The sequence below is a fragment of the Phalacrocorax carbo genome, chromosome Z (assembly GCF_963921805.1).
Source record: "Phalacrocorax carbo chromosome Z, bPhaCar2.1, whole genome shotgun sequence".
NCBI lineage: Eukaryota > Metazoa > Chordata > Aves > Suliformes > Phalacrocoracidae > Phalacrocorax > Phalacrocorax carbo.
In genome coordinates this window covers 2,881,156-3,010,017 of record NC_087548.1, presented here as the reverse complement: position 1 = coordinate 3,010,017, position 128,862 = coordinate 2,881,156, and the positions used below count along the sequence as shown (strand labels likewise).

The 128,862-nt window shown below is 46.0% G+C and overlaps 4 protein-coding genes across 8 annotated transcripts; 3 read left to right on the top strand and 1 right to left on the bottom strand.

Moving 5' to 3' along the window:
• Positions 1–8,664: 8,664 nt before the first annotated feature.
• On the top strand, positions 8,665–47,058 carry ME2 (malic enzyme 2). 2 transcript variants are annotated; one of them, XM_064437977.1, is made up of 16 exons: positions 8,665–8,787; positions 16,474–16,600; positions 26,943–27,076; positions 28,423–28,572; positions 30,185–30,260; positions 31,264–31,425; positions 31,957–32,060; positions 32,409–32,518; positions 32,628–32,725; positions 33,767–33,880; positions 33,972–34,086; positions 35,879–36,021; positions 39,415–39,517; positions 40,119–40,189; positions 41,170–41,268; positions 41,646–47,058. In XM_064437977.1, the coding sequence occupies exons 2-16, from the start codon at positions 16,493–16,495 to the stop codon at positions 41,793–41,795; spliced, it is 1,737 nt and encodes a 578-aa protein (XP_064294047.1). In that variant the 5' UTR covers positions 8,665–8,787; positions 16,474–16,492; the 3' UTR covers positions 41,796–47,058. The 2 variants fall into 2 exon arrangements, with proteins under 2 accessions (XP_064294047.1, XP_064294048.1); XM_064437978.1 differs by having other exon boundaries at positions 8,670–8,802.
• Positions 47,059–47,439: 381 nt separating this feature from the next.
• Positions 47,440–52,562, top strand: ELAC1 (elaC ribonuclease Z 1). 2 transcript variants are annotated; one of them, XM_064438455.1, is made up of 5 exons: positions 47,440–47,853; positions 47,995–48,236; positions 48,891–49,069; positions 50,489–50,956; positions 51,457–52,561. In XM_064438455.1, the coding sequence occupies exons 3-5, from the start codon at positions 48,913–48,915 to the stop codon at positions 51,927–51,929; spliced, it is 1,098 nt and encodes a 365-aa protein (XP_064294525.1). In that variant the 5' UTR covers positions 47,440–47,853; positions 47,995–48,236; positions 48,891–48,912; the 3' UTR covers positions 51,930–52,561. The 2 variants fall into 2 exon arrangements, with proteins under 2 accessions (XP_064294525.1, XP_064294526.1); XM_064438456.1 differs by lacking the exon at positions 47,995–48,236 and having other exon boundaries at positions 51,457–52,562.
• A 7,411-nt stretch (positions 52,563–59,973) lies between these two features.
• SMAD4 (SMAD family member 4) lies at positions 59,974–89,106 on the top strand. Of its 3 annotated transcripts, none has more exons than XM_064439132.1 (12): positions 59,974–60,419; positions 70,007–70,374; positions 71,282–71,456; positions 71,871–71,900; positions 73,509–73,724; positions 75,532–75,651; positions 75,783–75,893; positions 77,774–77,824; positions 80,007–80,190; positions 81,177–81,345; positions 82,631–82,769; positions 83,942–89,106. In XM_064439132.1, exons 2-12 carry the CDS (start codon positions 70,126–70,128, stop codon positions 84,151–84,153), a joined length of 1,656 nt encoding a protein of 551 aa, XP_064295202.1. In that variant the 5' UTR covers positions 59,974–60,419; positions 70,007–70,125; the 3' UTR covers positions 84,154–89,106. The 3 variants fall into 3 exon arrangements, with proteins under 3 accessions (XP_064295202.1, XP_064295204.1, XP_064295203.1); XM_064439133.1 differs by lacking the exon at positions 59,974–60,419 and adding an exon at positions 62,218–62,345; XM_064439134.1 differs by lacking the exon at positions 75,532–75,651 and having other exon boundaries at positions 59,975–60,419.
• Positions 89,107–97,946: 8,840 nt separating this feature from the next.
• MEX3C (mex-3 RNA binding family member C) lies at positions 97,947–114,008 on the bottom strand. The gene is made up of 2 exons (XM_064439572.1): positions 113,189–114,008; positions 97,947–99,463 (listed from the first exon to the last, which is right to left on the bottom strand). Exons 1-2 carry the CDS (start codon positions 113,808–113,810, stop codon positions 98,238–98,240), a joined length of 1,848 nt encoding a protein of 615 aa, XP_064295642.1. The 5' UTR covers positions 113,811–114,008; the 3' UTR covers positions 97,947–98,237.
• Between the last annotated feature and the right edge of the window lie 14,854 nt (positions 114,009–128,862).

Below are 128,862 nucleotides of genomic sequence, written 5' to 3'. Positions count from 1 at the left end.
TGTCACTAAAGGGTGCTTGAAAGTTCTAGAGGGTCCGAGTCCAACCCCACATATGCTGCCAGTCAGCCTTGAGTCCGGGCGTATACGTGGAGGACGAGTACACTGAGATAACGGGGCACACATTCCTGTCGAGTCGACCTTGGTGGTTAAACTGTTCTGCTAAGCTGCCGTAGTGATCCGGCTTTGGTAGAGAAACTTGCCTGCCAACAATGTTGAGACAAGTTTCTAGTCCCTGAGGTAGGGTTAGGAGCTGACCTGCTGGAGAGCGGCTCTGCTGAGAGGCCCTGGGGGTGCTGGGGGGCAGCGAGGTGACCCTGAGCCAGCACCGGGCCCTTGGGGCCAAGGGGGCCAGCGGTGCCCTGCGGGGCATGGAAAGGAGCGTGGCCAGCAGGGCGAGGGAGGTTCTCCTCCCCCTCTGCTCTGCCCCAGTGAGGCCACAGCTGCAGGGCTGCGGCCAGGTCTGGGCCCCCCAGTCCAAGAAGGGCAGGGAGCTGCTGGAGCAAGGCCAGCGCAGAGCTGCCAAGGGGATCAGGGGCTGGAGCATCTCCCTGGTGAGGAAAGGCTGAGAGACCTGGGCTTGTTCAGCCTGGAGAAGAGAAGCCTGAGGGGGGATCTCATCAGTGCCTATAAATATCTGAAGGGCGGGTGTCAGGGCGATGGGGCCGGGCTCTTTTCAGTGGTGCCCAACGCCAGGCCAAGGGGCCACGGGCACAAGCTGGAACACGGGAAGCTCCACCTGAACGTGAGGACAAACCCCTTTGCTGTGGGGTGCCAGAGCAGGGGCACAGGCTGCCCAGAGAGGCTGTGGGGTCCCTTCCCTGGAGACATTCACCCCCCGCCTGGACGCGGCCCTGTGCCCCTGCTCTGGGGGTGCCTGCTCCAGCAGGGGTGGGACGGGGTGAGCTCCAGAGGGCCCTTCCAACCCCCACCAGTCTGGGTTCTGTGTACCTGCTAAATTAGGTGGCTTTGAAAACCTAAGAGGCTCATGGTTTGTGTCAATATTTTAAAAAATTATGTTGGAGACCGCTTTTTCTCTCATGAAGAGAAGCATGTGATCTATTGGGGGAGCTCAAAATAAGTCCAAATCTTTCTGAACAGTAACCTGGTGCCACAATGAGTTTGCTTATAAATTCTGTACACACACACCACCACCCCAGCACCCCACCCCGATATTTGGAACAGAGATAATTCACAGCTCACGTTCACATGAGTTTATCAGCGGTTGAAAAAGTACAATGTCTTCTTGTTCACGTCTTTGTATGCTGTGCTGGAAGGTAACATATCCAAAAAAGCAAGTGGTACAGCCGCTATCCCTGTGAGTATTGCAACTTGCAGGAGCCGTGGGGAATGACTGAGCAGCGAACTGGCTCTCCTGGGTCCAATCGCGCAGAACACACACCGACTGCAGTCCCGCACGCTCGCTTCCAGGCCTGGCCACACACCTTCCCTGGGGACTCAGGGACTGCTGCGGTGCGGGTTGGTGTCTGGAGGCTTTTGCTTCTGACAGCATCTAACAGCTTCTGCTGGTGGTTTCCCGATTAGGGACTGATTGCTGGCACCTTTTGTCTTCAGCTGGCTCCTGGAGTGGTGGAGGTGCAGCCCTGGGAGGGCGTTAAATGAGGGCATTAAATAACAGCAGGGGTGCAAAGGGACCCTGAAACCCTCCTCAGGACAGAAGGGACTGCTCGAGCCTGCAGGTCAGGCAGCCTAAGCTGAGGTCCTGCAAAGAAAAGGGAGTAGATCCCCCCTGGAAGCCATTTCCGAGCACCTGAAATGGATAAAGGTGGTTGGGAACAACCCACATAGAGTTAGTGACGGTAAATTGTTCCTGGCAGCTTGCTGTGATGGCTGCCTGATGGCTTTCTTCTTTCAGCATGCTGCCGTTAGACCTCTGGCCAGCAGGCTCTAGAGCAGAGGAGGTAGGATCTGTGGCTTCTGCAGCTCTGTGTCATCCCATCTTTTATCCTCAAGTGCCTTTCAGCAGCGGCTTCATTCAGCTTCAGCCCACCTGATCCTCGGACTGAGGAAAATAAGCCTGAATTGGAAAAAAACCTTGCTAGCTAAACAGGCCTGAATTGTCATGAGACTCAAGTTGCCTCGCTCTCAGGAAACAGAAAAATCTTGTCTGTGAAAGCTGTCAAGAATCGGAGACTTCTGTTCTCAGCAGTGCTGATGAAGTCTTGATGGCGTTAGGTTCGTTGTAATTTAAACTACAGAAGTGCTTCTGAAAAAGTGCCAAAGCTCAATTTATAACAGAGGTTTTGTAGCTGGCTCATAATTCTCCATCCAGATATCTCATAACTAAGACGTCTGACACTGTTCCAAATTCAGATGTCTGTGCATTCTGGAAAGTGATACAGGGTGCAATCGATGTAAAGGATTTATGGCTTTTATTGTTTGTTTGAGATATAAACCCCTCATCGCATAATTGTTTCTCCTTCATCACATTTTTAACACCAACCTTCTTCTGCGGGAGGAGGTATATTTTACGATTGGGCTAGCCACGTGTGGCCAGCGAGAGCATGTGTCGGATGACTTGAAACACAGCAGAGTCCGAGCACACAGAGATGTAACGCTGTGGGTCAGCAGCTCCAGTCCTGCTTTGGCAGAGTCCCGGCGATTGCTTTGCCTTCGGCAACGATCAGCAGGCGAATGGTAACTCCAAAAGCAAAGGCCGTTTCTCTTTAGTGCTGAGATGATACTCTGCTTATCAGCTCAGAGTCTCTTTTCTCACTTATTTTGTAGGAAACTAAGCTGGTTTGCACCGCTTAGGATGCTATCCTTTGCTAGCCTTACAGAGAAATCAGGGTGGAGATGATGATGTTGTGCTAACAAGTACAGAAAAGTCACTCTTTGGCCTCTCAAGACAGTACAGTTTGGAGACCTGCAAAGGTTAATGGGTCTTTTTTGGCAGATTTCTCTATTAATTTTGTCTGTCCCTTCCATATGAAGACCTTGAAGGCTGAGACACCAGTGTAATTGCCTGGGAGCACAGGCTGAGAGCGCTGTACCCATCAGTTTAAAGCAGAAGCAAGACTCATCGAGCGTGTATATGCTGATGGGACTCATCATTTAACTTTCAAGTCTCAGCACTGGCTCTGATCAGTCCCCGTGAGGTCCATTCTCGTTCTGCAGTAGACATACACACCGTATTGGATGAGAGAGAGAGACAGAAAAGTGCTGTATACTGATTTCAACGTCTTAAACCCAGATGCAATGGCACTAAACGCTGGTGGGGTTAGATCCTCCTCCAAGGTGTCTGAGTGACACCCCTTTCCAGCTTAACCAAGATCAGTTGGACTTTAGGACTTATAAACTCACTGTGGGTTTAAAGACAAGTTTTTGGTGTGTTTTACACCAGCTTTGGTCAAATAAAGGCGTGATAATCCCAACTTGATACATACTGAGCAATCAGAAGAGGGCAGTCCTTCCCCTCTGTACTTGCTCTGCTTTATGCTTGACTTAACGGTCGCAAAGCCACAAGATGGTGCTGCAAACTTGTGCTGATACGGTTACAGTGGTTGGGGATGTGGAGAGATGAATGGCATCGCTGCTCTGGAATAGGGCCCACCGCAGTTCTATGAACAAAGCTGTTCTTTCACCTTACTTGCTATTTTCCCTGCAGAGCTGCACGTATGGAACATCTGCGAGGATGATGTTAGTCCTCAGCCTCGTCCTGGATAATCACACAAAAGGGAGACAGAGCAATAGACCATTCAAGCCTCATGATGAAAATTAATTGGTTACTTCTGCAGTTAAAGGAGACACTTTACAGCCACAAGGTTTCTCTCCTGAGCCTAAATTACCAGCCTCAGTTCAGGCATCATGTCCTTCTGTCCTTCCATCAAGACAGTTAAGGAGCTCAGCCACTTGAGAAGAAATATAAGAAACATGATGTCAAAGAAGATGATTGAGAAGGGCAGAGGTAGGGTGCTGTAGAGGATCTCTGGAAGAAAGCTCCCAGTTACGAGGATGGCATAGGAAAAGGTCACTGCATGTCTGCACCTGAGCTGAGAGCTGTGACTGCAGCATATATGAATCTACCGGTTTTAATGCAACTAATGCAACTCACAGTAGTGGAGAAGAGGAAAGGGTTTACCCTGATTCCCAGCAGAAAGGTAGGTTTTTTAGGGGATGAAGGCACCAAAAAGGTGGTGGCTTCCCCTTGCCGAGGCCACTTTGGTGCCTGTGGTCTCTGCCCCAGATGGTAAGGCAGGAGCTGGGCAGCCTCCCCTTCACGGTGCATTTGCCTCTGCCCTTGCCGTGGGGGCCAGACCAGCTCCAGTACGGGTGAGACCATGCAAGCTACAGCTCTATCCTCTATGTTCCATATGGCTCTATTAATAGAGCAAAAATGAGGAGGGAGGAGAGGGTGGTCAGTGAGGATGAGTGAAGTAGCGTGGGGCAGTGTTGAAGGTGGGCTGAAGAAACTGAAAATTGAAGGAAGCAGAGGAAAAGCAAGATGAAATATCACCTGGTCAGATCATCTCAGATTTTGTCACCACATCCCTGGCTGTTCCAGAGCTCAGCGGACTAGAAGCAAATGATGATCTGAGGTCAAACGGGTCACCAGCCTAAAAAGAGGCTCCAGATCAAAAGCAGAGAAAGTGAAACAAATTTAAAAGCAGCCAATACCAGACCTGTTAACCTGCAATGACACTTACATGAGTCACTGCCAAAGGAATTCATCAGAACTAGGGAGGGGAGGGACTTGCATCCGTGCGTGCCAAAGCTCCCTAAGTGGGAAGACTTACGTATGGATATATGTTTAAGCAACAACATCCCTAATCAAGACAGATTTAATGGTGCCACAAAATGTCCCCAAGAGCTGGAGCTTTGTCATCTACACAGCTAAATCATTAGCACAATCCCAGGCGTAGTTCTGGATCAGCTAGCATTTTCCCAAACAACTGCTGGAGACAGTGTGGGAATTAGAACGCTCTTCCCAAAATACAGTGCGCATGTGAACGTTGGTTTGGACGGCAAAACTCTTTAATAGCATGGATGTGGGCTGTTCGCACGCGAGCTGGTCTCAGAGCCAGAGAATAGTCTGGACACGTTTGATTGCAAAAACACTACGTGAGAAATTTTAAGCAGACTAACTTTGAAAGATAGAACAAAATTACTAGGCAGAAGTAGAACTTAGTGGAAACAGCGTAAAGGTAATTAGCAGTGTTGTTGCTCTAAAGGTGTAAAAGAGGTAAGGTTTGTGGAGAGAAGTGATATCTTTTAGCGGAATTGGTGTAATAAAAGATACTATTTTTCTCGACAAACCTTGCCTCGAGGTAATGATCATCTTTACTGCCTAGTTCCTGCTGTAGTCTCATAATATACATGCAAAGAGTCAGTAGGGTCCTCCACATGAGGCTTAGTCTAACTACATAGTTAACCCTCAGCACTTTTTAACAGGAATAAAGAGCGGAGGGTAAAGATGCCAGTTTTTACTAAGCCACAGAAACTTTCTTCCTGAGAGATGGCTTGTCTGCTAGTCTGTACTGTAAAAATTGTCTGCTAGTCTGTACTGTAAAAATTCCTGAGGTTGGAGGTAGATAAAAACATGACGGCTTAAAGAATTATTTGCTCAGTAGCTGTGTACATACAGCTACATTATCGGTGTACTTACAGGGGTGACAGCGTAGGTGTTGAGGCAGCACGGTGGAGGGAAGGAAAAGAGCCCTGGATCTAGGTGAGTAGAACAGAGATGTGATTATTTCTTTTTTTTGTAAATTCACATTAAGAATCAGTGATATAAAAAACAAGAACACTGGGTCCAGCTCTGGTGGTGTTGCTTTAAATAGGATATATGAAAAACTAGAAATGTTACAGAGAGACAAAATTATCTTAAGGATGGGAAACTAAAGGCTCTTGGTTGATCGTTCGGCCAGACTCGGTGCAATCTGTAAGGTTTATCGTGAGAAAAATGAAACAGGAAGTACCCAAGACTGTGATCTAGCAAAGAGAGACAGAACATGCCGTAAATGATCCAAAGCCCAAGAAAACTCAAATGGGAAATACAGCACAGTTTTAGAAGAGTGAGTGATTTAAGCACCTTGATGTATACCGTCAAACTGCAATCGGATGATTTTTGGGAGGTGCATTTTACTTCAGCACAAACCACTGGCTTCCCGTGAAAAGAAATCCCAGCAGAACACAACGGGCTGTACGTGTGGGAGATCTGCCACGATAATCGAATATTCTCCCATTGTATTAAAGATTTCTGAGTGGATTTGCACCCTGTAGCGAGTGAGCGGTGAAACTGCCTGAGGCTGGTCCTGTACAGCCAAGAGAGAGAGCAGGGCCGGGACAGTTGGCTTCAAAGGGTTGAGGAACACCGACGGCTCCCAGTTGTTCTCTTGGCAACAGCAAAGCAACAACATCGTGTGCGCCAAAAGAAACTCTTCTGTGTTGAGCACCAAATATGGTGATAAAAGTCCTCAGAAGGAAGAAGAAATGACTGCTTTTCTTGTTCCATCGCACAGGCAGTTGTGTGAATTAGCTGTTAAGTGTAGCAGTCACTCAGGGGCTGTGTAGCAGCATGAGATGAAGAACAGGCTGGAGAAAGCAGGGTCCCATGCTGCATAGGATTGCTGCCCGTATGGATCAGACGTAAAACACCCCCGTTGTCTCAGGACGAGCCAAGTCTGGGTTATCAGGTAGCAGGCTGAGCTGTAGCGTGACACATTGCTCCAGGATGCCACTGCCCACCCGTGCGAGACGGGGGTTCTGTTAAGGCATGAAGCACGGTCCGGACCTCCTCTCTGCAATGGCCTGTCGCTTGAAAAAGGTTTGGCGGAGTCTGGATTTGAGAGTGATACCAAAGAGCGGCTGGGAGGAAACGCTGGTGCAAAAGTAGCGGGTGTGCTGTCTAGAAATAAAAGCTCTCCCTCCCCTTAAAAATCATTGCTGGGAGTTTCAGACCCTGCAGCCCTGCCAAATCCCATTCCCTGGGGTGGAGGGTTTTCTCTTCTGGGACTAATTACAGCACAGCTTTCAAGACATTCTTTCACAAGGAAGCGTTATGCAGTGTATTTCAGTGAGGCGTTAACTGTTCATTAGATGGATCGGGCAAGATCCTCAACCAGTCTAAAACAACGTGGGTTTACAGCAATACTGATTTATGCTATTCGGGTATGACGTCTGACGTCTTTAAATGCCTTTAATTTGGGCTATTTTTAGCCAGGCAGAAAGTCATGACCTTGCATGTTGTTTTACCGATCTCCTTTGTTTATAGGTGCAGCACCACATTATTCAGAAAGGTTTCAAAGCCATCACAGTCATGCTGATGGGGGGGGGGAAAGCAGCAGAACGTCCACTTCGTGACAGGCCTCAAAATCATGATTAGAGGAGGAGGTTTTGATTAAGTGGGTTTATATATTTATTGTTATAGTTACTATAGCAACTCTTCTTTTAACTGCATGGCACTCATTCGTACGTCTAACCATTTACATCACGTTAAGTGCCAGAAGAGAATTAACAGCCTCGCAATTTGCAACGCTGGGAAACATCTCTGCGTTTGGGCTGGGGAGGAGACGGACAAAGCCTCGGCTGAGCTGAGAGGTCACATTTCATACCATCGTACAGTCCCTCTTCAAACAAAGCTTAGCGGGGGAAGAATATAATTTCTATTAAGGTGAGACCAGTGTTAGGACAAACAGCTCTATGTTATTACGAAAAGCGATGGTTTTTGCAACGGCAGTTCTCTTCTGGGCCTGGCAATTTTAGTGCTGACCTGCAGCATCAGCTGCCTCACCGTCTCCTGCCAATTCTTCTGTTTTAATACAACGTGTTATATGTTACGGGTGTTCCAGCCCTTTAGGCTATGGCAACACATGAGACATAGGTTAACTCCTCAGTGCTGTTGCTCTGCGTGTTTTGAGGAACCCTAATCAGTGTAGGTGGTCCGGCGCTGTGGTCCCAGCCATTGGGAAGTGGCATCCATCTTGCTTCAAATAACTATAGCTGGGGGGACCCCATTTCCCTGCCACCAAGACCCGCTCCCTGCTACCGTCCTCCTGCTCTGCCTTGCCTGCCTCGTGCTCCTCCCCAGCGTGTCGCCCCTCAGGAGCCACAGCCCCCCTCGCCATCCTGGGCGCTGCCTGGCAGCCCTCATAGTCCCTGTCCCCTCATGGACCTCGTCCCCTCACAGTCCCCCTGTCCCCTCACAACCCCCATCTCCTCACAGTCCCCTGTACCCCATCCTGTGACAACCCCCGTCCCGTGACAACCCCCATCCCCTCACAGTCACCCTGTCCCCGACAAACCCCGTCCCCTGACAACCCCCATCCCCTCACAGTCACCCTGTCCCCTGACAACCCCAGTCTCCTCACAGTCCTCTGTCCCCCATCCCCTGACAACCCCAGTCTCCTCACAGTCCCTGTCCCCTCACAACCCCCGTCCCCTCACACAATCCCTCGCCCCGCCCTCTTTCTGGAGCACCGCCCCTCGGCACCGGACTCCGTGCTGATTCGCTGTCGCGCCTGGCCTAATTAACATATAGCAGACCGCGCCTGGCCGGGTTTCCCCTCTGTCAGGGCGGGAAGCCGCGGGAAAGAAGGCTCATTGGCCGAGCGCGGCCGGTGAGCCGGCTTCCTTTTCATTGGCCGCGCCGGTTGTCAGTCATGGGGAACAGTCCGCCCTCCGGGGTGTCCCTCCCCGGTGCCTCCTTGTTTGCTCCATTCAGTGGCGGGTTCCGAGGCGGACGGAGCTCCGGCGGATGGGCGCGGCGGTTGCACAATAGACACAGGTCCTCGGCCAGCATCACTCAGAGGGCAGCAGCCGCAGGAGGAGGTAGATCCCGTTCTGGTAACAATTTTACAATCGCAGTGGCGTACGAAAGGCCTCTGTCTCTTTACAAACCCGTATCTTTGGGGGCGTCTTCTCCGGAGCCTCCACCCTTGCCGCCTTTCCTCCTCCAGTGCCTTCCCCGCTTTGAAACCTCTCCCCCGGCCCTGCCGCCTGCCTGAGGAGAGGGCGTTCGCTTCGCGCCCTGCGCCGCCGAGCTGGCCGGGTGCGGTGGGCAGGAGCGGGGCCGGGAGGGCCCGGGCGTGGGGCTGGCCCCGTCCTGCCGTGAAGGAGGGGACGGGGCGGGACGGGGCCCACCCGGGAGCGGCGACGGAGGGAGCCCCGCGTCCCTCGGGCCGGTCGATCCCCCCCTTCCCCGGTTTGGTGGGAGGCCCCGAGGCTCGGCCTGCGCAGCGCGGCGGCAGGTGGAAAACCCCAAAAGCGGTTGTTTTTGCTTCGGAGGAAAGAGAGGAGGCTGGCCGCCTCAGCCGTGCAAGGGGTGCGTGTTTACCACCTGTCAAAAATAGGTGACAAATTCATCCGCCACCCTCCGAGAACAAGCCCCCTCGCTTATAGCGGGGTGAGGCCTGGCGGGACGCTCCCCTCGACCCGCCACTTTTGGGGTGCAGCTGCTCCTGCACCCCCTGAGCCCACACCAACGTCCAACCCGCGGTGAACTTCTACGGCGCGGCCCTAAAACACTAGAGAGGAAAAGTTGGGAAGTATCAGAGCTGCTGGTGCGGCGTTGGAAGAGGAAACACCGTCAAGCTGCCTGGTATTTTTAGAGCCGGTCTCTGCGGTTCTTGGGTTTTGCATCTCGGCTGTTCGTTAAAAGAAGCGCCGGTGGCTGCTTGAAATGCCACCGCCGCAGGTCCCGCGCTCCTCTTGGCCTCGCTGCACCGTAATGTTAAATGATACAAGATAAGCACTGGTCTCTGAGCAACCTGGTGTGTCGTGTCATGGCACGGAGCTCGTAACTACTTGAAGAAACCCAAAAACATACAAGCAGAGTTGATAAAGGGCTGGTAAACCAGGATATTTGTGCAGGCGAGCGAGCTATTAACTAGACGGTATCTTTGCGGTCTTGATTCCAAAAAGTAGCGAATGGCAAAGGGAAGTTTTCTGGATGTGTGTTTATGTACATATATAATACAAAGAGCTAGGCAGAATATGAAACTCTACAAATAATCTGGGTGCGTGTGCAGCCAGCAGTGTCTAACGTGTTGTTGGCTCTATCAGATGCACTCAGGTCCACAGAACGTTAGCCTGAGCGTGTATTTTAAGAGAAAGTGTGTGTTACACTCCCAGGACAAAACTCCTGATAAGCGGCGTTGTGAGTCAGCAGCGTGAGTGCAGACGAGATTTGAAGCGTTTTCTCCTGCAAACTTAAGGAGCTGTCAAAATGCGTGGTAGCGTGCCGTGCTTGAGCGAGTGCTAATTGAATGTTCATCTTTACTACCGGCGGCAGCACCTTTATTGCAACAGAAGGAACATTTTGCTGCTACTTGGGCTGGTAACTAATTGTGTATGGAGAGTTTTTCAGATTCTTCTGTAATTTAAGCAGGATTTTTTTTTCTGTAGTGCACACCGAGGTTTGTGGGTGGTTGACAGGCTTATACTTCACCTGATCGGCACTGAATTAGCAAGCAGCTCAGCTTCTCCGTGCTTATTACTGACTTATTCTCCCAGAAAGAATTCCCATTTGCAAGTGTGCAGCAGTTGTTGAGAACATCCGTTTCTCTCTGAACTTACATCCAAAAAAAAAAATCTGTATTTTTGAACTGAAGAAAACAGCTCTAATACAGCTGTGTGTACCCGTTCTTCAGAATACAGCAGCAGTGGCTTTCTGTTTGTTTGGAGGAGTTTACTGTTCTGCAGCCTTTCTGAGGATTCTGCAGGATAAGGCCTTTGTCCCGCATACATAGATGCCCTTAACTGTACTACTGGGAGCCCTCCCAGTAAGATAAATGGAATAAAATCAAGAATGTGAATACATCTTGTCAGAGAAAGCCAAAAGTACTGCTGCTGCAGCTACCACAGTAGAAGATAATGCACTTTCTGATGCTTAACAAAAATATTTAGGTCAGATCCATTAATGTATAAAAGACAGGCAGCTCTCTGATGTTGTGGGGTAAGAGCTTTTATGAACCAAGACTCCAACACCAAACAATTTAGTCCTATTTTCTAGCTGTGCTGTGAGAAGTTTGCTAATATTGTAAGCTAACGTAGAGAACGCCCTTTTTTTACAAAGGTGTTCTGAAATTATTCTCATTTGAATCCGTCTAAGTGTCCTTTATTTGCTGGAGGTTTCAAGCCTCAGATTGTGAACTTACTAACTCTGCATCTAACTTTTCTCCTTGTTGAATTGGTTGCCTCAGAATAACAGGGAAGAAACCTAGTTTCAAGGTCTGCCTCCGAAATGAGCCATGCACCGCTTCGGAACATTTTATTAGTAACACATCTGCCCCGGATACGATTGTTCCTTTTGCTTTGCAGATCTCAAGGTACCTTAGAAATGTCCTTTAAAATGACGGCTCAAGGACTTTGCTGGAAGGAACTTGAAATATTATTAACACCATTTTCTGCTAACCTCCCCCCAAGGTTTCTGGTCAGCTCGGGGAGTCAGAGGTGCTGAGTTGCAGTGCAGAACTGCGTCGCCCAGCCTCGTCTCTCTGCTCCTTCCTCCGCACACGTACGCACTGGGGTGCTCCAGTTGTAAAATGGAAGTGCCCCCTTCCCCCTTGATCTGCAAAGCACCCGCTGCAGGGTGGCAGGTACGGGAAAAGCTGCTTTCTTTAAGTAAAAGTCTCACTGGGAGACACATTTATAGTTGGTACTTGCTTAATGTAATAAGTCTAGACTGCTTTATCATTACTGAAGTGATGAAGCCAGTTAGTGTGTGCCTGGTTTGTGTCATGCTTGGGTAGGCAAGGCTTGCCTGTTTATTAAAAAAAAAAAGAATAGGGTGCAGTGTTTGCATCCACACCAGTCTCGGGCTAGGGCAGACTCACTGGGTAGACTGCTGTGGGTGTATAAGAGAAAATGTTTGTTGGCCCTGGTGCTTAAAAAAACCAACACCGACTGAGGCCAGAAAGATTGGAAACTCCGTGAGGCCTGTATGGTCTTGAATTAATAGTCCCAGCTTGTCTTATCATGAACAAGCTCCTGTTAACACACAGGTCTTGGTAGTTTCTGTAGATGAAAGAACGACTGGACCTGTTCATTTACGTAGGACTTCAGGACTACCTGAAGTGTATTTCTGTTGGCCATCCTTCAGACTGAAGGAAGACTGCAAAGTCATCAAGCGCAAGTCGCTGTCCGCTGAGAAATGCTCCTTAGTATTAAGATATAATCCACAACTCAGCCAGCCTGTGCAGTAATTGAAGCAGACCTCACTTTAATTGACTCTGAGCTTCCTGACTCTCTAAGCAATGTGCTTGTACCTTGTAAAAGTATGATGAACCTTTCCCTTAAAAGTAGCTTTTGCAATTTAACAAATCCATAATTGCAGCAGGAAAAACATTTGCTCCCAGATAAGGGCACTTGTGCAGTATTGGTAATTAGTTTGACCTGGCCAGATGCCTCCTGATAAGGCCCAGAAGAGAGCTGTCATCTGGTATGCTGAAGAATTTAATTCTAAGTTGTGACACAGCACATATGTGGTAATAAGTCAAAAATTACTGGTTGTGTTGGATTAAGTCTAGTGGTGCACCACAGTCTTGTTTGCTCCTTACCGTTGTTGAGTACTGAAGGACAGAAAGAAATGCTTGTTCTGGTTATGCTGATGCACACTTTAGCAGGTATTTTGTTCCTCTTTCAGTTCCTCTGCTTTCTAATTCCTCCTCACAGGACATTGCACAACCTCTATATCTGTTTTCACATCATTACAACCCCCCCATCTTTCCCTCAGCTGACATCTTTCCCCCTTCTCTATCAGCCTCTCCTGGCAAAATCCTCTCTCCTTTTTCTTCTGGTTAAAGTACCCACCATCTCAAGCTTGGCCTCTCCTCTACAAAACCATTTAAAAACCTTCCCACAAAGCAGCATGACCCAATCCTTTCATCTCCTTGGGGACCTTTTTTCCAGAGCTGTCCTTGCAGCTTGCCGCCTGCCCAAAGTGCTTCCCAGCAGTGGGGTAAACACGAGCCACTGGGCACAAGGCTTCTTCCTTTCCCACGAGGCCAGCGTTGAAGCGGTGCTGCCCAGGGCAGCTTATTTGCTGTCAGTTGAACTATCCTGCATCTAAAGTATTCTTGTTGTCTGGAGGTAGCTTTCGCATGAGAAGCCGTTAGCTGTGATCCCAAACTGCTGGTGGGAGCTGGTTTTACTGCTACCGCAGTGCTCTGTCTGGCTCCGGCCGTCCAATGAGCCTTGGCTGGGGGTGAGCGGTGTCAGCCTGGGAGCTCTGTTTTAAAAAGCATTAAACTACTAGTGGCATGTATAGATGTAGCCTTGTTTTTTTTTAATCGTAAGGGCTGCCAGATTGTCCTGTGTGTGTATTCTTGAGGAGGAATTAGGATTTTTGAAGCAGAAGGGTCTGGGCAGGTGGATGGCATGTTCTTGCCAGGCTGGTGCCCAGCGGAGCTGGGAGGAAAGGGTAGGTGAGTCATGGAGGGCCACCGCCACGCGGGCAAAGCACGGAGCTCTTGGCACCCCTGCGGAGGAGTATCACAGAATGTGGGGGTTGGAAGGGCCCTCTGGAGCTCACCCCGTCCCACCCCTGCTGGAGCAGGCACCCCCAGAGCAGGGGCACAGGGCCGCGTCCAGGCGGGGGGTGAATGTCTCCAGGGAAGGGACCCCACAGCCTCTCTGGGCAGCCCGTGCCCCTGCTCTGGCACCCGCACAGGGAAGGGGTTTCTCCTCACGTTCAGGTGGAACTTCCCGTGTTCCAGCTTGTGCCCGTGGCCCCTTGGCCTGGCGTTGGGCACCACTGAAAAGAGCCCGGCCCCATCGCCCTGACACCCGCCCTTCAGATATTTATAGGCACTGATGAGATCCCCCCTCAGGCTTCTCTTCTCCAGGCTGAACAAGCCCAGGTCTCTCAGCCTTTCCTCACAAGGGAGATGCTCCAGCCCCTGATCATCTTTGTAGTTCTGAAGTAGGGGATGGGGACGGATGCTTGCTTTGTGGCTTCAAGGTAGGTCATGTTAAGGTGAGTTTTGGAGGCAGATTCTTGCTAAAACATGTTTAAGTTTGCAACAAAAGGAGGTAGAGGAGATGTGCAAGATGGGTGATGGCACAGAAATAAGAAGCAGTTAGAAAAGCAGGGGAAGGAGACCTCAGAGCTGAGTAACTTGTCAGGTTTTATGCTGGATATAAATGAACCAGGACCATATCTCTTTGTTCTAAAGAGAGGGACTGAGTGGAAAATGAAGCCTGATTCCTCCCACATGCTGTATCTATCTGAGAGCTCCACCAAGAGAATGATTTCGGGTGCCTGTACGGGCACCTCAGAGGAGAGGAGCAAGTCTCTCTCACAGAGGGGAGGAGAAAGATTTGTAAGATTTGAATCACACCCCTGAAAAGTCTCTCCCTCCCTCTCTCCTTAATTAGAGAGTTAATTGATCAAGTTAGGAGAAATCTGGGCCACAATCTTGCTTGGTTCTTAAATGCCCATTAATTGCAGTGCAGTAATTTAAATTTCATTAGAGTTAAAGATAAGATGTGGTGTTTGGCCTAGTTTTTAATTGCTTCTTTAAGGTATTTGCTCATGACAGATTGAAGCCACCCTCACCCCAGACTGATGGGGTGCGGGCTGAGGTTTGCTGCGACACTGTAATCACAGGTCATTTTAGCGTGAGGAGATGGACTCGCAATTGTGTAACGCTGGCAAATGAGCAATCAGAATTAAAACCAGTTAAGACTGAGTTTGCTATTCCTAAAAGCTGGTTGTATTGCCCCACAAATTTAATTTTGTTTATCTGATCCTGATTTTCAGCTGCCCCCAGTTCTGGCAGACCAGCTGTGTTTAGTCCACCACTAGCTGGTTTAGGGAGGAATTATCATGTTAAAAGCAACATTTGTTTGTAGTGCTGGCAAGGCTTCCATTCCTCCTGTCTCCACACAGTAGATTTATGTTATTTACCAGGAAACAACTAAACACATGGGTTTTGAGTGGAACTTTTTTCAGTTGCAAGGCCTAAATAAGCAAATAAAGGATGAGAGAAAGGGATCCCGCTGAATGTCAGTGTTGCTTTACTCTACGCTTTATAATGGGTAGAAGAGAAACTTGGGTGTAACCAGTGATGAAAAATATTAAATGTTTGCCTGTTCTTTTAAAGCTTGGAAATATTTTGAAGAAAATCCTCGGATTGTAACTTGTAAGATCAGTCTGCCGTCTTAAAAGCTGATTATGGGTAAATTTGATTATGGAAAGGTCTTCTAAAGTATTCAGGCTATATTTAAGATAATGAAGTTTTGTTCCTTAATCTAATTTTGCCTTCCGTCTGGAAGAAACACAAAATCCCAACCACGCATCATTTCATTCCTTAAAAACCTCTCATACCTGCTTTACCATCCTTGTGTGTGTCTTGGATGGGAGCATCGAGCCGGGCCAGGGGATGATGGAGTGCCGGCTGCAGGGGTCCCCCACCCATGCAAGCTGCAATGGGGAGGGAGAGGGGTTCCCCGGCCACGCCAGTCCTGGATCTCTGCCTTCCTCTGCTGACTGCACAGGCCTGTTGCTAAAGGGATCTGGTTTTTGACTCTCCCCGTGTCAGGATTCTGCACGATATTGCAGCCAAGCTGCGTACGCCTGTCCTTTCTGGCCTGCCATGGTAATGTGTGTTCATACCGGCCGTGGGCCCGTGTACGGTCTCGCTGCGATTGCTGTTGTCTCTCCGTGTTGGTGAAATAATGTTTAGAGACAAGTCCAGTACGCGTTCCCTGGCGGTGCTGCATCTTACAAGCATGTAATAAATTATGATTTCGGCTCCAAAGAGCTTGCAATTAATAATTGAATAAAGTGGGTTTGAGTTATCACCTGGCAAGATTAAGAACTAAGCTTTTGAGTGGTACTAGCGAATTTTTTATTCTGTTAGGAAAACACATCCTGTATTGAAAAGGATGTAGTCTCTCTGAAAAGAACCTTTTTAGGCTTGGAATTTAAGAAAAAAATCTAGGCATGGAATCCAGAGTTCAGTGAAATTTTGACCATTTTAATTCTACGTTTTGTTCTAATCTAGTTTTACCACACTAATAGACATAGTTTCTTCCCTTTCTGTTGTCCAGGCCACAAGATTTCACCATAAGAAAGTCATTGGAGAAACTCAGCTTAAATTTTCTTGCTGCACTAGCCCAAGTCATTCTGTCCTCCCTGGTATTTGCACCGCTGCCATTGCATGGGTCACCACAGAAGGTTAATATTTGCTAATGGCAATTCTGCTTTGCATTTATGGTGCAGCTATAGGACAATACCTAGTGAATGCCGGCTGACTGCAGCCGCAGCATAATGCTAGCTCACGTTAGTATCCCTGTATCTTCTCTCCGCTCACTCAAATGCTCTTGTCATTGTAAAGTTTTCCTTCTTTTTATACTTCCTGTCTGCCACAGGGCAATTTTGGGTTATTATCATGGTGTTAGAGCAAAGAGTCTTATCTAGCATGTACCTATTTCTTTTACAACAGATGGCCTACAAATATGAATATCAGTTCCACTGCCTCTGTATCAGAATGATTTTCTTTCTTTTCCCAGGTGCAGTATAAAAGGAAAAATGTTCTCCCGACTAAGGGTAGCTGCCACTCCCTGTGCGATGGCATGTCGCAGTGCACATACGAAAGAAAAAGGCAAGCCGTTGATGTTAAACCCACGAACAAACAAGGTTGGTAGTGTGCGATTATCAAATATCTTATCTTCATCCGGAAATGGTCCAATGGACCTTTTTCCAAGGTTAAACCACCTCCAGGAGGTGTACTGGGCCACAGCCAAAAAAGGGTTCAGAAGATGGAGGAGCCAATGATCATTTCAAGTTTACTACGTTGGACACCTACAGTACAAGGACGTCCAGTAACACCTTCTGCTTCTGTCAGCCTGCACTTCCCCTGGTTTGCTGAGGTTTATGCAATCAATACTGCTGTTCCTTGTGCCAAATGAACAGTCACTGATTCTTGCTGGCTTAGTTTTTGGGCTTGTTGAAGTAAAGCTTTAGCAGACAGAGTCTTATTTCAGACTTTGCAGAAGTTAATCCTGAATTCAGTCTTGCTAGTGATAGAAAGCGTTAGCCTCTCTGTCCTAGTCCCAGATTTTCCTGCAAGACCGTGAACTGGGACCAAGACATATCAGTAAGAAACATCCCTGTGCAGAGAGTTGGACAGAGATCATCTGAAAATAAGCCTTGAATGAAGCTAGCTGAGAGGTAGAGGCATTATGTTAATTCCATGCATTGGGAGGAACTTCTCCTAACAAAGAAGTTTTTATTCCACCCCGTTTCACAAAAATTTTCCTATTTCCACAATCCTATCCCCAGTCTCTTTTTTTCTTCGAGTAGTAGTAGCCTTCAAGAATATTGAAACAATTAATGTATAAACTAAAAGTAGTAAGAAATTACATGAGGGCTTTCGGTAGCTGATCCAAGTTGTCGAAAGGGCCAAGAAAGGTGACCAATCTAGCTGCCTCTGAGGGTATTTCCTGAGCTATGTAGCTATGGAACCTGGTCTTCCATAGTTTTATCCTATGTTTTCAATGCCTGGCTTTTCTCCTCTTCCCCATTCTCTGATTTTACCTTTTCCCCTCCTGTAATGCCTTATATTCCCTGTTCACTGTAAATTTCCTTCCCTTCCTTTTCTGCGCACAGCCCTGACACCTTCTGTCCCCTGTATTCTTAGCTCCTTTCCCATGTCCCCTTTGCCTAGATGTGAAGAAGCACATCCTGCTTTAAATTTGCCAGCTGGCAAGCCAGACATGTAACCCCGAGCCTTTCTCTCAGCAGAAGGGCTAGGCTGGATCTTTCTTCTGCACAGCAAAGCTCTCTCCTGCCCCTCTGCCCCTCTGCCCCTCCTCTCCTCTCCCCCTCTCCCCTCCTCTCCTCTTTGGTCCCTCTCTTTTTGTCAGAATTCAAAGTTGCCCAATAAGCTCAAAATATCTCAGGAGGATACCAAGCTAGGAACTTCAGGCTGCATCTCCTTGTGTCCTGCCCGTAACTGCAGGGAGAATTGCTCATGTTTCTTTTGGCAAAAGTGATTTCTGAGTGTGCCGAAAAGAAAGGATGAAGAAAAATTGTAAACCTGTAGGTATGTTTCTTACCGTTTCTTGTACCATATAGTGTAGCGTGAGATGTCTTGACGAATGCAGGTTGTGTATATAGAGAGCTAGCTGTGGACATTAGAGACTGGCTGCCGGCAAAAACAGAATTGGGATTGCCGTTTTGGGGAAGGACAAAAGACTAGATTGGTGTGATTTGTCAAGATCAGGTTATCTCGACACTTTTCTGAGCTATAAACACTTTGACATGCAATGGAAATTATTCCAAGCCCTGTAAGCTTTTCCAAGTGCTGATTATGCAACAGTATTCAGAAACAAAACAACAGGTCATTTCTTGTCTCTCTAGTGGTAATACCTTTCTAATTTTTTTTTCTTTAAGCCTGGAATTATCTAGTGGACTGAGCACAATGAAGTTGGTTTTTTTTTTGAGGAGGAGGGAAGAACAGAGACCTGCTTATTAATAGCAGTTGATTTTTAAAAAAATTTTGAATGTCTCCAAGAAATTATACTTGTGATAGGAAAAAAACTTCCCACATTTGTTTGGCTGTGTTGTATCGGTCTGCCATTAAGGCTGGCACCTGTTTGAATGGATCTGTAAGCTAGTTAAGCGATACTGCTTGATACTGGATGCAGTGTCTGTATAGAAATGTATTTTGGAAATTTAGCAGAGAAATAAATGATTTACTAAATAGGGGAAGTACTTTACCCTTTGTGCTCTTCTTGCCCACAGTGCCTCATGGGGATACATATATACTTACAGGCACAGATAAAGGGCTTTATCTCTTGCTGGCAGCTTGTTGAAATCATCATTTTATGACCTGTGGCTTAGTTGCTTATGTTCAGGTTTTACAGTCCCTATCAACTCTACAGAACATTTGGTCTCCTTTAACAGGCCCTAATTAGGGCCTAATGGGCCCTAAAATAAGAACTGCAAGATGGCAGCATCGCTAACAGAAAACCACTCCTTCCCCTTGTGCAAATTAGAATCATAGAATTAATCTGCTCCTGTTCTTTGCCATTGGAGTTTTTTCTAATTCTAATTTAATTAATTCTAATAATAGAAATTGATCTGCTCCTGTTCTCTGCCATTGGACTATATTTTTCTCTTACCATTGGGGGTTGTTTTTTTTCTTTCCCATCCTTACCTGTGTTTGCAGGTACATACGACACCTACATCAACTGGTTTCTGGTTTTATGTTTCAAGACCGGTTTTTGAAGTGTTTCTTGTCAGGGAGGCTCAGAAAAGGTCGTGAGCTATATCGGTAATGCCCTTGCTGTTGCAGCCAAACAATTGCAGAACATACTGTAACTGCATTGCTGGCATCCATGGATATTTACGGGCTTCCATGATGTTTGATTTCTGCTCTGTGACAGGGATTCAAATTACAGTTAATTGACTTCAGGACCTTTTATTCTGCTGGAGATCCCTGCTGTGCCAAGGCAGCGTTTTAAGCTTGTTGGGCACTGAGAACACTGTTAGGGCAATTTCTTTTGTTTAGTACTGGCAATTAAATTGTTATTTATATTGTGGGAGTGCTTTGGATTCCCACTCAAGTGCCAGGACTTCTACCAGCACAGAACAGATGATGAAGGGGGTAGATGATCCCTGACCTTGGCAATGTCCATTCGGCCATGTAGAGTGGCATCGGTATGTCTTTAGCTTCACTGGAAATACATGACCTGTAACGTTATTCATATGTTTGCTTTCTGCGTGCTTGCAGCAAATCTGTGACTCTGAATAATTTATGACACTTTCTGTATTCTAGTTGGGGATTTTTCTACCATGTGGCATCAATTCTTCATGTTACTCATGATTGTATTTTGTACAGTTGATTCCATTACCCCTTTTTATATTACTCTGCTCCTCAATATTGTTTAGTTATTTCATTCTTTAATATCCTTCTCCTGTACTGACAACACCTCCCAGATTTTTACCTTCAGCAGATATCTTTAGGGCATTGCATTAAGCACACATGTGCGTGCACACATATTTGTATATATGTAGGTGCCTGGGCACGTGTGTGCGGGAATACATGATGAATTTTGAAAAAGAATTCTTGGATGGTTTCACAGGTGGCAGTTTAATCCCAGGCCTGAGGACTCGTCCATATGGGTGGTCATCTTGTCATAACTTGTGTTCGGCTAGACCGTTAATCACCGCTTCATCTGTATTCATTCCCAGCTTTTTCAGTCCGTTTTATTTTCATCCATGCCTTACTGAATACTTCCAGAAACTCTGAGAGATTATGTTTGTTTAAAGAACAAGTTCCCATGACAAAGATGTAGGTCACCTCGCTGGCTTCTGGCAAATATCCAAACAGTGTGTTTCCAATTCAGAAAAAAAGACAAACAAACAAAAAAACCCCAACCCAAAGTTAAAGCTAGTTTCGCAAAATACATAGGGTAGGACAAGAGAATGTGAAGGAAAATTGTATAAACTTGAAGATTTAAAAGCAGATGCTCCCTTTCCCCTTCTCCTGCCCTTTTCTACCATGTTGGTTTTTGACACATTGAATTTCTTCTGTTTTAATACTTTTTAGACTGTGTCAGTTGGGTTGAGCAGCCAGGGCATAGTATACGCAATGCCCCTCTGCCTTCCTGGGGAAGACAGGAAAAGCAAGAGGTGGAGATGTACCGCAAATGGTAATTGTCATGTTGCTAAGAAATGCACTGCTTGAAATACTACCAGCAGCTTCAGTTCCTAGAAGGCACAAGACTGATAGAAACTGCCAGTTGCCTTGCGCACACACACATGGAATCACACAGAATCACAGAATCCCAGGTCGGAAGGGACCTCAGGGACCATCTAATCCAACCTTTCTAGGAAGAGCCCAGCCTAGACAAGATGGCCCAGCACCCTGTCCAGACGACTCTTGAAGGTGCCCAACGTGGCCGAGCCAACCCCTTCCCTGGGGAGATTATTCCAGTGGTGACTGTCCTCACTATGAAAAATTTCCCTCTGGTGTCCCATTGGAATCTCCCCAAGAGCAACTTGTGTCCATCCCCCTTGTCCTCTCCATGGGACTCCTTGTAAAAAGGGAGTCTCCATCTTCTTTGTAGCTGCCCCTTAAGTACTGGTACACGGGGATGAGATCCCCTCTGAGCCTCCTTTTCTCAAGGCTGAACAAACCCAGCTCTCCCAGCCTACACTCGTATGGCAGCTTCCCGGTCCTTTGATCATCCTGGTGGCCCTTCTCTGGACCCCTTCCAGCCTGGCCACATCCTTTTTGTACAGGGGGGACCAGAACTGCACACAGTGCTCCAGGTGTGGCCTGACAAGCGCTGAGTAGAGCGGGATAATGACTTCTTTCTCTTGCTGGCGATGCCCTTTTTGATGCAACCCAGCATCCTGTTGGCCTTCTTGGCCGCAGCAGCCACTGTTTGCTCATGTTGAGCTTCCCCCCAGCAGGACCCCCAGGTCCCTTCCCACAGAGCTGCTCTCCAGCCAGGTGGATTCCAGCCTGTGCTGCACTCCTGGATTATGTTTTCCCAGGTGCATGACCTTACACTTCTCCTTGTTGAACTTCATATGGTTCTTGTTAGCCCACTCTTCCAGCCGCCCACACCCAGCCTAAAAGTCCCACCACAAGTTTAGTGTCCTGCCCAACTGGTTTGGAGATGGAGGGATTGTTGGATGGAAGTTGCACGGGCGTGCTTATGCAGCTTTTGTCAACTTCCTTGAGACCTGCATGCTTTTAAAGGGAATTAAAAGTGGAAAGATGGAACTGTTTAATCTGTAACCAGCTTTTATCAACTATCTGAAAAGGTGCTGTAAGTGCCAAAGGTGGTAGGTAATATTGTATCTCATTTAACTTAGATCAGCTATTCTGCTCAGGACTCGTGAGCTGCTGGGATGGCAGGTGGAGGAAGGAAGGAAGCTGTCTTGGGTTTTAATACTTTTCAATTTCTTTTTTTTTCTTGTGGGGTTAATGCCATTAAAGGAGAACAAAAGCAATGGCATCTGCTCAGTTAGAAAAATAGCAGTTTAATGAAATGTCGCCGAGGTGCTCAGTGACGCTATATGGTGTAGATGAACCATTTCAGTCCATCGTGCTTGTGATTTGCAATGTACAGCTTTACCATAACCGTTGGTGCTTGGGAACAAGCCCTAGAGAGGCTGGATGACTTTGACGCTGGTGTGTAAAGGCTTTCTGTTTCTGACTTTTTCCCATTTTCTGCAGGGGAATGCTTTTAGTTGAAGCCACGTCATTAGTAAATGAGAGCTACTGCAGGTTAGCTAAGTCTGGTTCAGCAGCCAAAGTGATTTACGTCTGGTTCCACACAGAGAGGCGCTACAAGGATTGGTGGCATCTTTGCCTGCAGAGGGACTAACGTCTTTAAAGGCTTAATAACCTGATGAAGGTCTGGGTCATTTCACAGTTCAGCAAGGAGTAGATTGCTGTGCTGTGTCAGCAGTACCCTCCAGTATATATACTATCCTGTTTCTGGAAGAATAAAGGTAGGAAATTGAGTTTAAAAAATGAAGGAGGAAAGAAATCAGAGATTTCCATACTCTACACTGTTCTCATAAACACAGAGAAACTTTGAATCTATGGCTGAATTAGCAAATATACCTTTGATTCATATGAGTGAACTTTATTAATTTGCAGCGGAGACACGTTGTGCAATAGTGAACTTTGTGATTTAGCAAAAGGAAGCCGAGTTAAGGGAAGCAGCCCATAATCCAATGTAAAATCTACTTTATTTTATAAAAACATTTATGATGCTACTTCAAAGCCTATGATATGCTGTTGAATATGTTATAACAATGATTAGAAGTTACATGAAAAACCATTTGATTAAATCTTCCTTGTGAAGTAGGCTAACTCATTTTCCAAACAGCGGCATGTTTGGATATATTCTGCATTTACATCTTTATCAGGGGCTTTGAATGGGTTGGTTGTTATGAACTGTACAGATTTTCAGAATGCTTGAGAGTAATGATGGTATCAGGTAAAAGTACTCCCTCCTGTATATAAGCCTGCAAGACTTCACAGGTGGGAAAAAAATTATCACCGCTGGTACTTCTCTGCTTAGAAACCTCTCGGTATTACTTAGTGGCGCTATAAAAATCATGCTTGCAGGATTCACGTCTCCTGTTCACCTTCATGCAGAGCAAGCAACTAGAATTTTTATATGCTGCTATTTATAGCACCGCTCGCTTTGTGTCATAGAGCCCAGTTGTTAGGGCTAAAGCGAAGTCCCAGTGCCAGATAGTTTGTGGATTAAAGGCACAGTACATGGTGATTCAATTGGAGCCTGTCTTAACTAAAAAACTGTCAACACTTCATTTTACTTGCTTTTTTTTACCCCACCCCCCTACCCCCATGGCAGTATGTTGGTTTTGTTGCAGTAAATTTGTCCATGCATATTCATTCATTTGTGGTCTTGGAAAGCGTGCTGGGTTTTCTTCTAGATGCACTCCCTGCTTTGTCTGTGCTGTCTTAGAAAGGACACCTGTTTTTTTCTGGGCTGTAAAGAGGATTAAGGGAAAATAATCTAAGTGAAAGTCAGTGGATAAGACTCAGAGGTCGGTCACCTAGCACTGCTGGGTCAAAGGAAACCAAAAAGTGATCCCTGTGACTTAAGCCCAAATCTTTACAATATTTAGGCATTTAATCCCAGCAGAAACCAGAGGGAGTTTGGCCCTTTAGGTGTTGGGAACTTAAGTGCCTTTGAGAACATCATCCCCAGTGCTGCAAGTTGCTGAGTACCTCTTGATTCACTGGGAGCCAATCGCTGGTTCTGTCAAACTGTACTGGGGTTTATAAAATGAGGGGAAAAGGCTAGGAGATCTGTAGCAGTGCACCTCCTAGGCACACAAGTTTAAGGAAAATCTCTGTCCTGTGAGGTGCTGTATGGAGAACAAGCCGTGATCCCAAATCTAAAACAAGAGGCAGCTGATGGTCACGGACAAAGTTCATGAATGGGAATACAGCAAGTGTTGGAAGGGCTCTGGGTTTTTTATAGTGCCGCTCTGGACTAAGCTTGTTCTGTGCTAGTTGGAACGAGGATTAAATTTCTGTATGGAGGCTGATGGCATTCAGGTTCCTGAGTTAGGCCTGGGCAAAAATTAAAGCACCATTTAATGTGGTAAGAGTTAATTGTCACATAAATAAACAGCTGGAAGTACTTAGTGCCACTTAAAGAATTCACTGTGCTATTGTAACTCCAGATACACTGAAAAACTAGGTTGTCTATAGACTGGAAAAAATGTGACTAAACTGAATAAAGTTGGGTAACTGTACTAGCTTAGCACTAGCCTTGGGGCTCGTTTCATGTTATTAAGGACCCAGGTAGTTTAATGCCACTGCTTTCACCCTATAGGGAAATTAAGGAAAAGCTGTGCCCCACTGTCATGCCAATAGTGGAAATTAGAAATTAAGTAGATTTTATTTTGAAGGGACTTGAGAGTTTCTGATGGGGAGGACGTAGGTTTTGCTAGTGAGATATTTCAGCTAGTTGAGAGCAAAATGTCAGTGTAGCCAGTATGTTACCGCTGAAGGGATTCTGGCCTTTGACATGCCTTAAAGGAGTGACGTTAGTGGCTTTACTGACCAGTGTTTATATATCTCCTGAAAAGAGAATAAGCTGCTTTCCCCCGCCAACCCACCCCTTCTTAATATCGTAAATATTTTGGCATCATTTTTGTTTTTGTAGTGTCTAAAGTAACAGTCAAAATATTATGGATGTTTACCAGCTGTACTCAGCCTTGTATCCTAAATCACTCGTGCTGCAAGTACAGTTTGTGTTGAGAAACGGTTGTTTTAAAAAGGCAAAACCCGCTGATGGTAACAAATTAGAGGGTGGTTAAGGAAAAGGGGAAGGCAGCCGAGATGTATGTTTGTGTGGTTCGCTTCCGTGCAACTTTGGAAGATGCATTTATATTCCCAGAGAATCTTTCCGTATTTCTTGTGAAGCATGCAGAAGTGAAACTAAAGTAAGATGCTTTGCAATATAGGAAAAAAAAATATCCTGGCATTCAGTATGTGTTCCTCGTGGGTTTTTTTTCTCATGCCGATGCTGCTTACATGGTTGTGTGCTTGGTGGAGATTTGGGATTATTCAAAACAGTTTTCAGAAAAATTATCATGTGGCTAAAGTGACTGTTACACCCAGCAAAAGACCAGAAGCAAGAGTAAAAAGGTCAGGAATAAGCCGTCATCTGAAATTTATTTACAGATAATAGTGGAAAAATACTTGAGAATAACGATTACATGAGGACAGAAAACAATGCTTTGTGAATGACTCACTGGTAGTAGAGAAAGGATAAATTGAGTCCAGTATTTAATGTCAAACCTGTTACATGGAACATTGTCAGAAACACAAAGCATTGATCTAGACTGGGGTTAAATACTTAGAGTTTTTTGCAAGAAAGTATTTGCAAGTGGTTTTTACAAAGCCCTAAAGTTCTTTTCATTTTGTTCTTTTTTTTTTTCCTTGCTTTCTAACTCTTCAAATATTTTATTACTTTAGAACATGGTGTAAAATCAGTACAGAAAAGCAGGTGGAGTGATCAAATCAGTGGAGTCAAAATAACTGATACCAAATACGATTTAAATAAGCAAAGGGGAAAATTACGTAAAAATACAAGTTATTTTAATTATGGATTTTCCTAAGGAGTAGTTCTGTCGGTTATAAACCATTCAAGTGTGCTGAATTACATGAACCATAGACTCTAAATCAGATAAGTTTTGTTAATGGGCGTGCTTTCTGCAAATAACCTGTGAAAGTCTATTCAAACATAAGCAAAGGTGAAATTTATATATTCTAATGTGTATTCGTCTTTTATTCTAAAGTGGGAAAATAGGAATTTTTTTCCTTGTGATTTTTCTGATTGCAGGAGGAATTTGGAGTGTAATTACAAGGCATAAAACAAACCTTAGAAAGCTTTTTTTAAACCTTTTTTTTTTAATTGGCACTAAGAATCTGCTTCCAGCATGGGGAAATTTGAGAAAATGTGCTCTTGTTTTTTAATCTAGCTGCTTTAGTAAAGAAGGGAAGTGTTGTGTGAGCAGAACTGATGTTTCTTGTTTCCATCTCTCAAAACATCACAACTAGCAGACTTTCCCTCTCAGACTCTGCTTTTGCTCACAGATTGATGCACAGCGTTGCACAGCAAAGGCTTTCCTGGGTTTTCAGCTCCTCCGTTCGCAAGTTATTGATTTAATCACTCACAGAACCGACCCAGTTGGATAAACTGAAATAAGGAAATTTTATCCTTGCTCTTTTGGAAGTGGCAAACTTAAAGTGGGGTCAGTTGTGGTCGGAAACAGGGTCAGCACTTGGAGCCAGGTTGGCTGTGAATCCGGACTCGGGTCAGTTAACATTTTACAACGTTACACCTCGAGTTAGCTGCCCTGCGGAGACATCTCCATCGTTTGAAAACAAATGGATGAGTTCTAGCCTTAAGAAAAAAATGAAGGATTTGGGTAAAATTGTGATCTCAGTAAAAGCATTAGGGCAATTTAGGGCATTAGGGCAACTTTGGGATCTGGCTGGATTATCAAAAGTATGTAGAAAAAACAGCAAATGGAGCAATTCAGAGAAAGCTCTCTGGACTAAATATTATTGTTTGTGATTGTAGGCACCAGACTGGGTGACCCACATATTCCTGGTCAGCCTTATGTTCCTATGAAACAATTCAAGAAGCAACTGTTATTTTACTTTTAAACCTCAGCCTGCCTGCAGTGGGATCTCCCGGTTATTCTCCGGTTTCACAGAGGAAAATTACATCTGGCAAAGGTACCATGTGGTCTCAGAGACGTGGAAAAACTGTGGTCAGCCGGGATGAGGAGAGGATGAGAACTCCAGCAGAGGCAACTATATCCAAACCCTGCCTCTGTGGCACCTGCCATGAGAAATGGATGCAGCGGATAGTCCGAAATGGCAAATAGAAAGACATTATAAATAGAAATGCTGGAGGAAGAACTGCTAATTATTTCTAACCTCTCTTGTTTTCAGGGTATGGCCTTTACATTACATGAACGACAGATGCTTGGGTTGCAAGGACTCCTACCTCCTAAAATAGAGACACAAGACATTCAAGCCTTACGCTTCCATAAGAATTTGGCAAAAATGACTGACCCCTTGGAAAAGTAAGCGCTCCTCTGGCCTTGTTTTGTCATGCAAGTAAATTGAAATGGCTGTAAAATATTTCATGGGAGTAACCAGGCAAGGTTTCTGTGCCTCCACTGGGCTTTTCACTTGTTGGAGGCTATTTTCACTTTTGCACAGAAAACTGCTTTGATCGATCATGTATTCATGATGCGGCTAAATGAGGTTGGGGAGCTTTTTCTCTTACATACCGTAGTCGTAATATGTATTTCTGTAATATATAAAATTTGGGTGGCAGCTTGTTAGAGCGCAGGACTATTGGAGGGAGGGAAGAGGGCAGCGAGTGCGTACTAGAAAAATCTGTGAGAATGAAGGAGTGGGTTTGATAATTAGGTATGAAAAACTGTTTATCATATACAGTAGTAACTGCTAGAAAGGAATTATAGGGTTGGAATTTTGAGTCTCATAATGGGCTTTTTTTTTTTTACATCAGTCTTTTTTTTTTGTTGTTTAACCCACTGGTTTGGTGAAAAAAAGGGGAAGGATTTTTATTTATTTCTTTTAGAATGGCATGTTTCTAGCATCCTGTTACTGGTTTCATATAAGCCTATGTGTATCTACATGTAAAAATATGCAGTCTCCTAAAAGCAAGAGGAGCGCTGGAATGGTTTGAGGTTTACTGGACCACATCAAAACTCTTTTGTTCTCGTGAAAACCGAAAGATGACTTTTAAATCCACATCATGTCCGTTGCTGATCTGAAACAGTCATGTCATCTGTATTGGCAAAGTGCCTGGTTTCTGTAGCCTAAGACAAATGGCTAATTCATTATCTGTGTGTTGTCTGGTCAGCAAGACTGAATGTGAATCGATACGCGGTAGATTGGTAGGTAAATTTGCAAAAATGCAGGTTTAATTTACGCACATAGGTAAGTCCTTCAAAATGAACTGTTTGTTAGGAGTTAATTTGTTTTACAACTCTGTCGATGTTAAGATTAACACGAACCTTATTGTCAGGACCTAACCTTTTTTGGATGACAAACTCTTTCACCGATAAGTTCGTTCTTCTTTAACAGTAATGAGACTCCCAGCTGCATCCTGTAATAAATCCATGGGTTATCTTTGATCGCGGTGCATGTTTGTGCGTTAAGCTGTTAGCATGCATGGTATGCCACATCCAGTATTTTTATTTCAGCTTTTTAGTACTGCTACTCTATCTTTTCCAACTTCTTTTTAGTGCTGAAAGCCCGACTAGAGTAGAAGCAGGAATTTGACGAAGAAATAATGAGAAGCAAGTTTGGTTTTCGCTTTGACATTTTTCACGTTGTCTTAAATAAGCATAAATATGAAACACTAAGAGGTTTTTCTTTTTCTTTTGCTTGATTTCAGGTATATCTACATAATGGGAATCCAAGAGAGAAATGAAAAGTTATTCTATAGGGTATTACAAGATGATATTGAGCGGTTAATGCCAATTGTATACACACCAACAGTAGGCCTTGCCTGCACCCAGTATGGACACATCTTCCGAAGACCAAAGTAAGAATAATAAATGTATATTCCTGCTACTTTTGTTATTGTTTTCTCTGTATACTTGCCTGAGGTTTGGAAACGTTTTATTTCATTTTCATTTGGATTCAGCTATGCAAGAGTTGTGCCAATTCAGAGCGGTGAAGGTACCCCTCTGCTCGGGAGGGGTAGGTCACCGTTAAATGCACCCGGGCACGCAGCGTGCGCAGAGAGGCAGGAACACGAGTGCATGCACACCCTTACAGCAGATTTGCCGGAGAAAGCTAAGCCTAACCATGGTCCCGGTAGAATCAAAGCCTTGACCAACATGTACCTGCTGGTGGCAAAGGGTCGCAGTGCTGGAGAGATTCTCACAATGCTCTGCAGAGCAGCACAGCGTGACATCTGTGGTGCAGGAGCAGAGGCCAGGGAGAGATCTCAGTCTGAGGAGAGATGTTGGCAAAGCAGACAAGGAGAGGCTTGATAAGTGGTGGCTTAGCAGACTCCGCTGGGTGCAGATAGTGCCTGTATTAAAGCTCTGCTACTAGCAGTCAGTTTTCAGTTATTCCGACACAATAAATGCACTTGGCTGGGATCTGTTTTGGGTTCAGCAGTGACTTCAGAACAACCATTCAGGTTATTAGCTCTGCTTTGAGGAAACCCGTTCAGACTGGCAGTCATTTCAGCTCATTTCCATGCTACTCTCACTCCAATTCAAAGTGTATTTCTAGAGCCCTCTCGCTTGAGGGCTTTAGTGCTGTGTGGAGGAAGGGCGAATCCTTCGCTGCCACGAGGACTCGGCTGCATAGTGCAGCTGCTGTGATAAAGACAGTGACAAACTCATGGTTTTGCTCCTGATCTGGAGATGTGAAAGATGTACTCTTAGTTTTCACATGCTTCCTTTCCTCTTTCACATCTCTGTATGTATTATAGACTGATTTGAAAACTGTCCCCCTCTAGAAGTTGTCTGTACAAGAAACAACAGCGTGGACTGGAACTCAGGGTATGCCCCTTTCTTTCCTAGAACCAGAGCTTTCCAAGTGTTGGTAATTTCTGATGCCACCTCTGCCAAGCTTTTCTTGCCCCCTTTCCTCCTAACCACACAGGGCTTGCTAGAGCAGAAGAGATAGACCCTTCTCTTCACCTCTGCTCCTCTGCCTCCCCTCCCATGTTCCCACAGAGGAGGACTCAGTGGGAAGCACTGTCCCTCCTGGGCTTGGAGAAGACAGTAAGCACAGTCCCTGTCTTTTTCCTTTCTTTTCCCTCCCCTCACCTTGTGTATGTCATGAACAGAGATTCACTAAGGTAAAGCCAGGCTTAGGATCATGTTCCCTTCTCATGTCCTTACAGGCAAGTGTAGATCATGTTTTGCCCTAGAGGAGTATTAAAGGTGAATATCTGTAGCAGTGTAAAACGTAGGTAGCATCATGAAAAGTATTTTCTCTGTACCCTTATTTTAGAGTGTCAAAAGTAGCCAAATAGACTTATGTATTAGAAATTGTCCTTTGAGTGATGTATGTCAGTGATTACAACGCTTCCAATTTTAAGAAAATTGTACTGTTTGACATATAGTTTCACAAATCAAGGTGAAATTTCTATTTGCCACCTATAAAATATTTCTGCTTTATGTTTTTTATTTCAGAGGGTTGTTTATTTCTATCTCAGACAGAGGCCATATAAGGTCAATTGTGAACAACTGGCCAGAGAACGACGTTAAGGTACTACCTTAACTGTATAATTTTTTTTCTAGTTGTTATTTAATCTAAGTTGAGCTGCTTAAAATTTGTTAGTATTTGATGGAAATGTATATATTAACACATCCTTGGGTGTTTGACGAAGACGGCAAAATACAGCTAATGAAGCTAATGGGTAACTTGAAGAGCAGTGTTTTATCTTAAATATGAGGTTTATGGTTTGAGTAAACAGTGATGATGAGAACTAGACTTGCCAAACTTTTTATTTTACTTCATTATTCTACTTTTTGGGGGGTGTTGGGGGATGCACTGCTGTGTCTTACTGTGTTACATAGCAGTAGGAGAGGTGATCTTGTCCTTGGATTAAGACACAGAAGTGGTAGTTGGGAGGCCCAGATTTTGCCATTAAATCCTGTATGACTCAGCTGGGTCGAGAACCACAAGGGGAGATGAGGTGAACAATACTTATACAAACTTCTTGATGTCTGGAGGATTTACAAGTGGAAATCATAAACTCAAGTTACAAGCTGCGGTTCCACATGGCAGCTTGGATCCTTCCCATGAAGCTTTCAAAGATTTGGCCAGTAGATTTCAGCAAAGAAAAAGGAGCATAGCAGATTCTAACATGAAGCATTGTTGCTTCCAGTAAAATATTCCTTGTAATCTATTCTTTGATAGACTGTGCAAACATATTTCCTAATATTGAAGATATTAGGAAAAGGTTCTTCCCCCAGAGGGTGGTGGAGCCCCGGAACAGGCTCCCCAGGGAGGCATCACGGCGCCAGCCTGGCGATATTCCAGAAGCGCTTGGACAAGGCCCTCAGAGACACGGTGTGAATTTGGGGTTGTCCTGTGCAGGGACAAGAGCTGGATTTGAAGATCCTTGTGGGTCCCTTCCAACTCAGGGCATTCCATGGTTCTATGATTCATACACCTGAATTTTTGCCTGGCAAAAACCACACTGGTATTGCTCTAAGCTTTATAAATTTCAGTGATCATATAGAATTTCGCCTGCTTTTGTTTTCAGGCCGTTGTCGTCACTGATGGAGAAAGAATATTGGGTCTTGGAGACCTAGGTGTTTATGGGATGGGAATTCCAGTAGGAAAACTGTGTTTGTATACAGCCTGTGCAGGAATACATCCAGATAAATGCTTGCCTGTGTGCATCGACGTTGGAACTGATAATACAGTGAGTTTGACTGAACTTTGCCTGCCATAAGTGTTATCCATATGAGAAGTATTTATTTACGAGTATTTAGTACTATAAGAGAAGATTTTGATTTGAGCACTTTTATTTAAGATGAAACCAAATATTTTATGTAAGGGTAACTGGTTTGGAATTCACTATATAGTTACATATCGGTGATTGAAAAACACCAGTTAATTTGTCAGTGAAATGGTGCATTTGGAAGTCACTTGAATGCTGGAACCCTGTAAAGCAGACAGTCAGGTTGACCTGACTTGAAGAAGCTGGAATTGTGAATTGGATTTATCAAAGCGGTTTATTGTTCACAGTATTGATTTGTTCCATTTTAAAAGCAGCCATCACCAACCTCAAGTGCCAGCTGAAATTACTGAACATTCATACAGGCTGGAGGCACTTACAGTGGCTACATAAATGCTGTATCTTTGGTGTGAGATGTGATACTGTGACCTCTGGAAAGTGTATATTGAGGAAGTGATTCATCCTGCTGCTGTCTTTTAATTTCTTCTTTTTCAGACACTCTTAAAAGATCCATTTTATATGGGCCTGTACCAAAAAAGGGATCGCTCACAAGTCTATGATGACCTAATTGATGAATTTATGGAGGCCATTACAGACAGGTAAGGACATGGAATATTCTGCACAGAAGTACGGCCAAAATTGCTGGCAAAAAAAAAAACCAAACCCCATAACACACTGTCCTTCAAACAGCCATTGAAGAGTAAGGACAGGGCTAAAAGTCAAGAGATGTGGCTGTATTTCTGGCTCTGTAGTGATTTTCTCTGTGACCTGGAACACGCTCCTTGTAGTTATGTTAAATACGCACAGAATGGAGATGGAACTGTTTTAAGCAGTGAAAGGCCTGAGGACATCCTCTTTCCAAAGATAATTGATTACGTGCAGGGTTTGTTTTAAAAGGATTGTTTCTTAATGTGTCTAGTGACAGGAATATTTGCTATGTTCTGTAGGTATGGCCAGAACACACTTATCCAATTTGAAGACTTCGGAAACCACAATGCTTTTCGGTTTTTAAGAAAATACAGAGAGAAATATTGTACCTTTAACGATGATATTCAAGGTACACCCTTTTTTTATGTCCCTTAATGTATATGCAGCAACTTTGCCTAAAAACATAATCTGCCACGTAGGTCTGTTCAGCTCACCTTAGATTTGTACTGTCTTTACAGGGACAGCTTCGGTGGCCTTGGCAGGACTGCTGGCAGCACAGAAAGCCACCGGTACACCACTTGCAGAGCAGAAAGTGCTGTTCCTTGGAGCAGGAGAGGTGAGTCCTTTAAAGGGCTCTACAGCAACAAGAGATTTAACTGTCTATTTTCTGGTTCTGTGGGACTTGTGGGGATTCCCATTCTCGCAATTCCAGTGCAGAACTTTTTCTATAAGGCCAACTGAAATAATTAACAGGAGGGACTACCTGCTTAAAGATGACTGTTTGAAAGGTGTTTAACATTTGCAAGGACTCAGGTTTTTCACATTCTTACATGGACTTGAAAAAAGCATCAGGGATTTGCATGTAATTGAAGGGGGATTTACCATAAAATTATGATTTTGTAAGAAAGGGAGTTAGGGCATCTTGTTAATTTTTATAGCATTGGAGAAAAGTACATGGTGGTTTTCTTAGCAAGGTAAGTCTGCTGTTTGCAGCAGACCAGTTAGTTACTGGGGCAGCAGTGTCAGGACCAGCACCGTGCTTCCTGGTATATCAGCAAAATTGCTTCTATGGCGCTGACAAAATAACTTAATTAGCTGAAAATTTCTCCAGCTGGGAAAGGTCCAGATTGCAATAATTGGCCGATGTTGTGTTGTTGCCTGAGCAATGAACCCTGCTCTGCTCTTCCCTCTACCTTCTTTGTCCTGCCAGACTTAGCAGCGCGTACAGCAAGCCAAGAGAGGGCATGTAGAGGGAAGCACTGCCAGCATCCACTTTCTGCCCTCTGCCTGCAAGGCCCTTATGACAGGCAGCGGGAGCAGAGGGATATTCAGAAAGCAGCTGGGCACAAAACGCTACGCCGTGGTTTCTTGACAGGAAGGCTGCAGCATTAACTCGTTCTTATTGTCTGGTTGGGCTGCTTTATTGTGGCGGCTAAACTGGTACAGGCCTGGGGGCACGGTACCCAGGGGAGCTGCCTCCCTTTGGCCTGAAGACATGATGCTGTTGATCCCAGGAGTCTGTCCCCATCTGTGCAAACAATGCTTCTGTTTCAGAGCTGACTCAGTGAATTATTTTTGTGGTGGTGTAGAACAGGGTGATGTTTGTAAAGAGAGACCTCTTCTGTGACTTGTTAATCAAAGTCGTCTTATCTACAAGGCCGCCCTGGGAATTGCAAACCTCATTGTTATGGCTATGATGGAAAGCGGTGTTTCTGCTGAGGAAGCCTACAGGAGGATATGGATGTTTGACAAATATGGTTTGCTGGTTCAGGTAGGTGTGCGCCATGCCTTGAAATACCACAATAAGATGGTCAGTGCTTTCCATGTCCTTCTCACAAAAAGAATCAACTTGTTATCTATAGGGCCGAGAACAAAAGGTAGATTCCAATCAAGAACCATTTATGCATCAGGCTCCAGAGCAGATACCAAAGACATTTGTAGAGGCAGTGAATGTACTTCGGCCTTCAGCTATCATTGGTAAGGTTATTCTTGTTTCTGTGTTTCCATCATTTGGTTATTTGCTGTATTTAATTTGCTAATGTGGCTCCAAGGAGGTTGGTGACAGTGATCTGTATTTCTGCTGGTGTAAATAAGATGAAAATGTGAGGTCAATTTTCTGCTTGAAAATACACTGAGCTGCAGGTTAGCACTCAGTGCATCCTGAGTGACCTGGGAGCAGAGACCAGCCCCCCCCTCACTCCAGCCCCTCTCAGGCAGCTGCAGAGAGCGAGAAGGGCTCCCCTCAGCCCCCTCTTCTCCAGGCTAAACCCCCCCAGCTCCCCCAGCTGCCCCCCAGCACACTTGTGCTCCAGACCCTGCCCCAGCCCCGCTGCCCTTCTCTGGACACGCTCCAGCCCCTCCAGGCCCTTCTTGTCCCGAGGGGCCCAAACCTGAGCCCAGCATTCGAGGTGGGGCCTCCCCAGGGCCGAGCACAGGGGCCCCATCCCTGCCCGGCTCCTGCTGGCCACACCAGTGCTGACACAAGCCCGGGGGCTGGTGGCCTCCTTGGCCACCCGGGCACTGCTGGCTCATGCCCAGCCGGCTGTCAGCCAGCACCCCCAGGGCCTTCTCCGCCGGGCACTTCCCAGCCCCTCTGCCCCAGGCCTGGGGCGCTGCCTGGGGTTGGTGTGACCCCAGGGCAGGACCCGGCACTTGGCCTTGTTAAACCTCACACAACTGGCCTCGGCCCATCGATCCAGCCTGTCCAGGTCTCCCTGCAGAGCCTTCCTGCCCTCGAGCAGATCACACTCTTGCCCAAATCGGTGTCATCTGCAAACTTACTGAGGGTGCACTTGATCCCCTCATCCAGACCATTGACAAAGATGTTAAAGATCTTGTGTCCCTGTTAACTGCTTCCTCTAGCAGCTGCTCTTGTACCTTTCTTAGAAAACTCTGAGCGTATTCTCAAGGGCTGCATGGTCACAGTGAACTGAAACCAGAATGAAGGGCACTAAGGGTCAGGAAGACAAAAATACCACCTTTTTCCCAGACACATTCCCTACACCAGCAGCAGGGGAGACAGCAGTCACAAACAGATTTTCTGCTTTACAGTAGTTCCCTAACTTTGAGTAACACATTTTTTTCTGACCTTCCTTCCCCTAGTCAGCTTCTCTGGCCAGAATCTGCCAGCAGCATGGCTCGAAGGAGCTATTTCATACTGCAGATCACCACCACCTGTTAGGTCACTGACATATGTAGCTATTGATTTATAACTGTGGCTGTCTGCAGAGGTCAGATGGGATTACAGGTATTTCCTGGTCCAGCTTTGCAATTTTCTTCTCACGTGATTTATTTGGAAAAGAAAAGGTTTTTGGCTGAGCAGCTACCCTGAAATTTGTAGCTTGTGTGCAAATGTACGCCATTTTTATGTGACTGTACCTATGTGTTTGGGTGTGGTCAGAAATACCAGTATCAAAGGGCTGACCGCCCAGTTAACATCCAGCTAGGATGAATCATCTGTGAAGAACTTGGAGTTTTCACTTGCTTATTCAGGGCAGCGATAAGTCTCCTTTACACAGATCAATACAAAAAATCATGTAAAATAGGCTTTTGGAACACATTAATTAGATGTTCCTGTGAAAATGAGAATTTTGAGCAGCCACTAACCTAGCAGTGCCTGGTTTCCATCTCCTGCTTCTAGAAAAGCCTGCGATGCTTTGCTCTGAGTGGGAGACTTCAGGGGTGACGTGAACTTAATCTACAGTTGGTGTCATCTACCCTGAGGCAGTCAAGTATTGATCCTATTTTCATGTGTTTCCATTTGCTTCAGGAGTTGCAGGGGCTGGGCGGCTCTTCTCTGAGGACGTGATCAAAGCCATGGCCTCTATCAATGAGCGACCCATAATATTTGCACTAAGTAACCCTACAGTGAAAGCTGAATGCACAGCAGAGGAAGCATATACATTAACAGAGGTATGTAATGCTTAGAAATGTTGACTTGTTGGCACTTAGTGACAGAACTAGCAGTACTGAGTGTCAGAATGCAAGAACTCAGGTTATTTTAGCATTACTTGGATTTACTGATATAATAATACAGATCTGTCTTCTGGCAAAAGGAAATGGAGGTGATTTGAAGAAAAAGTCTTCATTTTTAAAGACAGACATTTTGCAAAGCCTAAAATAACCTAAATCTTATTACTCTTTAAAAGAATGACCTCTAGGTACTGTTTCATAGCTTTGATCAATTAACTGTTTCCCACCACGCTTTTTAATTATTTTAAAGAAACATCTTATGTTAACGTTGTAAAAGATACCAGGTGGAACCTTTAAAAGGTAATGTCTGCCACGTGGTGAGTGAAGTCCTTAAAGCAGGTAACGTCCTTGCAGCAATCCCGGCATTCTGCTTTGCGCTCAGGCGCTTCCTAGTATCTGTAGGTCAGAACTCGTATCAGTAGCATGGGAACACCTCTGCTTCCAGTGCAGGAGTCTGTGGTGGCCCTCTGTCCTCACGTTCCCCTCTAGCAACGTCTGTGTCTCCTATGCTGGCCTTGAAAGGAGGGAACCAAGAATGAACTCGCCTCATTCTGCACCGTTACCATCACACTTGTGGGGTGCTTGGGGACGGTTGGAGGTTGGGGTTTTGCAGTGGATTTTTTAATAACTCTATCACCAGTGCATCCAGACCTTGGTTTTGCCTTCATGAAGCAAGTCTTTTATCCTTCTGCACAACTTCTATATAAAACTAATTACCTTTGAAGAGAGCCTGAGGGGAAGGAGGTGGGGCAAGGGAGCATCAGGTAGACAGAGCCCTAGCTTTAACGCTTTGAACTGGATGGTAATGCCTTTCCTTGACGTTGTAGATTCCCGCTCACTGGGATCTCTCCCCTGTCCAGAGGGCCTGCCTGCAGACTTCATGAAAAGACCTTTATTTTTTTCCCTTTTCTTTGTTTTTCTTTTTTTTTGTTTTAATACAGTCCTGAATCAAGTGACTTGTGTGAAAATGAGTGGGTGGCGACCTTTCCTTGTTTCTTGATGCAGAACTGTGAACTCCTTACTTCCACTGTTAGTGTGGCTCAGTTTCCCGCATTATAGCCTCAGCGGTGTTAGCTTCACACGGGGAAGGGTAGAACTCCATCGTCTCCAGTTGGCACCCAGATTCTCTTCCATGTTACTGGCCCCATCAGCTCAGAGGGAGCTCTTGCTGCAGAGATTTGCAGGTCCGGAGTGAGCCCTAGGCAGGAATAACAGCCTCTGGGCAAAATCTAGACCTTAGCTTTTAATAGTAAGTGAGAATCCTTTTAAATGAAGATGGTTTAATATCTATCAGATGTCTTGCATTAGCCAGAACAGTGAGCTGGGCAGTGTTTCAGTATACAGAATTAAATTCCAATATCTTCCATAGAAAGTAAACAGGAATTAGTTATACAGCCAAGCCTTTAGCTGGCATAGATAAATGTAAAAACTACTGGCATCTCTGATGGCTGAAGGAGGCCAGCAGCACTATCAGAGGGAGAACCAGCCTAATTTTTGCTTGCACTTTTTATAGCGTATCAACAGGGCCATAGATGTTTTAAGGGAAGAGGCTCACTTGTTCCCCGCAGCTGCGTGTTGAGTCCCAGGGAGCTGGGCCTCGGGGTAGCTGTCGCTGTCAGACGCAGAAGCAAGGCAGTGCTGGTTAGATTCAGGTGTGGTAACGTGCCTTCACTGAAGCAGCTGTGTGAGCATAGCGCTATTTGAAAACGTTGTGCCAAATAGAGAGAGGATCTTTGGTTTTTTCCTGTTTTGGATCCATATATCCTTTTATTTATGTTTTTCTATAAGGTATTATTTATAGACATGTTATTTGGACAACTAAATATTACTGGTCAGTAAATGAACGTGTGTAATTGTGTTCCAGTCCTTATTAATAAATTTTTATAATGTTTCTGGCTCTTTAGACTTTTCTCCATCTCTAATGTTTGTTTTTACAATCCTCTTTAGTTCTCTGAAATATACTCAGTTTACCCATAGTTTGCCCTTCAAATGTGTCATATTTTTCCTTTCGAGATACAGTAATTACATAGAAAATCCACTCCGACTTTACTTACTTTGTCATTTAACTAACAAAGTTTGTCAGGCAATTAAGGATCAGAGTTATCAGCCCCACGTGTCTCCTGGCCTTGGGAATAGCCTAATGCTGGCTGGTGTGAAATCTGAACTAGGAAATCAGTAAGGAAACGAAGTATATCATCACTAACCTCTTATTCCTTATTCTTTTTCCACTAGATGGCACCTGTAAAAGCCTGACGATGCTGTAGTGCCCTCTGCCACTGTGTATTGTGTGGGCTTTTGGTGTCTTTTAATTTTCATTGTCTTTTGGTCCTGTCCTCAAATGCATCCATATCTTTTGCTCCCTACAAAAAAAGGCTGCTGTCATGGGTATGCCCTAACATTCAAACATAGTTCCCGAGTCTTCAGCTGCTTTGGTAATTTGTTCTCAAATGCAGTGGTCCTGGGGAGCCTTAAATATTTTAAAGCAATGTTATTAAACCTGTTACTCAAAAGAAAGTCAAGATCTTTTGCTTACAAGGGTTTTACTGCTTGAGGAAAGGGTCATTTATCTGGAGGGTGTATTTCACAATCCAAACTCTGTATTTGCTTTAATATTTTGTGCTGATTCAAATCCTTTTCAAAGGAAGGATAAGCAAACTGCATTATTCACTGCTCTCAGAGGTCTCAGCAATGAAAGTGTGATAAAGCAGTCTCTCCCTTCACCCTCGCACCCATCAGTAAACAAGACACCTTTTATTACTGTACTTCTGTTTCCTTTTGGAAGTTGCCGTTATTCAGCTGTCCCTGGACAGTTCCTGCAGTGGTGGGTCCTGGCTTGTGGCCGTGGTTTCTGATACATGGTTATGGTTAACGCACAAGTATTTTATTTTGTGTGTGAGTAGTTCCTCTAAGTCACTGCTGTCTTAAAGAACAACGAATGCTAAAATAAATAGATTGCTTCCGTTCCTTAGGAAGCTGCACATTTCAGTGCGTATGCTTGCCTCTTGCTTTCCAGATGTTTGCTGCAGAAACATGCAGATGCTTACTGATCCTTGTACCTCTCCCAGGCTCTACTGGAAAGGGTGGGTTCGGTTGTTGTCATTCTGGGACTGTAGAAATTGAGTCAGCAAGGGATCCACGTACGTGCTTGAATCTGGATGCATTCAGTAGGGCCGTTTGCCTTTTTGCATTTGCCTGGTGCTCGAGTACCTTCCTCACTCAGTCCTAGAGCTGACTGGGAGCTACAGGTGTCCCTGTATTTCATAATAGCTGTATTGCTCCATGCTGTTGGCTCTTTAGAAGCTGCCTGACTGTGATTATTCCTCTATTTAACAGGGCCGTTGCTTGTTTGCCAGTGGCAGTCCCTTCGACCTGGTGACTCTGAAAGATGGAAGAACCTTCAAACCAGGCCAAGGAAACAATGCTTATATTTTTCCAGGTAACAAATACATTTATCTTCTTTTGATCTTTAAGACTAGGCTATTAGCACCTCTTCTTGGGTTCCCTTGCTACACTAGGCACAGTTAGTGAAGCAACATGAAGAGGTGTTACCAGCATCTAAAGCGGAGAACTCAATCAGAAGAATAAATCAGTTAAGGATGGATGTTAGGCATGTGCAGCTACGTATGCAACATGTACACCGTGAGCTCAGCCAACTGGATATTTCTAAGAAAATGAAAAGGTGTTATTAAAGGCTTCGAAAGCTGCTGCATTATGGGCTCTCCTGCTTATTTTGGGGGGGAGGAGAAGATAAGTGTCAATATGTTCCTCTTGAAGTACATGGGTGAGGGTACAAAAAAAGCACAAGGGCTATTTCTCTGCCTTCCCCTTCCTCTCCCTGAGCTGCTAAGCTCCAAGCCCTTGTCAAAAGCCACCTATTATGGTAAATGACTAGCACACACGGTAATAGTTTTGCGAATGTGTGTAGAAAGCTATGGGAAGACTTTTAAAAATAACATTCTAGATGACTTGCAGCTTCTGGGCAGCAGGCTGCGTATTTTAAAATGATGTGGCCCTAATTGGCAATAATTTTATTGTAGGCGTGGCTCTCGCTGTGATCCTCAGCAGTGTTCGACATATTAGTGATAAGGTTTTCCTAGAGGCTGCTAAGGTAAGTGTGGAAGCAGAGTAGGCTGTCCTTCTGACCTGATGGTGGATGACGTGATGGGCAATTTCTCAAATCTTGCAGAAACTCTGTGGTTTCCTGTTTGATTTCTGTTGGTTTTGTCCCTCCCCAATGGAAAGAAAATGGATTTTGATCAAACAGAATTGTGAAAAGTATCAGCTTCCACTGCAGTTCTAATTTTTTCATCCAGAAACCAAATACCCAAATAGGAAATCTGGACCATGTGTAAATTGTCTCCTGGCCCAGTAGGTCTGGCAGCAGGCCTGCCTCCTCCTCCCGCCCCGCGCCGGGTTCCACAGCTGGCGGTGTGGTCAGGGATGCCCATCCTCTCCTGCCTTTCCGCTCTGGAGCAGGAGCACCTGCCACATCGGAGTAGCCAGTGAATCGACTGGCCAAACACATGGGCAGTCCTGCAGGCATGTTGCACTCTTACAACTTCCATAGTTACGAGTAGTTTGGCCTCCAAAAAAATAGGATCTTATTTTGCTAAACTCTTCCAAGCAGAATTTGCTGATGTGGGCACGGATCGCAGAGTTAGTCTTTGAAATTTTGAGACGTTGACTGCCTTATGCTAGAGCTTTGGGAGCACTCTGGTAGCAAGAACACTGCAATTTGTTTCTCTCAGGTGTTTTAGTATGTCAACAGTGGCCAATGACAGGCCAAGGGACAACGGGCACAAGCTGGAACACGGGAAGTTCCACCTAAACATGAGATAAAACCCCTGTGCTGTGCGGGTGCCAGAGCAGGGGCACAGGCTGCCCAGAGAGGCTGTGGGGTCCCTTCCCTGGAGACATTCACCCCCCGCCTGGACGCGGCCCTGTGCCCCTGCTCTGGGGGTGCCCGCTCCAGCAGGGGTGGGACGGGGTGAGCTCCAGAGGGCCCTTCCAGCCCCTGCCATTCTGGGATTCTGTTATTGATCCCATTTGGGACGCAGTAAATAGAACTTCTTTGTTTTTCTAACTTAGGCATTGGCAGAACAGTTGACTGATGAAGAACTTGCACAAGGAAGACTTTATCCTCCACTGTCCAACATCAGGGAAGTTTCTATTTATATTGCTGTCAAGGTGAGTGTGAAGCATAAAAGTGGACTTTTAGAAGTGTTTTAAGTGTATGTTAACCTGCTGAATTGCACAGTGTGACCCTTGAACATTAGTTGCTCGGGCACAAAATACCCAGTTCTTTGTGCTGTTAAGAGGAGACAGTTATAGAAAATTTGAGTTTGTTGGATGCTTCGGTTTGGCAGTGACGATGGGCCAAACTTGGGCTCCTTTGAGTTCTGAAATTAAGTTTTCAGAACCCTGGTAAGGCATTCAGAAATTGTAAGAAGACTTTGGTGTTTGTCCTTATCCAGTTTGTGAGTCCTAAACGTATAGCAGCGCAAGTGTGGATGTTACACGTATGTTGTCAAAGGCACAAACTGCATGGTGATTTAACTTTTCAGGTTATGGAATTTTTGTACGCAAACAACATGGCTTTCCATTACCCTGAACCCGCAGACAAGAACCGTTACATTCGATCAAAGGTTTGGACCTACGAATACGAATCGTTCATGCCAGATGTGTATGACTGGCCTGAATCTAAGGTTCACTGATGCATCAGAAGATCACACTCCTCAGGCAGTATCTTCTACTCTGCAGGGATTCCTTTTCAGACCAATTTAAATCATGATCTTCGAGTCCTGTAATTTATTTTTGCTCATTTTGTTCTTTTTTTTCCCCTTCTACCCTGTTTCTCACTTGACGTAGACTTCTCCCCACTCTCCCAAGTACCTGATAAACTGTATGGATGATGGTATCCGTCACAGGAATGAGAGAGCTCTCCAAAATTAATTTAAATAATGACATTGCATTTCTAGCTTAGAGCCGGCACCACACTAAAGAATTCCAGTAATGAGGTTTTAGCTACGTGCATTTGATGATGAACTAGAGCTCTCTCATCACTGTTGATTTCTAGAATGATTTATTTCTGCTTTTAATAATCAGTCTTCTAATTGTTCTAGTGTTGTCACACTGCGTTATCTGTGACATCACCAGAGAGCATTTTTAAGAAAAAAAAAAAAAGGACAGCTTAAGACAAATTTACCAGTCTAATGGGCTTTTCTGATTTGTCTGACGTTTAAAGATGCCCACGTCCAGACTTCCTTGCGGCATCAGCTGCTCTATTTCTTTGAACGTGCTTTGAGGAGCAGCGTGGTGTGCACGTGTGGCATCTGCAGCAGTGTTTGTATTTCGTGTTCTCATCGTTGCACGAAATCTGTTATCAGGAAAAATGTGAACTAGTTGAAGTTATCCTTGGAAAGCCTGAAAATACTAGTAATCACTTAATAGCTTTTAAAAACAGAGCTACGCTGTGGCATAATAAATTCTATCACATAAAGGAAGGATCTGAAGGAATTTATAGAAATCGTTTAGTGATTTTTACAAGATGTACCACAGGATTTTTTGTTTCATCTGTTTCATCTGTTAATTAAGAATTAAGGTTCTGTTTCTTCTAAGCTAAATTGTTTTCTCCCTTGCATACCCTTGTTCTCATAAAAAGACTCGTGTGTGATGGTTTAATGACATCGCTGGCTCAAAACCTCCTAAGCAGACTCACTTGCCACTTCAAAAAAAACCCCAGAGGCAGCTGATGAATCTGAAACAGAAGGTGTTACAGGCAGCTATTGACGCGCCCATTTACAGAAGTTTGCATGTTTCTTGTGGTCTCAGTCCAGTTTATTCAGTTCGGTTTGAATACAGGACTCGAAAGATCTCATTTCTTCAGCTTAGAAGCTCAAAGTTGATTGCTTCATCTTCCTCTCTCCATTTACAGGTTTAATTTGTCAGGTTTTTTATGTAAAAACAAAAATTGCAAGGAGAATTTTTTCTTGCAGCGAATAGTACTGCACATTTGATACAGATGAACGTGCATTCCTTTTTGTTTTGATCGTATCGGGTTTGAGCACCCTCCGTTACTTCACATGAGCGGGCAAGGCCACAGAGTGATACTTAGAGTCTGTGACTTCTCTAAATCTGGGCTCTGGAACAAGAACAATGGTATGTCAGGAACAGAAATAAAAATAATGTGCTGTTCCGTAGCTTGCTGCATCGAGGCCAAAAAAAAAAGGACAAAAATAAATGGGTAGATGTAAAAGGGCTATACTGCCAAACTTGAAGCCGGAATCCAAAGAGACAAAGTAAAGCTTGCTTAGGATTTCCCCGTGGCAAGCACCGCTCTTATATCCTCATTTATACAGGAAAATGCCGTCTCTGCAGAATAGGTCCAAAACAGAACGGGGAAAACAGTCTCTGTACCCCCGTGGACACAGTCTCTGTCGCTTTCTGCCTAGTATCTGATTTTAAAATTATGGTCATGTATTAAATAAAAAGAACAGTACGCTTTGGGAAGGCTTTAGCGGAGTGAGGGAAGAAGACTGATTATATAAACACAGAAAACAGTGACGTGGGGAAAAGGCTGCTTATTCAAACTGTGGTAAAGTGCTGTCTGGTGGGGGCTCGGGATGCTGCGTTGCCGAGTTGGGCGACGTACGTGGTTTGCAACTTGTATATGTAAGTATATGTATAAAAAAAAAAAGACCAACACACGCATATGATGTTTTTACAAAGAATGCTTTTTTCATCTATTTTTGCTATGCCTGGTTTTTATTGTATTTAAATTTGTGATCATAGTGAAAAATTATTTATTTAGTGTACAAATTCTTTTTACCTTCTGAAAATTCAACTCTAGCCTGTTGCAGTGTGTCAGTGGAGTTCTGCATCATCGGATTCAAGTATGTTGGGAACGCACACTTCCTCACTTCTGCCGACACACTAATTAGGCAGATGAGTAACAAAAATACCCCATGCACTGATCTTGTGTCCTGGCTGAGAATGATCACAGAGGCAGGGCAATCGGTCCGGAAATATAACTCTGTCTTACAAAATAAAGATCTGCATCCATCTATTCAGTCTGATTATTTTTTTTCAGGCAAGAAGTACAGTCATGGTTTGTAATCGGTGGGCATTGATAGTACTCAGGAAAACAGCATTACCTGCACGCAGCAGGAGTCTTGGTTTGGGCAAGAGTGGTTTTGGTTCCCGAAGGCAGTTGTCACGCAGGAAACTCGCAGCAGCTGCCATTCAGCCAAGGGAAGATACCCGCTCCATGAAGCACGGTCCTTCCACTTCCTGGCAGGGGCTCCCTGCTGTCTTTAGGCAGATGCCAAGAGAATTGTTCAGAACTGGCTGGCAGTGGGATTTTCCCCGAGTTCCTGCGTAATTTTTCCTGGAAATTGCACTGTACAGGTGAAGAAGAACCAGTCTTTAGCTGACTCGAAGGCTCCAGTTACAGTACAGCCCTGCCCTGATCGGTCTGTGCATGTGTTGGAGCTCGAGAGTAAAGAAGGCGTGACTGTGTCTCTCTAACCTGTCCCATTTAGAGCAGCTAAGTGGTACCAGTTAGGCTTCATCTGTACATAGGTACCTGTGGACATTGCTTAATCAGGTTCTGTGGATCATCTGTAGCTTGCAGTGTAGACTTGGTGGAATTTTCCCTTTAATGTATAGCCATTGTTTTCCATTAGCGACAGGTAACATGTCAGCTCACAAAGTTTTAAGTGCATCTCACTCTCCTTTTCATCTTTTTCAGATTTTTTTTTTTTATAAAACATATACATTCATCTTCAGTTTTGTGTATTCTTCAGGTCTAATTAATCTTTGAATTAATTATGACTGCTAATCTTGCCGCTTACTAAGGAACCACAGTATCCTTTTTCATATTCCACATAACCTGCCTTTTTCTATTTGCTGGCTTATTCAGAAGCATTTACCGATGTTTATCTATACAGAAAATTCTCTTGCGCAGCATGCAAAGGGCAAAAGTTGTCACCAGGATGTGTTTTGTAATGCTGCATAGTGTAAGTTAAGCTTATACTGCTAAGTTAAGCTTATTCCTTAAAAAAATCCATCACCTGAAGGATGCCTAGTTTTCTAGTTGTTCACACAGCCCTCATGACTTTTGCCCTCCGAATGTTATAGGAGTCTGTCTTTCATGTTTCTTCTGTAAGGATACTATTCCGGATGTACGGACACCTGGGAGAGGATCAGAAACTCCCTCTGAGGTCAGTAGCTGAGCCTTTTCCAGGACTGGTCCAAGACTTGCTTCCTTAAAATCAACAGAAGCAGGACTGAGCCTCTTGGCAGCGATGTATAGAAATGTCTTGGGGAGGAGGAGAAGGGTAGCTAAGGGAGCGCAGCCTTTTCTTACCAAATACGCGTGTTCTTGTTCAAAGATGTTACAAAGGTTTGTATGTTGCTGAAGCGTATGCCCCCGTGCCAGCAATTGTTATGTAGAGGAAGACTATTAAAATGTTGTGTCTGATAGATTCTAAAACCCAAATGTGACGCCTCGCCTAAGTTCTTGGTTATGTTTGTGAACAGTGATGTTTCATGATGTGGTGTTTGTTACCCAAGCCTAAAACAAAGTGACACTTAAGTGCAGCTCGGTGTTTAACAGGTTTCCTCTGGTAGGAGGTGTCTATGTACTGTGGGTTTTGTTTGTTTGTTTGTTTCAGGAAGGGGGTATAGTAACCTTTTGTCACACTTCTCTGATAGTATCTGTAAAGATAAATTATACGGTTTTTAGTTTCTCATTAGTGGGCCTATTTAGTGACTATTCCTGTAGGAGAGCAGAGCTCACTATTGTACAGCTACAACTGTGAATTTTAGTTCAGCTGACTCTGGGCCTAAGTAAATCCAAGTTGTTGTCTTTCATTTGCTCCTGGTCTTCTTGACGTCAGAGGTGCAGATTGGAACACCTCTGTCAATTGGGTAAAGATACCTATGAAACTCTCAGATCAGACTGTAAGAACAGTAGTTTGGACTCCCGTTCTGTCTCGGCTGTAAGTGCTGCTCCTGAGTTTAAGAAAACCACTGTTGTTTTGGACTCTTTTAAAGATGATGCATACTGTTATCCTGTTTCGTAACAGCCATGGACTGGTTTTATGCTGAATACTGGAGCAAGGAGAAAATCTAGAGCAAAGCTCTAATTGCACCTACTTGACAGCTGAATTTGAGCAATGTAGTTCAGTTGCCGCCAGTGAAGGGACATCTAATTCTGTACAGATCTACCTTGACCTACCTACCTACTCCTGAAATACACACTACTGTGGTATCGGAAAGCCTGCAGATATTCTGGGTGAACCGTGAGGAAAATTCAGCACGCTTTAGACCTCTGCTTCTTGCCATCGCCTCCCGAATCACAGCACTCGGTGAGGATGCAGCTTGCTCGTGCCTTCTCCGGAGGAACATGTGCTAACAGCTAGATTGTACATGGGGAATTTGGTACCTGGTGGCACAGTGGACCATGGCTGCAGCTCATGTAAAAAGCTCTCTCATATCAGACGTTTTGCTCCTGGTGCAGGAACCCTGTGGCGTGCGTGTATGTTCTCTGCGTGTGAAGTGGGTGCTGGGTTGAACTGAACTCTCTAAGGAGCTTTGACTATGACTTATCCATCCTTTAAGTAGTTTACTGAAAATGGAAATAAAACCACTTTTAGGACTGCATAAACATAGCAAGATGGCCAGTTTGTCGAGAAATAAAATGTCAAAATAATTTACATTCATTTCTGTCTTAAGCATATCTACCTTACACAAATAAACATAAGTCTACTGGAGTGCTTGTGAGAAGAATAGTTTTAGCCTAATCTCTCCGGGGTTGAATTTCCCTGGGAGGGTCATTGCTCAGCTGAAACTAAAACTGTATTTAAATGTGAACTGACTGGGTTTTTATTTTTTCTCCTTTATAATGTTGTAACTCTATTGAAATATGTGTTCTGGTCTTCTATTTTCTTAGTAAAATGCATTCCCTTGCCTAAATTACATTTGATTTTCTTTATTCTGGGAAAAACACCACTTGACCTATACAGAATCGCAATTGCCTAAATCATCGGGGTTGTTGTTTTTTCCTTTTGTCCCTTGCAAACGATCACCAAACAAACCAGCCATTTAGGCAGCAGGGAAAGAAATTACCATTTTATCCCTGGTTTCTAGAACGCCTGGCTCTGGGGCAGCGCTTTACGAAGGACCTCTTTAAAAGGGGTTTAAGGATCTACATCCGTATTATTAACAGATACAAAAAAGCACTACGCTGCCCAGCGGCTTGTAGCATCCCCTGGAAGCGCCGGGCTCCCACCCGGGTCCAGGCCCGCCGGTGGCCGCCCGCCCTGCCCTGCCCTGCCCTTCCCCTCCCGCCCCGGAGCGCCGCCTGGGAGTGCGCCGAGCTCCGCCCGCCGCCGCCCGGGGGAGGGAGACCGGCCGGGCGGGCGGGAGAGGCCGGGGAGCCGCGCCGGGCCTGCGCGTTAGGCCTTTCCTGATTAAACCCCGCCAGACCCGGGCCCGCGTCTCCCCGCCCGCCGCCGGCCGTTCCCCACAGGCGCTGGCGGGCAGCCGGGCAGCCCTGAGGTGCTTCGGGAGGGGCTGGAGCTCGGTAGGCCGCGGTGTTACCGCCGGCCCCGCGTCTTAGCCCGCCGACACAAATTCACAGCGTAAAGCCCGTGGCCGGTCCAGCCGAGAAGCTGTTAATCTGCTTGTACGCTGAGGAAAAGGTAGTGAAATGTCTTATTTCTGCCTTTTGGGGGCGTGATGGACACTCATCCTGCTTCCCGAGGTCAGGTAATTAATTACACGGTGCACCTTGGTGTGCTTGGGAGGACCCTCCTGGTACAGGGAAGAGGGCTGCGTTCCTTTGGAAGGTTGTGGCAGCTCCTCTGAAAGCAACTAAACCTGAGAAACGCTAATTCTTTTGCTTGAAAGGTATCTGAAGCTGTTGAGGCACCTGAAGTTTGAAATGAGGTGGAAATACATCCGAAAACGAGGTAGGAGCTAAGGCTGGGAAGACTTAAGCCTGGAGAAAGCGCATCTCGTAAGGCGAGACAGCGACGGAGTCGAGCATGTGGAAGTTCTGCCCCTAACACAGCTTTCGGAAGGTTGTTCTGCTCCTACAGACCGGCCAAGCTCCTCACCTGGACAGTATAGCAGATACATAAACAGCTGGGGTATGGCCGCTGATTGTGATCTGTCACACGGCCTTCAGGCTACATAAGGGTTTGGTAGCGTTTAATATGTTACTTAACACTGATGAGAGGTGAAACACCGATCGTTTTCAAGGATGCTGTTGCAAAGGCAAGGAAAATCAGGTCTCTCCTGCCTCTTGCGGTCTCTGAAGTTGCTTTGAGGGGAGCGAATCTTTCCCCGCTGCGTTGCTGGGCTGCCTGTTCCGGATGTCCAGTAAAAGCATCTAAATATCAGCAGTGGCCGTTTGGTGTTAGTCATCCTGAAAAAGGCTTTTAGAGGAAAGTGCATGCAGGAGAATTCATAGAGTGAAGAAGAAAGAACAGTAGGTTTAAAGATCAGAGCATTTCCAGCTGGCTTGGGCTATATCTCTAGGTAGAAAACAAAGGTTGCGTCTTACGTTTGGGCGGCGTGTTTGCAACCTTTTGCTGATGTAAAAAGGAAATCTGCTGCTTGTAAATATTGCATTTTCTGGAAGTCATATCCTAACCCAGGGAGATTTTATTTTTATTTTTTTAAGGGAAAGCAGATTTGTTCCTCACACTAAAGTACGGAGGATGCCTTCATTTGAAGCAAAAATGTTTGTTTCTTTCCCAGTGTAAATACATGTGTTCATTAGCCCAAAACCTCTCTTTCAGGTGGCACACTGACAAATGCAAGATGTCGATGGATATAACTTTCCTCGGCACAGGCTCAGCGTATCCCTCTCCCACGAGAGGAGCATCGGCGTTAGTGCTTCGCAGGGAAGGAGAGTGCTGGCTCTTCGACTGCGGAGAAGGAACTCAGACACAATTCATGAAGAGCCATCTCAAAGCAGGTTTGTGCTGTTGCAAGGGATTGTGATGAGGGAAGGGGGAAAGTTTCATGAGATCTAAACAAAATACTTTGTCCTCGTGCTCATGGCATTTGAATGCACAGTAAACATGCATGAGCATCTGAAGGTGCTGCGTATGGGTGGCAGTTGCTGAACCTGCTGTGCAGTAATCCTTGTTTGCCCTTCGGTAAAGAATTGTGTTCGAGAGCCAAACTCTCCTGAATTAAATTCTTCGGGTTTGCAATTTCAAACGTGGACCATAGAGCAGCTTTAACCTGGCATAGTTTGTATTTGTCTGAAGGCAGCTCGAGATACTACCTGCTGTGAGTCTTCCTGTCAGTAAATATAGTGCTTTTGTTTTCAAGTAAAGGTGTTAGTATTCGTGGTAACTGTTAAGTTTTTGGCAAATAAAGTGGAAACCAGAGTTGCCTTCAGTGGCTGTGCTTTTGCAGGCTACAGCGGCAACAGCAGGCTTCTGACTCTCAAGTTATAAAGATGGAGTTATCAATTATAAAAAAAAAAAGCAACCACCTGCTCCCCCAGAATCTGAAGCTATCAGGGAATTTAATGACAAAGTGAATAGATTACTTTTTACTAAATTTACTGATTTTTACTAAATTGTTCTTAGATTAAAACAAAGAGATTCTGTTCTTTTATTGCTCAGTCCTAACAGATGCTGGAGAAAATGCCTTACCGCAAGGAAGTGGGAACTCAGAGAGCAGAGGAGACTGAGGCAGCCTGATTGAAGTACACGCGTCTGTAGGGAGAGAAAATTCTGGGCTTTTTTAATCTAGAAAGGGCAGGGCCCAGTGCCTGGGAGCTGGAGTGAGACAAACTCAGACGCAAAACAAACCCCAAAGCTTTTAAGTGCAATTTTTCATCTGTTTGAAACAAACCAGTCAGGAACCGCGGGGTTCTTGCCTTTTAAAAAACTTTGAAATCAAAACTGGATGCCTTTCTTTTTTATTCTGTATTATGTTCATTTCGTGTGCTAGATTCAAAACTTGGAACAACACAAATTCCACTTTGTGTTTCTCATTAGTTTACAGCTTCCATGTAATGTAGGAAAGCAGAACCATTTTCCAGCACTTCTTTGTGTTTTAATATGGCAGATGTCACCAGTCAATTCTCTTTGGTGCTTGTAGCACGTCTTGCTTAGAAGCAACTAGAACTTTTGTCTCAGCAGTCTTTTCTTGACAAATGAAGCCAAAATAAATCCTGTGTGGAAATTTGCTACTGTGGGGAAAAAAAATACTTTGTGGTTGGGGATCTCTTTCATAAACGCTGGTTTTATTTTAATTTCCCTCCTTCCTTATTTCCTACTTCTTGCTGAAAAGTGGTTCTTTCTGAGTTGTTACGGTGTTCATTTATTTTCCTGTCTTTTCTGGTTTGTCTTTCTTCTCCTATTCTTCTAATCAATAGGCAGAATTACCAAGATTTTCATAACTCATCTTCACGGTGACCACTTTTTTGGACTTCCTGGCCTGCTGTGTACACTCAGCCTCCAAAGTAGCCCTGACCCGAGCAAACCCCCTGTTGATATTTATGGGCCGTTAGGACTGCGAAGCGTCATATGGAGGAGCATGGAGCTCTCCCACTCACAACTTCTGTTTCCCTACACCGTTCATGAACTCGTACCTACACGGGACCAGTGCCCTGCAGAAGAATTTAAAGAGTTTTCTTACTTGGACAGAGATGAGGTACCTCTGCAGGGAGCACAAGGGAGAATACTCCACCTGGATCCAGTAGAAAACTCTTACTTGCTGGTTGAGGATGAGCAGCTAGTTCTGAGAGCATTTCGCCTATTTCACCGCATTCCTTCCTTTGGCTTTGTGGTGGAAGAGAAGCCCCGCACCGGTAAACTCAATGTACAGAAACTGAAAGACCTTGGTAACTACTTTGACTTATATTTTTCCTCTTTTTAATTTATTAAATGCTTAAATGCATGTGTTCAAACTAAGTAGCGACTCAGATTTTCAGTATATATAACACATATAAAAATATAACCAGCGATAGGATGAGAGGAAACAGCCTCAAGCTGCGTCAGGGGAGGTTTAGGTTGGAGATGAGGGGAAATGTCTTCCCTGCCAGAGGGGTCAGGCCCTGGCACAGGCTGCCCAGAGAGGTGGGGGAGTCACCGTCCCTGGGGGGGTTCAAACGACGTGTAGACGTGGCCCTTGGGGCCATGGTTTAGGAGGCCTGGGGGTGTTGGGTTGGGGGTTGGACTTGATGATCCCAGAGGTCTTTTCCAGCCTTAATGATTCTATGATTCTATGATAGTGTATTTCTCCTTACGTGATTTTTTTTTTTTTCCAGTGATTTGATTTTGTCAGGCTTAAAGCCTGACACTCATCATAATACTTATGGACTCTTTTGCCTTCATTTACCAGGAGTTCAACCAGGCCCTTTATACGGGAAACTGAAGAACGGAACAGCAATCGTTCTAGAAAACGGTGTAACGATTTCTCCTTCAGATGTCTTAGAAGACCCCATTCCTGGAAGGAAAATTTGCATTTTGGGGGATTGTTCAGGAGTGGTTGGAGATGCAGCCGTGAAGCTTTGCCATGAAGCGGATGTACTGATACATGAAGCCACGCTGGACGATACCCAAGAGGAAAAGGCAAGGGAGCATGGTCATAGCACTCCAAAAATGGCATCGAATTTTGCAAAATCGTGTAAAGTTAAGAAGCTGATTTTGACTCACTTCAGTCAGCGGTATAAACCAGCTGCTCAGAGAGGTGAGGGAGATACGGACATCACCGAACTGAAGAGACAGGCAGAGTTGGTGTTAGGTGGTCAAGAAGTAACGCTAGCTGAGGATTTTATGACGATAGAAATTCCAATGAAAAAGTTAAAACAGTAGGCTTAGCGATCTCTGCGTGAAGATGTAAAGTAGGATGGTGTTGGATAGCACTTAAAAATAACGGTGAGGTTTCTGGTATCTGAATTGGTTCTCTTCTGTGGCACACAGAGAACTGTTGGAAACTGGAGAGAGTACCAGGTACAGTTAGCGCTGCTTTTGTAAAGCGAGAGAAAAGGATATACAGACATCTGGAACTTGGAATAAATTCATAAGTGATGGTTTCGGACACCTAGCCTCCCCAGAAACAGAATGTGTGGGCTGGCGCAAACCGTCCCAGCCCAGGGGTTTTCCTTGGACCACAGGTTCCAAGAGCAGAGCACTGGATCATTTGGCTTATTAATACAGCCCTCAGGAAGGTTTGTGTTCTGCACCAGAACTGAAGATACCGTGCCTGTTAGCAGCTTTGGAATAAAATCTATTTCAAACTTGTACGCAGTATTTTGTAACTGTTATCCGATTTCCATGTGAGAGGGCTGTTACGCTGAAACTAATCAAGTATTTATAACTCTGCCAGGTGGCTGTAATTGGGGGTGTTGCTGTGTTCAAGTTGAGGAGCTCTTGTAATTCTCCCTTTGTGTATGAAGTTTTCTCATAAATAAATATAGTTCAGGCTTCCTGTCAAAAGCTAATCGCTCTTAACAGTTTGATTCATGTAAAGCTCTGAAGCGTGAGCCTTAAATTTGCATACCTGTTCCCTACATCAGTACAGTTTTGGAAGTATGCTCTGGAAGTCTTCAGGCAGATGACAAGTAGTCTTTGCTAAAGTGTTCCTCTGAGTGCATTTTCAAAGACTTTATCCTGATAAAAACCTGTTTCTCTTTGTAGAAATGCCCCTACGGGAGGAATTTCACCTGTTGCTGCAATGACTCTATTCTTTCAGTTAGAGGACATACAGCCCAACTTCATCTCCTTTTCTTCCCACCTCAAAACAAACTAGAAGTTGGAGTTTCCCAAATTTCAGCTCAATTTTCTGGTCAAAAGTAAAACAGTGGGTTTGAAAAGCCAACCCTAAATATGTTTCCCCTAGCATGGATTCCCGAAAGCTGAAACACTTCATAGCTTCCTAATGAACACCGAGAACTCTGGCAGGTTTAAGCACAGCTGCTCGAGTTTGTGCTTATGCTGCTGTTGAGTCGATGGTAATACAGATGGAAAATGAATCGGTTTGAAGATACATAAATGCTTTAAATGTAGAATAACAAAGCTCCGAAAGACACTTCCCCTCTTCCCAGATCTCTCCTTTGTAAGTGGTGCACCGCTCAAAGGTGGTTTGCGTGACGTGGTAATCCTTGCCTGGATCAAGCTGGTGAGGTGAGGATGTTAAATCCTGACAATGGTTCTTCACGTTTTCTTCACTGAGAGTGTGCTTGGCTGTAATTAAGCAACAATCTTCAAAGCCAAAGAAAAGGAGTGTGATTTCCTAGTGTTTGACTATGTGGCTTGAATTGAATTGGATGCCTTATCCCCACCCTTCAAGCAGGCACCGTCTTACCTGTGGGTGCGGTAACTCCAAACTGAATTACACCAACATTATTATTTCATGCTTCAAATGTAGAGGGAGTCGTTGATTTCTTTTAAAATATATATTGGGAAGAGCTACAAACTAGAAGAACATGACTTCTGGAGAAGAAACTCACCGATCTCTATGACTTCTCTCTTAAAAACAGTGTAAAGCAGGCAGAGTCTACAGATCGTGCAGTGGCATGTTCTTTCCCATAAATTGTTCTTCTTTTGTAAGACAAATGTTAATGGCAGGTGCAGAGATCTTGATGCCGTGCTCTGCTTTATGTAGTCAAAAGCTGAGCAGACTCTGGCTGTTCTATGTTTTGTGCAGTGAAAGAATAACTTTCAGGGTTATTTCAGGGTCCAGAGGAGGGCCACAGAAATGCCCCGAGGGCTGGAGCCCCTCTGCTGCGAGGCCGGGCTGGGAGAGCTGGGGTTGTTCAGCCTGGGGAAGGGAAGGCTGCGGGGGGACCTTACGGTGGCCTTTCAGTGCTTAAAGGGGGACTATAGGAAGGATGGGGGTGACCTCTTTAGCAAGGCCTGTTGTGACAGGACAAGGGGTGATGGTTTGAAACTAAAGGAGGGCAGATTTAGACTGGATAGAAGGAAGGAATGTCTTACCATGACGGTGGTGAAACCCTGTCCCAGGTTGCCCCGAGAGGTGGTCGATGCCCCATCCCTGGACACACTCAAGGCCAGGCTGGACGGGGCTCTGAGCGACCTGATATAGTTGACGATGTCCCTGCTCACTGCAGGGGGTTGGACTGGATGACCTTGAAATGTCCCTTCCAACCCAAACCATTCCGTGATTCTATGAACCTGTGAACTTTCTTCATGGTCACAGCCTGCTCTGCTACATCTGCTTCCACACGGGAACAACCAAAAATTCCTATTTCTAAGCCATTCGCATTTGTGACACGAATTTTAGGGAGCAGCTTTAAGGCTTTGTGGAAATTCAACAGATGCCACCAGCAAATGAGAAGAATCAAAGGATGGAAGTAATAACAAGGGACAACCCAAAAGCCAATGCAACTTGAAATGTGTGCGCCCACCAGTGTAGCTCGTCTCCCCACAGTGCTGGATCGGGCTGCGCCAGAACTGGGTTATCCATCCCAGCGGTAAATACATTTTTGCATATGTGTGGTTAGTTAATTGCTGTGAATTCAGGAATATCTTCAGTTCCCATTCAAATGATGGAGGGTGTGGGTAGATGTGTGAGATGAATCGATGGTGCAGGCTCCCAGCACGGAGGGAGCCTCGGTCCTCTGTGGTCCTGGTGCCCCCAGGGTCCAGCTCAGTATGCCAGTCCAGTGCTTGCCTGGCTAAACAACCACTGGTCCTCGCTAGCCTGCAAGGAAACGTCCTCTGGGCTAATTTTAAGTTTTATTATTGAGTCGATTAGCAAGCTGTCTTGCTGCACAATTTGGACAAGGGCTGAACAAAGGAGGGTGCAGAAGTGCTTGGATAGAAATGGGGAGCTGCTTGCCCTCCCCCCCTTTTTTAGCAGTAGTGAGCTGATACATTGGGTCAGTCCTACCACATAGCTACATCCTAAGTACATTTTAGGATCTAAATCCTAAATAAGAATGGGTCAATTTCGATAAAGAACAGCAAGGGGAAGAGTGTATCCAAAACAAAGGAGCAGGCCAGGTCCCAGAATCCCAGACTGGCGGGTGTTGGAAGGGCCCTCTGGAGCTCACCCCGTCCCACCCCTGCTGGAGCAGGCACCCCCAGAGCAGGGGCACAGGGCCGCGTCCAGGCGGGGGGTGAATGTCTCCAGGGAAGGGACCCCACAGCCTCTCTGGGCAGCCTGTGCCACTGCTCTGGCGCCCGCACAGCAAAGGGGTTTCTCCTCATGTTCAGGGGGAACTTCCCGTGTTCCAGCTTGTGCCCGTGGCCCCTTGGCCTGGCGTTGGGCACCGCTGAAAAGAGCCCGGCCCCATCGCCCTGACACCCGCCCTTCAGATATTTATAGGCACCGATGAGATCCCCCCTCAGGCTTCTCTTCTCCAGGCTGAACAAGCCCAGGTCTCTCAGCCTTTCCTCACCAGGGAGATGCTCCAGCCCCTGATCCCCTTGGCAGCTCTGCGCTGGCCTTGCTCCAGCAGTTCCCTGCCCTTCTTGGACTGGGGGGCCCAGACCTGGCCGCAGCCCTGCAGGTGTGGCCTCACTGGGGCAGAGCAGAGGGGGAGGAGAACCTCCCTCGCCCTGCTGGCCACACTCCTTTCCATGCCCCCCAGGGCACCGCTGGCCCCCTTGGCCCCAAGGGCCCGGTGCTGGCTCAGGGTCACCTCGCTGCCCCCCAGCACCCCCAGGGCCTCTCAGCAGAGCCGCTCCCCAGCAGGGCCCCCCCAGCCTGTGCTGGTGTGGGGGGCTGTTCCTCCCCAGGGGCAGGAAGGTCCTTTCAAGTATTAGGTTTGGGGACTTTGTGGCATAGCATTGATGTGTTAGTGCATTTTTAATGGCAATTTATTCTGTGTGAAGAATCGAGTTGGGAAATGGCAGTTTCATCTAAGCTGAGAAGAAAAGCTGCAAGTTGCCTGGTCTATATTGAAGGCCGGATTAACTATATGGCTGTCATTTTTAAAAACCGTTTCTTTTTTGGTATGTTGGTGAAAGAGGGTACATTTACTGATGGAGTTATGTGAAATTCCTGTATTTTCAATTTAATATATTTTAGTATTTGTAATGAAGTTATAGTTGTCTCTTTCTTACCAGACCCATGTATCTTCACTTACCATAGTCCGCTCTTCTCTCTAAGTCTGGATACTAAATTACTTCATAAATCTGACTGCTGGTGAGACTTGAATTAAATTAATGGGAACATGTGCGCCAGTAAGGACAGAAAAATTTGGACCATAAATTGTTTATTTTCTCAATGAGTTTATCTTTCCATTAGCCATTTGTTAATTACCAGAGAACAAAATTCCTTTGCATTAAAATAGATTTGCCTGAGAGTATTTTGTTGACAGCAGGTAAAGGACACCAGTCTAGTCCCGTAAGGACCGGGGAGGGTGTTTTAACAAGTTCTGGATATGTAAATGAAGATGTTTTTTCTTTTTTAGCTTTGAATAACTTATTTTAATTATTATTCTGCTTTCCTGGAAGAGTTCCTCTAAGTTTGGTTCCTTTTTTAGCTGGTACTAGCAGAGGGACTTGATAAACTGCAAAAGAAGCTTTTTATGTTATGGGAAAAAGGAGGAGGAGGGAGGAAATAAGACGTGAAGAGTTTTGTAACAGCAGAGATGTTCCTGCATTTTACATGTAGCTGCTAACCAAATGGATGAGCGCTGATCGGAGCGAGTGAGGGTAAATCTTCCTTCTGCCAAGATCTGCATGAGCTTGCAAAAAAGGTTGAGAAATAAGCACAGAACAGCACAAAAACAGTTAGCTGCTCCAAGAGTGTGCAGTCTGTGTCGAGGATGGAGAGCTCGAGGTCGGGTCCGGCCTCTAAATCCAGCTGGGAAAGGGATCCTTGGTGCTAGAGGTGGTTCAGCCTTCGGTATCAACTGCTCCCCACAGCCCACGGTGCGTCTCTTTATCTGTCAATGCAGAAGAAACATGATCTTCATTTGGGAGCATTTCTTTTTTTAAACAGAGTTTTAAAATAATTTGCTCCTACTGAATTATGTTCATTTATAAGGAAGAGGATATTAATTATTTACCTCGGATGGCTTCATTCTAGAAATCTAGTTTCTGGCGAGGGGGTAGGACTGATCCAGGTCTCACTGAAATCGGTGGTTTGGCACATAGTCACTAGAACAACTTAATGCATTTTTTATTAATACTAAAAACATATTGATTGGGATCTGGAAGTAGAACAAGTTGCAGAAATTTGATCAAAGTCACATTTTGAGGAGGGTGGGGACGGATGCTAAACCACGACATGGTAAATTGATCCTCCTAGTACCAGCATTTGATATTTGAAAAATGTTTGACTTCAAAGGAGTTTAGGTGGTCAGGAAAAAGTGCCATTTGGTTGGGCACAGTATCCCTGCAGCCTTCGAAAATCACCCCAATGGTCTGTGAAGGTCCTTCCCAGGACTAATTGTGGCTGGAGCTGTTTGCGTTTGGATAAATATGAGGCAGCGGCTCAGCACCTTCCCTGGTGAAGCATCTACCTGGTGATCACCCCAGTCCTTTTACAGCCCCAGGTTAGTCCCTTCGTTGTGCGCTGGTGTCGGCTGTGGTAGGATTCAATGTGTGTCCCCAACACAGAATCATAGAACCATAGAATCATTAAGGCTGGAAAAGACCTCTGGGAGCATCAAGGCCAACCCCCAACCCAACACCCCCAGGCCTCCTAAACCACGGCCCCAAGTGACACGTCTGCACGTCCTTTGAACCCCCCCAGGGACGGTGATTCCCCCACCTCTCTGGGCAGCCTGTGCCAACAGCCACCACACACGGAGGCTCATGGATGCCGTGCCGAGCTTGGGATATGGGAGCCCCATGGTGGCACCGGCTAACGGCCTGTGCACCCCCAAATTCCACATTTCACCATCAAGTTGAGCAGGACATCACAATGATTGCTTTATGAACCTTAAAACAGACACATGTATAATGACAGAGCGTTACCGTGACGCGTACTGTGCTTTTAAGATACCTAATTCAGATCCTTTCAGATTTGATACAGCTTTAGAAGTGGATTAATCACCTACCCCATAACCCAGCTGCAGTGTCATCGTTGGGGATTTTCTCATTCATATTGCAGCTTGTTCACACCTGCTTGTGAAATGTAGTGAAAGATCGCACCGGATTTCCCAACAGCCTTTCATCTCCACTCTTAAAAACATAATTTTGTGTATAAAGACAGATTGCTGTTGAAAAGATGCTTAAAACACAGCATTAGATTGGCAGTTTGTAGCGCCTCAATGGGATGGGGTTCATGGTATGACTTGAAAGCAAACTAGGGCTATCGCTGATGGAAGGAAATTTAACGTATTATATTTAGACTTATTATTTGTTGTTATAAGACCAATGGGAAATTGGAAAATTATACCGCTAGGTGCTCGGCATCAACATTTTGCAGCTTTCATCTATATATTGGAGCACATCATCTCCCTGGATGAGGGGCTGCAGCTGGTTCTGCAAGCACAAGGGAAGAGAGCCCGTGCTTACAAATTATTTAATAATTCATTGGTTTTTTTAAGTGATAATACCTCGGAGAGGGAGGGGAAGCTCTGGTGTGTAACTCGGCAGCACAGAGGCCGGTGTAGGCAGCCTGTGAGCACGTGGATTTGCTGTGCTGCGTCCACCAGTCCTGCATGGCACATGCTGCCCGTTGAAATGGAGCTCTCATCTCCCATCCGTAACGCTTCAAAAACTCTAGAAATAGATGATTTGCAACACACTCAGCAAATCCTGGTGTGAAGAGGCTTCAATTATATCTACCCAGGAAAAGATGACAAACATAGCAGCATTTTACATGGCTTTTCATCACTAAGATCTTCCTAAGGATGTGGGAGCGACTATAAATGACTTCACAGAGTGAGAAGGAAATTTTGATACGGCAATATAACAATTTCTAAAAATTTCCGTCAGTCTTAGTTCTTAACAGAGCAGCTGTGATAGCACACCAGCACCTTGCCAAACACCCCACTTATTTAGCAAAAAATATATTGCGTTTTGCAGCGGATATGGTATTTCATGCACCTTTTCCCTTCTGTTTTTTATTCTAATGGTGGCCCAACGCCACAAAGGTAGAAAGATGTAACCTTCTAGTTAAAAAAAAAAAAAGATGCTTTTCAGCTGAATTCCTTTGGAGAGTTTGCTTTTGCTGGATGAAGTGATGAGGGACGGGAAAAGCGGTTGCATTTGCAGCCGGGTGCGTTTGTTGGGGTTGGCTTTGTGGGGCTTTGCACTTCTGGAGGTTGTATTTGCGGCCCTGTGCATTTGTTGGGGCCGCATTTCCAGGGCTTTCAACTTTCTGGGGGTTGCATTTGTGCAATTTTGCACTTGTGGGGGTTGCATTTGCGGGGCTGTGCGTTTGTTGGGGTTGCATTTTGGGGGGTTTGCATTTGTGGAGGTTGCACTTGTGGGACTGGGCATCTGTTGGGGTTGGATTTGCAGGGCTTTGCACTTACGGGGGTTGTATTTCTGGGGCCCTACATTTATGAGGGTTGCATTTGTGGGGCCGTGCGTTTGTTGGGGCTGCATTTGCAGGGCTTTCAACTTCAGGGGGTTGCATTTGCGGGATTTTACACTCCCGGGGGTTGCGGTTATGGGGGGTTGCATTTAGGGGGATTGCATTTTCGTGTTTTTGCTCTTACGGGTGTTGCGTTTGTGGCCCCGTCCATTTATCGGGGTTGCATTTTTGTCGCCGTGCCTTTTTGGGGACCGCGCTTTCCCTGCCAGGAGCCCTGCCTGCCCCACCGGCGCTCCGCCGCCGGACACCAACCACACAAATAAACCTCCGAACGCACCCGCCCACTCCATTCTCTGGCAGCCGACGTCGCGCCAACCGCGGGGACGGCGGGCGGACGCGCAGGCGCAGTGGCGCCGGGCGGCGGGGGCGGCGGCGGCGGTGGTGGCGGCGGGGCGGTGGTACCCGGATGTGGCGCATGCGCGGTGGCGGCTGGACGTGTCGGCGGCGGCCGCGGAGCGCGAGCGGCCGGAGCCGCGGCAACAACAACAACAACAACAAGAACAACAACAACATCAACAACAACAAGGAGGCGGCGGCGGTGACGGGGGTGGCGGTCGTGGGGCGGCCGGGTCCCCCCCCCCGCCCCCGCGCCGCGGGCCTGTGAGCGCCGCCCCGCCGGCCCGGCCCGGCCGCAGCCCGGTGAGGGGAGGAGGGCGGGCGGGGGGGCGGAGGCCTGGCCCGCTCCGCTCCGCCGCACCGGGGCCGGCTGAGGCGAGGGAAGGCCCCGTCACCCCCCCCCTCCCCGTCCCCCCGCCTCTCCGCCGCCGCCGCCGCCCCTCACCGCAGCCGCAGGCCGCGCCCGGAGAGCGGCCGCTCCGCCGCCGCCGCCTCGAGCCCAGGTAACATCCGCTCTCGGCTCCCGCCCGCCCGCCGGGGCCGCCCCGCATCCGCACCGCGCACCCCCCGCCTGCCCCACGCCGCCCCCGGGCCCTCCCGGGGCCGTACCGGCTGCCGCCCCGGGGAGCCGGGCCCCCGCCTTCACCCGCCGCCCGGGGGCTTCTCCTCGGCCCCGCCGCACCGAGTCCCCGCACGGTTCCTCCCCCGCTTTCCCCCAGCGAGAAAAACCCGCGACCCCCCCTTCCCCCCCCGCCCCCAAACTTTTACTATTATTACTTTTAAATCCCGGTGCCCCCCCGTTAAGGCTCTCCGACCGGCCTGACCCCGGTTAAACTTTCCCCCGCCGCCGTCGGTGCGGATCCCGCTCTCCCAGCGCTCTCATCCCGCACGCTGGAAAATACCCTGAATGGTTTTGTGCGAGCCGCTTCGCCTTTAGTTCGAAATCTGCCATCTTATTTGCGATAACAGGGAACGGGGCTTTCAGGTGGTTTTCAGGCAGCGCGGGGCCGCTCAGTGCAAGGGGTGTTCGTGACGGATTATTCCATCTTTACTATTTTTCCTTCCCATCCTCGTATTCTGGGGGCGTTGGGTTTTTTGGGGGAGGTTTGTGTTTTCTTGCATAGTTGAGTTTTACACGTTTTACCACGGAAGGCTGGTTAATTTATGGGGTAATCTAGTTGTGGGTTAGATGTGTTATTACTTAGAGTCCACATTGTACCACTGCAAACCAAGTGTTGTCAAACGTATACGGTCGGAGTAGGATCGCGGTGTCTTTTACCACCGCTTCTCAAATTATCTTGGTTAAGAATGGTGTGCCGCTGTCAACAGGCAGGAGTGATTTCCGACCCTGCGATAGCAGTCATCTTTGAAATTGTAAGGCTCTTGTCCTGTTGTTACTTCATTCGGTAACGTTGGTAATTCCACGCGAGGTCGTTGAAATAGCCGTACTGCCCTATAAAACACAACGTGTTTTTGTACTCCGGTGTCATGATAAGTAGGCAACTTGTCCTTCTGGCCCTTCTGTTATCTTGGCCGGGTTGTTACTGGAAGGAGTTTCTTCTCGCTTTGCATTCATGAACCTCTTTTGATTTGCGTGTCGCATAAGCATACGTGTTTAATATTGATATAGAAACTTTATTTCAAAGAGGCGAAGCCTCAAGAGAAGCAGTAAGCGTCTCAAACTGATTAGAATTCCTTTTTTTTAAGTAGATGGCTCTTTACATAATGCACTCAAGTGCAGCTTAGCACAATAGGGATGTGAGTTCTGAGAGGTACCAACAGATTTAGTGGAGAACAAAGGTGCTGAGAGCAGATCGGTGATACCGGTGAGGAGCAGCCTTTGCCGTGCTGTTGTTAAGGTTCTGCTGGAATTTTAGGACTCTGTTTTCCTATGTTGTTAACCTTGTGAAAAACTCTACTTTTGGTTGGGGCTGGAATTTTCCATGCTTTCTTTGCCCAGAGGTGATTTTTTTTTTTTTTTAAAGCTCGAACAAATGCAGAGAACATTATCCCTGTGCAGATTACAATAAAGAACAGATGTTATCTAATACACCTATCGCTAGGGTATTGAAACATGATGTACAAGTGAAAAATCACACCACTTCTGCCTGAGCAAGGTTTGACTCTTCCTTTTATTGCTTGGCATAGCCACAATTGTTTCTTCTGTTTGTGAGGTTTTGACAAATTACTATTTGTCCTTGTTGAAGGAAGCCTTCTGCAAGAAGATGAGTCTTGCAGGATACTCTGAGGAAGAGCTCAGTTCAGGTTTGCTCTGTTGTTCTACGGAGAGGACTTCCACCGCCCGCTGCCGACTGAGCGTGACCTTTCCTGCTGTTCCCGGGTTTTCATCCCCTCCTTACCTGCGGGCTCTGGGATGAAGAGGGGATGACCCCTTGCTTGGTGGGGACACGCAGGGTGCCCTCTCGGAGGTGAGGTGGTGTGAGTCTGGCTGCTCCATTGCAGAAATAGATCCAGTTGTAGGGGGGTTTACTGTCCTTCCCATGTCGGGGGGTAACATGCCGTGGTCTTCCTTGTCTGACCGTACAGAAGCCTGTATTGAAAAGAGGAGTTTTCTGAGCTGTATGCTTTCTCAAAAATAAAAAAAACAGAGGGAGGGGGAACCAAAATGACAAATGCTACTTTCTAGGATTTAAAACGTGTGCATACGTCGTCATATCAGCATAGCAGCGCTACCCTTTTCATCGTGTCCTGCCCCCCCAACATTCAAGGACAAGATAAGGATTTGGGTGTGTTTTTTACCATTATATTAGTTTCTCGAATGAGATTAAAAAACCTGGAACCTTGCACAGCAGAAATGTTTGCTCCATCTCCGGGATCGCTCTGTTGCATTTATAAAGTGCTTTTGAAAGCAGTTGCAAGCGCACAGGTGGAAGCTAAGAGGAGTAAAGATGCTGAGCGCTGCAGTTGGGCAGCTACGTCAGACCAGTTTCTTCCACAAAGAAATGGCTGCTCACGCTTTTTAACTGTGGATTTATGTTAAGATGAAAGAGTTGCCACTCAGAGTTGTCTTAAAACTCTTCTCCGGTTCCTTTTATGCTGTCATGTGTCTGAAATTTTTGTAGCTACTGACAGGGAGATGAGCTGAATTGATACTGATGATTCAGATACACTCACAAAAATAGTATTCTGGGGAATGTTAGCTCTTACTGTACAGAACAGTGCAAGTGCAGTACCTCCTTGGTGCTTTTTTTCTTGCTCTTTAATGCTAATTGTTCTTATGTCTACAAACATTTTGTTCTTGTTCACCCTTTGGGCAAGTAGATAATAGTTTAATGTGCTGGAAAGTTATCTGCAGTTTAATCGCTTATTCATATCTTCATCAAATCACGAGCTGCCTTTTGGTTTATTGGTTTATGGATTTTTCTTTATCATGTTTTATCATAAAACTTCTACCACTGCATTATTAAACAGCAAAACTCTGTAGTAATGTTTTGGTGGTTAAAAGCTATCAAACGTAGAGGCTGCTTTTCTGACTCCTTTGTGCTTGTCTAATTTTGGAGGCAACAGCTTATGCAAGAGCCTTTCTTGTCCTTTATTCGTGTGAAATGTTCTAGCAAGATGTCAATTTGTACGCTATTCTAATTAGCCAGTTCGTTAGCATTGCCTTACTGCCTGGTATCAAAATGCTGGAAATCTGTGACTGGGATGGCTGTTACTGGGAAATCGTGCTCCCAGAGCATCGGTAGCAGCTTCAAGCAAATAATTCTTATTTTTTTAAGATCTTTTTCCAAAAATTACCTTTGTATTTGCAGTTTGGAAATAACATTTTTTGGTCATTAAGGTATTTTTTGCATTAATTCATTGCCCTGCTCCCCCCAGTATATGACTCCCCAGAATTGCAGGCTGTGCATCTTTCCTCTCAATATCATAGGGCACCACAGGCCTTGATCTGGCTGTGGCCTGTCTTTGTTAATGTGATATACATGTTTTTATATTCGTTTATCCTTGGAATATCAGATGGTATGAGCTTTTTTAGTTGTTTTTTTTTCTTTTGAAGACCATACTAGTGGTATTCACTTTAGTCATGGCTCATCTCAAAGGATATTCTGCCTCCAAATTTTCTGACTTGCTTAAACCCTTCTACAGTATCTCAAAATGAATAATGGCCAAGTTATCTTCAGATTAATAGCATAGATAGAAATGCTGTATCGTACCTGGCGAATGCCGTTAGGCACGCATACTTGCCTTATGTTACTGTCTCCAGCATCCCTTTACGTGTTTGTACCACCAGCCCTTACGTGGCTATAACAGTACGAAGAATTCTCAGGCTTATGTATTTACGTGCATCGTGGAACATTTTTGCATAACTGCTGCTAAAACGCTTGTGTTCTTATTATTTATAATAGAATAGTTCATTTGGAAAGGACCCACAATGATCATCTGATGATGATTTGAAATGCTCTGAGGCGACACAGGTCTGTTGTCCAATCCGTTTGTACAAAAAGGTGGCAAATCTCTCCTCACCTTGCAGTTTAAAGGCTTCCTGAGCCCCCAGCGTGTCATCTGATACTTAGCGTGTGTAAAATCTCTTTTTTTCCCTTTGATTTTAACTTTGCAGACTGGTTGGGTTTCCACCACAACTGTTTAGTTCAGGCTTCTCGTGCACATGGTTGCCAATCCATCTTGCATTCTTCGTTTGCCTCTGATATGTCAGCGTATGCTGCGCATTCCCCTGCCTCCCTTGTTCGGCATGTTTATCAGCCTCTGGACCTTCAGCACCATGTCTAGATGTGGAACCTCTTTTCTGAGCCTGTCTGCAAGACTGCTTCCCTTTCTCCATCAAAGAGAGATGGCTTTTCATGGCTTTTCAAAGGGCTGTTGCTGCCCTGACACCTGCAGGAACTATTTTTCCAGTTGTGCCATGGCTGTGCTGTATTTTTTTTTAACATTTTTTTTCTTTAAATACAACACTTCACAATTCTTTGCATCTTAGTTTTTATAACAAAGTGTTACTCTATCGCTCCTAATCACACTACTTCTCATGTCATTAGTCGTGCAAACAGCGAAGTCTCCAAGAGTCTCAAGTTGTCTCTTGTTTGGAAAAGATCTAGCTTGCCGTAGAAACTTAATGGATAAAATACATGCTAAGAAAGCGACATGGAGGGGGCTTTGGCCCTTTGTCCGTATCTTAAGGTAATTATCCAGCGGCATGTGGACTGTCACATTTTTAGACTGAGTTTCTTGGTGAATTTGATCCCTCCGCAGCTGTGATTGGCTTAAACCCTACTGTAAATGAATAGCGTAGTGTATCGTATCAGCGCCGGGCCCGGATTAACCGTCTTGACCAAGCTGTTGGATTGCTGATTGCCTGGATCATATTCCTTTGGGTTACGTCCCTGACTTCCAGCTCCATCCATAACCTCCTGGTTTGTCTGTGTAACCGTATTGTTTCCTTTTCTTGTTTGGGGTTGATAGTTGTCCCCAAATTGCCAAGTGTGGCTTTTGTGGGAGGAGAGGGAGAAGATAAGTGACTTGTGAGTGTAAAAAGTATTCATTTAAGGTTGTTCATAATATGTAGAAAAGAATGTGGGTTCTTTTTAAGAAATCTGGATTTCTGAAAGCAAATTTCAACCACATTAGAGAATTGGAAGTGGGAGTTCTTTGGAAGAAGGGATTATTCAGAGAAGCTTCCAAATGCCCTTGGCTGAATGGCTGGGGCATGTTGACGGGGGTTTAGGTGAAGTCTTGGTGTTTTTTTACCAGCCTCTGCCCTTACGTCTCAGTTGTGCTGCTGTATGACCGTAGTAATACCTCAGTAAAAGCAAGGAAATCAAGCCCATGTGGTTTTTCTAACCATGAAAGGCAGAAACCCCTTTCTTTCCCCCTCTTTCTAAAACCCTTGTACCTTCGTCAGACCGTGTGTGTGTGTCTGCCTTACATCTGTATGTGCCTGCATGCTTTTTTGCTGAAGAATTTCAAACTGTAGCGTACCTCAGCAACTCCTGGGCCTCGTGTGAGGCCTTCCAAATGATCGTATCTCTTAAATACCTAGTATGCTGCCTGAAGAGTTGCTGCGAGTGTTTGGAAGTCGTGGCTCACGCTGGTTTTGCTACCCTTGGGTTTTGACATGTAAAAGCACTTATTCTTAAGCAGTCTTAGCTTTTAATATTATCTTGCTGGTGCAGCTGAAGAGATACTGGCAGACAAGGTGGAATATTAATTTTCTGTTCTGAGATCTCACCTTCCTTTTATCTAGTTTTGTCTAGTTGATAAGGAGCACCTTGCTTCCACAAATGGGAGTGCTCTCCTGGAGCTCTGAGCCAGTGCTGGGTTTTCACAGCTTTTGCAGAAGATGCTGAACATTAAACCTGGTCTCTGATTTCTAGTCACGCTAGTAAAACGATTGCTGTTTAGAGAGAGAGAGAGTAGCAGTTGATCTGAGAACAGAGGAATAGTTTGAGTCAATACAGTGCTTATTTTGCTTTCTTGCCCATAAGATAAATGTAAGTGCAATGAGGGCACTAGTGTGAGAGCTCAGTAATGTTACTTCCACGTAGATAAGTCGATAAAATACTTGATTTTAGTTAGATGAGGTAGCATACTATTACAGGTGCCTGTGTTTTTAGAATCTATTTGTATTGTTCAGGTAACCATTTCTGGCAGAATTATCCACAGACGTGGAAATGAGGCTTGCAGCACCAGTGTTGCATTTTTAATTTTAGACAGCTGCTTCATGTTTTGAATTTCATTGCACAGGCTAAAAAGATATACCACCCTTCAGCAAGGCAGCCGTGGGGAAGCGGGATGTACGGAAGAATTATGGTATTTGTTCAAGGCTGTGTCGGTCTGGGAGGGAGAATTTCAGCTGATGGTTACTTACCAGTTCTCTGAGATAGTAGTGTGTTTGCTACACATCATCAGAGGTCTTTTTTAATTACCTGGCAATCTTAACTTCTTCCGTCTTTCAGTTTTATCTCCTCTTCAGAGGATCTTATTCTTGTTCCAATACTTAGTCTATCGCAGAACACTAGTTGTTCGCTTTTGTAATGTACCTGTTAATACTTAGTTGTTGAAATAAATGACTTTCTATAACATAATGAGGTACTTCTATAACTTCGTTGCTCATTAGCTTGTCCCATTTTTTTTCTCTGTGTTCTGCTCAGGTCACACTATAGCAAAAGGGGGAGAAATACCTTTTTGCTCCTTGGCAGGCCTTGGTAGGTGAAGCCGAGAGCTTCACTGCAAGCGCTGTCTCCTGCTGCTGCTGCTTTTCTTGTGTTCCCTGTTTCTTCTCTCTGCCCCTTTTCCCCCAAAGTTCTCTCTCGCCTGTTGCTATTTCCATGAAATTCCTGGGCAGAGGGAAATACGATCTTTGTTCATTTGGCTCTGCCTATTCCCCTGTAAATCTAAGCTTGAGCTGTAGTGTGGGATCACCTACTTGGATGGGGGTTGTGCTCAGGAACGAATTGGAAGTTTCATGCTTGCACCAAACAAACACTAAATCACACAAGCATACTGTTGTTTTGCAGAACATCTAGCGCTCCGTGTCTGAGGGCATGCTGGAACCTTATCTTCAAAGGCTATCTTCTAAAAATATAATGCATTAAGATTGCGTTTTGCTTTTATTTGCACACATGAAAGTAATATAGTAAGAAGGTGTTAAGGCACCTCTTGAATGTGTGACTCAGTCAAAGATAGGCTTGCAGAGCTATTTTGTGAGAAACTAAATTTGTGGGACGTAAAAACTTGGCTTGTCTGCAAAATACACTCATGCTTCTGGTGCTTCAGAAGAAATATGTCACAGCATTTATCAATATGTGCCAGGTTGGTAGCCACTGACCTCGCCCCTTTTGTCTGGGGATCGAAATTGCAAGATTAAATACAGGATTTTGGCAGAGGGGGCTTCTAAAGGAAGGCTCCTGAATTACCGTGCAATTACGCACCACCAGTGTGTAGCAGTATTCAAAATCCTAATCAAGTGGCCCGGCTTTCAAAAGTGCTGAACAGTCAGAAGCTCCTATTGAGCGCAGTGGCAGCTGAGGGGTGACTCAACATTTCTGAAGATCGTTCCACTTAAATAAGGATTTATTTGCTTGATGGTAGTCTTCTGAAAGTCAGCAAGCAAAATTGTCATTCGTAGTTTTAGGGGTGTAGAAGATAGAGCTGCGTGTCTAATTTTAAGCATCTCTTTATTTAAAGCTCTTTTGGCTAATAGCTTTATCTAGTCACTTATTTATGATTACTTATGCATATCTATATGGGATGCTGTTTTATATTTAAGGAAAATGATGTTCTATTCTGTTTTAGCTGGCAGGCTTTTACAGATTTATGCGAGCACGGGTTGCCATGGAGAATGACTGGCAGGTTAAGCTTGACTTTTAAAAGAGGCTTATTGAGTTGAAGCGCAGAAGAGCCTAGCATTGAAGGCGAAACTTTAATAGCTAGGTGAAATGATCTTCCTCAAACTTCTAGTAATTGTTTTCATTTGGGGGAAATTAGGTCCAAAAACATCCTTATAAAAGAAGAAAACTACTAAAAATGGGGGGCGGGGAGGATTTGTGGTGTGTTTTATCCAAGTGTACTGAAGCATGCTGTATTTGAGGTGAAATTGGAGAAAATATTAAATAGGGAATACTTTTTTGTTTGTTTCCTTTTATAATTGTGCTGGATTTGTGTTACAATATTCCTTTGATAAGAAGGGAAGCCATGCATTCACACTGTAATTTGTGTGATGCGTTAACTTTCTAAATTAACATCCCACTCTTATTTTTGTGCAACACATTGGCCTCCAGTAAACAGCTGCTACTCCTGTACCTCTAATAATGTGGGAAATTCTAGTGCAGTAGCAGGTCTTTGACTGGATGTGTTCCTCAGATAACATGAACAAACTTTTTTTCCTCAACTATGAAAATCAAATATATTTTATTTATATTGCTGAGAATGACATGTTAGTTTTGGAAGGGCTTACAGTTTAAGCTTATTCAGAAAATGTAAATGTAGTAAAATCACTTACGTATATTTGCTGCCGGTGTCTTAAGTCAGACCACATAGTTGGTAGAACGGTGTTAGTGGATGACTGACTGCCTGAAGCCAGAGGTGCTTGAAGAACCAGAGCAGCTTTTTGACAGCGTTAGACTCCTCTTCTGTGAGTGCACAAAACCTGCCGTCCTATGTTTCTGGAGAAAGCAAGATAAAGCATAGTAATTACCTCCTTCAGAATTGAGAAAAATCAGGCCAGCTCTTCTGGTTTGCGAAATAAAGGCAACTTCAGAAGGATGAAGTCTGCTGGCTTAGAGAAGAATGACTTCATGACCAGAAACCACTGCAGGTTCTTAACAAATGGAGTTTAAAGGCCAACTGTGTTAGGCTGGACCTATTCCTTATCTTATATTTAGTGTAATTAAGGCAATTCTGCTTGAGACAATTTGGAAGTGCCTTTTTTAGTGACATCAGCTGATTTGTCTTGATCCAGAAGAAGCTGGATCCAAACAAAGGCAAATGTGCCAGTTGGGGTTTTCATATATGAAGATACACACAATGCTTATTTACATAAATGTGCATTAAGCTAATGGCCAGGTACGATTATTGCCTTTCTGATTAGCAAAGAGGAATAGAGTTAGTCGGAGGTCAGAACATAGCTGAATTATTTGAACAGGATTATTAAATAAAGATGACAGATGATTCCGGTGTGCATTCATGCTTCTTCACTCTTCAAATTTTGTTTAAATCAATGCCCCTTGATTGCCAGTCAGTATTTTCGCTTGGTTTCATCCTACCAGTATAAAAAGTAGAAAATCATTGTCACTGTTCTCCTTTTCCTGATTCAGAGCCTGTTCATCTAATAATCCCTACCTTTCTATATGTACATACTATGTGTACATGTATATAAACTATAATCTTTATTTAACTATTGTTACTAGGGGAAAAAAAATCTTATATCTAAAACTGTGCAAGCAGTGTCTTAAGCATGTTTTAACTATCACGGGACAAGCAATGCAGTTTTTTCATGTGCTTTTAATATCCTGCACTTAGCTTGAAAATAAAAGAAGCAAAAAGCCACAGACTTCCTTAGAAACATGATCTGCAATTTGTTAAAAACAATTCTAATGTAGATATTTTTTCCTCCTAGGTTTTACCAAGAGACAGTACATCTAACACTTAACTTGGATCATCTCTTGTTCATCAGCTTGAAAATCATAACAGCCCCCAAAACTGACATTTGATCTGAAAGAAAAAAAGCTGTGACAAATGGACAATATGTCTATTACTAACACGCCAACAAGTAATGATGCTTGTCTGAGCATTGTTCACAGCTTGATGTGCCATCGACAAGGTGGAGAGAGTGAAACTTTTGCAAAACGCGCAATTGAAAGTTTAGTTAAAAAGCTAAAGGAGAAAAAAGATGAATTGGATTCTTTGATTACAGCTATAACCACAAATGGAGCTCATCCTAGCAAGTGTGTTACAATACAGAGAACGCTGGATGGGAGGCTTCAGGTTAGTACAAGTGAAAATCAGATGTTTTCCTCCTAGTGAAGCTGGAGCAAAAGTGAGTGACGCAGGATCCTAGAGTGTTGAGGAAGAGTAGCTCTTCTCTTGCATCCCCCCTCGCCCCCATTTGTAGGCATGTTTTGTGGCTGGAGCTCTGGATTGCTGCAGTAGTTGATTATTTTTTTTCAAAAGGAGCAGAAGGCGTTGGATCAGCCGTTCTAAACGAGTGTGTGTGTGGCAGTAAAAAGCAGGGGCACGTAACAAATTCGGCTGTTTATCCTGGTATTTTCACTACAAGCTTCTGTTAGCTCTGTGTTGGTCAGCAGTGTGAAGAAAGACCTATGATCCCTTGCTAAGGTACTCCAAGGAGTCTGCACTGAGGATTTATGTTAGCCTTATATCGTCAGTACTCAGTACCTGTATAGCTTGGGTTGCGATTTCCTTGTTCCAGGACAGATGTCATGTTTGCTGGCTAGCTTTCTGTCTACCCTAGAAGCATTTTTTTTTTCAGTATAATGGATTGGCATTCTTCTACTCGTAAATTCCTTACAGTGTAGCCTAGTGCCTTGTTCCTCTTCTTCTGGGGCAAAGCTCCTTCATCATCCACGGTGGGGAAGGTGACCATACATACTACATTAAGCACAAATTCTGCTTCTGCCATTTTGTATCCAGTATTTTTTCTTAAGAATCACAGTGTTGGCTTAACCGTAGCAAAACCCTAATAGAAATATATTTCTGTTGAGTACAGAACTTGGGTAAACTGTACACCACCTTTTGGGTTTTTTTTTTTTTTCATATTTTGATGATGGAGAGAGGTTGTTGTGTTGTTTGTCCTCTTCCAGCTTTGCTCCTCACTAAGTAAAGCGAAATGTCTTGCTACTTTCCCAATCAACTTTTGTGTCTAACTTTTTAGGTGGCTGGTCGCAAGGGATTCCCTCATGTGATTTACGCTCGTCTTTGGAGGTGGCCTGATCTTCATAAAAATGAACTCAAGCATGTTAAATATTGTCAGTATGCTTTTGACTTAAAATGTGACAGTGTCTGTGTAAATCCTTACCATTATGAGCGTGTAGTATCGCCTGGCATCGGTAAGTAGACTCTTGATTTAAAACGGAACAATGAGAATGAAATGTAAAATGTTTTCCTTTTGAGTGGAGGAAATACAGGCCTAAATTAGAAACATTAACTTTTAATGATCTGATTATTAATTACTCTCATATGCTCTCGTCAGTTGTCTTAATGGAATTATTCTTTTACCTTTGTTCCAAATTTGAAAGAACAGTTTGTGGCTTTTGTTTAAGCCTTTCTGTTGGCTTTGCACATGGTTCTTACAGTTAATGTGTATCCTAGGAATAACTTAACGTTGAGACTCGTATTGTGATGGAGGGGGTGTAGAGTCTGTAATATTAATTGGTTAAGCCTTATAAACTTGATGTTCAAACGCTGTTGAAGATCTCTGTGTATATAATCTTCCACACCCCCTTTTCTTTTTCTTTTTAAAGATCTCTCAGGACTGACACTACAGAGTTCTGGTAAGTAGTTCTGTTTACTATTGCATTTCTGTGGGCACAGACTGTATTGAACTCTTCAGTGCGTACACAGTTTATTCCTGTGCGTCTCCTTGGGAGGGAGTATAGCGAGCAGATGGAAATGCATTTGTCTCTCCGGTTTTGCAAAACCAGCTAAGTAGCGTTTGAGAGGCAAGTATTGGTGATTTCTTTCAACTGAGGTTTCAGCTCAGCTTGTAGGTGTGTTCTGTTTTCATTGCCTGCAACTTATAAACCCTAACAAAAAAAGAAAAGCAAAAACCTCACTGTTGAATGCGGCTAATTAAAAATACCTCAACCCACCCAAAGACGTGTGCACCTGTATAATATGCTAATTAATTGAATTGGGGATAATAGATGCTTATGATTTAATAAGTAGTTTACCAAGCAAATAATAGAAGTACTATAATTAATATGCAATTGAATGAAGCAGTCTAATATTCTTGCTCTCCCTGAAATTTGAGAGAAATTGGACATTAAATGTCCAATGACAATATCCAGAAATCTGAGATTGTGCAGTTGGTAACTGCTTTATTTCAAAACTGAATTTTTTTTTTCCTTCCAGAAGAAATTCACAGAGAAGGAAGTTTGGGTAATCCAATGTTTTTTAGCACATTATTAGAAGTATTCAAGCTAAAATGACTTAAAAAAAAACAAACCCCCAGCAACCCAACAAACTGTTTAACTTCACAAGCTTTAACTTGTGTGCTCTCATCTCCGCTAATTTGCGTTGTTACCTGCGTCTTCTGAAGAATGATCCATTTGTACAGAATCAAAGCTTACTAGCCAGCAGTTAAATACATAATAAGTATTTCCTTGTCCTGCTACTCTTCTTTGCAGCAGGAAACAGAAAATTACTGTCAGATTTTAATATATTTAAGGCTGCTTTAAAAATGAGCATGGGAGCTAATGTTGTGTAAGAGTTTTACTTGAACATGCTCGATAGGATATATAGAAATAAATTCTTGTGGTGGCGATGGTAGCAATTTCCTTACGCTGTGTGTGGAATATTCGGACTTAGTGGCCGCACTGTTAAATATAGAGCAGCGTTATATTGTCTTTCAATGTGAATTTGATGTTTCTAGGCAATTTGGATGGAAGTTGCTCAGAATTACTTCAGGGATGCATGAAGTTTTTACATGCTGTGTTCATGAATTATATTTTTTATAGGAGCTACATGTATGTTCTTGTGTACTAGGAATTAGTTTGGTAGCTACTGCGTTAACATGTATTTAAGTGCTTGACAAAAAGTATGTTCTTCCCTTTTATTTAACCGTGTCCAATCACACAGTGATGGACCAGAAACCAAATTACTATTGGAGTCTACTGCCGTGGGACTAAACTGCTTGTTTGATAGCAGTAAGCAAAACAAACAGTTTGCTTTTCCCTCCAGTTATGCTTCAAAACTTCCTGCTGCTGACTTGAAGTGTTTATTTGTAATTTAGAGGAGTGCTTTAGCAATGTTTATATAGGTTAAATCCTCCCCCCAGTAGTTTTAATAGCATTGTTATTGCTTGAAAGTAGCAGTGCAATTTGTAGTTAAATCTTGAAAATAGATTTGCTTTGCTTGTTTAACCATTTGCTTCTTCGCAGCTCCATCAAGCATGTTGGTGAAAGACGAATACGTTCATGACTACGAGGGGCAGCCATCATTGTCTTCTGCCGAAGGCCATTCGGTCCAAACCATCCAGCACCCACCAAGTAACAGGGCATCTACCGAGCCTTATAGCACCCCAGCCATGTTAGCTCCTACTGAGGCTAGCACTACCAGCACCACTAATTTTCCCAACATTCCTGTGGCTTCAACAAGTAAGATCATCGAGATTATATGAAATACTAAACTGTGAAAATGTGACGGCTCAAAGATAACCACAGATTTTTTTATTTTTGCCTAAGTAGATCTTGCATTGGGACTGTGCTCTTGCCACACCGCACTGCTAAAGGGCGTGGCAGTATGATCTAGGCAGTCTCATAAGCGTTAACATAAAGTTTTAGCTTGCAGCATAGTTTGAGTAGCTTTCCCTGGTGACCCAGTCTTTTTTTCAGTGAGACTGACACTCCAGCAGCCTTGTAACGCTTGTATATGCTAAAGGTTCAGGGATAACAATGTTAAAACAATTGACCACTGACAAGACGTGATGGCTATTGTTGGAATAATTCCTGTAGGAATGGAAGAATTACATTATTTTGTTACGAGAGCAAGTAGGGTAACAAACAGGTATACTGTAAGGTGCCAGTGTCGAGGAGGTTTTCCGACCATTCTTTAGTGTTCCACAGCTGATAAAAGTGAATCTTCCAGTTATAACTCGATTATTTTTATAATGGCCAACTGTACTACCAAAGCGACAGCCTTTAATTAATATTTTCATGAGCCCGTTGGAGTGCCGTGTCAAAGTTTTTCTTACTTTTCCGTGTGTACTTGGTACAAGTAGAAGAGTCTGGTTTGCCAGCCTCAGGCGTCACGCTTCACTCCAGCAGGAGAGTAAAGCAGTTAACGTACGCAGTGTCCTGCAGCTCTAATCTAGGTGAAGTCTGGAGGGGTTTCACATACTCTTCGTCACTTGAATATCAAAGATGTGTGAATATAGTGGATTTCATGTTATCAGACTTGAATTATGGTGGCATGGTGTTTTGATAATGTTCTTTAATCTTAGCTGACAACTTTTTTGCTAAAACTAATGATGGTTTTGCCAAGCTGAGATATGATGCCTGTATTTGTCTCCAGTAGATAAAACAGGATAGGCAGTTTAATTGTATTGCCTTTGCACAACAGTTCATAGTCAATAAGTTTTTCTCATCAGTACTATAATTGTTGGAGCCAAGCGAACAGGGGAAAAAAAAAAAGCTCGTTTTTAGGTTTTAGTTCAAGTTTTCAGTGTGCTAGATTCTGCTAGCCACACCAGTTTGAGAGTGCAAATGTACTTGTGAAACTGCTGATCAGTTTAGTGTTAATGGCTGAGCTGAAGCCTTCTAAAATCAAATTGTTAACCTGTTCTGAAATATCTGTAGTTTTACTTTAAAGCTTAGACAATTCTTGAAATATTTATTTGGGAGAAACAAAAAAAACCCCAGCAACTCTTTCAGGAAGGAGTCCAGTGATGTATGCAGCTCTATTCAAGCACTATTTTTAAAAATAAAAGACTGTTCACTGTGTTTTGGAGGAATGTAAATTTAAGCGAGTGTCCTCCTTAGGAACAGTAGTTATAACACGCTGAAAATAAGCAACTTATTGGACGTACTGCTGGCCTGTTTGGATTCATACCAAATCTGCTCCGGCTATGTTATTCAGTAAAACCTGCGACATCTCTTCTTCCCTTCCAAACTGACAAACGAGATGTGGACGAAACAAAGATGCGGTTGATAAACAGAGTTCTCTGCATACTTCTACTCCTAAAATATTAAGGGTGTCAGAGTCAAAATTAGCTGATGCAGAGCATCTTGCTTCAAGTTTCCTAAGACACTCTGGTGGGTGGAAAAAAAAATACTGAAACCAAACTTGTAGGAACTGTGTATTGCAGTGCCCTTAGTTGGGTGTATTTTCCTACCCAGTAGTGCTGAGCTCTTCTTAATTAAAATTTTGGAACGTTCATGAATAGGTAGTGTGTTCTTTTACCAGGTCAACCTACCAGTATATTGACAGGTAGCCATAGTGATGGACTCTTACAGATTGCTTCAGGGCCTCAGCCAGGAACTCAGCAGAATGGGTTTACAGCTCAGCCAGCTACTTACCATCACAGTGAGTATATACATATGTGCACTCTTCTTAGTTTTCTAAAACCAGTTTCCAAATGTTCAGGAGAAATAGAGGATTAGAAGGGAGATGCAGGAAAACTCCCTTAAAAACCAACCACTCCTGTCTTTTTCCAGATAGTACAACAACTTGGACTGGAAGTCGCACGGCAGCCTACACACCTACCATACCTCACCACCAGAATGGCCATCTTCAGCATCACCCACCTATGCATCCTGGACATTACTGTGAGTAGTGCAGATTTCCAAATAGCTTCGTTTTCAATGTTGTTGAACAGTGGGGGCTCATTTGTGATTATTCTTTATCATCAAATCCTTTTTTTTATTTCGTTATAGAACTACCAGTATTATGTTTAGTATACTCTGACAGTTAAATGTAAGATCTTGATGGACTTCCCTCCATTAAAGCAACAGAGATTAGAAATTCAGGTAGCTGTAGTGATACCATCCATATTATAGATGTCTTACTATACCTAACAAAGCTAGCATTTCCTTTTTAAACCTCTGATTTTAAAGCTTTGCAATCTTCTTGTAAATATTTCCTGTTCTGCAAAGGAAGTTGATTCAAAATGTGCTGTTGGATATTTTTCTTTCAAAACTTGGAAGTCCCTGGCTGTTTTTATTTTCTAGAAGTGTGGAAGTCATGTCTTAACGATGTAACAATCTACATTAAGCTTTGGAAGACGTGTGTCCATGTACACGAGCGAATTTAAAAGAACTTTGTGAAAGCTCGTGCAATAAAGCACTTGTCAATAAAGTGCTCTTGCTGCAGCCTGGTCCATGAGTATATTTGGCACACGAACTTGAAAATCTTTTTCATGTATGAAACAGGACCACAACCTCTTGTTTTAAGGTACAGGAGAGGGGAAGGGGAAAAAAATTGATTAAACCTCTAGTGTAAGTGTCTGCAGCAATATATGCGTTATAAGAGTATAGTGTAGAAAACCCCCACCCAAAATAAAGTTTTTCTAAATTGCCTGGCAAAAAGCTGGAACAGTTCTTTATTTCCTAATATTGCTCTTAACCAGATCACCTTTTCAGAGCAGTTGTTGGTAGTGGAGGGGAGAATATACTGTGAGTTAACGTTAGAATGACTTTTCAGCTTGTCTCTGTCAAGAAAACTGTGGTTTAGATCTGGTTGTTAAGTTTCATTATCTTGTTCTGTTAGGATCCCACTTCCTTTATAATCTTCTTTGTCAGAAATACCAGGATGTAAAAACTTTAGCCATGCTGTAGATACTCTATAAATGTTTCTCGGTGCATGTATCTTTCCACAGTTAATATTTGTAACTGGCTGGTGATACCACACAGAGCTTTTCTTGGCTGCTGCCACTTCTCACTTCAGAAAGTTGCATGTTTTGACACCTTACAACGTTGTGCCTGTTTTGACATCTTGTTGCAAAAGCTGCCGTTACTTACAATACTATGTTGAAGCCTTTCCTCTGCTGCCTGTAAGGGACCTGGTTAGTTTATAAAAGTGCAGAGAACAAACTGACCGATAACAAGACTGTATTAATTATTTTCTTTAGAAAAATGAGTTCTCTAGGGCTTTTTTCCATCTTCAGGGAGTGTTTCTTATGGTCAAGTCCACAGCATGCTGGGTGGCTTGTTGTGTGATTGATGAAATTAATGAAGGGTGGTTTCTGACAGATTTATATCAAGCAGGGGGTTGGTCAAGACGATCTCTGGAGGTCCCTTCCAACCCCTACTGTTCTGTGAGGTCACATGCCCCTGTACAACGCTTCTCTCCTTGCCCAACTTGGGGGCAGACGTGAAGCCTAAGCCCTATTTCTGTTACATCTCCGTGCTGCATCTGGTTTCTGCTCTTTCCTGGAGCTGGGTCTGGCATGAGCAGCGTGCGGCCTTTCCTCCTGGGATACTGATGGAGCTCTTCGCTCAACGCAACTCCTGAATTTTTAGGAAACCTCTAAGAGTATAATTTTTCTGTGGGTATTTTTCTCCCCTGTCAGATTTGGCCAGATGATTCAGAAATTACTGGGATTTATATCATCTGGCATCCTCACAAGTCTTTTTTCATAGGAAAACAAGTTAAGAAAGAAACCCTTATTTTTCTTCATGTAAAACAAATCGCATGTTTTCTTTTAAAGGGCCAGTTCACAATGAACTTGCATTCCAGCCTCCTATATCAAATCATCCTGGTGAGTAAAATCTAACATGTAATGCTAAGGCTAATAACTTTCTGGTTTGAGTCTGTTTGGTTTTGGTTTTTTGCGTGGTTTTTTTTTGGGTGGGGTTTGTTTGGTGTTTTTTCTTTTTTTATGAAGTACTCTGAAATTTGTGAGATTCAAAAGGGGAGGGAAGAAGGAGAGGAACCATTTTGTGACGAGTTGTCTTTTGAATTCGGACCTCTGTTTTGAAATAGTGGCGTACTCTGTGAACTGAATTTAATTTAGATGCCCAAGTCAAAAATTGCAATTCTCAAACCCACGCTGAGCTGGTTCCTACCCTGGATGTGTCTAAACTCTGAATGTCCTTGATCCTAAATCTGCAGGGTGCCTGAAGTTGTACTTTTTGCCTGCTTAGAAACATCATGGAGTTAGGTCATGTGAAAGCCCTTTTGGATCCATGATCTAGAAGTCCGTCATCACAGCCAGATACCCTGAGAGATAGTTATTGCCCTTCCCAGTGGTTTGGTGCTGAAGCTCCTCTTTGGACCTTTGCATACAAGCTTGCTCTTTCCAAGCATCTTTGTTAATGGCAGCAGTTCGTGGAACCAAAGAGGTCTTGCCTTGCGGTACAAGCTAGCTCATTTGCAGGTGCAAGGTGATATTCTGTTTTTAAGACCAGCAAGGCTGTTGCCTGCACAGGGAGAGCTGCGTAGTTGAACAGCCTAAAAGTTTAACTTGTTTATTCGTTGGCCAGTGACTAAATCAGTACCAGAAATAAAACTGCTGATAATTGCTGGCCCAACTTAACTGTAGCTAAATTGTATTTTCTATTATGTAGTATGTCTTTTTCACCCTATCGATTCACCTGTTGATTTCACCCTGTTCAGTCCTCAGACATGAGTACTTATTTGAAGATTAAGAAAAAAACTTCAAGGAATTCAGGCACTTTGGTTTATTCTTTCCTAATAAAAACAGAACAGCAGTTTCTTAAGATAAGTAGGTGTGCTGTCGAGCGCTGCACTTTGTAACGATCGAGTACCACTTACGGCGCTGGGAGAGCTCTTTTTCCTGTTGGCTTATCAGGCTGCTGTGTTTAGGTCCTGTCACATTAGCTCTTCTGCTTCCCCTATTTCGAGCACGCCGTCGTGCTGGTTTTCTTTGCCCTACCCAACAAGCTGCTTAAGTGCCAGCTGTGTTCTCCTTTTGTGGAAATGGGCCCTTATAGTCGGCAAAGGTGCTGAGTCCCCGAAATCCCTAGTGACTTAAGCTCATAGCAGCTTTAGGTTTTGATGTGTCTGAAGAGAGAAACCTCTTCAACGCTGAAACCGTGCGCAACAAGCTACGCAGAAGGCTTGACAAGCCAGTTGCTCCCAGGTGGCACCTGAGATCTACATCATCTACAAGCATGTAGCATCTACAGGCAGCAGAGACACCTACACAGCATCTCTTTGTGTGCTTTGTCGGGTTTCCTCGCTTGAGTGCTTGGGGTTCAGTAGCATCCTCCAGGGAGTCAGGATTTCCTTTCTTCACGTGGTAGCTTCTTCCTTTGTAGCCAGTTTTCCATTTTAAAGTGGTATGAGCTAAAAGGTTCCCCTTTGCTATTAAAACATGCCATTATGTTCTGCTCCCTCACTCAATACGGCCTTGTTTTATCCTATACCTGACTTTCTTTTGCGCAGGCAAGATCAGTAAGTGATCCTTGATGTTTTCTCCCCCCTTGCCCTGCTTTCCAAATGCAGTTTGCTTTGCAGGGAGGATGGAGAAAACTGACTTCGCCTTGGAGGTAGTTACATTCATATCTTAAGCCAGATCTGTTTGAGAGTTGGTTTCTATCAGCCTAGCCGTGGATAGACATATATGTGTTACTTCTTTACTCTAAAGGAGGACAAAATCAAGCTATAGTCATAAGGTGCAGGAGTGCAGGTGGCTTACAAAATCTAAACTGGAATTATAAACTCTGCAAAGACTTGTAAGGTCTTAACTACAAAAGACCCTAGCATTGGTGTGTGCTCAAATAAAAACGACAAGCCCACGTTTGTTGTAGTATGTAGTATTTTTCTGCGCTAGCAGACGTGTCTTTGTCTGAACTTGCTTATGTGAGTGTGCCCTCTGAATGACAAATGCAGTTGCAGAAGGTTTAATTGATAGTCTGGAATGGGTTTATAGGGTGTTTTTTGTGGCTTTCAGTCAGTTAATTGTATATATTCTTTAGCTCCAGAATACTGGTGTTCAATCGCATATTTTGAAATGGACGTGCAAGTTGGGGAAACGTTTAAGGTCCCTTCAAGCTGTCCAATTGTCACTGTTGATGGATACGTGGATCCTTCTGGAGGAGACCGTTTTTGCCTGGGCCAGCTTTCCAACGTGCATAGAACAGAAGCCATTGAGAGAGCAAGGTATTCTGCAGATCCTGAAAGCTCCAGCTGTCTGTGGTATTTGATAATACTTTGTTTTGCCTTCAGTGTGTGCCTCCCTTTTGAAAATACAAGTATGGTATGTTTCTTTTAACTGAATTAACTGTAGTAGAGTGTATCTTCCTAGGCCACTACTGTAATACGCTCAAAATGCAAACTGCGTGACAAAGCCCTCAGTGCTTTGCAGTAGCGCGTTGCTTTTCATTGCTTTCAAAGGCTGTGCCTTCAAGGATAAAATTAGCAACTCGTGCCATTATGTATGCAAGCTGAATATTAACTCTCCACACCACAGAGCAATGTGAGAATAACTGCAATATATAGAATCGTCAAAGGAGGAAAGGAGGGTTGATAGAGAGCTAGTTGGATTTTCATTCATTCTCATCATGCGTGTGCTAGGCTTTGATGGGGAAGGATAGAGAACTGAAGCAATCTTGCAACTTCTTTTTCCTCCTTTGAAATGAAAAGGAATAAAATGATTCCATTTTATGGAATCTTAGGAAACCTTGCATTATGACAGTCAAAATGCCGGGTTGCTGTAGCGTGACCCAAATGAACATACAGCTCCGCATTAAAATGGGGCTCTGTGTATGTACTTCAGTGACTTTCTGTACTAGAATACTTGTGGGATTTTACACTTCTGAACAGAAACGACTGCGTTTGGTATCCCAGCTCTGTGTTGTCAGTGAGTGCCATACTTGCTACCCAAATATCATTGCTTCTACAGTCTGTGTTTCCCGTAGATCTTTACATGGTGTTACAGATGGGTTTTTTACTATACAGATTTTGTGTAACTGTATACTAAATTATACTAAGATAATAACTGCAATTTCAAGTCCTTGTATGAGTCGAGCGTAAAGGAAGATATCACAGATGACTGAGAGTTGAAGAATGGTTTATGGTTCATTTAGTAAAGGTCTGATTTATAGTGTATTATACACAGGTGCATTGGAACCGTGTTTCTTTTCAAGGTTGCACATAGGTAAAGGGGTGCAGTTGGAGTGCAAAGGAGAAGGTGACGTGTGGGTTAGATGCCTCAGTGACCACGCAGTCTTCGTTCAGAGTTACTACCTGGATAGAGAAGCAGGGCGTGCACCAGGGGATGCTGTTCACAAGATTTACCCAAGTGCATATATAAAGGTTGGTTTGCTGTTCCTACACGGAAACTGGGGGGAGGGGGCAATAGCATACATTTGGTGCTTGTCAATGTTGGGGAAGCTGTGAGACACTGAAATAAATATAACTTTGCTTTTGATTACCCTTGAAAATGAAGGACAAACTTTAAGGATTTAAAGATTTAAATCTAAGGATTTAAAACTTTCCATTTGACAAGTCACTTTAGAGTCATTTTAAAAAGTCCTTTTAACTGAAAGTATCTAGATACTACGAAAGTAACTAATTTTGTATTTTGTCACAACCTTGATAGCAGTTTTTTGTATTTTTCAGCCTTACAGTTTTAACTGCTACTAAAATTTTTAGTGTAGGTTATCTGTTCTCTTTACTCCCTGTCCAAAACAAGTGGAGTTGGGAAAGTACGTATAAATGCAGTAGAAGAATAAAGTGTGTGTTAAAGTGTTATGAAGCGATCCAGAGGTAACAGAAAGTTGCACAGGAACAGATTATTTTCAGGGGATTCTTACCTGGACGTGCCTCTGCCAGACTTGAAACTTTATTTAGGATAAGTCACACTTGGTAAAAAAATCATTCTTGAATTAGAGACAAACTGCTTGAAGTTTGCAGTGATTTGGGGGGTTTGTTTTTGTTAATCCTCAGTTTTGCAGGCAGGTTGTGTAAGGAAGGTGAAAGAAACCCCCTGCCCCAGCCTCCGTGTACGAGCTTTCTAATATGAGAGCAGAGTTCTTGTATATATTGGTGCCAAGCCTGATCGCAAAGATATAAAATGCCACCGGCCTGAAACCAGCTGCTGAAACTTCAGGCCTATCAATTATTGGTAGTTCTTTTAAATAGATGAACACGTTTTTCAGTAAAGCAGCAAAGAAGAATAAAGCCTGACAAAGTTAAGCAGGACTTGTCGGCTTCCATTTTTGTTTATATGCCTAATTTTTTCTGGAAATCCTGGGATTTAACTAAAAAGTCAGGATTTTATCAGCCTGTAGCATCCTTCAGACTTTGATCCTGCAGTCAGTTCTGTGCAGGGTACTGCTTTAGCCTGCTCAGCTTAGCCAGTATTGCTGGTGGTGGTAACGTCATATGAGAAGAGTCTCTAAGAGTCAGCTTTATGGATTATTAAATTAAACTAGTCAGGGAAGGTTTGCTTTTACCCAGGCATATGGCGAGACTGTAGAACTTGCTTTGGGGGAGCAGAGCGGTCCAGATTATTGGGGGTGGGAGTTAAGGAGTTCTTTCCTTCATTGTAGACTTACCGAAATCATAGTTTTCTATTCTATTTTATTTTATTTTAAAGGTGTTTGATTTACGCCAATGTCATCGCCAGATGCAACAGCAGGCTGCGACTGCCCAAGCTGCCGCTGCTGCCCAAGCTGCAGCAGTAGCTGGAAACATCCCTGGACCAGGATCAGTAGGTGGAATAGCCCCAGCCATTAGTAAGTACATTAACCATGTGGTCTCCTTTTTTCCCCTTACCTGAAAACAAACAACACAGCACCCCCCCACCCATCCGCCCACTGCCCCTGCAGCAGTACTAACGAACTTGGAACGAGGTAGCAGGATCAGGCCGAGGTGGGGCTGGGGTCGCATCACGGTAAGTCTGTATTCATTCACTTTGCACCTGCTCCACACGCCGGTTTTCACTCCGTAGACCTCAGGGGATGCTGGATATGCAGTACAACAGAGAGCACTTATATACGAGGTCAAATAGCATAACCCTATTACTCAAACAGATAAACTTTTGGCTGCTTAGACCCAAGCTTGAAGAATGATCTTTGAGATCTAAGCTCATAAAAGCGTTACATGAAACAATGGGGATTACCGAGCAACAAAGTCCTTGACTAGGTTTAGGGAAACTTAAGATTCTTGAGAAGAGGAAGAAGAGAGTTTGTGGATGTTTTTTTCTTTTTCTTTTCTTTTTTTTTTCCCCTGAAGTTATTCTGGGCTAGAGTTTTCTTAGTTGCTAAATTCTAGATCCTGGAAATTATACCCAAGTCCTTTAAAAGTGTATGTACTTGGATGTCTCAGACTGCTTTAGGTGCCATAGTGTTTTGTGGCCTGTATTGCCAACTGGCTCTTCCCAGCTCTGCTGACAGCATTTTGGGGGTTTAACAGTATTTAGCTTCTGTCTTAGCCATACTCGTGATTTGAAGTTTGGCAGCTGTATTCCTCTTTTTGTTTTATTAGATGCAAGTATTGTAATTTGTTAACCCAGCTTCCTGCAGGTGATCAGTCGTGAGTTCTTGCGCTGCAAATGCCGCATTTGGCAGACCTCAAGAATATGTTGGGTTTTTTTACTATATTTCCTAAGTAAGGTTTATATGCTTGTATCACATGAGACATTAGGTTTCATCCTGTCTGCTTGATTTGAAGGTTTACATTTCAACATGCCTTTGAGACTGCAGAACGATAAAAAAAAATTTACTTGGACGAAATGCAAAATAATCGCTGTGTTCATTATAGCAGAGATCTAGAGATGTGCATTGGCCTTGGCTGTGGTGAGAGGGAATTGTACGTGAAGAAGGAGCCGAGCAAAGAGGAATGGCTAAACAGGCAGATGATAAAAGAGCATGTCTGTGAACACTTACTTGAAACCTCTCCTGTTTAGGTTTGTCAGCTGCTGCTGGAATTGGTGTAGATGACCTTCGCCGCTTATGCATACTCAGGATGAGTTTTGTAAAAGGTTGGGGACCTGATTACCCAAGACAGAGCATCAAAGAGACACCGTGCTGGATCGAAATTCACTTACACCGTGCCCTCCAGCTTCTAGATGAAGTACTTCATACCATGCCTATTGCAGACCCACAACCTTTAGACTGAGATCCCTCTGCTGCACTGCTGTGGGCCGTTATATTGTGAGGATGGTGGATTGTAAAATACAATTCTGTTTATAACCTGAAGATATATTTTACTTTTGTTCTGCTTAATCTTCTAAAACCAGGTTTTAAAAATGTGTTTGCCGCCTTGCTCTTAGCAGAAAGAAACTGAACATGCAGAATTTGGATTTCAGTTATTTTCAGAACTTAATTGTCATAACACATGGCTCAGGGCTTAAAGTGAAAGGTAAACGCCTTATAGAGACTTTACAGTATTGGGTTTGTTCCCTTTGAAACTTTCCTTCTCTATTATGGCATCTTGGTGATAAGCCTCACAGGAGCCTTTTGTATGCAGAATATATATTATATATATATTTATATCTGAAAATTCCTTCTAATAGTTATGAACATTTACCTTATAGCAACTTTAAAATTCCAGCTGATTCGTGATGTTCTTTTTAGGGAACAATAGTTAACAGAAGACTTCTTTATTTTGTTGACTCTCTTGTTATGATTTTTTTCCAGATTAAAACATAGAAGCTGCCAAAAAGTGAGGGACAAGGCGTACGTTGGTTGGCATTGATGGAAAATAGCGAGGAAAAGGAACGTGGCTTTTCCTTCACTAGTTTTTAAGAAAAAGATATCTTAGATTTTTATTTATATAGACACGTGAGTTTTAAAACACTAAAGGAAACGGATACTTTCAGTGCTGGCACTCAATTTAAGTATATCATGAAATACCCAGTCTGCAAAGTTGCCACTGAAATCGCATAATGAGTATCTAATGGCAGGAACATATTTTCATAACTACTACTGACTTCTATGATTTTACTCAAGTAAAACTTGGCAGGTATTTTAAAAAGTTGCATGACTCTTTTTACTTGCATATACCATGAAATCACGTACCACATTACATCGATATTTAGGATCCAGTTTTTGTATCTGTTCACCATTTCCACTCAGGGCAAGATGGCAAACTTGTTTTTATACCTCTTGGTTATTTTAAGCCCTATGCCATCAACGACCGTATCAATTGGCAATGACTTTGTATAGAGAATTTATAGTAGAAAAACTGCAAATGAATTGACTGTATGACAGATACAATATGTACGCTTTCTCTATAGCCAATAGTATAAATAAAATGATGAAAACCCTGATTTTTATAAATTTAGTTTGCTTCTATTATGTAATTCCGCACCTCAAAACCACAGATCTCGAGTGATGGATTGCTTCCCTTTGCAAGACCAGCAGCAGCAGCCAATGGTGGTAGGAATTTTTGTTGATTTAAGCTTGCCAGGAAGCAAGTCCAGTTTTTCTTTCTTTCACTGCTTCTCAATAAAAGCGTGTCCTGAGGATCTCTCTTTTGGCTATTGGATGGGGTATGAAGAGGGAGCAGGAATTCCTTATTTTTTCAGCACGCGTGTAGGGAGCCGGAGCTTAGTTAAACAGGCTTAGAAGGGCATAGACTCCGACTTTAGTCCTTCAAGCGCTGCCGGTTCGATCTGCCTGCCATGCTGTACTGAGCCGACCTGGCAGCACAGTCGTCGTGGTTAACATAAGTAGAAGTCTTGGAAGAGATTATTCAGAAGCTTTTTGCCAAGTTTCTCGCATAGTTTCAGGAATCTGAGAGGGCTGTGACGCACGGTGTTTAGGTTTTGCTTCCCTCATACACCAAAATCCTTACGCAAGAAGTCAGCGGTCGTCGTTTCTGCCTGGAAGCGCATAAGACCGGTGACTTCGGAGTGATGGCCAGAAACGGAGGTGTTTTCTCCGTATTCTCAGTAACAGCATTGCCTTCTTGAGACGAGCTTCTAATGAGATCACTTTTTTTTTAACCCTCTTACGTGGCAACTTCTTGATGTTTGGAAAAAATAGCGTTTGCTTTTCTCGAGGCCTTTAGTTTAAAACCATTTTCATTCTCCTTTCTCTCCGAATGATCTAGTTTGTCCGAAAAGCGAGCTGCTTCGGATTCTTGAGGACCGCTTTCGGTAGAGCTGTTCTGACTGCATCCTCGGAGAAGCTCGTTAACCACCAGCTCGGTTACGCTTCATCCACAACAGAAAACTTGATTTGGGGGAAGAACTGAAAAGCCTGACTCCACGTTCTTCTTGCCAGCCTCCCTTTCGAATTGCCAGCCCTGCTCTTACTGCTGGGTTTGAGGTGCCTCAGCTTTTGGGTAGCATCTAGCCTGCCGAGCGATGAATTGCGTGTAACAGACTGTTTGAGTAGGAGCCCATGAGCCTTACCCCCTGTTTACCTTTGTGGTTTTGCAAGGTGCTTGTCTTGGAGGATGGCTGATCTCTGTACGGCTGCTTCACAGAAAACCCTCTGTACCACTTGCTTACGTTTTGATTGTGCCAAACTTTGATAAAACAGTGAAAGATTGTTTCCGCCTGTTGGTGTTCTTGCCTGTGTTACAGTCTGATAGAATTCAGCTGTTAAGACTAGGGGTTTTTGCAGGTGTTCTGCAAGCCTCCTGAAGTCTCTCCCCTACAGCGAATGGTACCTACGGTGTAGTATTTAGATGGCCAAAACCGTTCAGGATAGAACAACAAAATAACGTTGGATGAGTTTATTGGAACCAAGAAATCACAAGCTCTCCAGCAGGAGAAATCTGAACGTGTGAGGCAGTAAAACTACTGGCGAGGCATCCATCTCTCCCGCCAGGCAGTTACTGATAAGCTGCAATTGTAACTGTTAAAGGGCAAAATGAGAGACTCTCTTTCTTCATTTTTAATATGCCTTTAATTTTTGTACTCTTATTTCTTATGACAAGGCATAAAAGGCAGGGCATAATGGATTGGAAACCCTTCAGCAGCAGCACGTTGAATCGTTGACAGTTTTGCATTTATGTCTTTTCTCCGAGATTCAGAAAAAGAGCTACAGCTACTTGACAGCCGTGACGATCCCCATACGCGCTGTAGGCAGGGATGTCAAGGATGCCAGCATCGCGTCTCCTCTTCAGCTCTGAATGGCTCAAATTCAGTGAATTTAACAAGTGTTTTTTCCAGCTAGCAAGCGCCTGCTTGCGATCCTGCTCCCATCTCTGCTCTGCTTAGTTCTTTCGGTGAAGTAATTATCCCTGTGTTTCTCACCCTCAATTACACACTCCTCAAAAAAAGCATCGTGCAGGAGTACTTTGTAATTTCACTTTGCGTCCCGGAGAGCTGGGATTGGCACCGGGAGGTTTTACATGGCTTTAACCTTGTTATTGTTAGTTTTGAAAGCGAGGGCGTTTATAGTTAACACAGTAGAGGTGTAGGAGAGGAAACCTTTTTGCTGGAATGCTTGAAAATACTTAGCAATTCTAAGAGGAATCGAGCCGTAACCGCTAAGCGGTGCTGGTTGGAAACAGTTGGTCCTTACGTCGCTTTTCTGCACTTGATAAGAATGGTGTGCTTAGGGCCCTGGCCCCCCTGGCTGTGATATAAATCACTTCAATAGCGTCTCCAGGCACTGAAGACCCGGGAAGTCCTCTGGCTGCTTTATGGAGAGGGACCTAAAGTACGAAGGAGACGACGGTCTCCCCCGGTCACAAACAGGTCTAGCAGCAGTAGTCATTGAACCTGTGTCCAACTCCTGTGCCTTACCTTTAAGACCATCTTACTTCTTGTGACACTTCGAAAGACGACAGCGTCCTCTCTGCGTAGCTCAGGAACGACTGCCTCAATTCTTTGACTAGGAACCGTTAAAAAAATTCCTATGCCAGTGTATATAGGGGGGGCTTCTGCCTCTGAACCCTTCAAATGTTGTTTACGTCTTGACGGTGGTCTTTTATTGAGATATCTTTAATCTCTTCTTCGAAGAGTAAGCGCTTTAGAAAGGACTGTCTCCTTGATTTGCATTTTTACGCTGCTGCGCGGAGTGACTGGGAGCGCTGGTCGCTTCTTTAATGCAACCAGTTAAAGACGGCCAGATGGGTCTTCCTCTAAGTGGGATTCAGACTTCAGTTAAGAAATCCTCTTTCCTCCCCGCCTTCTCCTGTGAGGCCCCATGCTACTTAACAGCTGCTCTGTAAAATTATAAGATGCTTCGTTGTCAGGTGTTAAGGGGACAATTTTTGTGAGGTTACTTACTTTAAAAAAAGAAAGACTTAAGAGCGACGGTCCTGCCCGGTGCTGCTGATAATGGGACTGTTTCCATGACTGGTAACGGATTGTGGAGGACCACAGCGTTGTTCTTGGGACTGAGATTTGCAAGATTTGTGTGACTCACGAGCACTAAGCCGGTCGCTTCTACCCCTGATGCGCCCACGCGGTGCTTTGGTCCCGGACAGGGGAATGAAACCAACGGAAAGCGCCGCTCCGGCAGTCCCGGGGGAGCTGGGTGCCGAACCGTTGTCATCCGCCTCCAAAACGCCGTGCTCGAGCGCCGTGTTTCTGAAAACGATGCGGGAGGTGCGACCGCGCCGAGCCAAAGCTGCCGCCTGTGACGCTGCCGAGGTCCCCGAGAGCTGACCCGGCTTCTCGGCGCTGTGAAAGTTTCACTTGGTGAGACCCGGTGGAAAGGAGATCTACCGTCGACAAATACCGCCGGAGGTTTTGGCCCTGCTGGCTGCTGTTGTGCCTTGTGAGTGATTCATCGCTCCTAAATTTACAGGACTTAATTCTTTCAAGCTCACCAAAATCACCTAGCGCTTTCTTGCTCCGGTACCTTTTTCTGTGTCTTTTTGGTGAAGTTTGGTAGCACTACTAAGTTGTGATTCAGCTGGATTGAGGGCTGCGAAGCACCCGTAACCCAAAACTCACCGTGAGAGGGTTTTTCGAGCATGAAAGCCTAGTGAAGCGTTTCTTTTAGCCATTGCCTTTTGATAAGCGGTCAACAGAATTCCCAGTAGTTCCTTTGTAGCTTACTGTATGTTTTTCATTAGACCTAGTTTGTGGATAATATACTGTAGTTAACTTTCCTGAAATTCTGTAACAGAGTATGTTTTTGATTAAAAAAGGTAAAGATTCAAGTCTTTGGCTTCTTTATTTCATTCAGGGGAGGGTTTTTACCCTGTTTCTGGCCGGCTGTCAGGGCTGCTAGCCGCAGTCTGAACCGTGTCGGGGCTAGGAGAGCTCGCCGGGGCAGGGCTGCGATTTCAGAGGGTGCGGTTGTGGGGGTCCCACGGGTCAGATCCTTGGGTGCGACCAGCACTGAACCCAAACCCGAGGGCGGCGACCGGTGTGGTGGCCTCTGCGCACCTGAAGGCACGCGGGTACCCGTCTGTGTTAAGCTGGGGTGGCACGAGAGCTTTGTGGGAGTTTTGTATTAACAGAAAAGATTTCTTTCAAACGTTCGGCCAAGCTGTGTGCGTGTTGTGAGAGAGAGAATATAAAGTGGTCTCAGAGCAGGAACCAGAGACCACGGCAAGTACCGGGTCTCCGCGGCCGTACGTGCCGGTGAGCGATTGCCATCCTGTGTTAAAAGGTGCACGGGAGCTCTACTCCATCCACTCCTGTGGTCGCCAGGCTGCAAAACTCTTCCCAAGAAACAAAATACCAACCACCACAAGCCCACGGGGTCTGGGAATAAAGTGGGAGACCAGCGATGCACTTGTAATGCTCTGGGTCTCCACTGATGCCGGCAAGCAACCGCATCCCATGGTTAGAGAAAGGGGGAAAAGGCAAAACCACCCTCTGAACCCCAATGAATCATGAGCGTGAGGCAGGGAGAAAATTCCTCCTTAATCGCAGATCTGGCGGCCTGTTTAGCTCTGAGCAGGAGCGGGTTACGCCGGCGCGGCCTCGGTGCGCGCCCGCTCTGCAGCTGGGGCTTCGCAGGCAAGCTGTGGGGGGATGGAGGGCGCCGATGCCCAAGGCATCCCGTGCCCCGAGGTGCCAGACTAACAACTGCAATGCGCGTGGTGATACTTCCCCCTCCCCGAAACATCTTCCTGGATGTATGGAAACATCAAATGCTCAAGTTCTCCCCACAGATCTATTTCTTGTCGCCCGGACTGTCCTGTTCAGTTGCACCGTCCCTCCGTAAGCTCATCGATCACCACCCAAAACCAGTTTTAGCTCCTTACCTCTCCAGAAGGCTTTCCACACTCTCCCAGCGCTGTTAGCAACCTTTTTAGAACAGCTGGCTGGTCGTGGCCAACGTAAAGCCATTGGAGCTCATGCTGGTCTTATCCTCTAGAGCCCTGAGCAACTGTGTGCCGGCACAGGACTCCCCGGGCACAGTCACGCGGCTGCACGCTCAGGCTACATCCGTGCCACGAAGCTAAAGCAAGAGCAAAAAGTCTTAGTCTGAGCACCAGCTCCTCCTCACCCGTCATCTTGCAGGTGAAGCGTGGGCTTCCCGTTCTTGGCAAAAAGATCACAGGTCTGGATTGTATTACCTCGTCTCGCCTTGGCCTGCACACACAAACACTGTAGGGACGCGTGTTTTTTTCCCCCCTCACCTGTCGTACGGGGCGGGGGAGATGCTCTAAAGGGTGGGGGGAATGCGGCACTGTGGTTTAACTGCCTGGTTTTCCCAGCTGAGCCCTGGCCCCGTTGCCAGCTGCTGGTACAGCGTGTGCCCACGGCAAAAATCCCTCTTTCAGCCTCAGCCGTAGCCTTGCTGCCGGTCGATGCCGCTCCCAGGCCCCGCTAACGCCCTGCCGGTCCCGCTCCCCAGCTGCAGCCTGGCACCACGCAAAGCTTGGGAGGGGGGTTTGCACTGTCAGATGTCACCAGTGCTTGAACTGTGACCCTTCCTAAACGGGCTCGTACGCTAACGGCGGTCGTGCTCGGCTGCGCCGGCAATTGGAGGGAGCAGATGGCCGGGGCGGCCGCTTGGGCCCCCGAGAGCACCTGGCTGCTGGAGGTGGGAACCCCAACCCGCCCCCGGTGTGGGCAGGACGGCGCCAGCCTGGCACGGAGAGCTGCGGCAGTTTGAAATCCTGCAAAAACTAAGGGGTTTGGGGTTTGGTTTGGGGGTTTTTGGTGGGTTTTGGGTTTGTTTTGGGGTTTTTTTTTCCTCCCACCTGCAGCTGCATCGCGGCAGAACTGAAGCTGTGGGGATGCTGCTCCATCGCTGCGCCTGCAGAAGCGTGTGTGGAGATGGTGTCACACGTGTGTGCCCTCGGAAGCCTTTAAGGGACATGAGGCTGGCGGGTCCCCCGGCACGGAAGGGCTGGGGACAGGAGCCACTGACGCCGTCCTGAGCCGGCAAACGCCGCAGCTCCACGGTGACGTCCCGGTGGCCGCGGCACCGTCCCACCTCACATTTGAGCCTCATGTCTGGCTCAAGATGGCCTCTGTGCTGCCCGAGGGGGCTGGGGACATCCCTGTCCCTGCACCAGACCCCTGCCCACCACCGGTGCCATTTCCATTCCCATGGGAACACTGGGGTGACCCAGGGGGCACAAGGCTGCCGCCCTGGGGACCCAAGCCGGGGTGCTGCTGCGGGGCCGTGGCCGTGCCCTGGGGGGGTTTTGGGGTTGCTGTGCGGTGCCGGACGCCTCGGGGCCTCTGGGGTGGGTGCCACTAGATGTCCTTAGAGCTCCATCTGCCGCTGCAGGAAATACCTGCTGCGTGTGGGGAAAGGGGCCCAAGCCCACCCAGGGGCACGGCAGCCCCTCAGGCCCGGCCGAGGGGGCTCACGAGGGGGACAGTGGCGTGGGGACCCGGTGGCTTTGGGAGCAGGGACAGCCCACAGTCGGTGAGGGCTATGTCCCCTTTCGGTCATGTTCTCCATGGCCACAGGATGTTAGCAGGGTTTGGGGCCACCCCAGGTCAGTGCTTGACAATTTGGGGTGGGTTTGGTGATTTGAGGAGTTGGAGTGAAACTCTTGCAGGGAACGTGACCAAGGACACCTGGCATGGCGGTGGCAGAGGTGGGAATGACGGCCGTGGGTGGGAACCGGTGGGGATACCTGGGCAGCTCATGGCAGCGAGGAGAACCGCCACCGAAACACCACGCTCGGGTCAGCCTGGGCTGGTGGAGCAGACCCCAAGGAGGGAACGGGCATGGAGCATCCCAAGGAGCAAGTGATAGGATGAAAGGAGATGGCCTCACGTTGCGCCAGGGGAGGTTTAGATCAGATATTAGGGAAAACTTTACCGAAAGGCTTGTCAAGCACTGGCACGGGCTGCCCAGGGAAGTGGCTGAGTCACCATCCCTGGGGGTATTTAAAAGACATGTAGCCGTGGTGCTTAGGGACGTGGTTTAGTGGTGGGCTTGGCAGCGTCAGGTTAACGGTTGGACTAGATGATCTTAAAGGTCTTTTCCAACCGAAAGGATTCTGTGAACCTCCCTGGGTGTGCCTGGGCAGCTGCCACGATCAACTTGATCCACATAGTTGTTTCTTTTAATTCCCTCCCCCTGCCCCTTCCCTCAAATTATGGACACATGGTTGCCCCATGACCCAGTTTCACTCTTCCCGTGACTTCAGGCAGGCTGACCTGCCCGGCTGCGCTGAACCACAGCCTCAGCCTCCACCTGCACATCGCTCCTCCTCAAAGCACTGCGGCCAGAGAACAAAGCTTAGACTTTCCTTGTGCAGCTTTGCATTCCTGCTCCCCCCCGCTTCCCCATCCCTAACACTCCCATGCCATATTTCATGGACTGCTGGGCTCCATTTGTGGGATTTCCTACAGCTCCTTGGCCCAAAACCCATTTATTTTCTTTGCAACAACCTGCACCCCCAGCTCCTTTTGCATTTATTTTAAACCTTACCCAAGCAGCTCCTGGAAACACAGTGCAACTTTAAAAAAAAAATTAGGCCAAGGAGATTTTTTTTTTTTTTGGGGGGGTGGAACTGGAACCTCAATTTTTGTTTATACCAGTTTTGCTTCCTTCAGGAGTGGAGCTCTGCAGCACTGGTATGGGATCCCACCAGCCTGAGCCCTGCATGTCCTACCAAAGCCGGGCTCAGCCGGGGCCTGGGGCTGGGTGCTCAGTCCCGTGCCTCCTGCACCCTGCCAGCACGACCCAAGCTGCCACCCTGCCCACAGGTCCCAGCCACGGAGGAAGGATTGGGCCTTTCCTGCAGGCTCTGCCGCCCAAAGTGCTCCCCACCTTACCAGCACCGGCGGTCGTCCCGGGCTCCGGGAGCTGACGAGCAGAAGTGCTGCAGGATGGGGCTTAGGAGGCGCCCGTGGACAGGGAGCGCCTTCCTGGGACACCGGCCGGAGTCAGGAGCTCCCTCAACCACAGGCGAGTTTTACCCCAAACTCTTCATTCCAACCCCAAAAGCCAGCTTGGCTCCTATGTCTTGGTCCACCTGCGGTCTCATCCCAAGGGAAGCAGCGCCCTTCTACCTCTGCCAGGGCGACACACGGCGTAAGCATCCTCACGATGCATGGAGCCGGGAGCTCTGATGCCGAGGAGGGAGAGGATGTCTGAGCGCAGCTCCCTGCCCCGGTGCACCAGCCCGACTGCTCGCAGAAATGAAGGAACAGAATGAAGCGCAAAAAGAGATTTATTTCTATTTTTTTGTTGTTGTTGTTTTTCTTTTTTTTGAACTTAAAGCATTTTGTTGCCTGTCCCTGGGAGCAAGTTTGAACCCTGTGGTTCCCTGAGCAGGAACAGCCTGGCTGATTTTCCGGACCCAACGGGCGACGCTGAGCACGGGGACGTGCCATTCCAGGCACAGCCTGCTCTGCTTCCCGCCCCGAGATTCAGACGCCTGCTAGTGAGCAATATCTGCAAGATGAAGCCGAAAACAGCCCTTAGCTCCTTCCCTGGCAGCTGGGAGAGGTTTTCCATCCCTGTTTCCCCCCCTTGGTCCCAACAAGGAGCCAGAGGAGGTTTCCCAGGGCAGGAGCTGGGCTTTTGGAGCAGCCAGACACCGTTGCAGGAGGGCAGGGCTGGGAGACCCCCTGCCAGGCGAAGGTCCTGCGGGGCTGTTGGCTGATGCCAAACCAGCTTCACCGATGCCAAATCAGCCTCGCTGGAGCCCTCCCTGCCTGGGGAGAGCCGCTGCAGGCGCTCCCGGGCCAGCACAGAGCCCAGCCGGGAACGCTTCAGGGGCTGAAAGGAAAAAAAAAATCAAGTTTACTGCTTCCTTAAAACTTCACCTTGAAATAAAAATACCATTATTAACTCTCCTCATCAGCCCAGCTGGCAGTGGGGCACAGCGGCTCATGCCGATGCCCAGTGGCAAGTGCTTCTCTTTCCATGACTGAGAGTTAAGATTCCAGGCGGGTTACTCAGCCATCACAAGTGCTCCTGAGCATGGAAAAAGAAATTCACTACAACAAATTGAGAACTGGAGGGTAGGTTTTTGTGTGGTTTGTGTGTTTTTTTTAAAGCCTGTGCCTGCCTTATGCAACGCTGAAGCAACCGCAGTGCTACTTGCTCGACTCAATAAACTGTGTTGGAGGGGTTGGGGGTTTAAGATAGTTGATGTACAGCTAGAAATAACCAGGTTACATCTCCCCGCTGCCTGAGGTTTTATGTCTGAGGCCTCTTGCTGCACCACTAAAACCGCCCCAAGACCCAAGTGAAGGGAATTTAACTAGTCTTTGATCTCTTCCCAAGACTTAGTATTAAAAAGGCACTTAAAAAGAAATATTCTCCCCTCGGTCCTCCTGAAAAAAGTGAACATAAAAGTTTAGCTTTGAGGCCCCGAGCTGCAGGGCGGTGGCTTTGAGGACCACAGGCAGATGCACAGGCTCCACCACCTCCATGTACCCCCCGGGGATGTTTGAACAATTGATGATGAAGGAGGGGTTGAAACATTCCCCCCCCAAATGGCCCTCGGGTAGCTGAAATCCTTGGCCAAGCAGGAAAAACTCATGTCAGTGAGTTTCCATGTCCTGCCAGGAAGGGGCGGCTTTTTTCTCCCCCACCAAAGAATAATCAGAAATAGCTTCTGGCAAAAAAAGACTTACCAGCAGCCCATCATGGAGGCCCAACAAGGGTCCCCTTCAAAAGCTCCATGGGGAGCCGCGCCTGACCCGCCGCCCGGCTGCAGGAACAGCCCCCAGCAGCGTTACTAGCAATATTTCTAAATATACACCTTTGCAGCCAGCCGGCCTTAAAATGCCTTTTCCTATTAACTGCCATCACTCTCCTTCATCCCAGGGAAGGGCCAGGTGCTCTGCTTCGCTGCAAACCTCCTCCCCGGGGGGACCGGCTCCCTCGCGTTGGCGAGAAGCGGGGAAGGATGCGTCAACAGGGAGCAAGAGCAGAACTGCGCCGACCGCTGAAGTACCCGAGCACGCTGCCACACCAGCCCACCCAGCACCCAGGCGGCGGGGGCCGCAGCGGGGCGCCTTCCACCACCCAAGTCGAAAGAGGAGGCGGCCCACGGCAAAGAGGGGACGTGATGACTTCAGAAGGAAACGTTAAAGCACTCCGCGCCAGGCACGGGGCGCGGACCTCCACCAGGCGGGGAGGAAGGGCAACAGGAGGCCCACGCAGCTGGACATGAGGAGGTCCGTTTGCAGCACTCTGATGGAGCGGGGCCAGAGCGGGCACAGAAATGCCCCGAGGGCTGGAGCCCCTCTGCTGCGAGGCCGGGCTGGGAGAGCTGGGGTTGTTCAGCCTGGGGAAGGGAAGGCTGTGGGGGGACCTTATGGTGGCCTCCCAGTGCTTAAAGGGGGACTATAGGAAGGATGGGGGTGACCTCTTTAGCAAGGCCTGCTGTGACAGGACAAGGGGTGATGGTTTTAAACTAAAGGAGGGGAGATTTAGACTGGATAGAAGGAAGGAATGTCTCACCATGAGGGTGGTGAAACCCTGTCCCAGGTTGCCCCGAGAGGTGGTCGATGCCCCATCCCTGGACACACTCAAGGTCAGGCTGGACGGGGCTCTGAGCGACCTGATGTAGTTGAAGATGTCCCTGCTCACGGCAGGGGGTTGGACTGGGTGGCCTCTGAAGGTCCCTCCCAACCCAAACCATTCCGTGATTGCTGATGCTCACACATACGACTGCCCGGAGCTCATGCTGCAGCCGCGCTGAAGTAACTCTGGAACGCAAGTCCCCGAGCATCGCAGCCAGCCCCAGCTGCGCCCTCCGGAAGGGCACAGGTTACTTTTTAAAGGCAGCGATTAATGGAAAAACCAGATTCTTTGCACGTGAGGTCACGCAGCCATACCAGAGTCAGGGCCCCGGTGTCTTAAAGCCCCTTTGTGGGTGGAGGGGTTGGAGGGAGGGGAGGAGGGATGTCAGCCAGCCCCCAGCCTCCGCGGGCTGCTCCGAGTGACAACCATGAAGACAGCAAAACATTCAAGTTAATGGAAACAAGTCTTTATTAAGTAACTTTTAATATCAGAAAAATAAAACTCTTATAATTCTCTTTACAGCAAATATATAATATCAGTGCTTTGGCCATCATAAGTTAAAGGCCCTTTATCATAAAATATATGGTTTTTAAACTTTACTCAAATTGAATTTATAATCCCTATGACCTCCCTACATATACATAACAAAAAGTGTAGTAAAATTAGCAAATACTAAACTATATCGATAGTTTATCATTCTTAGTTTGTGGTTTATAGAAACGGTACACGCACCTAATGTCTGTCGATTCCTTGGCTTATTAGTTGCGGTGTACGATGCAATAAAATACAAAATACATGCTCGGTGAACGTTCGTTCGTATCTACAAGCCTGCAGCTAGAGATTAGGTTTCAATACTGACATGTAACTACCCTACAAGCAATCATAGCATTAAAGTTATGCAGTACATAATATGCCGTCAAGGCAACTCTTATACTCAAAATCATAAAATAAAAACCGTTATTTGTAAACTTTTATACGAAATGTAACTCTTCAAGTGGAAATAAAAAATAAAATTTTCTGTATATTTACTAGTTCAATACACATAGAATTTTTTTTGTTATACTGAGAAAAAAGCTTTTGCCTTTGTCTTGGGAAAATAATGCTTCAAAAAAAAAAAAATTAGAAAAATCCACCAGAACTCCACTTTTGTGTCTTTTTTTTTTTTGTTTGTTTTTGTTGTTTTAATATATGCCAGCACAGATTTGGGAACGTACTGAGGATGAAAAAGCTCGAAACATCCACAGGCTGAAATGTAAGAAGCGCATTCAAAACCACCTTTTTTTCCCCCTCCTCCTTATGATTGGAAAGACGGTTTTTGAAATGAAGTAAACTGATTGCAGGGCCACTGTCCCAGCTGCTGTCACGAATAACACAAGGGCACGTACAACAACTCCCCCTTTTTCCTTTTCCTTACTAAAAATAAAATATGTATTTATATATGTGCAAGACAAATATGGACTGAACATAAAAATGCTTCACATTTTGAACTAAATACTCTCTAAAAATGTAATTTAAGAACAGACTAACGAACGGAATGTCAGCATCCTCACTATCAGTCGAAGTATGTGCACCCCAAAGCCCTCGCTGAAACGGGATGAAGCCAGCCAGACTTTTTCCCACGTTACATTAAGAAAAGCAGTGGGTACAAATTCGCAAATCGAGACGTTCCTGATCCTCTGAACGTGCTGCCCTTCATCAGGCACAACAGAGGTGCGTCGGGCACCCTCTCCCCCCCCGCCCCGCGTAATTTATCATCTGAACCTGCCAACAACATCATCCATTTCAATAAATCAAACTGTACTTTAAAAAAAAATAATAAAGGGTACTTGCAATGCTGAAGAATTAGGCGTAAGTTGTCACAGAAAGCAAAAAATAATTTCCCCAAACCTGTTTTTCAAAACTGGCAGTGTAAAGAAGGCAGCATTGGAAGTGTTGTCTGATATAGCGGTAATGCCACAAACCCTCCCCGGCAGACGAGTACTTCTGCGTTTAGGCGACGGAGGTTCGCTGCTGCCAGCACACAGGAGCCAAACGCTTAACAGAGATCCTTTAGAAAGCCTGGGAAATTTGTTTTGTTCTTTTTTTTTCTCCTTTCTTTCAGTTGCGTAACTGATGAAAGCTCACCCTCGCTGTGCCGTAACATGGCAGCAGACGCATCTCCGCTAAGACGTGCCATCTGCTTACGCTGAACCGGACAGAGACCACCTAGGTGTAGTGTTACCGTAGCAGCCTTTTGAGAAAGTAGAAATTTATTAACAACTTCAGCCTAATCCCAAGAAAGCCCAACAGTCAGAATTCATTAGGAAGTTTACTAGAGGGTACCATTACACCCATGCCTTTAGGAGTTTTAAAAAGTCCATATATAATAGTATCTATATATATTTAAGAGTGAATTTGGATTGCCTGAGTAACAGCTGTCTGGCAAACGGGACACGATGGCGTCTCCTTTTCACAGATTTTGTTGGCACACTCCATGCAGAAGAGGTTGTGGCCACAGGGGACCAGGGCCGCAACGACTTCGCTCTCGAAGCAGATCACGCAGTCGTGCTTCCGCCTCGACTCGGGGGGCGAGCTGGACGTGGAGCCGCCGTTGGAAGAGGAATAACTGTTGGTACCGTTGGAGAAAGCAGGGATGTATATGGGAAGGCCCGTTTGGTGGCCGGTGCTAGGCGGGTCGCTCCTCACTCTCCTAGCCAGCGGGTGATCCAGACCTTCTGGAAACGTGGGCGACAGGCGAGGAGTAGATGGCTGGCTCCCTCGGCACTGAGGCTTGGCGTTACTAGCAGGGTCACTACCAAAGCCAGAGAGCGGGTTTACAGGTTCGAAAGGGGTCCAAATGGTTTGGGAAGGCGTCGGTAAGGAGTCATATGCGGGAGAATCGACGGCAAGGTCTTCCGTACCCACCGAAGGCAGCGTTTCTCCAAACCAGAAGTTGCCTGTGCTAAATGGACTCGTTGGGCTGAAGTCAGCCAATCTATTGCTTCCAAAATAGGAATCTGTGGAGCCGCTTCCCAAGGAGCTGGAGCTGTCATTCCTATAATTAGAAATCATTCTGGTGCGGCTAGGAGGGACAGGATTAGAAGCGAGCCACGCAGATCCGAGAGTGCCTCCTTCAAAGCTCACATCCGTACCGTTGTAATGGAAATCGTTCTCTTCGTTCAGCTCGACGTAGTTGCCGGTACGCATGGCTATATGCATCTCGATCTCCTCGCGCGCGCGGTCGACGTTTTCGGGCATTCCCGTGACTTCGAAGACAGGCTCCTTGTCTCTGCTGGGAGTGACTATGTAGGTGTGGGTCTGCTGCTGAATTCTTTTGATTGTAGCTCCTTTCGGTCCAACCACTAGCCCAACTACACGGTAAGGCACCCTGACTTGGACTGTCGTCTGACCCGGCAGGTTGGGGGTACATGGCAAGCCTCCCAGGGCAGGGCCGTTCTTGTTGCGCGACGCTCTGATCATGGAGAAGTGTTCAGCAGCTGAGAGAATTTCCCTTTTGGCCATGGCTACGTCCTCTTTTCGTCCAGTGACAACAAAGATGGGTTCTTCTCCACGAACAGGGGTCTTAATGTAAGTATTTGTCTTGGCCCTTAGTGCTTTTATTTTGCAACCTGTTTAAAGGAAACACATGCGAGTTTAGCAAGACGTCTAAGTTTAGAAAGCCACAAGAAAGCCATCTATTTTAAGCTGCTTGAGAGTTTCAAGAAACTGTTGGGTGAAACCAGAAGCAGCTGTTTTTATCTGTGGAAGCCACACGAGAGAAAGCGGTAACAACTTCTACCTATTATTTCCGAACAGACCTCTGACTCTTACAGCCACAAACTATTTTTGCAACGTTTCTTGGGCTGGTTTAGCCCAACCTCTCCCCAGTTGCTATTAGACAGCGAATAAACATGAATGGCTTTTTCGCTGTGACAGCCACGTTCACGGTTGTCCCGTAAATACTGGTGGGGTTTTATTTTTTCCATTGATTGGGTAGCCTTCAGTTATTTCTAAGATCCTGCAAAAGGAGTAAAGGCGCACACATACACGCACTTAAATCTGCTGATACATTGCCCTTTCACTGACAAGCATGACCTAAAAGCAAATTAAACATTTACAAGCAAGAGAAGGGTTGGTACCACAACCTGTGTAGGATATAGATAAAATTACTGATTTACTGAGAACTCCTAATTTGCTTCCTGTTATCAATAAGTGTTATTTAAACCTTACTCTTCCCCGTGGGATGAAGGAGCCACTCCTTGAACTGTCAAGTAGGGGTTCAAGCAGCTTGTTGCATGTAAATAAGCCTTACTATGTAACACTGCATGCCTATGCAGAATTTCTCTCGTTAACTGGGTAAATACAGTCTGGAAGAGAAGCAAAGAGTTAACGGAACATTTGTCTTTGATTTTCAGGGCCTGAATTATAAAGTTTGCTAGGACACAGTGGCGGCAGGGTCTTTCCTAAGATGCTTAGGGCGTTTTGGCATGGTGCCTACAGAAGCACCTTTTACCCATCACAGGACCAGAAAAGCAGGCAGTGAGGAATTAAGACGCACAAGCAGGTCTACGACACGCAAGAGGGTCTACTGGATTCAGCCTCAACTGAGTTTAGCCTATATTAAAACAGGTTCAAAAGCACATCGCACTAGATGTCATTTTATAAGCGAACTTCATCTTGAAACAACTATCAGCAACATTTGCAGATCAAGTGTTTTAAGCATCATTTCACTTGCACAGTGAAATTTGTTCCCATTTTCCTCATTTACTTTAATTATCTCGTAACTGTCTGGGTACACGGAATAGTCTCTTGAAATAGTGTTTTGTCAGTCCCTTGCACCCAAGATACCACGAGCGATAATGATTTTACAGACAGAAAGCCACTCAAAGATGCACTTTATTCAGAACTATCTACTAATAAAATAGCAAATATGCAGATGCTGGTTGGAATAGAGGGAAGGGGAAAAAAAGCTTCTTCTCGCAGGGCCCCTGCACACAGCAAGGACAACGAACACAACAGCCCTTTGTTTCCAGGACACAGCTGGAGAGGAAGTTCATTATCCTCAACAGCTCGTCAGGAGGGCTCTCGGAGGCCCTACCTCCACCAGAACGTGCACGGAGGAACACGGGAGGGCTCCCGCAAGGGAAGGAGTGAGGCAGATCTGCACAAAGGAGGGGGTGCAGACCCCAGAGCCGAACAAGAAGTTCGGCACAAAGAGCAAAGATCTGCAGGAGAGAACAAACCCGTAAGCCTCAGCCTCCCAACTACAGCCCACCGAGAAGGGCACTAGCGCTCTGCTGGATAAAAAGGGACAACACAGGCGCGATACGCTTTGTGGAAGAAGGGAAGCGCGCGTCCCTCGGAGCCACGCCATCTCCCCGCTCGTAACAGGCGGCGGCGCCTCACGCCGGCAACTCGCCTTTCCTCCCTCCATCTCTTCGTTTGCATTTCTCTCCCTGTAAGTCAATCTGCTCGCCCGCTCCGTCACAGTTACTTGGAAAATACGGCGGGCCCAAACCTTAAACCCCCAAGGATCCCCCAAAATGGTGCTGCTGAAGTTTTCACTCCAACCAAGGCCTCTTTACTGGAACACCTAAAACCAAAGTCAGCCTCCTGGTGCGTATCCATTATTCTCCAATTTACACAAATTAATTTACTCCATTCCACCCAAGTATTTATTCTTATTTCCTAGAAATTAGAGGCAGCATCTAAAAGAGTACTCTGAGTGTCTAGCATAAATTCTATATATATAAAAATATATATAATTCATTATTATACACCACAATTCAGAGCCTACTTAATTCTAGTTTCCAAAGTGCCTCACCAATTCTTACAGGTTACATTTTAGACAAGATTTTCCTGATGTTCTAAAACTCAAATCAAGTTGGAAGTCTGCAGCTTCGGCTCCATTCCCCATTTCAGCTGCGAACTCCAAGAGCGCATCGCCAGAGCCACGTTTCCAGACCACTCCGGTGCGAAGAAAAGCCCTCCCACCTTTCTTCCTCAGGCTGCAGAACGGCACAGACCAAGGTGGGCTGAGCCTTTCTTTTAAGGTACGAGTCCCATACTTAGAAAGCAGAGGCCGAATGCTGCCTCGACTCCCTGCAGCGATAGAACAAGACTTGTGAAGATCGGAAAGCTGGCTTCAGTGGAAAGCTGACCCCACAGACCGTCGAGGTCAACTCTCAAAACTTTGCCTGAGAAGTTAGAAGGAACTGAAGAAAGGCGCCAGATACAAAAGCAGAGATTTCTGAATGAGTCAGTCAATACCCCTTGGGTCTTGTCTGCAAGGAGCGCTGGAAAACCCCACAACAGTCACGTCGAAACGCACGGTCAGTAGCCCATTATACCACACACCAGCAGGATGATCTTTCTATTTGCTTTTACTCAGCAGTTCTGGTTTCCTACCCTCCTCCATTAGTCGCTACCGAGGCAAGGATACAAAGCACGGCTGATCCCATCCCCTCTCCCATAATTCACGGCATCGCTGCGCCCACGATGACACAAGGTCGGTCAGCTATGAAGTCATGCGGCCGAGGGATGAATCAAGAAGTTTCCCAATCTCCTGAGCTTACACACAGAAAGACAAAGGAAGGAAAAAAAAATACACCACCCCACACTTCTGCAATAAATCATCAGGTCGTTGCATCCAAGTTTTTTAAGTACAGAGACAAAAAAGCCTGAAGAGGGGACTTCTAGTCTTGAAATTCAATTTAATCGAACTTTAAAAAGTCATTTTAGTTTTGGTATAATGGAAGTCTATTTGATACAAGTTACCGTGCTTGGTTCAGCGATACGTGCATTCCTACGCAGCGCACTCAGCCATACGCACGTACTGACATGGTTAAAGCCAACCCGTTAGCTTTACTTTCATTTAGGTACAGATTTAGCACTTGCCTGCCCAGGCACCCGACGAGGAGCCGAGCCCGTACTGAGCCCTGCAGGCAGCGTTCATCCTGCCTTTGCTGATTTACATCACCCTTCTCAAGCCTCCTCCCTGTTTTTCCCTTAAAGGGATTATTTGACTGAACATTTTAAACATGCTACGAATGTTATACTCCCCAGGAAACTTAAGGATTGCTCTGAAGGAATGGTTTACCTCATACGCTACCAATTTTAAATGATCAAACACTTCCTTACTAAAAAAAAAGGTGGTAGGAAAACAGATTTTTCTTTTCCCCTTAAAGTAAGAGTTAAGCACAGCTGCCGCAGCACCCGCCGTCCTCACCCATCACAGGGACAGCTCAGCCTTCACTCAGACTTTCACCTTTCATCACCCCAAACAGGACGAGATACATCAACCCCGGTCTCAGGCCATTCCCTCCACGAGGGAAACTCCCCAGCAGAGCCAAGTGACCGCAGCGAGAGCCCCACGCCCGCCCGCCTCGTGCCGACCTGCTGCCGCGAGCCAAGAGCCGCCCGAGAGAGCATCCCACGGGCGACTCCTCTGCACGGCCCAGGAGAAAACCGGTGCCTTCCCCCTGTTTCTTTCTCCTGCTGAATTCACCTTGATGCCACAGACTGGGAATGGGGCAAGGACTGATTTACAGATGAGGATCTCTTCGTTGCGTGGTCTCTTCCAAAGAGGGAAGGGAGTCCTTCACGCTTCCGAGTACCAACGCTAGCAAAAGGCAGCCTGCCAAAGCAGGGACACACACCTCATACCCACCTTCCTCCTGCAGCTCTTGCCCAGCACTGGGAAACCGAGGTCCAGGCTGCAAGAAGAGCGAGCAGGGTGAAGCTGCATTAGCCCCAGCTCATCTCTCACGCATGAGGCAAGGCTGATGAGCCGCCCTGACCGAACCTGGCACCCTCCAGCTTGTCCCCCCTGAGCAAGGCAAAAAACGCTCCGCAGGCAAAGCTGAGATCTCACAGACTGACCTCCGCAGCGCTCTGTAGCACTAAAGAGAAAGCCGTAGTTCACAGGAATATTGTTCAGTAGCCTAGCTGTTATCTGATGAAAGGCAATAATGTATTACAGCCTCCGCCCTGAATACGGTCTGTAGCAGTCTGACCACTGACTTTGTGCTGACGCCAAGTAAGGAGGCAGGGACAGAGTCGCGAGTGACATCAACCTGGAACCAAGAGCTGTTAGCAGAGCCGTGGCTAATTCCTTGCCTAGAAAGTAAGGGCAGGGTCTGGGAAGTCCCTGCAGACCTGCAGGGGATGGCACAGCATCGCCGGGCGCGCCAAGGAGAGAGGATGCCGCACAGGGATTTGTTTTCTATGAACCTGCGACTTCTGTGTACAGACACAGCTTTAAAGGTAGAGCCAGTAAAGCTGGCACGGCCCTTGTTCCATTGCTAGGTTGCCACAGGCTTTTAATTGGAAAGTGAGAACTCCTGCGGCTAAAGTAACGCAGGATTTGCAGGGACTGGACGTACCGTAAGGCTGCTGGGTCTGCAGAGCACAACACTGCCCACCTGATTAACAAACAACAGAAAAATTCATCTCCTTCATTAAGAAGGACTGCTCTACATATTTTTCAGAAGAGCTGTTCATTCCCACTGGTGGCACAAGCTACATTCTTTCGCTTAAACGTAGAGTGCTTCCTGTCAGCTGTGACACGGCTAAAAATATCTATCCAGTTTGTGATTATACAGTAGAAAACCTGATATATGCCCCATTTATTAAGCAGAGATGAAGCTGCACTGGGACAGAAAATTAAATCCTCAGTTGTTTAATGGTTAAGCCTCCTTAAGCAGGCTGGTTACACAAGAAAATTAAGACCAGAACGTTTTTGGCACTTTGGTGGGTTATTAAAATCATATGAAATACTACCTGTTGTCTGGTCAGTTGGTAGACTGGTTACTATTGCCTTTCACCTAAGATCAATTAATTCACCTCACACCCTGTTTTAATTCACAGACTGGAGAATTTCAACCTGACAACTGTTTTTCATCTGGCTGTTGAATACAGTTAGTTGATGCAAGGAAGATGAAGAAAGGAATTTTTCTGCGCTTGCAAAAGATGCTGATCTGCACAAAAACCTAGCTCTACGTACTCAGGAAGCCATTCATCACCCCTCCGGCATTTCGATTTTAGGAATGAAGGTTGTAAATATACTGCTTTTAATTTTAAACCATTTTAAGAGGCAGCCTAAACACGGATAAGAATTACCAGACAGCATTTTCTGAAAGCGAGCTTTCATTTATTGTTATTCAGCCTTCTCTACAGGCAGAGGTAAGCTGAGAGACCTCATCACAGAGCACAGCATCCATCCCGAATACAGGACTAGAGCAACCACCAACAGCTTTATAAGCTCCCCATTAGCATTCTATAGCACAGATAATAGTCTGATCACTATTTGGGTTAATTAGCCGGTAAGATTAGGGCTCCCGTGTGACAACCAGACACGATACATGCCAGAGAGCTAACAAATACGAACACACCGAGAGATGGGCGCAGCTTGCAGCTGGGATTTGCTCAAGCTCACAGGGCAAGCCGCTGGCAGGTTTGGAACCAGAAAAGGAGAGTCCCCGAAGAAGAGAGCAGGCTAAATGCTTAAACGGGGGCACAGGTATCAGCAGATTTTAAGGAACGGTTGTTTTGTTCATCACCTAACAAACCAAAGCAATCTCCTCCCTGGTGGTACCCAAGGCACGGTTCCTTGGAGATGGCCACATGGAACCCACACGCAGAGTTGCGAGATTAACGTCCCTGGGCAAAAGCTTTCCCTGCGGGCTTCCCGAGCACTAGTACCTGCTCCTGCCCTTCATCAGGTTGTTTTTTAGATGAAGTTTTCTATTTATCACAGTAGAGATACTTCAACATGAGAACCCACCAAGCTGAGCTTCTCCAATTTACAGTCCAAAACACAATACTGATACCATTGCGACCCAAAACTTGGGAACAAAGTTCCATGGCTCCAAAGCTCCAGAGCGTGGCTGTATCAATGGTTTCAGACAACGGCTGTACCTCAGAAGCGCTATACGAGGGTAATGACCATCTTTAACTACAACAGCACTCCAGTAAGCAATGCTACAAGTAGATACATCAGTGACTAGTGTAGAGGAGAAAGAAAAACCTCAACTGACTGCCACTCTTGAGAAAGTTATTCCAAGAGGAGGAAAGATGACATACAGGTCTTTCAAGAACAATAAGAATTAGAGCATTTTATACCGAAGACAGCCTCCTGACCCCATCATTAACTTACCACTGCAATCAAAGGCTTTTAGTTACGCTGCAGTTACCAAACCCCTGTGCCTGCTTGTGGAACATTTCAATACGACTCACGCTATATATAGCGACAGAGATTGCTCCCATTATAATTCCATCACGCTTACCTATTTCTGAGGAACAACTGACCACTTATTTCGCTTTGTATTTTTTTTTATGTGTACGAATGTGAAGATGATACATGAATTTCCTACTTGCCATCACTCAGCTAGAACTGCAGAAGGGTTTTTAAGCAAGATAACTTTCCAGACAAGCACTTCAAGCTTGAGTGCACCAGAGACTGGAGCCGTGCAGGCTTGTCGAGGTACCAGGATGGACAACCTGGAGATCTCAAGTACCAAAAGTCAAGGAATCACGACCAGCCACTCAGTTCTGTCAGGCCACAGGGAGCAGGACTTCGTTTGGCACTACTGCTGCCAAGCTAGCGGATGGGAGAAGAGGGGGGGCTTTAGGGATTACATTGGAGAAAGCTTCCCAAGGGAAAACTCCTCACAAGCGCTCGGGGACATTCCCTCTTCTGGAAAACAAAAGCCCTGGTTCAAGAACCACATACAAACTCTCTAATAAAGATTTCTTAGGTATGTATCAATTTATCAATCGATTTATATATCAATCCAGTACCGAATGAAGTAGTCAGCCCGCACACCGTTTCCTCCTGTATGTCAGGCTGGGCCAATCTGTCACATCAGCAATCTCACTCCAATTCCCAAGACAGATGGCAACCCAGTAAACAAGTTACACACAGCAGAAGAGCCAGAGGGCAGCAACTTGTATTATTAATTACTTGCCCTACTGCAGCGCCACAACTCAGGTAGCAGCTGCTGAGCAAAATTAGAAAGATGTAGTAGTAGAAAAGCAATAGTTATGAGAGGGAGCACGTCCAACAAAGCAGCTACAGGGAAAAAAAGGTTGTTTTCATTAAGACCATTGATCTGGTGAATGAAAGAGATCAGTGCGAGCAACAGCATTGGGACACCTGACCTGCACAAGGATATTAAAAGATTCAAGATGCCACACAACATGCCAAAGTGGCCAATAAAAGAAAATTGGAAAAAAAAAATCCCCACAAAAAGAACCCACACAAACCTTCACCTACACCAAATCCCCGATTCAAAAGTGCTGCTAGGCCTGGGGTTTTGTACGCAAAATTCCACAGTATATTATCAAATGTAAGATGAACTAGAAGGTAAAGAGTAAGAGATACTGTGTCTTTGTTCGAAGGAGCAGAGCGCTTGGTGCAGACCGCAGGGTTACTGACTCACACCAGTGAGGGAAACTGAGATCTCGGGCGCTGGTGAGATCTCATGAACTTAAAGGAATACCTGAAAAAGAGAAAAGGAAGACATTCTTAAAGAGTAACTGAAATTGGAAATAAACACTCAGTTTAGAGCTTTTTGGCCTTTTCTTTTGATCAAGTAAGAATGTTCTAGTGCTCAGCAGGCTTTTTTTTTTTTGTTACAGCAAGTTTGCAACCCTATCCCCGTTAAATTTTTTTGCCTGTAGTGGGGGATTGGCCGCGCGTGGTGGAGGTATTGCATCAAAACCAAATTTAAGACTTTTGAGATACCCAACACTTTGTTTAGAACAAAGTTTCTCTTCCAGAAATTCAGACCACAGTGTACTAGAAGAGAGAGTAACAGGGGCTGAGACAGGGAAACACACAACATCTGCTGACTTTACTAACAGCTTAAAAAAAAAAAATCACCATTTTCTCATGCCAGGCAGGTTAATCCAGTGCAGTTCGGAAGCACTTTCATCAGGATTTCTTTTGTACGTGCACGTTATAAATGTAACAAAACCCATACTCTCAGAACACAGCAATTTTACAAGAAAAACAAAATGAGCAGAGGATTAGAAATTAGAATTTTACGTCGCAAAGTTTGTATTATTTTAATAAGTTCAGCTTCATCCAAAAATCTTACTTAGGCAGGTATTCGCTTCTGGTATTCATATGTTAAAATCTACAGAATTTCTGGCAGACTACGCAAAGAGAAAAAGCTCTCGAGTGTGTGCTGTGCGCGGTGCGCTTCCCACCCAACAAGCCAGACAAGAGCAGCATTTATGACCGAGGATTTATGATCCCAGCTGGAGAACCTGCACCCTTCCGACACACTTTGCAGCTTCAGTTGGATCTCTGCATAGCGCAAATGACAAACAGCAGAACTGAAATGGCGTTTGTTACGCAGTACCAGAGCAATAGGCCGCTGAAACTTCAGCAGCGATTTCAGACTGTGCCAGGCCACGGTATGCTCACGTGTTTCCGTTCCTGGAGTTCCAGGCTCCAAAAATGATGAGACTTCAGCTTCTCAGAAAAACAGCCTTTATATTGGATTTCAACAAATAGCTCAAGTTTTCTTTCCGGCTTTAGATCAAACCATTTACTATAGCATTTAATAACCTGCTTGTTATAGAAGATGGAATAAAAAAAATATCTAAGTGTAACTGCCTTGTCAGCTTTCACTGAAACTAAGTTAGCTGAACCTGTGGTCTTTGCTGTCTGTGGCAATCGACTGAGACAGGGATATGCGATAACTTAGTCATGCAAACGAAATTTATTCTTAAGAGAGGAAATCTTAAGCATCCAGTTTTAAAACCAACTATATGTATGCTTATGCTGACTACTTCTTACAGGTCAGCGATTAATAACCAGGCAAGGCAACATAGGTATCATCAGTAATTCAGCAACGTTATCATCACAACACACTGAGACATAAAACCAGGCATATAGTTCTTTTTGGAAGGCCTATAATTATCCTACCATAGGACATCTACGTACTGGCCTCTGCTAACGCAAGTATTTGCTCCTGGATTGTTTTAGCACTGTTTCCACCCTCTGCGAGTGATTGCTGTTGTTTTTATTTGGCTGTTCAGCTATGCTAGATAGTTATCAGCTACCAACTTATCAGAATTATTTTTTTCTGTTTCAAGTTACAGGACTATTTTAAGCAAAGCAGTATTTTGCTCAAGAGCCCACATTCAAAAGCAAAGAGCAAGAAGAAGTCCAAGATCATTAAATATGCATAAAACTGTTATTTTAGTTGCGAGGCTGTCTCATGCAAAGCAGATTTGTCATTATTGATTTAATCAGTGAAATGGGATGATATCATTCCTCTGCCTCTTACTCATCTGGGGTTTGGAGACTGCCCTGCCCGTTTCAAGTTCTGCAGCCATCATCCGAACTATTCTTACTGAAGAAAGAGAAGGGAGCATTGGGCTTTAGGGTTAAGTAGCTTCAACTCGAGCGATGTCTTAAGGAAAAAAAAACTACCACTGTCTGCTTTACTGAGGATACAAACACTTGGAAAAAAAATAATCACGTTACTTAGATACTCACAACACTGGAATGCATTAGGAAATATATTCCAGCAATTATTGTCTGAAGACAGTTAATACACTCAGGGATGCAGCATCTCTCTACAGGACCTACTTTTGTCCTTGCCAACATCATTCAGGTTTTCTGTTTATGTCTTCAGACACCACCCCTCTTTTTGCATTATTCAAGAGAGCTTGTGGGTTTTTAGTGTGAAGAAAGTAGCGGGGGGGCACTGAAGACTCCTGAAACTTGGCAAATCCTTCTCAAGGCCCACCAGGCCACGACAGGGTTGCCACAGAAAATCACCATCCCCAACTTCACAATGGGAAACAGTTTTCAGGTGATCCACAGCAGCCTTTCCCAAGTCCTTCAGGTGATTTAGAGATTAAAACAAAACCTTCCAAGTTAGATCTCCAGAAGATTTTTAAAGTCTGGTTACATGCTTACATAATTTTGGGTATACGCCCTATGCCAGCTTTTCTCAGGCAAACAAGGCTACCTCCTCGGCAACGCGGCTTTCTTGCTACCGCTTCTCAACAGCGCTTTCTCCAACCTTATTTTTTTTTTAAAAAACCAATGCAACTTTGTGCATGCAGGATTTTTAGCTGCTGACAACAAAGGAAGTCACTCTTCTGATCAGCATGACGACTGGCCAACTTACCGAAGGTTGGATTCAACAGCTAGTTCAAATTCATACAGGAAGCCTGTACAATGCCATGAATGGAATCTAGTTTTCCTGGCTCCCAGTCACATGCCTTAACAAGAATAAAAGGATACAAATATCTTTTCCTTTGTTGTTCACCTTTGAGATTCTTCCACTTCAAAGATGACAAAGAATTGTATTACACTACCCCCCACCAGGGTCTGCCAGCTTCATTTTTTTAAGGGGAAGGGGAATAAGAAGAGGCTGAGAACATTTAAGATTTAAAAAAAACCCAAACAAACACCAAACAAAACCAACAAAAAAGGCACAAAACTCACCAGGTTTTAGAAAGACTAAAGGACTTTTTTTAAAAGCAGGAACACCTACTATTTGTTAAAAGAAAATCTTCCTTAAGCCTTTTCCAGTGATGTAAACGCTTCCAGCAGCACCACATTGAACTACTGTCACAGTAACCCAGCAGCCTCCACTGCAGCTTCACAAGAAAACCATAAACCACAAGGCACATTTCAGGCACTCCACACCTTCGGTAGCTGCGACATCCCACATCTGTGCACAGCTACCAGCGCAGATTCGGTAAGCGCAGCTACCCACGTGGGAACCAGCAATACAGCGACCCAGAGCGGGGCTGTGGGAGCACCACTTCACTGCCTCAAGTGCTATATTTATCTCTGAAACTTGCACATAGTTGGAAAAAAAAAAAGCTAAATGCAAGCTCCTTAGGTTTTTGCTTGTTTACAGCTCTCTTAGAAATCAGGGGCTCCTTTGGTCGGATAAACAGTGTCTGGAGGTTTTCTCCTGTGCAAAAACTTAAATCTGGATAAAGAATAGTGTGGAATTCTGGTTATCATTACTCCTTCAGTTAGGGGGTTAGGGCTTACAACAAACACGCTTTCAGACACAGTAGTGAGGCCTCCAGCAAAGCCTAGATCAAACTCAGCATTCCTGGTATTTCAGAGCTGATGCTTTCAGGCTGCAGACATTTCTTTTTATACCTCACGATGACAGCAACAGAAAGAATATAAACCTAATCTTCCTGAAAATCCATCAGAAGTACCATTCCAACTGCATCGCCCTTACACAATTAGAGTATCGCAGCACAGAGGAGTCTGGCGTAAAACTTAAGCTGAATCTGTCCAAGTTAACGCAACCAGCTGGTTACGATGTCTGCTGGGAAGAAAATATGCAGCATCTTCATTCTGAGAGAGGGCAGAACAATTGGTGAAGGACCAGCCTTGCTCGAGGCAGACCAAGCTGTGCTACAGCCGGCCGACGACACTTTGCTGGGCTGGAGCACAGACACATGCAAAGCAGGTGGATGAGGGAGCAGGAGCCTCTAGCCCATGCAATGAGCCCGCACAGCTCTGGGCCATAAAAGGAGATGAAAGAACTAGTATTTCTAAGAAATCTGACAAATATTTAGTGGAACTAATACAACTTACATAAGCCAGTCTCTAAGCCTCCTTTGAATGAATCTTTTGAAGGACCTCCTTACGCAGAGCTTTCATGCAAGTATATTTGGTCATATATTTTTTTTAATCTCCCCCTCCACTCCTTCCTCTTTTGTAGCCTTAACTTTTTATTATACAATCCCTCCCCGCTGAGGCTAAATATTTTATCACAAGCTAAACAGTGTGACATCAGATAAGAAATAAAAGCAGAAGCAGCAAATGAACTCTTCAAGAACAATGATCCTATTTTTATGCAAACACCATTATCTTGTTTTTAAGTGACTCAAACTACTGCAAAAAAGATACTACAGAGAACAATCCTGATCTGATGGAGAATAAACACAGCAGCCTAATCGGTCCTCGAAGCCCGATAGTTTGTATTTCTCTTTTAGAAGACTGTAGCAATAACTGTTTTCAGTTCTGTTTTCCACCTTCTCCCCCCTCCATCCCCAGTGACACATGAGCAAAGTCTTAAGACATTCAAACACTCTTTCTTGGAAAAGATATTTTCTGCTTGAACAGAACGGGCTTGTCTGCATCAGAGGAAGCTACCTGCCAATTTCTGCAGCACAGCCCTTGGTTCTCCTTTGACACACCCAGCCAAAAACCCACCCTTGACTGTTAAAAGCCTCAAATAAATGTAGGAAGGGAAAACAAAAGTCTGCCTGAGCATCAGTACCCCATTGCTTCAGACCAGTTTTACCATTTCTTCCATATTCAGGGGGGGGAAAAAAAAAAAGAGAAACAAAAGCCTAATTGACATAGAGGGACCAGACAGCACAACCCTTCGTTATCAGAGCCGATCCGCAGACGAGACACACCAACCCCAGACCAATAAAGAATAAAACAGAAAGGGAAGAGGAAGACAGTGGCAACTTCACTGTCTGCATTTCCACACCTCCACTTGACACCACTCAGCGCTTCTCTTGATATATAAAAAGTGCTTTTAAAACTAGGTTCACCACCGGCAAGCTGGCGCGAAATGTCATCTTTCTAACTCCTCCAAGCACCGCTCCCACGAGACCGCACGAAAGGCCGACAGCGAACGTGACATCACCGACGTGACCTTATCCTAACGGCGTAACAGAGACCCACGGAGCGTAGCAATAGCGATCAACAGGAAGCCACAACCCGAGCAGAAAGACAAGGGCTTTCACACAGAGGAGGGCTGCACGTGGCTCCTTTCTCCATCTCGCTGGCTCCCGAGGTCCCGCTTTGTCTCGGCGAGCACCGCGGGAGGCCGTAGGAACGGCGTCGGCCCTGTTCTGCAAGGCAAGCGAGTTAAAATCCTTCACACAAAGGTTTTTTTTTTTTGGTAAAACACGGTCCAAAGTTCCTACAGCAAAAAACAGCTTCTTACCAAAGACCGAAGCCTGTACCGACACCTACCTGTACACGACCAGGCTATCTGCTCGAACCAGGGATCAAGTCAGGGCTCGAATGAGGGCTCAAACTGACAATAAGCCAAGGCCTGAGCTAAGCCAGCGCTCGCTCTCGCCTCTTGGCTTCTCAAGCAGGGCCAGCCCGGTGCCCCGGCCCCAGCCGGCGCCTCGTCCCCCGTGGGGAGCCGGGGTTTGGGAGAAGAAAGGCAGGCCCGGGGGGGTGGGGGGGGAGGCGAGAGGAGGCACCACCGGGGCGGGGGTCTCCTCCGAACCCAGGGGTCGGTGGGGAGAGGCCCGCCGCCATCCCCCCGGGGGACAGGCGGGCAGGGGGGGGCCCGGGGCGGGTTTGTCCCCGCTCCCCCACTCACCCTGCCGGCCCACGATCTCGGCCACATGCTCGGAGCTGGGCACCGGGACGCATTCGGTGGTGTTGACGCTCTTTCGACGGAGCAGCGCCGCCTGCTCGCCGTTGAGGCCCGCCGCCCCGCCGCCGCCGCCGTAGGCGTGGGACAGCATCGCCGCCATCATGCCCTGAGGATCCTCCGCCCCGCAGAGCGCCCCCGCCGCCGCCGCCTCCCGCGCATCGAAGGAGGGCGAGAGCAGGACGGAGCCCAGCGCCGGCAGCAGCGGCAGCGGCCGGGAGGGCGAGGAGGGCGAGGAGAGCAGCAGCAGCGCGGCCGGGTCCTCCTCCTCCTCCTCGTCCTCCCCCGCCAGCAGCTCCTCCTCCAGCTCCAGGTCTCCCTCGTCCCCCGCCGCCTCCTCCTCCGCCCCGCCAGGCCCCGGCTCCCCGGGGGGGTCGGGCGGCGGCGCCAAGCCCGCCCGCCGCCGGGCCGCCCCTCCGCCGCCGGAGGAGGAGGGCAAGCCGCGATCGCGGAGGCCGAGGTCGGCGAGGCGCTGTTGGAGCAACAACAGCGGCGGGTGGGGAGGGAGGCGCGGCGGCTCGGCGGGCTCGGCGGCGGGGGAGGCCGCGGCGGCGCTACCGCTCGGCATGGCGGGGGAGGCGCTGCGGGCCTGGCCGGGCCAGGCCGAGCCGTGCTGAGCCGGGCCTAGCGGCGCGGGGCCGCCATGCCGCGGCGGGCACCGAGCGTGGCGGGCGCTGGGGCCGCGCTCCTCAGCGCGCCTTTTGTCCCATGGCGGCTCCCCTCGGCGGCGGCGGCGGCCGCGGGCGACGGCGGCGGCGGCGGCGGCGGGGGGGGCGGAGCGACGCCGCCCCGCCCCGCGCTCCCCGCCGCGCCATTGGGCGGAGGAGCCGGTTCCTGGGCGTGGCCGGCGGTGGGTGGGCGGGGCCTGCGGGAGGGCGGGCAGCTGGGCGTCTGTGAGGGGAGGTGGTCGGGTCGTCCCGGGCTCCCATTCACCCTCCCTGGGGAAACGCTGCGAGTCCAAAAAAAGGCAAAAAAAACCCCAAATCAGGAGCCTTTCGTGGATGCCTTCCTTCCCCTCGCATTTTTGCCGTGTCTTTCCCCGCTGAGGTGAAGGCTTTTTGATGCACGAACCTCACAAACATCAGAGCCGTGCCATCTTTCGTATCAACCCCTTAGAGTGTGTGTGTTGGAGTCACAGGTGAGCATTTTAAGGGAAAACATGAGGAAACTTGTTTCAAAATGTGATGTCACGAAGGGTCAGAAGTGAGACAGGCCTCCCTGACTCTGAGGTGAAGTGCTGAGCAGGGGGTAAAGAGCCCTAGCTCCCGTCCGACGTGCCGGGGCGGAGAGCCTGAGGAGGAGCACAAGCAGAGGGTGACGTGATCCTTCACAAAAACAGACTAGAAAACAGTCTTCAAGAGGGGCCGTCAGGGTTGGTGGGAGCAGAGCAGGGTTGTTCTTGATCCAGTCAAGGAAAGCCACGTGCAAACGGTTGGAATCTGAACGTCGGAGCAAGAACTGGGATTGTGCGGCTGCTTTCTGGAGGTGTCAACGCTGAGGAAAGGTGCTGGGGAAAAGTCCAAGTCCAGGTTAGAGGTGCCAGTGTCGTTCCCAGTGCTGGCAAAGAGAGATGGGGTTGGAGCATGGGCTGGCAGAGATGAAAAGTTCCGCATTCACCATGTAGCTGTGAGCTGGCAGGCAACCACGAGATGCGAGAGGGACAGCAGATCTTTAGCTGGGGTAGAAAGGCAGAGGCCTGCAGGAGAAGGATCAGTCTCTGCACCATCGGCAAGGCATGTAGATATTGCCATGATTTACTCTGCCACAGGTGGCTGATGGGCCCAGGAGAAGGAGGATGGGTCTGGCCAGCATGGCAAAGCCCGTAGGGTGCCGGGCTGGAAGACTTCTGAAAAAAATCCAAGGTCTGAACCAGAGGAAGAGCTCTCCAGACTGCAGCAGCTGGACTCGGCGCATGTTGTTCTCAGCAGCCAGATGTCCGCGTCATCACAATCACCAACGGTGTTAATTGGTGCCCAGGTGGATGCTGCTTGCAGCGAGACCAAAGTCCAAATTGCCTTGCTGTGACCGCTCCATACTTGTCCTCAGAGGTCCTTGTTCCAGGTCAGAGCTGAGAAGAGCTCCTGGACCTTCGTGGAGATGCTCTCTAGGTCACCATGCTGGGGGCACAGCACCTGTGCTGGGCTCCAGACGTTTGTTTGGATGGATGCGTTCCAGACGTGGGGCCTTTGTTTCCCCTTTTCAACTAGTAAATAGGTAAATGAACACAATAGCCCCTATATCTACTTGTGGAAAATACCTGTAAAAATGAGGATTAGAAAATTGCCTGCTGGAGCCTGTAGTCAAGACAAAAAGTATTCTTGGAAATATTTTTTGAGCAATAGGGGCTGGAAACATCATTCCAACATCGGGTCAGAGGTAACAGCCAAAAACCCTGTATGCAGTGAGAGAGGCTTTTACTCCCCCTGCTCGCATCTGCTCCATTAGCCTTCACAAATACCCAGCAGAGGCTTTCCTGGCACCACTGTTAGACTTCAGGTTGTATTTCAAAAGCATCACTAATAACCAAAGCTCTTAATTATTTTGAAAACCTCCAGTGGCCTTTTCCCTTTGTATATCTTTGTTTCCAAGTGTAAATTACTGAAATTATAAATGCAACTTCGTGAAACCACATATAATGGACTGATGTAATCGGCTTGAAACAATCCATACGTTAAAATTGCTAATTACGATAAGAAGGGGTTCTTGTGCCTGGAGGGAAGTGAAAATAGGGTTGAGGAAGAGAGAGCATAGAGAGGTTGCTGCAGGGATGAATCCTTCCCAGGCTGTTGATAAGGCTCACACAGGCTTTTATGCTCTTGCTGCTTTTTTTTTTTTTTCCTTTCTTGATAAAATCAGAGGGAGAGAAAGGCTCAGTTGGACCTTTATACTGTGTGGAACATGTTGTGCAATGCTACCACTTATGCTTTTCTTAATAAATCCCACTCAAATTCAAATGCTTCCCTCTTCTATTTCATTATAGGTTAAATCTGGTGTTCTGTAGCATTCATTTTAAAATCTAAAGTCAGGCTCTGTGGGAACTCTCCCACTTGTACTTAGGCACAAGTATTTACAGGCATGGGGTTGTGGGGTTTGGGGGTGCACCCAGCCTTGGGTGACCTGCTGTCCCAGGGCAACCTCGTGGCTGGAGCCTGGAACTCCTCTTCCATGCTACATCAAATCCTCCATTCCTGGCGTGGTCTGCTCTAGGTGACTTCAGATTTAATTAAAAAAAAATTATTTGTGAAGCAGGGAGGTAACATGAAAAGAAGGAAGGGTGAAGTAAATGTGTTTTTCTGATGTCTCTTTGGGTGGGATGGTTTCAGATACAGGCGAGCAGAAGAACTCGGCAGTTCAGCTTGCATTGAGCTGCAGATCTCGGTGCATCAAAGGGACGCCTCTTCCTCCAGCCCTGTGCATGAATGTACTGATAGTAAGGACACCTGTGAGGACCTTTTCGGGGGGTTGGGGTTCAGGGGTTTCCTCCGCGTTGTATTTTCAAACACTCCCTGCAGGTGCTTGGGAGGTGTCCAACAGTGCAGGCGGACAAGCAGGGCAAGACAGGGCAATTTCCTTATGAGGCTGGAAGGAAGAGAAACCAGAGGCTCCCTCTATGTGGTGGGTTTTTTCCACGATATGCCAGACAATACTGATTTCTGCATTGTCCAGACACGTTGCAGGGCACCCCAGCTCCCTTTGGCTTGTTCCCCCAGGTTTTCTTCCCGTGGAGAGGGGAACACTACGAGCAGTGAAAAAGAGGTGGTTGATGCTTTTGTAGATCTTGCTCTGAAATAACATCCAAGTCAGCCGGGGCGTTCGCTAGCCGAGGAGCTGGAGAGTCCCTCGGTGCCCTCGTTTGGTGGTAGCCAGAGGAAGCTGTTCAGCCACTCCCCTTGTTCCCTTCTCTCCCCGTCCTCCTTCTGATCCATCAGTGTCCCCTCCATGGCAGGAAACTCTTGTTTTATGTTGGAAGAAGTGAAACTGGACCATAACTGTACATTATATGTAGCATTTCTTTGTGACTTTAAAGACTTGTTCTTAAGGAGAGTAAATGGCAGTCACGTTGCCTTCTGCAGACAAGCTTTGCTATTTGGTCATAGCTTTTGAAGCCCTCTAAAGCTGATAAGTAAATGGAAATTTATTTTGGCAACATTTGCAAAAACATTGAGGGTTAAATGTGAGACTAAAGGGGAGCAGTAGAGTCTTCAGCTTTTTGATGACCTGAAATGAAGAATAATGGATCTCTATAAGATATTTATACACTAATTACTAGGTTACAGCCGTGGTAACTGGGTGAAGTTCTACGATTAGATTCAATGGCCTGAAAGCTCCTTTTTTCCGATGAACTCTGTCAAAGTTTCCATGTGGAAACACAGGACAGAGGGGCAAGGAGAGCCCGCTGGGGTGAGAGGTGATGCCCCCAGCATTCGATGCTCTGAGCATCACCCCGCTTCGGGGCATCCCAGAAGAAGGGTGCAGAGGAGCCAGGGAGTTGTTTGGACCCGGTGTTGGAGGAAATACAATGGAGCACATCTGAAAATTTGGGGGTTGAATGATGGTACCCGCAGGCAAAGCAGAGGAGGGATGTGGGTTATAGACTTTTCCAACATCTTTTTGGCAGCGAAGGTTCAGGGACTGCGTGAACTTAAAGGAGCTGTGAAGCTGGTAGGGTGAGAAACCTGTTCCTACTGAATTCTTTCAGAAGAGAGGCAGAATTTCGGTGAGGTTTTGCCTTCTCAGAGATCTTGTGTGGGTATGAGGAGGGGTGAGCTCTTTGCAGCATTTGGGAAGGACTTTAAACTCAGCCTGGCTTCTGCATTTTTGAGACCAAAGCTGCAGGTAGCAGGTACCTGAGGAAATGCTAATGAGTGACCTGATTAAAAATACCCTGGTTGAAAGCCAGACCCGCTCTGCTGGAAAGAGAAGCATAATTCTGGCTGGCTGTTGGTGTAAACATGAAAACCATTTGGCCAAACACCTCTCTGTGTGGATCCAGTTACCCGGCCATCCACCAAACTGGTTTCCTACCAAGCATAGACTGGGATTATGCCTGGGAGGCAGATGGTTTCTTGTAGCAAAGAGCTGAAATAGCTTCGTATTCTTCAGCTTGCAGATTTTCTTCTGCAAGGCTGTAGCAACAAAACTATATTAAAAAAGCCAAGCAGGAAAAGAAATAAAAAGCAAAGGAACTGTGTAACATTGGAGCCTGCAATTGATTTCAGTGGAAAAACAGAAGTAAAATGGTTATAATGTGCAAGTCAGCCGGCACCATTTCATCTCATCATCTCATTTGGACCCGTTGAAAAATTGTGCCTGGTTTTTGTGAGCGTGTGCGTCTCCACATTGAGTTGCCTTTTTTTTAATGAACAGCGGATCCTTAATTTTTTTGCCTGAAGATCTATTTATATACAGATTAATATCCGTTGATAAAGTGTGGGGATTATTAAGGTTGATTATTCATCATAGGTGTGATTTCTGTCACCCGGGATTGCTTCCTTTCCTGTATTGGACAGCTAAAGATTTTATTGGGTTTATTAAGACATACCAAGCGATAAGCATGTTTAAATGCTTGCAAATGCAGGTATTTCCATTAAAAAAAAAACAAGCTGCTTTCCAGATGGACATATAAACACACGTGCATCCATGTAAACGCTCATAAAACAGCGAATAAAAAAGATGATTTGAAGGGAACTGTTGCCCAGCAAGGAAGGCAGCAGCGCTCCGGTGACTATGGGAGGCTGCTCCAGCGCGGGGTGACGACCGCCCTCATCCCTGCCGTGCGGGCTGGCAGCGGGTGCGGGCAGCAGCAGCTCTCTGCAGGGACAGCGGGCTCCGATGCCTCTCTCTCCTTTTCTCACCCTCGGCATGATAGGAAAAGAAGCATTTTTTTTTGGCGCTGGGCCACTGATGTCCTGGAGATGGACAGGCTGGGCGTTTGCTTGGTTTTTAAGTGAAAGAACCACAGTCACATCACTGAACGTAGCCTGCCTGGGTGCAGGGGGTTCAGGAGGTCAGACAGATGTCTTTATCCGTGGTGTTTCAGCCAATCTCCAGAACAATTCTGGCTTAAAAAGGGGGCGAAGCCACTTCTCTTTTCTCACAGCCTTTTCTGCGGGCTGTGCTGAGCCAAACCCCGTTTTGGTCAGAATGGCTCGGATGGAGTTTTAGCTCAGCCCTGCATGTTTATACAATGCTGAGCTTATTTTAAGTGCTTGATTAACAACCCTGCCCCCACCTTCTGCGTAGCCTGAACAGACTAATGCTTCCCACCAGTAAGAAAATTTTTCAGGTAGTCTAATTTATCCCCAGCTTCATTTGAATCTACTGTGTAAATGATGTAGAAGATATCCGGATACAGAATGTAGGGGTGACTATATATTTAAGCATACACCACTGATGAAAACACCTGTTCTGGAGAATTCCTGGGGCTCTGAGATGACATCGGTGCCAACCGAGGAAGACAAAATGCATTTCTTCTACCTTCAGGAGGCTGAGCATCCGCACACGGCTTCCTGCAGGGACGGTGACCTTAGGTGATTTTCTTCGCCATCCAAATGACCTGGGGCAGTGATGTTGTCTTGACATCACCTGGCATGGGAACAGCTGTTATCTAATATATTTAATAGATTTCTGAGGTCAGAAGACACCGTTACGATCATCTGGCTTGACAGTAACTACGATCAATTGTGATATTTTGGGCTCCAGCCAGCAGCCTGCGAGGGTCAGGGAGGACTTTTTTCCCCCCAGTGCACAATCAGTGGGCATTTGCTGGGTTTGGTTTATGAGTTTGTTTTCCGGTTTTTTGGTTTTTTGTTTTGTTTTTTTTTTTTTTTTTCCTGGAGGCATTCAAGGCTGGTTTGCGGCTGGAGATGGGGCCCGTGGTCATGCAGAGAAGCCGCTTCCCCCGGGGTGGTGATGTCTTCTCCTGGAGATGTTCTGGCAAAGCAGAGAAGCTTTTGGGTATCGTTTCTGACCCCACCCAGCTGCTATACCAACCCATGACCTGGTCAATCCCATATGAGTACAGGATCAGAACAAAGTTTTTTACCAAATCAGGTTGGAAGGGACTTTTTGCTGCCTTCTGCAAGATGTGGTGCAGGGGGCCGGATCTAGCCCCCCCGGCATAGCTCATGCAGAAACATCCTTGTTGGTGCAGCGCTCAGGCACTGCTGGCACTTCAGCCCGTCTTCTTTACCCACAGCACCTAAAAGTTCAGGTTCTGGAGAATAAAACTGACTCAGCCTGCCAAAAATCGGTCCCTGCAATGTAATCAGGGAGGAACTGGGTGGATTATGAGGAATGGGAGATGAGGTTGGTTGATCTAATTGGCTTTATTAACTTGAAGGCTGAGAAATGACTGATACTGGCTGTATTATCTGACCTTTTGATTTATTCTTGGGGCATTATGGAAACATGATTCTCATCATTAGAGTAAAGCAGAGCAGTGGGGTGGCCTGCCAGCAGCGACCTGGGAAGGCAAGGAAAGCTCTGTACTGCCCGGCTTGCCAGGGACTGGGAGTTCACCATGTGTACTGCGAATATAAATAACCGGATCAGCCCAGAATCAACAGTTTTGTCAGCTGTGTACCGCGGCTATGCCAGCTACAGACTCTACATATGTAATTCTTATTATAATCCTTTCTCTTACACCGGTGCCATAATGATCTGGTTGCATAAGGAGGGAGTTTTAATGGGGTTATAAAAGGGAACTAGTTCTTCAAATCCATTGCCAGTGGAAGGCTTTGTGGAGGATGGACTGCCCCATTCCCTTCCTAAAGCCAAGGATTTATCCCTGCATGTCTGGGGAAAAAAAAAAAAAAAGACAGTGAGCTCCTTCATTCCAGGTGAGTGAAAAATCATTGCTGAAGACCCAGCCAGGAGCTCGGGCTCGTGTCTGTTTTGTGGCAGCAAAATAATGCCTTGTGCTTGACCCTACAGCTGCTGTTTTACACCTCACTGGGTTTAATCTTATGAATAAACAGTATACTAATTGTTTCAGCTTTCAGGGCAGCAGGGTTTGCAAGGCAGCCTAGTCATGCCAGGAATTTAAGTTTATGTAATTCGTTTTTTGCTGTGGATTGCAGGCATGGCCTCTGGCCAGCCGGGGCGCGAAACGCCACGCTTCGGAGATGCCCCACACCAGGCGAGAACCTGCTCGGTCCTTACGCCGCCGGAGCATCCTCCACGAGCAGCGGAGCCCATCGCACCGTGATGCCCAGGGACCAGCTCTGCTGGACGCTGCTGCCCCATCGCGATGCTCCTGCTGGGAAGAGTGTGTGGAGCAGAAGCCAAAGCAGCTCCGATAGCTTTGAAAGCAATGCTTTCTGAGCAAATAAAAGCAGGGTGAGCTGTGCCGGTGGTAGGGGTGTGTGGCAGGGGAGAAGCACCCCGTTCTTGAACACACACTCCATGCTCATTTTACTTCCCACATGTGGTCCGGATGCTTCATGGACCTGGCGTGGATAAAGCTAGGGCAGAGAGGTTGAGTGGCTATATAACAAAAGGAAATTTGGGCGTGGTTTTAATGGTAACTTGTGTGGATAAAATCCAGACATGTCTGGTATTTTCTCTGCCCGATTGCATTCGGTGTGGTTTTAGTCCGCCCTGGGTGGGGACCACCCCGCTGCCCGCCGGCTGGAGCGAGGATGGGAGCACCGTCTCTCAAACCGCCTCCCCTCCGCCGCCGTCTCCCTTCCTGCAGAATAAACCCAAACACGCTGTCTCCTTTGGTTTGCGTTTCAGCTCCCCCTCCCATCTGCTCGTCTCCTCCCCTGCTTTCCCGAGCATCCCTCTGCGCCATATGGTCCCTCTCTCCCGCGCGGCCTCGGCAACGCTGTCTGGTCCTCCTCCCCTCCGGGCACTCTCAACCCTGCCAAGCCCCAGGATTTTTCTTGCAAAGCTCGTGAAACTTGATGATTTTAGTGATGTCCCAGCTCCTGCGATGATGGCTGGATCGCAGCTGTTTTCTTTTATCTTCAAAAACAAAATTTCCAGACCCAAGGCTTGCATTTATGATATTTAGTGCCTTGGGGGTTTTTAAGCTGATCAGGTGGGATTTCTCCTTGATCTTTGAAACCCGCTAAGCTCTCTAGCTGCCTTTTTCCTCTCCGTTTCAGGGATGTTCTCTGTTTGCCTCATTCCTTTCAACTTTCTGCTGACTAGTCGGATCTGCACTCCAGTTTGAGGTGGATTTTCCTATTTCATGTCCTCTAGTTATTTAGCAGTGACCCTGAATAATCTACTCTTTCTCTGCCAGCTAGGTAGGTGTCCAGCTTCTTCTGCAATGAAGAAGGACATTTTTGTAAGCAGTTGGAGTAAGCAGGAGGAGGTAACGCAGCCACCCATCCCTGCCAGCCTGGTCCCTGCCTGCTGGAGTGGAGCCTCTGTCGCAGGATGGGGATTTCCGTGGGAGGTTTAATTTAGAGGGTCACCGTGATGTGGCATTGCTGAAGCCTTTCTTTCGGTGAACAGGTTTTATTGATTGATTTGGGGATATTTCCTACCAGTCTAGGACCAGCTCTAGTGCTGGTTAGAAAAACCCAGGCTGTGCCCATGGAAGCTGCGGTGGTGGCAGGAGGAGATGGACAAAGGGTTGTCCTGTTGTCTGCTAGGGAGTGCGGTCACGGCCAGATAGCCAGGCTGAGAGAGGGACCTTCACACCAAGGAAGTCAGGATTTTTGGCTTATCCTGCTAATATAAGAGTGTGTATGCACAGGTGCCAGGGAGTTATGCTTTTTGAAGGCATTTGATCTGCTCTTGGACGGCTGATTCAAAGGGAAGCCATCACACGCTTCTGCATCCCTGCAGGATAGTTGCCATCCCAAATCCACCATCTGCCTGCTTCATTTGTGGATGCGGCATCTTGTTTTTACAGTTACAGATGGCTTGAAAAGTGAAATCGACTTGACACAACCATGGCACAGAATTTTTCCTTCCCTCCCACTCGTGCGTGTCAGCGCAGCCCGTTACTATCCATCAGCCGTTTTGGTGGTGATGGATGGTTACCGCCAGCCAGCGCGGGATGCTGGAGTCAGGCATCCTGCAGCCTTATAGAAAACCACGGTATCGTAGCAAGCTTCAACATCCTTGTTTTCTAACCAACATCTGAAAAAACATGTGCTTGTGTATCTTCAACAGTAGAAGTCCTAGATATGGAGGTTTGGGGTTCCCCCCCCCACCCCAATCTGTCTGGCCTGGAGCTGTGCTGGTGAGCAGACACAATCCATCGCCTCTTCAACCAGCAGCCAGCAGAAACCATCGGTGATCCAGGTCTCATCCCACCCTCACCATGGTCCATATCGAACTCAATGGGAGGCTAAATGGCTTCTGAACAAAAAAAAGACCCCAAATCCTTCATTTGAAGAGCAAATGTTACTCAGCTGCTTTTATTTCTTATGCTATATTACTATATTATTCCTTATTTTTTCTGTATTATCCTGTATTATTTCTTATTCTGTATTACTGTTTTTGTTTCAACTCCTCGTGTAACCATTTCAACCATGCTAGTTCAACTCTGGTCTCATACGTGGAAAGAGCAGGGGATGGGGGTGTCCTCTCGACCCGTTTTAATTAGGGTGCCATCACTGCTAGGCAGGAAGAGTTCTCACCTCTGAAAAATCACGCTCAGTCTTAGCTTTTGATTTCCAAGTGGTGGCTCAGCGGGATTTGAGTTGTTGGTATGTGGTCCAGTAAAAGCCACGTGTGTCCAGATACTGCATCTTGGCCTCCAAGTAGGTGATAATGAACAGAAACCTAAAATCGAGGAATTCAGAGTCTGGCAATACGTGGATTTGTGCCTGCCTGAGAGTGTAAATACATTTACCTGCTAATGCGTGGGGAGGTGAAGAGGTTAATTAGACCACAGCTAATCAAGCGCTCCACTGAAGCGGGCTGCTCGGGGTTGATTGCGCTGATACTTAATTGGCACCTTTAAAACAGGGGTTCCAGTCTGCCCTTAGAAACAGGAGAGAAATGAACTGAAATGGGCTATTTAAGGGAGCATATACACAAGGGAGTGAAGTGGCTGTGCAGTCTGTGACAAACAGATGCTAGTGTCCGAAGGAAACCCGTTCAGGGACTTCTTATATATATTATTTCTAGTCTTCCTCCCAGAAATCCCTCTTGATCCCTTCCTTCACCTTCAGCACCTGGAGCGGTGGTGGCCTGGCCTGCTGGCACAGCAAAGGGAGGTGGCATCGGGTCTCTTGTCCCAGCAGACACGGACCTGCCGTGGCGATGCCTGAGGTGGCTCTGCCACCTGCCCCGTGGCATCTGCGTGGGGAGAGTTACCTCAGGTCCCTGGCATTCGTGTTGTTTCCAGGTGCTGTCTTTCTCCATCACAGAATCATAGAATATCTCAAGTTGGAAGGGACCCATAAGGATGATCAAGTCCATCATGTTTTGTCCTGGTGTGGCTAAGAAACACAGATACGAGATTAACGGGATCCCACTGTCAATTGCATGTACAGGACACACAAATCAACCCATTTTTCAACAGGTAGGTAAAGCTTACCACCTCCCTCCAAGATGCCATGAAGAAAATACTGCCTTGCCTAGGCAGATTGGAAATCTTGGATTAATTAATTGTTTTGAGCCAAGTGTTGTTCATTAGTAAGTTTAGGAGACCCTCGTGGAGCGGCTTGTTCCTGCGAAGGAGGACTTGCGCTGTGGTGCGGGGGTGAGTGAGGGCGTTCCTGGCTGCATTTTGAGCTAAATCCTGAGAATTACACACTACTGAAATTATATACTTTTGAGGCGTTGCTGGTATTTGCATAATTGCTCAGCTTTTCCTAGGTTGCAGGCAAGGATGATTTTGCCATCAGCACCAAAATCCCAGGAACTGGCTAACCCTCCTCCCTCCGTGCTGTTGCATGAGGTGTCAGGGTGCCCCAGCTGACCTGGAGCTTGTTCACTTGTTATTTGGGTTGAGAGCTTGAAAATCCCTGAGATACAATTACAGTAGCTGTGAGAGGAGTCAAGCACATTGCCAAATGAAGAAATTCAAAGAATTTGAAATTTCATTTGAAACTTCATTTGAAAATGAAGACGTTCAAAGAATTTCTGAGCCAAAGCCCCTTTGCACGGTGCTGGGGGAGGGAGTGCTTCTTAACTGCCTCATTTAAGAAGGCACTTACCCAAATCCATATTTATTTTTTCTCCTAAGAATAGAAAGTTTGTTCTTCCCTAATATTTATGAAGATGCATAAACTTATGCTGCCTTATGAATATGCAAACTAATAAGCTCATCGTGCGTGTAAAAGTGGTGATTTGTGATGCTGACTTTACACAAATAATTTTGGTTTTAATGAAGACATAGGTCCAGTGTTGCTGTCTCCCTCTTCGGTGTTGCTCAGCGGGGATGTCAGAGGCAGGGGAATAGGAAACCTCACTTGAAGTCCTTTATTAAAAACAGGAGAAAGAGGATCAGGACATTTGCCATACGTGGGAGATGCTGGCTCCTGCGGGAAAACTCCCTTGGGGAGGCGACCACTCCGGTTTGTGTGACCCGAGATGGCCTGGTCATTGCTCACATCCCCTCCCGACACTGTTTCCAGGAGCTCAGCGTACGCCAAGCTTGGAAAACACAGCGGTGAAGTGAAATTATTTTGAGAAATCAAGTGGCAACCGGCGTGAACAGATGTCCCCGGGAAGGAACCACCAGGGAGATGGGGCTGGACCGACTGTCTTCTCCAGCAAGCACGTAGCACTAAATAACTAACCCGCATCGCTGCAGCTATTGCTGTGGCTTTCATTGCTTTTTGGGATAGTTTGGTAGCTGCTTTAGCTCCTCGTAGGGCAGGTCTGCTGGGGGAGGTGTAAAGATTCCCCTTGACTTCAGTGGAATCTGCACATCCCTGGGGGGTTTGGTGCATAACCTGCTGAAGTGGTCGGACTTGTTCCCATGAACCTGATGGTGTTTGGGTCAGATATCTCATTTTTGGGAGCTAATCATGTGAGAAATAAGTTCTGTGGTAGGGATCATGCATTTGGGCAGTGTCCTCTCCCCTCTTATCCAAAAGAGCTTCCACCTGAGCAGCGGTCAATGTTGCAGGGGTGGAATAGCCTTTAGCAGGACACGTGTCAGTCATAGAATCATTTAGGTTGGAAAAGACCCTTAAGACCCTTATGGACATCAATGTTTCAGTAAACTGTGAAATCTACTAACCAACAGCAAACATTTGTTACTAAGTGTCTTCCAGTCCTCAATGGGTGATATTTATTTTCTTTATTGCCGTTCTCATCCTCTTCATAAAATATTTTGGCCGATGCTAATGTCATTTCTTCAGTCTTTGAATTTCCCAGGGCAGAGGATGAGCACTGAAAAAAATACATATGTAAATACATCTCCCACGTACGGGGAGAATTCAGGCCCGCACGGTGACTGTTTTTGGGTAGTGGATATAACGGTGAGGAGGAGGAGGAGGAGCAGGCCGGGCCCTGCCATCTTAAAGCTGCTGTTTTAAGAGTAAAAAGCAATTCTCAAGCTCCAGAAATTAATAATAGCATTTTCTCCTGCTCCTCTCTGGCCAGTGACAGGTGACAGTGTGCAGAGCGTGCCCTTCTCCGCACTGCACCCCAAGGATGGAGCTGCTGGCGAGGTGCTCTGTACGCTCCCTACATGCTTTACGTGCTAACATGGTACTTTTATCTTTTACTTCAGTTTTTTTCCAGTACGTCTTTGCCGTCTCTGACTTCTCATCTGCACGCCACAGCGCCAGAATGGGCAGCAAAAATAAATGCAAACCCTGGTACCATAGTGCTTCGTCCCAGGTGAGGCCAGGCTGCAGATAAAGCAATATAAATCTTATTTTATTTATTAGGCTTTTACTTATTTGGAGTCCTTTGACAGCAGCCAATAAAGATGGTCCCAAACAGAGACAGCTGGTATAAAAATGTGGTTGACAAGCATAAATAAATAAAAATAATTGAAATAGAAAGGCCTTCTGCTTCTTTATGGTGACAACTGAAGTGCTTCACTAAAAAGGGATCAACTGCAGAGAAGAAGAAAAGAATTAAGAGGTGCTGTAATAAGCTGGGGAGGCCGCTTTCTCTTGGAAATGTTTTGATAGAAAAGTGGGGTTTCAGTCAGTTTTTTTCACTGGCCACAGTGATTTTCTGTAAAATATTTTTTTTCTGGGAAGCTATGAATGCCCTGTGTCCTAAAAAGTGGGGTTTGGGGCCATAATCTGGAATGTGGGAGGCTGTAGCTTGGAGGCTCAGCTCTGTTCCTATACCTTATCTCGCAGTTGCTCTTTTCCTGGCACGGGGAAATAACTGTGCCTTCTACCACTTTATCTGAGATATAAAAAGTCTGAGGAACAAACCAGGCTTTCTCTCCTCAGACAATTGCCTCTGCATATCTTTGCTCTGTGTACAGGAAAAAGATACACCATAACAGCTGCAGATAACTGGGTGAATAAAGAAAGGATTTAAAATCAAACATAAATATCCTTTAAAAAACCGTACATACTCTATTCCTGACCTCTCTGCTGAATGTAGCCTCAACCTGATTTTATTTGCTTTGGTCAGGGGTAAGTTAAGGGCTCCTTATTTGAACACAGTATTTTTAGATCCAAAATACAGAATACCCGTTGTGGGTAGTGGCCTTGCCCTCAATTTATTTTATTTTCTGTCTCCGTTGTTCTGCTGCACTATAATCATCTTGCGGCTTGTGTTCCTGGTGTACTTATATTTACCATGCAACGTGCAAATTGGTGTCTTGTCAAAAAACCGGTGTCTTTCCAGTGCCCGTTGCAGGAAGCACTTGGTTGGCTCTGGAAAACAGTGAGGCAATTAAAAACCAATCCTACTTATTTCATAATTAAACGGAAGCGCCTCCCGTTTGGGTTTTGCACCACTTTAAGAAGTGGGTGAGGACACTCCCCTGAGCAAAACGGTGTGTTGGGTGAAAAGTCTTCTCCTCTTATGTCTGCTAGTTGGCATCTTGGTTGTCCCATCCCTGGGGCCGTGCCCGAGGGCTTCCACCTCCCCTGGAGGTGCTGGCCGCTGCGTGAGCAAACCTGCATCCTCCTTCGCTGCAGCGAGAACTCACCTTCTCCATCACTGCCATCTCTCCACAGAGTAATTAAGCGGTTTGAGTTCTGACAAGAGGATGATAATCCCATCCTGGAGCAAAGTTTCATGTCACAACATGTCCTTGCATGCTATCCAGCAGCCGGCTTTCCCCTTGGACATCGGGCTCGCCAGCAAAGCCTACAATGAATCAGCTGTAGGCTGCAGTCCTCAGGAAATTACAACCTGGGTGTGCAGGGAGAGATCAAAGGGGCTCCGGTCAGCCCTCCGGCACGGCCCTCGGGGCACGCTTACAGCACCAAACCAGGGGCAAAGGCGGCGGAGGCTAGATTTAGCAACTGCTTAAGTAACATCAGGTCCACCCGGGCTGGCCTGCGCCGGGTTGGCGTTCCAGCCCATGCAGCAAGGGCTAGTGCCGGGCTGCCGCGTCTCCCTCGCTGTGAGCCGGGGCCTCTCCTGCCTCCTACATCCCTGATTTAGGAAGAGATCATGTTTCAAAAGCAACCTGATGAGATATAACCAGCTTTTCCTCGAGTGATTAATTGCCAGCACATATCTTCTTGTTGCACATAACCGATTTGTTTTTACTA

Excerpts from the sequence above, each read along its gene's own strand:
- ME2 (XM_064437977.1), top strand. The coding sequence starts at position 16,493 with ATGTTCTCCCGACTAAGGGTAGCTGCCACTCCCTGTGCGATGGCATGT. Across the intron at positions 40,190-41,169 it reads TTTTCCTAGAGGCTGCTAAG|GCATTGGCAGAACAGTTGAC; the intron begins GTAAGTGTGGAA and ends TTTCTAACTTAG. Across the intron at positions 41,269-41,645 it reads CTATTTATATTGCTGTCAAG|GTTATGGAATTTTTGTACGC; the intron begins GTGAGTGTGAAG and ends TTAACTTTTCAG.
- ELAC1 (XM_064438456.1), top strand. The coding sequence starts at position 48,913 with ATGTCGATGGATATAACTTTCCTCGGCACAGGCTCAGCGTATCCCTCT. Across the intron at positions 49,070-50,488 it reads GAAGAGCCATCTCAAAGCAG|GCAGAATTACCAAGATTTTC; the intron begins GTTTGTGCTGTT and ends TCTAATCAATAG. Across the intron at positions 50,957-51,456 it reads ACAGAAACTGAAAGACCTTG|GAGTTCAACCAGGCCCTTTA; the intron begins GTAACTACTTTG and ends TTCATTTACCAG.
- SMAD4 (XM_064439132.1), top strand. The coding sequence starts at position 70,126 with ATGGACAATATGTCTATTACTAACACGCCAACAAGTAATGATGCTTGT. Across the intron at positions 70,375-71,281 it reads CGCTGGATGGGAGGCTTCAG|GTGGCTGGTCGCAAGGGATT; the intron begins GTTAGTACAAGT and ends CTAACTTTTTAG. Across the intron at positions 71,457-71,870 it reads TGTAGTATCGCCTGGCATCG|ATCTCTCAGGACTGACACTA; the intron begins GTAAGTAGACTC and ends TTCTTTTTAAAG.
- MEX3C (XM_064439572.1), bottom strand. The coding sequence starts at position 113,810 with ATGCCGAGCGGTAGCGCCGCCGCGGCCTCCCCCGCCGCCGAGCCCGCC. Across the intron at positions 99,464-113,188 it reads CGAGATCGTGGGCCGGCAGG|GTTGCAAAATAAAAGCACTA; the intron begins GTGAGTGGGGGA and ends TCCTTTAAACAG.